The following is a 122,664-nucleotide window of genomic DNA, read 5'->3' on the forward strand; positions in this document are numbered from 1 at the left end:
GAGAATACCTGCTTAAGACTGTGTCCTTATAGTAATATTGTTTTTTCCCTATGTTGCTCATTTATTTTGGTGGGAGGGGACCCTAGATGTACACATTCTCTTAAAAAAGTAAAACAATTGTACATGTCATTATCAATATATATTGTCGATACAAATTTGACTGTTTACAAATGTACAAAATATAAACATTTTCTTGCAATTTCTGTATAATACACACTTCATGCCACAGAGCACACACACATGATAAAATTGTATGTAGGTGTAAATGGCTGTAGCTTCTGACCATCTGTATTTGGCTGTAATAATTAATTTATTAATTTAAATACATTCCTGTAAAGAAACTTTTGTGTAAAACTAAAGTTAATCTCAAGGCTCAAGGCTGCATTTTGATGGTAATAAATCGAATGTGACGAAGCTCATGTTGTCTAATGTCTATAACTAAATGCACATATCGGAAACAAGACTTTAATATGAGCACAAAAACAAATGCTGAATTTAATCACTTTACTGCTTTATATTACTACATATAATAACAATTATTATTATTAATAATAATAATGATAATAATAGAGACTCTTAATAGGAATTTTCCTACACCACTTATTGTAAAATAAGATGCAGTATTGTTACATATACCCATAGAATAATCTTGTATTATTACACAGAACTTCAGTATTTAAATGTCCAAACATTATAATCAAAGCCATCTTTATAGTCATTCCTTCTACCAGAAGTGTATTAACTGAGAAATAAAAACATATTTACCCCAAGAAGTGGCTCTGGGCTTATCACAGATGGTACAACTAAATACTTCCGATAAAACACCTACACTACAATTATTTTTTATATTATACAAACACTAATTATACAAACAATGTATTACAGAAATGAACTATGTTTCATGTTGAGCACAAGTAGAGAAAAGACTATAAGGAAGTAGACATGATGTGGACGCCTCTTATAGTGAGTGGATTCAGCTATTTAAGGGGCACACATTACTGACACATGTTTGTATGAGCCCCCAAAAAAAGCATTGACCACTGTTGCACATGACGAGGTGATAGATTTTTTACTTATTTATAACTGCATTGAGATGAAAACAACATAATGAAATCTATTCTGTTTTTTACATTCATCATCCACCTGGCATCAGCAGGTAAGTCCACACTTTTTGTTCTTTAGGCTTCATTGTAGCAAATGATTTTTATAACAGTGTTTCCAGAAAAGTTGGGACATTTTGGAAAATGGCATTAAAATAACAATCTGTAGTTTTTTTCATTCTCATGAAAATGTATTTAACTGATAAATGTACAAAGAAGAGGCTTTATTTTTACTTTGATTGCAATTTACAAAATGTTCCATTTTTTGTGTGACAGAAATTAATATAACAACTAGAGTCATATGCAAATGTTATTTTTTTGTACTCACATGGTTTTCTACTTGAGCAAAATGGAACAAATTTTATCAGAGAAGATTTAAATCAGAGTTTAATAAAATGAAAGAAAAGACTTTGCAGTGAATAAGGTGACATTTGTTTTGCATGTTTTCACATATTTTTCCCTAAAGTTAAAGTCAGTTAGTAACTAGTCACTGTGGCTTAAATTGGGAAGAAATACAGTATGTTCTATGTAGAAGATGTGTTTACCTTTTATCATATCTATATTAGACTGGCATGCTCAAATGTTTACACAGAAATGTAGATATATGGATATTTATTCAAATGTATAGTGTATGAATATCTTTTAAAGCATTCTTAAGTAACATATAACTGCAATTCAAAACTTTAATGTAATCCTTTGTTGTTTTATGGTCCCTGTTGAGTAGAATTAAAAATGACAAATTAAGTGATAACATTTAAATCACCATCTTTAAATCATCTAAACCAAAACTCACACACATCTTTGGAGACAATATTATCCTCAAGAACAGAACAAATGACGCTCATGCTTTTTCCTTCATGGAACAAATGCAGTGACAAATAAATTTTTTAACTTGCCATTTTCAAACTACTTTACTTTTAGGCTATTTTGTGGTTAATTAAAATGACAATAATTAATGAAACTGACAGATACACAAAGAAGAAATTTCCAGTGCTTTCACTGACAAATAACATAAGGGACCAACCACATTGTTATCATCTATAGGTGCAAAAGCCAAACCTCTCATGGAAGGGGAGTGCATCGATGACCACTGCAGGAGTGACTTGCTTATGTGAGAGGTTTCCATTGAAGTGGTGGAATCAAACACTTATTTTAGTGAAACATAGGCTGCCATTAGTCTGATTTTTTTTTTTTTTTTTTTTTGGGAGAAGTTCATGATCATTTTTGCAAAACAATGCCAGGCCGCATTCTACAGGTGCTACAACTGCACGGCTTGTTAAACAGATTGTGTGTACTTGACTGACCTGCTTGCAGTCCAGATATGTCTCCTACAGAGCATAATTAAGAGGAGAATCAGGCAATGCCAGCCACTGACTTTACAGCAGCTGAAGTCTTGTACCTAGACATTAAACAGTGTAAGCAAAAGGAAAGATGATGTAACACAGTGGTAAACATGCCTCTGATCCAATGCTTTTTGCAGTGAGTTACAGGCATCAAATATATTTACCAAAATATATATATAAATTAATTTGGTCACTGAAAACATTTTAAATCTTGTGCTTTTGTCAGTTAAATAAAACTTGAAAAGAATGAACAAATCACATATTTTATATTTTAATCATATTTCACAGAAGTGACCTTTTCTGGAAATGGGATATTTATTAATAATAATAATAATAATAATAATAATAATAATAACAATAACAACAACAACACATTTTAATAAAATTATTCATTAATCCACATCCAGAATATAAATATGACCACAGTTTGCTTTGTTTACCACTTAATACAATGATGACAAACCCAAGATCAAGTATCAAAACAAAATGGATGCTGAGCCAGACCTGTGTTTAAAGTTCACTGATATATTTCCTTCCACTGCATGATTAAGCTCAGCTCTCATTAAACTGGTAAACAGTAAATGCATATGTATGACTACAGTGTACAAGTGAAGTGTGTGTGTGTGTGTGTGTGTGTGTTTCTGTGATATGATTATATATGGTACTAGGAGGTTTTGGTTAGATAATGGGTGGTAATTTGTCTAAAATGTTTAAGAACCACTGCTACAGAGAATACATTTACATTACTCCACAGCCCAAACCTGAGAGATATAGACCACTCTAACCAACATTTCACATCAACGTAGTGAGTTAATCTCATATGCAGCTGCTCCAGATTGTAGTGTATCAGTAGAAACTAAAGTAACTGAATTCATTAAAGTTTTGAAAATATAGTGTATGTTTCTGCACAATAATTTAAGTCATTCATTTTTTGTCTTGACAGCCTCCCACTCTCTGCAGTACATTTACACTGCAGTAACTCCAGGAATGAATTTCTCAGAGTTCACTGTGGTGGGACTAGTGGATGATGTGCAGATTGTGTACTATGACAGTAAGATCAGGAAAATGCTCTCAAAGGCAGAGTGGATGAAGCCCAGTGAAGAAAATTACTGGGACGAAGAGACACAGAAAAGTCAACGTCACGAGGAAACCTTCAAAGTCAACATGGCTACAGCAATGCAGCGCTTCAACCAGACCAGAGGTGTGTTTTTGTGCTGATTTCATTCATACTGAGGATGTTTAACCTTATGTTAATTGTTCATATGAATGGATGTGTCCCAGAGACTGAATTGAGTAAGGATCAGACAGAAGTGCTGTATCAGTAGATAATGTATGTGGGATTAATGTCTTGTACATGTCTCTGCAGGGATTCATACACTTCAGTGGATATACGGCTGTGAGGTGAATGGTAATGGACCTAAAAATGGATACATGCAGTTTGGTTATGATGGAGAAGACTTCCTCAGTCTGGATCTAAACGCTAAAACCTGGACTGCATCTAATCCTAAAGCTCTGATAACCAAACAGAGGTGGGAAAGTGAAGACAAGGCTTCTCAGGTTAAGAACTACTTGGAGAACACCTGTATCGACTGGTTACAGAAGTATGTGGAATACGGTAGATCCACTCTGGAGAGGAAAGGTAAATGATCTGATGCACACACTGCCACTCTCATGACTCTCAACACTTGCAGATCATTTAGGCCTGGTTCAGACTCACAGCTCCAAGTCTGAGCTGTTTTGCTGAGGACAGATATGAAGAGCATAATAACACACGAATAAATTAAAATTGGTGGTGCTTGAATGTTACAGTCTTAGTTGTTTGAATGTTAATATGGATGGTACCAGAGTGTGAGTTAAAATCAGTGATGTCCGATAAAAGAGAAATGTGACGTTCCATTGCGGCAGATTTGGAAATTTGGAAATAAAGTAATATTGAGACAGTTTTGGAAATGCCTACAATTTGGCCCAAAATCTAAAAAAAAAAAACATGGAGACAAAATTTTTTTTTGTGCATTTGCCCTTACAGACCACCTTATCCTAACATATATATATATATATAATGGTATTCTTTTATCATTATGAAAAATCTAAAATTGTGACATAACCCCAGATAATGCAGTGAGACATGCAGTAAACAGATTAAACTGCTTTTATGAGACCACAGAATGGTAGTTTCATGTTCTCACAGAGGTACACCTCTACATTTCCATCCAGTTATCTGCTGAATATCTCTTAAGGGGTTGGGGGTCGAGGAGGGGGACTGCAGCTGTTGTTTCTGTCTAATGTGCAGCGTTCATTGCTACTCTCATTTGTTATATTGATGAAAGTCAGATGATAATTTAGGTCATATTTATGCAGAAATATAGAAAAGTATAAAGGGTTTACAAACAATAACTGCTCAGTTCTTTTGGCAGGTGATGAAAAAGAGAGGGACAGGTCAGTTGTGCTCTATGTGACTCTCAGTTAAGAATGGCTACAGCATCACTAGGAATTCATTTTGAGTTCTCCCAGTGATATAGCTATTATATGGACAGGGACCACTCATAAAATAATCTCTGTTGTGGTGGGTCTGGAGTGTACTCAGAGTAACTGGGCACAAGGCTGAAGTGTACCCTGGGCTTGGCCTCAGTCCATCACAGAACCCAACACTCACTTACATCTATGGACACTTTTGAGAAGTCAGCCAATCATCCAGTTTGTTTCTGGACTGTGGGAGGAACAACTGGAGGAAACCTACACAGACACAGGTTGAGCGAACTCCTTACAGAAAATGACCCAAGGTGGGATTTGAACCCATAAACTGTCGTTACCACGACGTGTTAATCTTGTATCTAGTCTAACTATAGTACCTGAAAGAATAAGTTCAAATAAAAGTTTCTAGTTCTTAAAAAAAATACTTGAAAGACGAAGACGACCTCTTGGAAGATCAGCAGGTTCTTTATTTGGAGAGTTATTACAGAAGGCCTCCTGCAGACTCACTCACAATGACATACTGAAAACCAAAGTTTACGTACACTTTTTGGGGTGAGATCATCTCGCTCCTTCTATTTTGCATTAAGTTGCATTCCATAGAACCCCAATTAAAAAGGCATTCTTATCTCATAAGGATGTCTTATCATACTGTACCAAACAATCTCATGCTACCATTCTCCTTTTTTCCCACAGAGTTCAGGCCTGAGTTTTAAACTCAAGTATCACTTTGACCATTTTAATATTTTTTGGCATAAAACTCATTTGTTTAAAATAATTCTCATGTCTTTATATTATTTGTTTATTACAGTCACGTGTTTTCTAAATTCTTGCCTCTGGGGAAATGTCCCATGCCTGATCTATGAATAAGTGAATTCTCCATCAAAACCTAGGACCCTAAAGCTCTGCAACAGTAAAACTCCCTGTAGTGCACTCATAGTGACCTTGAAATAAGATCACTACCCACTACTCTCTCTCTCCTCAGTTCCTCCTGAAGTGGATGTTTTCCAGAAGAACTCATTTGCTCCAGTGGTGTGTCATGCTACAGGTTTCTTCCCCAAAGATGTGTCGATCATCTGGAAGAAGAATGGAGAGGTTATTCATGAGAATGTAAGTCACAGTGAGACACTGGTCAACGAAGATGGAACTTTCCAGAAGAGAAGTATTCTGACCGTCTCACCTGAGGAACTGGACAGGGACAAGTACACCTGTGTCATTCAGCACGCTGGACTATGGAATGACTTAACCCTACGGCTGGCTACAGGTAAAATAAAGCTGAGTCTCTGGAGCATACGAGTGCATATTGTGTACAGTATTACAGTGATAAGACCACCTTATCACTTAAGGTGGTCTCAGACTTACTGGTGGTGATGAATTACTTTTTTCTGGAGTCAATACAGATTTCTCACACATTATAATTTTCCTGTGTGTGTGTGTGTGTGTGTGTGTGCGCCTATTACTTATTTGTGCCCAATGTGTGTGCGTCTCTTGGTTATGAATACATTTCTCTGTTATGAGGGGTGCACTCTTTTTCTGTACTTACTACTTTATGTGGGTGCCTCTGTTTTGTGTGTGTGTGCACATTAGCACTTACAAGCTAGTGTAATTATTAGGCCAGTAATGCACAAACCCAGTTCTTTTAGCTGTATAACGTTTCAAAACTGTCACTAGCCAGAGTGCACAGTTTTGTCTATGTTTACTGCTGATAGAAATCGTGCCATTTAAATGATGTGGAATGCTCCAAAATCACTATAAACAGGTAATCTAATGCATGGCCATAAAATGCTCACCATGTTCCTTAAAATGTTCCAGAAAAAAATGTTTTAACATTTTAAGAGCGTGCAGAACACTTTATTATGTTGTCTCTTGGTTGTCTTCTCTCTCTCTAGCTCCCTTGCTATCTCTCTCTCTCTCTTTCTTTCTTGTGAGCCATTGTTTGGGGAGTGTGATCATTCTGACTGAGAGAAAGCTGTGTTCTCTCTCTCTTTTTGTGAAGTGGATCGGTTCCACGGGAACTCTTCTTGTCCGGTGGGGTGTCATGCAACAAGTTTCTTTCCCAAACCAGTAGTGATCTCCTGGCAGAGGAATGGAGTGACTCTTCATAAGAACGTGGCTCTTGAAAAGAAAATAGTCAGTAAGGGTGGAACCTTCCAGAAGACTAGTGTCCTGTGTGTTTCACCTGAGGAACTGAACAGGAACCAGTACACCTGCACTGTTCAGAACTTTGGACAGGATCCCAGGATCACATCCCTGAATGGTGAGAAAATTCCGCTTCATGGAAGAGTGTAAACAGTATTTTCAGAATCTTTTCACAGACACACAACACTGACATTCTTTTTCTCATTGGTGTTTCAGATGGGCCGTCAGCACTACTTTTGTATATTTCCATTTTTGCTATATCTTTAGTTTTCATCATTTTTATTTATTGGATAATGTTGACAAACTCAGGTAAGAAAAACTTAATGAAGAATATTATACCATACGCAGAGATGGGAACTGACAACCTTACTGCCAAAAGCAAACACTAAACAAGGCTAATACAGAACAAGGGGCTAAATACAGAGCAAAGCTAAGAAACAGAGACATGAAACAGAGACATGAAGCACAGACAACATACATACAATGACCCACAACCAGGAAACACTGACAAGGATTATATCAAGACAACACAAACAAGAAACACCTGGGAACAGATAAAGACGTGACACTAGAAACACAAGAGAAGGGTATCACATGACCTGAGAACAAGCAGGAAGCAGACACAAGACAGAGGGAAAGTCACATGACAAGGGGAGCACAAACAAGAAACAAATAAAAACAGAACACAAAACTAAGCACGCTACAGCAAGATTCAAGGGCATTACATGCATGCAGACACCCTTCTACCAGATGGTGGCTCCAAACAACAATACATCTCTACTACACTCTAAGCCCAGACACACACACACCAGCAAATAAACGTTATTTAAAACCCTATGAACACTTAAATACTATTAACAATACTCTCAAAATAACCTCTTAAAGCTACAATCAGGGGAGCTTGCAGTGCATGCTGGGAGACCAGGAAGTCTCTGGTTCTGCTACAGTATTAACCTGCTCTATTAAAAAGCATTAGTTAATATATATTAAAAGTTGGCATAATGGAAATGACCACATGGTTGATTTGTAGCATTAGATATTAGGATTATGTCATGATTTATTTTAATTCCACTCTCTGTGTTCAGCAGATTCTTCAGATAATTCTGTGTTCACAGAGGTGATCTTCTCTCAGGTGGACTTTCCGTCTGCAGGTCAGTTACAGTGCTGTGTGAACACTGAAGACTGTCCTATAACTGTCTTTTATCTGGGACTGAATAATAAATTATTTATATTGATATTTACTGAAATTTTGTTTTTGTATTTACAGAGAATGAAAGGCATGGAATTGAAGAGGAAGTTTTCAGTTCATTTCTTTTATTATAGATTAGTTTCCTACTGGGGTGGCTCAGCGGGTACTGTTACAGTCACACAGCCCCAGGGACCAGGAGGTTGTGGGTTCAAGTCCCGCTCCGGGTGACTTTCTGTGAAGAGTTTGGTGTGTTCTCCATGTGGCTTTCCTCCAGGTGCTCCGGTTTCCTCCCACAGTCCAAAACCATGCTGTGGTAGGTGGACTGGTGACTCAAAAAAGTGTCCATAGGTGTGAGTGTGTGTCACCCTGTGAAGGACTGGTGCACCCTCCAGGCTCTGGACCCATCCGCAAAACCCCGAACTGGATAAGTTACAGGCAATGAATGAATTAATTAATGTTTCATACAGCAACCCCAGTTCCCAAAACATTGTGACAGTGTGTGAAAGATAGCCATCATTTAATACAACGTTTTTGTTTTACGTACACATTGTTGTAAATATTTTTACATTTGCAAACTTTCCAAGAAAGTGACAGTTGCATGTTTAGCTCCATGTTACTTCAGTTTTCCATTTGTTTAGTTTTCCATTAAACCAAGAATTCAGTTTCACAACTGCAGTGGATTTGCTTTATTGTTTACTCCTTTATGTGAAAACAGAAATGGTGTGTGAGGACATCATTGTTTGGGTTTATAAGAGACTCATAGACCTGGCTGTGAATGTCTATTACCTGCTGAAAATTATTTTTAAAATGACATTTCAGCATCAGCTGGAACTTACACCTATAGAGTAGGGTTCCTTTCCAACCTGTCAGTAATTATAAACTAAAAGTTAAATTTGCTTCCTATTTAAGAGCCTTTGGTAAGGTTTGAATTTTTTGTGTCAACTTGTTTATATTTAACTTTTACAGTCCTTTTGTTTTGTAGGTATTTATTGTCATCATTTCATTTGAATTTTTTGAGAGCTGCAGACTGCTTGACAGAGGTGAGCACATTTCGACAAAGTAGGCATAACCATCCAAGATGCTAATCCTCAAACCGGACTCCAAAAAGGTTGGGACACTAAACAAATTGTGAATAAAAACTGAATGCAATGATGTGGAGATGGAAAATGTCAATATTTTCTTCGTAATAGAACATAGATGACAGATCAAAAGTTTAATCTGAGTAAATGTAACATTTTAATAGAAAATATGATAATAAAATTATGATTTAAAATTTCACAGTGTCAACAAATACCAAAAAAGTTGGGACAAGTAGCAATAAGTGGCTGGAAAAAGGAAATTGAGCATATAACGAACAGCTGGAAGACCTATTAACACTAATTAGGTCAATTGACAACATGATTGGGTATAAAAAGAGCTTCTCAGAGTGTCAGTGTCTCTCTGAAGCCAAGATGGTAAGAGGATCACCAATTCCACCATTGTTGCGCAGAAAGATAGTGCAGCGATACCAGAATGGTGTTACTCAGCGTAAAATAGCAAAGACTTTTAAGTTACCATCATCAACTGTGCATAACATCATCAAAAGATTCAGAGAATCTGGAACAATTGCTGTGCGTAAGGGTCAAGGCCGTAAAACTCTACTGGATGCTCGTGATCTCCGGGCCCTTAAACATCACTGCACCTCAAACAGGAACGCCACTGTCAAGGAAATAACAGAATGGGCTCAGGAATACTTCCAGAAAGCATTGTCAGTGAACACAATCCACCGTGCCATCCACCGTTGCCAGCTGAAACTCTACAGTGCAAAGAGGAAGCCATTTCTAAGCAAGCTCCACAAGCTCAGACGTTTGCACTGGGCCAGGGGTCTTTTAAAATGGAGTGTGGCAAAATGGAAGACTGTTCTGTGGTCAGATGAGTCACGATTTGAAGTTCTTTATGGAACACTGGGACGCCATGTCATCCGGACCAGAGAGGACAAGGATAACCCAAGTTGTTATCAACGTTCCGTTCAGAAGCCTGCATCACTGATGGTATGGGGTTGCATGAGTGCTTGTGGCATGGGCAGCTTGCATGTCTGGAAAGGCACAATTAATGCAGAGAACTATGTTCAGGTTCTAGAACAACATATGCTCCCATCTAGACGTCATCTCTTTCAGGGAAGACCCTGCATTTTTCAACCAGATAATACCAGACCACATTCTGCAGCAATCACTACATCATGGCTACGTAGGAGAAGGATCCGGGTATTGAAATGGCAGCCTGCAGTCCAGATCTTTCACCTATAGAGAACAGTTGGCGCATCATAAAGAGGAAGGTGCGACAAAGAAGGCCCAAGACGATTGAACAGTTAGAGACCTGTATTAGACATGAATGGGGGAGCATTCCTATTTCTAAACGTGAGAAACTGGTCTCCTCTGTCCCCAGATGTCTGTTAAGTGTTGTAAGAAGAAGGGGGGGATGCCACAAAATGGTAAAAAATGGCCTTGTCCCAACTTTTTTGGAATCCGGTTTGTATTTACACACATAAACAGAATGTGATAGAATCATTTGCTGCCTGATTGGCTACTGAGTGGGCAGGGTACTGATTGGTGAGTGAGTGGGCAGCGTGCGGATTGGCTAGTCAGCTCAGCCATAAAACACATTTCTGAGATTTAAGCTTATAACTTCAGTGTTTCACACAAACATACAAAGTGTGTGTGAGCCTGTATCACAGACATGTGAAACCTCACTGTTGATAATCTGCAAATGATATCTGGTGGTACAAAAGTTATTAACACAGGCAGAAAATATTTCTACAGCTGCAAATCTTTATTACACATAATTTGTGAGGAATTTTCACACATTCAGAATTGTGTATACACACTGAAAGTGAATTTGAATTATAGACTATGAAGGTTGGGTTTCTGTGCAGTGTGAAAACACTCTGAATGTTTTGGACTTCTGGAACAACAACAGGAAATTGTTGTGTTTATTTTAATGTTGTTGTAAACAAGTTGTAAACATGGAATTGTTCTTATGTTGTGTTACTGTAGTAAATATAAATTAATGTATATATAAAAATAAAAAATAGATTAATGTTAATAACCGAATTTCCAACTATGTTTCTTCTGCCCAATCCCAAACCACACATAATACGTATGGTATTAGGAAAAGTATTGCACATTTTCAGATTGGCTGTGAGTAGTCTAGAAGGTAAAGTGAATTTTTGTGTGATTGGGACACAGAATTAATCAACCAAAACAATGAGTTCCACCATTTAAAGTGAACCGAAAATGTGGATTAGGAGCTGCTAACTAAGTATAAATATTGTATATAGTGTAATATATATTGGCGGCACGGTGGTGCAGCAGGAAGTGTCTCAGTCACACAGCTCCAGAGTCCTGCTCCGGGTGACTGCCTGTAAGGAGTTGGTGTGTTCTCCCCGTGTCCACGTGGGTTTCCTCCAGGTGCTCCGGTTTCCTCCCACAGTCCAAAAACACACGTTGGTAGGTGGATTGGCGACTCAAAAGTGTCCGTAGGTGTGAGTGAATGTGTGTGTGTATGTGTTGCCCTGTGAAGGACTGGCGCCCCCTCCAGGGTGTATTCCTGCCTTGCGCCCAATGATTCCAGGTAGGCTTTGGACCCACCGTGACCCTGAACTGGATAAGAGGTAACAGATAATGAATGAATGAATGAATTCTCATTTATTTTGGTGGGAGGGGACATGTACACGTTCTCTTAAAAAAAATAAAACAATTCTAAATGTCATTATCAACTGTTGGAAAGTGATTAATTTCATATTAATTCCATATTTTATCTCTCCTCTACCTGTGTATCTTCGGTTCATAACTTTGATGCTTGGTGGAGGGGGGGGGGGGGGTTATGTGTTTGCTCCCACTGAAGGTGGTAGAGAGTAACCAAGTCGCGACCAAGAAACATCTCTGTAAACTTTTCCATCTCTACTTTAAAATGAAACATCTTTACTCTCTTCACACACATGACTCTGTCTAATTCATTCTCAGCAACCTCTCAACACCTCAATGCAACACAACAAATAATGTTTACAAATGTACAAAATTTAAACATTTTCTTGCAATTTCTGTATAATACACACTTCATGCCACAGAGCACACACACATGATAAAATTCAGAGAGACTCTAAATGTCTTTGTAGTGTAACTGTATGTCGGTGTAAATGGCTGTAGCTTCTGACCATCTGTATTTGGCTGTAATAATTAATTTATAAATTCCTAATTAAATTAATTAATTTATTAATTTAAATACATGATTGTAAGGAAACTTTTGTGTAAAACTAAAGGTAATCTCAAGGCTCAAGGCTGAATTTTGATGGTAATAAATCGAATGTGACGAAGCTCATGTTGTCTAATGTCTATAACTAAATGCACATATCGGAAACAAGACTTTAATATGAGCACAAAAACAATTATGAATTTAATCACTTCTATGCATTACTACTTATAATTATAATGATGATAATAATAGAGACTCTTAATAGGAATTTTCCTACACCTCTTTTTGTAAAATAAGATGCAGTATTGTTACATATACCCATATAATTATCTTGTATTATTACACAGAACATCAGAATTAAAATGTCCAAACATTATAATCAAAGCCATCTTTATAGTCATTCCTTCTACCAGAAGTGTATTAACTGAGAAATAAAAACATAATTACCCCAAGAAGTGGCTCTGGACTTATCACAGATGGTACAACTAAATACTTCCTATAAAACACCTACACTACAATCATTTTTTATATTATACAAACACTAATTATACAAAAATGTATTACAGAAATGAACTATGTTTCATGTTGAGCACAAGTAGAGAAAAGACTATAAGGACTAGACCTGATGTAGGTCTACAGCATCAATGAAGGTTGTGTGTATGATCCTAAAAAGGTGATCGTGGACGCCTCTTGTAATGAGTGGATTCAGCTATTTAAGGGGCACACATTACTGACACATGTTTGTATGAGCCCCAAAAAAAGCAGTGACCACTGCTGCACATGACGAGGTGATAGATTTTTTACTTATTTATAACTGCATTGAGATGAAAACAACATAATGAAATATATTCTGTTTTCTACATTCATCATCCACCTGGCATCAGCAGGTAAGTCCACACTTTTTGTTTTAAAAGGCTTCATTGTAGCAAATGATTTTTATAACAGTGTTTCCAGAAAAGTTGGGACATTTTGGAAAATGGCATTAAAATAACAATCTGTAGTTTTTTCATTCTCATGAAAATGTATTTAACTCATAAATGTACAAAGAAGACGCTTTATTTTTATTTTTATTACAATTTACAAAATGTTCCATTTTTTTGTGTAACAGAAATTAATATAACAGCTAGAGTCATATGCAAATGTTTTTTTTTTGTATTCACATGGTTTTCTAATTGAGCAAAATGGAACAAATTTTATCAGAGAAGATTTAAATCAGAGTTTAATAAAATGAAAGAAAAGACTTTGCAGTGAATAAGGTGACATTTGTTTTGCATGTTTTCACATATTTTTCCCTAAAGTTAAAGTCAGTTAGTAACTAGTCACTGTGGCTTAAATTGGGAAGAAATACAGTATGTTCTATGTAGAAGATGTGTTTACCTTTTATCATATCTATATTAGACTGGCATGCTCAAATGTTTACACAGAAATGTAGATATATGGATATTTATTCAAATGTATAGTGTATGAATATCTTTTAAAGCATTCTTAAGTAACATATAACTGCAATTCAAAACTTTAATGTAATCCTTTGTTGTTTTATGGTCCCTGTTGAGTAGAATTAAAAATGACAAATTAAGTGATAACATTTAAATCACCATCTTTAAATCATCTAAACCAAAACTCACACACATCTTTGGAGACAATATTATCCTCAAGAACAGAACAAATGACGCTCATGCTTTTTCCTTCATGGAACAAATGCAGTGACAAATAAATTCTTTTCACTTGCCATTTTCAAACTACTTTACTTTTAGGTTATTTTGTGGTTAATTAAAATGACAATAATTAATGAAACTGACAGATACACCATTTATTATCTGTAACCGCTTATCCAATTTAGGGTCGTGGGGGGTCCACCTGTATCGACTGGTTACGGAAGTATGTGGAATACGGTAGATCCACTCTGGAGAAGAAAGGTAAATGATCTGATTCACACACTGCCACTCTCATGACTCTCAAAACATGCAGATCATTTAGGCCTGGTTCAGATTCACAGCTCAAAGTCTGAGCTGTTTTGCTGAGGACAGATGATTCACAATATGAATAGCATAATAACACACGAATAAATTAAAATTGGTGGTGCTTGAATGTTTGAGTTTTAGTTGTTTGAATGTGAGTTAATATGGATGGTACCAGAGTGTGAGTTAAAATCAGTGATGTTTGATGAACGAGAAATGCGACATTGGTCCATTGCGGCAGATTTGGAGGCCCGAGAACTAAAGTAATATTGAGAACATTTTGGAAATGCCTACAATTTGGCCCAAAATCTCAAAGTGGGACACAGATTAGAAGAGACAGGACATACCATTTTCTTTTTCATTCTGTGAAATCTAAAAATGTGACACAACCTCACATAACCCCAGATAAAAGCTGCACCATCTCATGCAGTGAGACATGCAGTAAACAGATTAAACTGCTTTTATGAGACCACAGAATGGTAGTTTCATGTTTCTAACAGAGGTACGCCTCTACATTTCCATCCAGTTATCTGTTGAATATCTCTTAAGTGAGGAGGGGGACCGTCTTATGTACAGTTTTCGTTGCTACTCACAGAAAGGTGCTTAAATAAAAAAATAAAACATAATGTGAGAAACACATTTTTTGTATATATACATATTTTCTAAAAGTAGATAAGGAGAATTCAAATAAATAGCTAAGAAAACACACACAAAAAAAGTAGTTTACTTGATTATTTATTAATTGAGGACAGTGATCCAATGTCACAGACCTGTGAGTGGCAAAAGTATGTGAAACTCTATGATTAGATGTTAATTTATCTATAAAACTAGTCAGGTTTTTTATTTTCTGCCAGTGGGATGATCAGGTGTGTGAGTGTGCACATTTCTACAAACCCCATCTACAATTAGTATAGAATACGGTAAAATTATGTTCTCTAACTAAAGACCAGGCCCTCAGAGCTGTGAGTGAGCAGCTGAAAATACTGCATATGTTTAACGCATTGAGCTGTCGATCACAATCATGCTGGACACATGTACAGAACAGACAATGAAAAATAAAAGATTTACCCACGTGGATTAAGTGAACATTGTTTAAGGTGTCGGTGTTGATACACTGCTAATCTTCATCAGGTGATTAGATCAGGGTTCATCAACCCTGAGGCAGGTCAGTGGATCGTCAAACATTATTAAACTAGATAATGTTTCTGTATTATTCACATTTTATCATCACATTTAGAAATGGCAAATTTTAAACATTGCAGGAGGTCTATCTGTCATATGAATCTCAAGAGAATGTGTATCAAACAAAATTTGATTAAAGAGAATGAAGTAATATGGTGGCACTGAATATAGGAGAGGCTGGGGAGCCCCTAACAGGCTCAAAGGCCACCTTTAGGTTTGTTTAAGGGGTTATTTGGGCTGGTTTTGTTGTTTGTATGTGTACCTGGTGGGCAGAGAGATTGCTACACACCAAGCCCAAATTACTATTTGTTTTCTTCCTTCCTTCCTTTACTTTGTGCCTCTATTTTGCCTCTGGTGCCACAGTAATAGTTTAGAATGGCCAATTTTTACATCCTGTCTAGGTAGACAGTAACATAAAAGAATGTCGCCCCCCAACTCCTCCCACATCAATCCTATCAGATCAAGAATACCAAAAAAAAAAATAATAATAAGACTCAAGATGTTTTATTTGCTATAATGGAAGCAAAACTTCAGGAGTGGTCAATGCCCAAAATAATCAAAACTCACACCTAGGGACACTTTTTTTTTAATCAACGTTTTTTGGACTATTGGAAGAAACTGGAGCACCTGGAGGAAACCCACACGGACACAAGGAGAACACACCACACTCATAGACAGTCACTCTGAGAGGAACTCGAACCCACAACCTCCAGGTCCCTGGAGACACTGTGACACTAACTGCTGCGCCACCGTGACACCCACCCAAAACACATAAGTAACCTAAAAAATAACCAATACAAAAACATAACCTAAATCCCTAACAAACAAAAACCCCTTTAAAGAAAAAAAGCTACACCTCTTACCACTTCCAATTTAGGAGATTAACTGTTGCTTTAACATTACTTTTAGCAGCAGAGTTACACACAGAATAGTCCTTCACACACAACACTTGTCACAAGTCTGGCAGGAAGATGCAATGGTGAGGAGCCGAGAGCTAGCCAACCAACAGGTCTTTATATCCGTCCTGCCCAAATCCAGTCAGCCAACCAGAGCACTGTATTAGCTGTAAATCAGCAGCAGCACCAGATTTGTATATATTGGGTAATTTCTTTCTCTCTCTCTCCTCAGTTCCTCCTGAAGTGGATGTTTTCCAGAAGAACTCTTTTGCTCCAGTGGTGTGTCATGCCACAGGTTTCTTCCCCAAAGATGTGTCGATCACCTGGAAGAAGAATGGAGAGATTCTTCATGAGGATGTGAGTCACAGTGAGACACTGGTCAACGAAGATGGAACTTTCCAGACGAGAAGTGTTCTGACCGTCTCACCTGAGGAACTGGACAGGGACAAGTACACCTGTGTCATTCAGCACGCTGGACTGTGGAATGACTTAATCCTACGGCTGGCTACAGGTGAAACTAGAGGGTGAAAGTTCAAGAACTTTTGTGAATTTGGCTTGTCACAAATAGCATCATTGAAATTTATATTAATAAAACAAACTATCCAATATCCACCTTCAAAATCCATGTGACCATGTGACCAAGTAAGTGACCTCTTCACTCTAATGGTCACATTAAAAAAAAAATACCACCTTAAAAAGCCTGCCGTTTTATTTTGCAGGCCATAGATGGCCTAGGAGAGGACCATGTCCTGTTTGAACGAGCGCTGTACGAAAACATTACCCCACACTGAAAAACTATCGTATGTTGTTGAAAAATGATTTGGTGCAAGAACTGTGCAAATTGAGTAAGAATTGTTTGTTTTATGGCAGGGTAAAAACACACAAACTTTTTTAAAAAAAAGGTGTGCTCACCCAATCAAACAATACAATTTGATTGCCACCTTTAAAAAAATTCCACCTCAAGAAACCCACAATTTTAAGATGCCCACCTTGAAAACAACAACATTATTTGGATTTCCACCTTAAAGATGACCTTTAAAATCTTAGATACTGCCTGTATATTTCTGTGTCCCTCACATCCCTCCCCCTCCCTTTCTCTCACACACACGCATGCAGACACACAGCCGAATCCAGAATTCAATGAATGTCTACAGGGGTCCAGCCTCCAAAAAAATGCTTATACCTCGAAATTTTTCCTGTTCATTTTTTAACCAAACATACCATAGCGACAAGGACACTCTGGGGATTGATCTAAAAATGTTTCATTTTGAGCAATAATTGATGGTGTCATTAGGATTAGTTAATCAGAGAACAAATTTTTGCAAAACTGCGTGCCGAGCTGCTTTGAAATTCATTGAAATCTATGGGAGCCGAAACCTTCCCTTGTGCTGAACAAAAATTCATAACTCGAAAACCGTATTTTCAAATGTTCTCAAATTTACAGGTGCTAGAAAGGGGAAATTTCTCTACCATTTAAAATGACTTCTAAACTGAAGTCTCTAGCTGAAAGTATAAGGAGGTTATGGGGAAATGTTTGGCTGAAAGTGGAATAGCGAAATAGGGTCAGAGATATTAATTTCAATACATTCCTATAGGAGTGTACACACCCTCCAAACATATGCTTATAGCTTGGAAAAGATTTCCCAAATGGCTTAACCGAATATACAGTTACGACAAGGACACTCTGGGGATCGATTTCTTGTAAAAACTTAGCAGTTTGAGCAATAATTGATCGTGTCATGATGAGTTAATCACAGAACAAATTTTTGAAACTCTGCCCGCTGAGCCACTCTGAAAATCCATTGAACTCTATGGGAGCCGAAACCCTCCCTAGTCTCACATTTACAGGTGCTGGAAAGGGGAAATTTCTCTACCATTTAAAATTTAAATGAAGTCTGTAGGTGAAATTATAAGGAAGTTATGGGGAAATGTTTGGCTAAAAAGGGTTTCCGGTCAGAGGAGCTAGAATGCGATGACATCACGCACTCTAGCCATCCGCCATTAAAGTGAATGGAGGGATATTGAATGAGGGATTAAATGGGATGGATGAGTGCGAGAGGTCTGATTTTTGACATGATGGGTCACGGTGTGTCTGGGTCCGTCATCTGAAATCTCGTGGCCATAGCTTCAAAATTGACTGAGTTAGAGCAGGTTGAAATTTTGGCCAATGCATTCCTAGGGAAAACATTCCCAATTTGGAAGCTCGTATTGCAAATCCGTAAGATGGATCACTCCAAGAAGCACAAGCAACCTGAGTTGGTATAGGATCTATGACCGTGTGAAGTTTCGTGTAGCAGGAAAACCCAAGGAGGAGTAGCATTTTACATTTTGCGAATAGAATAACAATAGGAAGAAAGGAGAAAACTAAATAATAAGATTTTGAAGAACAGTAATTTGGCTTTGACAAGCCAAATTAATAAAACTGAGTCTGTTTGGCAGATGAATGTATATAATCTATCTTGCATTTAACTTTTTTCTGCACACTTCTCTTACTGTTTGCATGTGTTCTCTTTTTCTGTGCCTGTTACTAATTTATGTGGGTGCCTCTTATTTTGTGGGCACATTTGTACTTACAGGCCACCATAATTATTAGGCCAGTGCTGCACAACACCAGTTCTGATGAAGTCCAGACAAAAGTAATTGTAAGCGGAGTGTAGTTGGAGTGAAATGTGGAAAGGATTCTTGACGCTGTCAGTGAAAGTAATTGTGCGTTCACTTGTAAAAATCGATGGTCAATGTACAGTTTATTCATCAGCAGCATTTCATAAAATCTCAGAAGACTGTCGTTGATTTTACATCAAAACACCCTCAGTCACTTTGTATACATCTTGGACCTGTGAGAAGCTCTGCAGATTTTGTTTTAGTTTTTTGCTGTATGACATTTCTAAACTGTGGCCAGCCACAGAGTGCATATTTTGGGCTATGTTTATTGCTGGTAAATATCTTGATTAGAACAGCAAACCACAATGTCGTACAAACTCTAATGTATGAAGTAAATACATGTTTATAGTTTCACTCTAGAAATTGTAGTGTCATGCTGCTGTAAACTTAGTAACAAACCCAAATTTTAAAAAGTTTTTTTTTTTGTGAAAAATGCCATTTCAAGTCAGAAAGGTTATGGAATGCTCCAAAATCACTGTAAACAGGTAATCTAATCACGCATGTCTATAAAGTGCTCACTACATTCCCTAAACTATTTCCAGAGAAAAATGCAACATTTTAAGTGCATGCAGTTGATGGAACTCATGGTTCTGGACACTAGCACAACTGGAGGAAACCCACACAAACACAGAAAGAGCAAACCCCTCACAGAAAATGACCCAAAGGGGGGTTTGAACCCATATACCCAGGAAACTGGAGCTCTGCATCAGTGGCACTGGCCTTGCAATAAGTACTGGCCACTACTATAAGATAATCTCTCTCTCTCTCTCTATCTATCTATCTATCTCCCCATTTCCTCCTGAAGTGGATCGGTTCCAGGGGGACTCTTCTTGCCCAGTGGGGTGTCATGCAACAAGTTCCTTTCAAACACCAGTAGCAATCTCCTGGCAGAGGAATGGAGTGACTCTTCGTAAGAACGTGGCTCTTGAAAAGAAAATAGTCAGTAAGGGTGGAACCTTCCAGAAGACTAGTGTCCTGTGTGTTTCACCTGAGGAACTGAACAGGAACCAGTACACCTGCACCGTTCAGATGTCAGATTGCACATCCCCGAGACGTAAGAAAATCCTGCTTCTTGGAAGTGTGTAAATAGTATTTTCAGAATCTTTTGACAGACACACAACACTGACTTATTGTTTATCTCATTGCTATTTCAGATGGACATTCAGCAGTTTTCATGAATACTTACACTATTGCCATACCTTTTATTGTTTTTCTCCTTTGTATTCTTTGGATGGCGTTCAGAAACTCAAGTGAGTAAAAACAGAAGGAAGAATGAAGAGAACGCAGAGATGGGAACTGAGACACAGCCTTACTGTCAAACGCTAACTTTATTAAGCACCCTAACAAGGTCACTAGTGCTGGCTGGCCTTCTACCAAATGGTGGCCCCAAATAACAATACATCTCGCTACACACCAAGCCCAAAAATGCACACAAACAAACACAATTTAAAACCCTCCCTGATATGAACAACCTAAAAACTACAAAAATACATACAGAATAACCCCAAAAACTACAAACATGGGGAGTCTGCATTTCATGCTGGGAATTTAGTGAGTCACTTGTGCTGGTAAAGCATTAATCAGGAGTTCCTATTCACTGTAGTAACTGTCTCTTCTCTGGCAAATAGCCATGAGCCATAGTGAGGTCACTGGACTCTGATGATGGGTGATAAGTTCTGGTTCTTTGACCCTCTATGATCAAACAGGTGAATAATAAAGTAGCTGAATGTATTCATTAGGCATTCAAAAATTTTTTGTGTTGTTTCGGTAAAGCTGCCCAGAGCAGGATTAACTGCCCAGGATTGTTATAGTTTGATCTAAAAAGGTCACCACCTGCTCTATTATTAAGCATTAGTTATCGTATATTCAAAGTTGTCATAATGGAAATAACCACATGGTTTATTTGTAATATTAGACATTAGGATTAATGTCATGATTTGTTAATCCCACTCTCTGTGCTCAGCAGATTCTTCAGATGATTCTGTGTTCACAGAGGTCATCTTCTCTCAGGTGGACTTTCCGTCTGCAGGTCAGTTCCAGTGCTGTGTGAAGTCGTTTTTCTGGGACTGAATAATAAAATATTTATATTGATATTTACTGAAATTTTGTTTTTGTATTTACAGAGAATGAAAGTGTGGAATTGAAGATGAAGTCTTCCATTAATTTCTTTTATTATAGATTAGCTTCCTACTGGGGTGGCTCAGCAGGTACTATCACAGTCACACAGCCCCAGGGACCTGGAGGTTGTGGGTTTGAGTCCCACTCCAGGTGTCTGTGAAGAGTTTGGTGTGTTATCCCCGTGTCCACGTGGGTTTCCTCTGGGTGCTCCGGTTTCCTCCCACAGTCCAAAAACACACGTTGGTAGGTGTACTGGTAACTCAAAAAAGTGTCCATAGGTGTGAGTGTGTGTCACCCTGTGAAGGACTGGTGCGCCCTCCAGGCTCCGGACCCATCTGCAAAACCCTGAACTGTATAAGTTACAGGCAATGAATAAATGAATGAATGTTTCCTACTGCAACCCCAGTTCCCAAAACATTGTGACAGTGTGTGAAAGACATGATTTAATACAACTTTGTTGTTTTACCTACAAATTGTTGTAAATATATTGAAAATAGTTTTAAATTTGCAACCTTTCCAAAAAAGTGACAGGTGCACATTTAGCTCCATGTTACTTCACTTTTCCATTTGTTTAATTTTAATTCCATTAAACCAAGAATTCAGCTTCACAACTGCAGTGGACTTGCTTTATTGTTTACTTCTTCATCTGAAAACAGAGAAATGGTGTGTGAGGACATCATTGTTTGGGTTTATAAGAGACTCTTGGACCTGGCTGTGAATGTGTATTATCTGCTGAAAATTATTTTTAAAATGACGTTTCAGTATCAGCATGTTTTTTAACTTCATTTATTAAAGCAATTTGAGTTAAATTTGCTTGCTATTTATCCCCTGGTAAGGTTGGAATTTTTTGTGTCAAGTTGTTTATATTTGACTTTACAGTCTTTTTGTTTTGTAGGTTTTTATTGACATCATTTCATTTGAATTTTTTGAGGTGAGCACGTTTAAACAAAGCAGGCATAACCTTCCAGGATGCTAATTTATATCTTCAAAATTAACCATTTTTATTATAATGCATAAATATCCATAAAACTTCGATATACATGAAATATGTGATATTTTCCAAATAAAAGATAAAGGACACCTGGTGGTTAATGGGGATTATTGGTACATGTATTGTGATGGTTGTTAAAACAAGGGTCCACCTACAATATTTATCACCAGTTGGTAGCATTTGGCGTACACTGTATAAAGAAAGCATTATTTACAACATCCGCCTTGTGCCAGGATCATTTTCCCCACAGGAAAGTCATGTCAACTACACACGTAAACAGAATGTGCTAAAATTATTTACTGCCTGATTGGCTACTGAGTGGGCAGGGTACTCATTGGTGACTGAGTGGGCAGCGTGCTGATTGGCTAGTCAGATCAGCCATAAAACACAGGATTTGAGATTTGAGCTTGTAAGTTTGTAAGTTGTAGCTTCAGTGTATCACAGACATGTGAAACCTCACTGTTGAAAATCTGCAAATGATATCTGGTGGTGCAAAAGTTATTCACACACGCAGAAAATATTTCTATAGCTGCAAATCTTTATTACACATAATTGTTTAATGTTGTTGTAAACAAGTTGTAAAAATTTATTTTTTCTTATGTTGTGTTACTGTAGTAAATATAAATAAGAATTAATGTTAATAACCGAATTTCCCACTTTGTTACTTCTGCTCAATCCCAAACCACACATAGTACGTAGGGTATTAGAAAAGGTATTGCACATTTTCAGAATGGCTGTGAGTAGTCTAGAAGGTAAAGTGAAGTTTTGTGTGGTTGGGACACAAAATTAATCAACCAAAACCATGAGTTCCACCATTTAAAGTGAACTGAAAATGTGAATAAGGAGCTGCAAATATTGTACATATTCTAAAAAATAAGTCCTTTACTCCACATACTAAATTGCAGAGTGAAACTGAAACGCTCAGGATCAAATCAATATAATGTAACAAAACACAGTTTTTTAAACATTTGTTAAAATGCCCTCACATTTACTGAAGAAATCATAGAAAATGTCATTTTAAACTCACAAAATGTAAAAAAATAAGAGAAAAACAGAAAAGAACAATAAAACCTACAAAAAAGCTACAAAAAGGATCAATGAAATCAAAAGTGAAGCAGACTATTAAAGTCCCATAACTGCAGACTCTTTACACCACCCTCTGTCCCTTCAGCAGAACATCTCTGTCCCCAAAACAACAAACAATGATCTCCACAACAGTCTTCAGGGCATGAACAAACTGTTTTCAGACACAATGAAAATAACATGGACTGTGATGTTAAATCCTCAATTGGAGAGAACCAAAGGGCACCAGTAGCAAGATTTTTATAAGAAGACCCATTTTCTTTGGTGTGACACCAAAAACAGTAAATACTGGACTCTGAGAATACCTGCTTAAGACTGTGTCCCTATAGTAACATTGTTTTTTTCCAGATGTTACTAATTTTCTTTGGTGGAAGGGGACCCTAGATGTACATTCTCTTAAAAAAATAAAACAATTTTACGTCATTATCAATATATAATGTCGATACAAATTTGACTGTTTACAAATGTAGAAAAATATAAACATTTTTGTATAATACACACTTCATGCCACAGAGCACACACACATGATAAAATTCAGAGAGACTCTAAATGTCTTTGTAGTGTAACTGTATGTAGGTGTAAATGGCTGTAGCTTCTGACCATCAGAATTTGTCTGTAATAATTAATTTATTAATTTAAATACATGATTGTAAGGAAATTTTTGTGTAAAACTAAAGTCAATCTCAAGGCTCAAGGCTGCATTTTGATGATAATAAATCGAATGTGACGTAGCTCATTTTGTTTAATGTCTATATCTAAATGCACATATCGGAAACATGACTTTACTATGAGCACAAAATCAAATGCTGAATTTAATCAATTCTATGAATTACTACTTATAATAATAATGATGATAATAATAGAGACTCTTAATAGGAATTTTCCTACACCACTTATTGTAAAATAAGATGCAGTATTGTTACATATACCCATAGAATTATCTTGTATTATTACACAGAACATCAGAATTAAAATGTCCAAACATTATAATTAAAGCCATCTTTATAGTCATTCCTTCTACCAGAAGTGTATTAACTGAGAAATAAAAACATATTTACCCCAAGAAGTGGCTCTGGACTTATCACAGATGGTACAACTAAATACTTCCTATAAAACACCTACACTACAATCATTTTTTATATTATACAAACACTAATTATACAAACAATGTATTATAGAAATGAACAATGTTTCATGTTGAGCACAAGTAGAGAAAAGACTATAAGGAAGTAGACCTGATGTGGACGCCTCTTATAGTGAGTGGATTCAGCTATTTAAGGGGCACACATTACTGACACATGTTTGTATGAGCCCCAATAAAAAGCAGTGACCACTGCTGCACATGACGAGGTGATAGATTTTTTACTTATTTATAACTGCATTGAGATAAAAACAACATAATGAAATCTATTCTGTTTTCTACATTCATCATCCACCTGGCATCAGCAGGTAAGTCCACACTTTTTGTTCTTTAGGCTTCATTGTATTCAATAGATTTTTATAACAGTGATTCCAGAAAAGTTGGGACATTTTGTAAAATGGCATTAAAACAACAATCTGTAGTTTTTTTCATTCTCATGAAAATGTATTTAACTGATAAATGTACAAAGAAGAGGCTTTATTTTTATTTTTATTGCAATTTACAAAATGTTCCAAAATTTTTTGTAACGGTAATTAATATAACAGCTATATGTTAAATAACAGTCATATGCAAATGTTATTTTTTTTTGTACTCACATGGTTTTCTACTTGAGCAAAATGGAACAAATTTTATCAGAGAAGATTTAAATCAATTGGCACGGTGGCGCAGCAGGTAGTGTCGCAGTCACACAGCTCCAGGGACCTGGAGGTTGTGGGTTTGATTCAAGCTCCGGGTGACTGTCTGTGAGGAGTTGGTGTGTTCTCCCTGTGTCCGCGTGGGTTTCCTCCGGGTGCTCCGGTTTCCTCCCACAGTCCAAAAACACACATTGGTAGGTGGATTGGCGTCTCAAAAGTGTCTGTAGGTGTCTGTGTTGCCCTGTGAAGGACTGGCGCCCCCTCCAGGGTGTATTCCCGCCTTGCGCCCAATGATTCCAGGTAGGCTCTGGACCCACCGCGACCCTGAACTGGATAAGCGGTTATAGATAATGAATGAATGAAAAAAAAAAAAGATTTAAATCAGAGTTTAATAAAATGAAAGAAAAGACTTTGCAGTGAATAAGGTGACATTTGTTTTGCATGTTTTCACATATTTTTCCCTAAAGTTAAAGTCAGTTAGTAACTAGTCACTGTGGCTTAAATTGGGAAGAAATATAGTATGCTCTATGTAGAAGATGTGTTTACCTTTTATCATATCTATATTAGACTGGCATGCTCAAATGTTTACACAGAAATGTAGATATATGGATATTTATTCAAATGTATAGTGTATGAATATCTTTTAAAGCATTCTTAAGTAACATATAACTGCAATTCAAAACTTTAATGTAATCCTTCGTTGTTTTATGGTCCCTGTTGAGTAGAATTAAAAATGACACATTAAGTGATAACATCTAAATCACCATCTTTAAATCATCTAAACCAAAACTCACACACATCTTTGGAGACAATATTATCCTCATGAACAGAACAAATGACGCTCATGCTTTTTCCTTCATGGAACAAATGCAGTGACAAATAAATTCTTTTAACTTGCCATTTTCAAACTACTTTACTTTTAGGTTATTTTGTGGTTAATTAAAATGACAATAATTAATGAAACTGACAGATACACAAAGAAGAAATTTCCAGTGCTTTCACTGACAAATAACATAAGGGACCGACCACATTGTTATCATCTATAGGTGCAAAAGCCAAACCTCTCAAGGAAGGGAAGTGCATCGATGACCACTGCAGGAGTGACTTGCTTATGTGAGAGGTTTCCATTGAAGTGGTGGAATCAAACACTTATTTTAGTGAAACATAGGCTGCCATTAGTCTGATTTTTTTTTTTTTTTTTTTTTTTTTTGGGAGAAGTTCATGATCATTTTTGCAAAACGATGCCAGGCTGCATTCTACAGGTGCTACAACTGCACGGCTTGTTAAACAGATTGTGTGTACTTGACTGACCTGCTTGCAGTCCAGATATGTCTCCTACAGAGCATAATTAAGAGGAGAATCAGGCAATGCCAGCCACTGACTTTACAGCAGCTGAAGTCTTGTACCTAGACATTAAACAGTGTAAGCAAAAGGAAAGATGATGTAACACAGTGGTAAACATGCCTCTGATCCAATGTTTTTTGCAGTGAGTTACAGGCATCAAATATATTTACCAAAATATATATATAAATTAATTTGGTCACTGAAAACATTTTAAATCTTGTGCTTTTGTCAGTTAAATAAAACTTGAAAAGAATGAACAAATCACATATTTTATATTTTAATCATATTTCACAAGTTACCTTTTCTGGAAATGGGATATTTATTAATAATAATAATAATAATAATAACAACAACAACATATTTGTAATAAAATTATTCTTTAATCCACATCCAGAATATAAATATTATGACCACAGTTTGCGTTGTTTACCACTTAATAAAATGATGACAAACCCAAGACCAAGTATCAAAACAAAATGGATGCTGAGCCAGATCTGTGTTTAAAGTTCACTGATATATTTCCTTCCACTGCATGATTAAGCTCAGCTCTCATTAAACTGGTAAACAGTAAATGCATATGTATGACTACAGTGTACAAGTGAAGTGTGTGTGTGTGTGTGTGTGTGTGTTTCTGTGATATGATTATATATGGTACTAGGAGGTTTTGGGTAGATAATAGGTGGTAATTTGTCTAAAATGTTTAAGAACCACTGCTACAGAGAATGCATTAACATCACTCCACAGCCCAAACCTGAGAGATAAAGACCACTCTAACCAACATCAACGTAGTGAGTGTAATCTCATATGCAGCTGCTCCAGATTGTAGTGTATCAGTAGAAACTAAAGTAACTGAATTCATTAAAGTTTTGAAAATATAGTGTATGTTTCTGCACAATAATTTAAGTCATTCAGTTTTTTGTCTTGACAGTCTCCCACTCTCTGCAGTACATTTACACTGCAGTAACTCCAGGAATGAATTTCTCAGAGTTCACTGTGGTGGGACTAGTGGATGATGTGCAGATTGTGTACTATGACAGTAAGATCAGGAAAATGGTCTCAAAGGCAGAGTGGATGAAGCCCAATGAAGAAAATTACTGGGACGAAGAGACACAGAAATGTCAGCGTCACGAGGAAACCTTCAAAGTCAACATGGCTACAGCAATGCAGCGCTTCAACCAGACCAGAGGTGTGTTTTTGTGCTGATTTAATTCATAATGAGGATGTTTAACCTTATTTTAATTGTTCATGTGAATGGATGTGTCCCAGAGACTGAATTGAGTAAGGATCAGACAGAAGTGCTGTATCAGTAGATAATGTATGTGGGATTAATATCTTGTACATGTCTCTGCAGGGATTCATACACTTCAGTGGATATACGGCTGTGAGCTGAATGGTAATGGACCTAAAAATGGATACATGCAGTTTGGTTATGATGGAGAAGACTTCCTCAGTCTGGATCTAAACGCTGAAACCTGGACTGCATCTAATCCTAAAGCTCTGATAACCAAACAGAGGTGGGAAAATGAACACAAGGCTTCTCAGGTTAAGAACTACTTGGAGAACACCTGTATCGACTGGTTACGGAAGTATGTGGAATACGGTAGATCCACTCTGGAGAGGAAAGGTAAATGATCTGATACACACACTGTCACTCTCATGACTCTCAAAACATGCAGATCATTTAGGCCTGGTTCAGACTCACAGCTCAAAGTCTGAGCTGTTTTGCTGAGGACAAATGATTCACAATATGAAGAGCATAATAACACACGGATAAATTAAAATTGGTGGTGCTTGAATGTTACAGTCTTAGTTGTTTGAATGTGAGTTAATATGGATGGTGCCAGAGTGTGAGTTAAAATCAGTGATGTTTCATAAAAGAGAAATGCAACATGTTCCATGGCGACAGATTTGGAGGCCCGAGGACCAATGTAACAGTGAGATTGTTTTGGACATCAATTTGGCCCAAAATCTCAAAGTGGGACACAGATTAGAAGAGACAGAACATGGTATTTTTTTATCATTCTGTGAAATCTAAAAATGTGACATAACCCCAGATAAAACTGCATCATCTCATGCAGTGAGACATGATGTGAACAGATTAAACTGCTTTCATGAGACCACAGAATGGTAGTTTCGTGTTTCTCACAGAGGTACACCTCTACATTTCCATCCAGTTATCTGCTGAATATCTCTTAAGGGGTTGGGGGTCGAGGAGGGGGACTGCAGCTGTTGTTTCTGTCTTATGTACAGCATTCATTACTACTCTCATTTGTTATATTGGTGAAAGTGAAATGATAATTTAGGTCATATTTATGCAGAAATATAGAAAAGTATAAAGGGTTTACAAACAATAACTGCCCAGTTATTTTATGTCAGGTGATAAAAGAGAGAGGGACAGGTCAGTTGTGCTCTATGTGACTCTCAGTTAAGAATGGCTACAGCATCACTAGGAATTCATTTTGAGTTCTCCCAGTGATATAGCTATTATATGGACAGGGACCACTCATGAAATAATCTCTGTTGTGGTGGGTCTGGAGTGTACTCAGAGTAACTGGGCACAAGGCAGAAGTGTACCCTGGGCTTGGCCTCAGTCCATCACAGAACCCAACACTCACTTACATCTATGGACACTTTTGAGAAGTCAATCAATCATCCAGTATGTTTCTGGACTGTGGGAGGAACAACTGGAGGAAACCTACACAGACACAGGTTGAGCGAACTCCTCACAGAAAATGACTCAAGGTGGGATTTGAACCCATAAACCTGGGACCCTAAAGCTCTGCAACAGTAAAACTTCCTACTGTAAGATAATCTCTCTCTCTCTCTCTCTCTCTCTCTCTCTCTCTCTCTCTCTCTCTCTCTCTCTCTCTCTCTCTAGTTCCTCCTGAAGTGGATGTTTTCCAGAAGAACTCTTTTGCTCCAGTGGTGTGTCATGCTACAGGTTTCGTCCCCAAAGATGTGTCGATCACCTGGAAGAAGAATGGAGAGGTTCTTCATGAGAATGTGAGTCACAGTGAGACGCTGGTCAATGAAGATAGAACTTTCCAGAAGAGAAGTATTCTGACCGTCTCACCTGAGGAACTGGACAGGGACAAGTACACCTGTGTCATTCAGCACGCTGGACTGTGGAATGACTTAACCCTATGGCTGGCTACAGGTAAAATAAAGCTGAGTCTTTGTGTGTGTGTGTGTGTGTGTGTGCCTATTACTCATTTGTTCTCGACCTTTTTTATGTGTGTGTGTCTCTTTGTTATGGATACATTTCTCTGTTATGAGAGGTGTTCTCATTTTCTGTACTTACTACTTCATGTGGGTGCCTCTGTTTTGTGTGTGTGCGCACATTAGCACTTACAAGGTAGTGTAATTATTAGGGCAGTAATGCACAACCCCAGTTCTTTTTGCTGTGTGACATTTCAAAACTGTCACCAGCCACAGATTGCACAATTTGGTCTATGTTTACTGCTGATTAAGACCTTGATTCGAACAGTAAACCACAAAGGTCCAATGAATGAAGTAAATATATGTTTATAGTTTCACTCTAGAAATGTTAGTGTCATGCTGCTGTGAACTTAACCTTCCTCCTGTGTTAGTTTTCTGTTAACATCTCTTATTTTAATGGGTCGGTTTTGACCCGTGTCTTAAATCAGCCGTAAGGTGAATTAAAACAATATAAATAAAAACAATTAATTATCAATCAATTTGTTTCTTACCTCTTGTTTACCTTGTTAGGCGTCCTTATCCATGAAAGGATTGGATTTAATTTTTCATTGTTGCATACTGTAAACTGGAGATGTGCACTCTACAAAACACAAACTCTAAACTGACTTGGCAAATTTTCCTTGGGGGGGCTGGTGGAGATATGCCATTTTAAGTCAGAAATGTTGAGAAATGCGCCAAAATCACTGTAAACAGATAATCTAATCACACATGTCTATAAAATGCTCACCATGTTCCTTAAAATGTTCCAGAAAAAATATAACATTTTAAGCACATGCACTGCACTTTGTCTCTTGGTTATCCTCTCTCTATATATCTTTCTCTCTCTCTCTCTCTCTCTCCCTCTCTCTCTCTCTCTCTCTCTCTCTCTTACTCTCTTTCTTGTGAGCCACTGTTAGGGGAGTGAGATCATTCTGACTGAGAGAAAGCTGTGTTCTCTCTCTCTTTTCCTGAAGTGGATCGGTTCCGGGAGGACTCTTCTTGTCCAGTGGGGTGTCATGCAACAAGTTCCTTTCAAACACCAGTAGTGATCTCCTGGCAGAGGAATGGAGTGACTCTTCATAAGGACGTGACTCTTGAAAAGAAAATTGTCAGTAAGGGTGGAACCTTCCAGAAAACTAGTGTCCTGTGTGTTTCACCCGAGGAACTGAACAGGAACCAGTACACCTGCACCGTTCAGAACTTTGAAAAGACAGTTCAACAAATGTCAGATTGCACATTCCAGACAGGTGAGAAAATCCTTCTTCATGGAAGAGTGTAAACAGTATTTTCAGAATCTTTTGATAGACACACAACACTGACAGATTCTTCTTCTCATTGGTGTTTCAGGTGGACAGTGGGCACTAATATATATTTTCTTCTTTACCATAATGTTTATTTTTCTCTTCATTTTAATCAACTGGATCAGTTCCTCAGGTAAGAAGAAACTTAAGAGTATTGTAGCTTACGCAGAGATGGGAATTGAGACACTGCCAAAATCAAACTTGAAAAAAAGGTGTGAATGAACAAGGCAGTATTTGGGGTGGCTGTGCAGTGAGTGTCATGATGCTGTCACAGTTGTGGGGGCTAAGTTCAGAAGGACAAGGGATGGAGATAAATGCAGGAGATTTTAATAAAAGACAGTAAAACAAACACAAAGACTATGGAGCTAAATACAAACGTTAGGGAGATAAATACAAAGACTAGGGCGTTAAATACAAAGACTAGACTAAACACTACCCACTGTTTGTATGGTTTGCTCTTTTGAGCCGGCTCTTTCCTTTGGGGCCAGAGTGCATTGCATCAATCCCTTGAAAAAAGGGTTAGGGTCAGACTCATAAATTTAGTCACCTTCGTTGAGAACCCTAGTTGGTTCTCTGAAGCTCAAGGCTTGAATCAAAGGTGAGAGGAGTGAAGCCAGTCTTAGGCAGCACAGAGCCCCAGGGCTCCCTCAGGCCGCCGCCAAAATTATTTGATTTATTTATATATATTTATATATATGTATATATATATATATATTTTTTTTTTTTGGAATGAACAAAATATTCAGAATCAACCTCTGAAATCGAGGCTTAGCTCAGACCTCTAGTCTCCACATTCATGGTGAGGAAAAAAAAGCTCATCAGGATCACATGACCCATTCAGACACACCCAAATATCTTCCATCCACTGTGGCGGCCACCAGGGGGATCCCTGACCTGGTGGAAATAATTTGTTATTTTTGAAAAATTTGGAGTGAACAAAATATCCAGAATCAACCTCTGAAATTGAACCTTAGCCCAGACCTCTATTCTCCACATTCATGGTGAGTAAAAAAATAAATAAACAAATAAATACCTCAGCAGGATCACATGACCCATTCAGACACACCCAAACATCTATTATCCACTCTGGCTGCCACCGGGGTGTTCCCCGACCTGTGGAAATAATTTGTTAATTTTGAAAAACATGGAAAGAACAAAATGTCCGGAGTCAACATCTGTAATTGAAACTTAGCTCAGACCTCTAGTGTCCACATTCATGGTGAGTAAAAAAAAAAAGTGTGGGTGGCTTCTACGAGACATAGAGCTTACACCTTAGGCATGAAATGAGCCACCACAGTCCCTGGAGGTAAGCCCTACGGCTACGGAGTAGGGCTTACGGAGAGTCACCAAAATAGTCTCACACAATGGTCTTACACTCACGGACAGCAAATTAAAATTTGGTGATCCTAGGCCCAAAGGTCAAGGAGATATTACCCTCAAACTTTGCATAAAAGCAGTGGTCGAAGCCTGAGGCCTAAATGTTTTTCAAAGGTCATTTAGGTAGGTCACAGGGTCATGGGATTCAGACCAGGCAAAGGGCACAACCTTAGAAACAACATATATCAAATCAAATCAAATCAAATTTATTTATATAGCGCTTTTCACAACTGATGTTGTCACAAAGCAGCTTCACAGAATTCCAGTAAGACGAAGATTTGACATGAAATGTAAAAACAAATGTAAAACCCTCAAGTGAGCAAGCCAGGGGCAACAGTGGCAAGGAAAAACTCCCCCAGCTGAGGAAGAAACCTTGGGAGGAACCAAGGCTCACAAGGGGTGACCCATCCTCCTCTGGTCAATCTACTGGTGATGATAGTTAGTAGTCCATGAGAACTTCAGTGTAGGGACAGCTTCAGGCACTTGGTGGTTGCTGGAGCGTGGGCAGCTGGTCTGAAGTGTGGAGGGGGGTCTCGACAGTCATCCATCAGTGTCCAGACAGACAGGTGGACAGTTGTTTACTCGGAAAGATGTAAAGGGATGGAATTAGTTTTTAACTGTTTTGTGTTTGTAAAGTAGAAAATATGAAAATTTCCAGAGTGTGGCCAATGACTCCGGCAGATCTGACTATGACAGCTTTAACTAAAAGGAGAGAACCAGAAGGACACACAGACACGGGAGCATCCTGAAACACTGGCATCCCTCCGCTCCACCGTCAACAAACCTGAGTGATCGCGAGAAGCGGCGGGACGACAGCACCAGCGTCTCAGTTTACTATAATTCCCTGTGTCCATGGACCCCCTGGATCTGCCGCCTTTATATATGGGGGAGCATTAGATACCAAAAGATAAACTAAACAGATGTGTTTTTAGCCTAGATTTGAAGATTGCGACTGTGTCTGAGTCCCGAACATTTTCTGGAAGATCATTCCAGAGTCTGGGGGCTTTATAAGAAAAGGCTCTTCCCCCAGCTGAGGCCTTCTGAATACTAGGAACAATTAAAAATCCAGTATTCTGTGATCTGAGTGAACGTGGAGGCTCATAATAGGAAATTGTATCTTGAAGATATTCAGGAGCAAGCCCATGTAGAGCTTTATATGTTAATAACAAAATTTTGTAGTCAATGTGGAATTTAACAGGCAGCCAATGAAGTGATGATAAAGCTGGGCTGATATGTTCAAATTTTCTAGTTTTAGTGAGGACCTTAGCTGCAGCATTTTGAACTAGTTGAAGTTTTCTTAAATTGCTGCTGGTGCATCCTGACAGTAGTGTGTTACAGTAGTCAAGCCTTGAAGTAATAAAGGCATGTACTAATGTTTCTGCGTCCTGAAGGGATAAGGCATTTCTAATCTTAGCAATATTGCGAAGATGTAAAAAAGCTGTCCTAGTGATACTACCTATGTGTTGATCAAATGATAATTCCGGGTCAATTATGACACCAAGATTTTTTGCTGCTGAACCAGGTTTAACTGGAAAGTCAGCTAGATTTAAAATTAAATCTGATAATTTATTTCTTGCCACTTTTGGACCCAAAAGCAGGACCTCTGTTTTGTTGCTGTTTAGAAGGAGGAAGTTACGCAACATCCAGCCTTTCACGTCTTTTACACAGTCCTCTATTTTCTTTAATCTGTGTTTGTTATCGGGCTTGGCTGAAATATACAATTGTGTGTCGTCTGCGTAACAGTGAAAGTTAATGTCATGGTTTCTTATAACTGTGCCTTGCGGTAACATGTATAATGTAAATAATAATGGTCCTAAAATAGAGCCTTGTGGAATTCCAAATCTTACTTTAGAATAATTTGAATTTAGATTGTTTACTTTTACGAATTGATAACGTTCCGTTAAGTAAGATTTGAACCATAATAGGGCTGTCCCTGTGATTCCAACCATGTTTTCTAACCTTTCTATGAGAATATTGTGGTCTATTGTATCGAAGGCTGCACTTAGGTCAAGAAGCACCAACAGGGATACGTGGCCTTGATCAGAGGCAAGAAGAAGATCATTTGTTATCTTGACTAGAGCTGTCTCTGTACTATGATGTTGCCTGAATCCAGATTGGAATTTTTCATATATATGATTCTTATGTAGATATGAACTAAGTTGTTGGGCCACAGCTCTTTCTAAGATCTTGGACAGAAATGGCAAATTAGAAATAGGCCTGTAATTAGACAGTGTACTAGCATCAAGATTTGGTTTCTTGATCATAGGTTTAATAACTGCTAGTTTAAAAGCTTTGGGTACATGGCCCAGACTAAGGGATGAGTTTACTATAGTTAAAAGAGGATCAATAATAGCTGGTAGTACTTCTTTGAGCAACTTTGTGGGAATTGCATCAAGTGTGCAAGTTGTACAGTTTGCGGAGGTGATAATCTTCTCTAGTTCTAATTGTGGGAGTGGGTAAAAGGTTTCAAGTCTTTCTTTTACAGTTATATTATGTTTTATATCATTCACATCGGGTGGCAGCCAGGATGGATTTGATCCTGTGGCTTGAGTTTGTTGTCTAATATTCTCAATTTTATTATTAAAAAAGTCCATAAAATCTTTACTGGTGAGAGTTGCTGGAATTAGTTGTTCAGAACCTGCTTGATTTTTTGTAATTCTAGAAAACACACTAAACAGTGCTCTCGGATTATTTTTATTATTGGAGATCAGCGAGGCCAGATATGCTGAGCGAGCTTTAGTGAGGGCTATACTCTATAAGGCTGTCCTTCCAAGCAGAATGGAACACTTCAAGCTTGGTTGATCGCCATTTCCGCTCTAGTTTTCGTAATGTTTGTTTTAAAGTACGGGTTTGTTTTAAAGTACTTATCATTATACCATGGTGCGAGCTTTTTCTGTCTTATACTTTTATGTTTAAGTGGTGCTACCTTTTCTAAAGTAGATCGACAGGTATTTTCTAGGTAATCAGTTAGTACATCTAGGTCCATTGGGTCTGATGGAGTTGGAACTGGGGTCGATAGTTCTGGTAGGTTTTCTATAAATTGTAGGGCGGTAGATGGTTTTATTATACGCCTTGTAGAATAGCGAGGGTTCTTACATATATTATGGCTAAAACGTAGCTCATATGAAATTAAGTAATGATCGGAGATTGCTAAGGATTGCGGTAAGATATTAATTTTGTCAGTGTTAAGACCTAGTGTCAGAACTAAGTCTAAAGTGTGGCTGCAGTAGTGTGTAGGCCCTGTTACATTTTGAGTAATACCAATAGAGTCTAAGATTGAGGTAAATGCCTTTTTTAGTGGGTCGCTTTCCTTCTCAAAATGGATATTGAAATCTCCTACAATTATAACTTTATGATTGCACACCGCTAGGTTTGTAGCAAAATCGCTTTCAATAATGGCAACATTTGAATTGCCATTTGAAAGTAGGGCCCTGGTGGTCTGTAAATGTTGCATAATAAAAATGCGTCCTTTTTTGTGACCGGATTTGTAATAATAGTGGAGAGTACCTCAAAAGAAGAGAAGGTGTCACATTGTTTAAGACTAATTTCTAGGGTATTTTGGTAAATTACACATACTCCACCTCCTTTGCCTGATATTCTTGGGCTATGTGCATAATTATAGCCTAGGGGGGAGGCTTCATTTAGTGCTAAATATTCATTTGGTCTAACCCACATTTCCGTGAGACAAAAAACATTGAATTTATGATCACTTATAATATCATTTACGATGAGTGCTTTTGAGTTTAGTGATCTTATGTTGAGTAACCCAAATTTTAGTTCCCCAAATTTTTGTATATATGTTTTATTGTATATATAATTTTTTATATGTCCCCAAACATATATGACCTTGGAGACCCTAGGTCAAAGGGTCAGTGACTTATAAGCTGGAGAAAAAGGTCACATATTACGAAAATGGCATCTAGGACCCAATGGTAACCTCTTAACCGCTTAAGGTGGAACAGTGATAATTCCACCTTAACTGCCATAGAAAACTAATTGAATCACCAATGTGGCATCTAGGACCCAGTGGTGATATTTTCCCCTAACCTCCCAACTGCTTAAGGTGGAATGCAGTAATTCCACCTTAACTACCACTGCCACAGGTGTAACGGTTTCAATTGGGGCATTAAGGTGGAACTACACTATACTACATTAACTGAGTAAGGGGAAAACATTACCTTTGGTCCTGGTGGTCCTTTGGTAAGCCCAGGATGGTGGTCCACACGATGGATCCCCTCGGGTGGATCTACCCAAGTCTACCTTAAGCATTCATCAGGGGAAAACATTACCTTTGGGTCCTGGTACCACATCGGTAATACAATGGGTTTCAGTGGGAACTGTTAATGGGGATTACTGGTAAATGTATTGTGATGGTTGTTAAAACAATGGTCCACCTAGAATATTTATCACCAGCTGGTAGAGTCGTACACTGTATAAAGAAAGCATTATCTACAGCATCCGCCTTGTGCCAGGATCATTGTCCCAACAGGAAAGTGATGTCAACACATACTTTATACTTACATACGTAAACAGAATGTGCTAGTATCATTTGCTGCCTGATTGGCTACTGAGTGGGCAGGGTACTGATTGGTGAGTGAGTGCACAGCGTGCTGATTGGCTAGTCAGCTCAGCCATAAAACACATTTCTGAGATTTCTGAGATTTGAGCTTGTAACGTCAGTGTTGCACATAGACATACAAAGTGTGTGTGAGTCTGTATCACAGACATGTGAAACCTCACTGTCGAAAATCTGCAAATGTCATTTGGTGGTGCAAAAGTTATTCACACATGCAGAAAATGTTTCTACAGCTGCAAATCTTTATTACACATAATTTGTGAGGAATGTTCACACATTCAGAATTGTGTATTCACACTGAAAGTTAATTTGAATTATAGACTATGAAGTTTGGGTTGCTGTGCAGTGTGGAAACATTTTCTGAATGTTTTGGACTTCTGGAACAAGAGGAAATTGTGATGTTTGTTTTAATATTGTTGTAAACAATTGTAAATATGGATTTGTTCTTATGTTGTGTTACTGTAGTAAATATAAATAAGGATTAATGTTAATAACTGAATTTCCCACTATGTTCCTTCTGCTCAATCCCAAACCACACATAATACGTAATGTGGAAAATGTGAATAAGAAGCTGCTAACTAAGTACAAATATTGTATATAGTATAAAAATTATAAGTCCTTTACTCCACATGCTAAATTGCAGAGTGAAACTGAAACGTTCAGGATCAATACAATATAATGTAACAAAACACAAACCTTAGCTCAGACCATGGTCCAGATTTTCTTTTGTTAAAAATGCCCTCACATTTACTGGAGAAATCATACAAAATGTAATTTTAAACTCACAAAATGTAAAAAATGAAAGAAGGAATGAGAAAAACAGAAAAGAACAATAAAACCTTAAAGCTACAAAAAGGATCAATGAAATCAAAAGTGAATGCAGAATATTAAAGTCCCATAACTGCAGACTCTTTACACCACCCTCTGTCCCTTCAGCAGAACGTCTCTGTCCACAGAAATATTATTCATCGGATGATGTTGAAAACTTAATGAAGAATATTATACCATACGCAGAGATGGGAATTGAAACACTGCCTTACTGCCAAAAGCAAACTTAGTGCAGAAAGGTGTGAATAAACAAGACAGTATTTGGGGTGGCTGTGTAAGGAGATTCAAGGGCACCACACACTTCCAGATACCCTACAAACAACAATACATCTCGCTACACACCAAGCCCAGACACACACACCAGCAAATAAACAATTTAAAACCCTATTAACAACTTAAAAACTATTAATATATTATCAAAAAAAGCCCCAAAACTACAAACATGGGGAGCATGGTGAGTCTCTGGTTCGACTACAGTATTAATCAAGAGTTTGTTCCTCTTCGCCGTCTCTTCTTTGGCAAATAGCCATGAGAATATTAGTGAGGTCAGACACTGATGATAGGTGATTAGTTCTGGTCTTTCATACCATCCCAAATGTACTAAAGCCCCAGCACTACAGAGAACACAGTTCCACTGCTCCACAGCCCAACGCAGAGGAGCTTTATACTCTTCTGGCATACTCTTGCCCTTGTGACCTTAGGTTCTTGTGCAGTTTCTCAAAAGCATCCTATTTTATTGGTCTGCATAGTACCTGTGTACACAGCAGAGCATCTCTATGACAAACTTTGCTGAATGTACTCATTAGAAGGCTCATAGCTTTGTGCACATGCATTGTGCAGTGTTTGGTTCACTAAAGCTGCCCAGAGCACAGTTAACTGCCCATAAATGAGTAATAGTTTGATCTGTACAAGTCACCACCTGCTCTATTAATAAACATTACTTAATATTGTGTATTCAAATGTTGCCATTATTGAAATTACCACATGGTTTATTACACTATTAGACATTAGGATTAATGTCACGATTTCTTAATCCCACTCTCTGTGTTCAGCAGATCCTTCAGATGAATCTGTGTTCACAGAGGTCATCTTCTCTCAGGTGGACTTTCCGTCTGCAGGTCAGTTCCAGTGCTGTCTTTTACCTGGGACTGCATAATAAATTATTTATATTGATATTTACTGTTTTGTTTTTGTATTTGCAGAAAACGAAGGGAATGGAAATGACGATGATGTCTTACATTCATTGCTTTTATTATAAATTCAGTAACAGTTTACATTAATGTTTGCTAATGAATCATGAATAATAGAATGAACAATGATTAATTTCCCATAATTTACTCAGTATTTAACTCTTCATTAGCTGTAATTAAGCATTAACTGTTAATTGATTAATTTACTATGCATTAGCAGTTCAGTGAACTGGTAATTAATAGGTGAGTTTATATCTCAATTACTCATTATCTGTGTAATAACTGCTACTTACTCCATTGTTAATAAATTAGTATGCTCATTCATGTAAAGAAGTAACATAATTACTTACTAGTACTTATACATTAATGCCACTAATTATTCTAATTTTCATTCATTATTAGTAAATATAATATTAATTAGTTTATTATTAAGTATATAGAGAAGCAGAAGATTTCCTGGAAAGAGTTGTGGGTGATAGAGGCAAGTCATATTAAGTTTTTTCTGGAAGCAACATATGACGTCCTTCCAACACCACACATTTATGTTATACATGCAAGTTTAGATCTATGCTATTTCACTTTATGGTTTAGCAATTTTTATCTATTCAATAATTGCTTTAAGACTGAAATCACAAATTGATTTTGTTTCTCTCTCTTTCTATTTATTTTTTTAACATTTTCCATTAAAGAAAGAATTCAGCTTCACAACTGCAGTGGACTTGCTTTATCGTTTACTCCTTCATCTGAAAATAGAGACATGGTGTGTGAGGACGTCACTGTTTGTGTTCATACTAAACTCACAAATCTGGATGTGAATATAAAAGATCTGCTGAAAATTACTTTTAAAATGCCATTTCAGCATCCAGTGGAATTAAAAACTGTAGAATGGTGTTCCCTTCCAAGCAGTCAGTAATTATATACTTCAAGAAGCCTGTTCTCCCATTTATAGAGATACAGCTCATACATGAGCATACAGCACGGTCTAAAGCAATTTGTGTTAGATTTGCTTCCTATTAATGAGTCTGGTTGAGTTTAGTATTTTTTTGGGTTAAGTGGTTGACTTTAGTTTCATTGTCATCATTTAATTAGAATGTTTCTGGGCCACATTAAATAGTGCTGCAGACTGCTTGACAGAAGTGAGCAAGTTCAGAGCAGGAATAAGAATGCAGAAGGTCATGTATATTTTGACAATTAAGTCCTTTTTGTTATAATATATAAAATCCATACAGTCCTGCTCACTATTACTGGCACCCATGAAGTTTAAGTACATGAGGTGGAATGTCTCCTGGAAGAAAACAAATCAAGTGTAACAGCTTTTTTCTATAAATAACTTATGTTTGATACAAAAGAGCAAAGGATAACATAAAAAGGGTAAAAAATAGAAAAACCTAACTTTGAACTGGTATAGACACCCTTTACAGTAAATCAGTATGGAAACACATTTTAACTCACCTGTGCTAAATTACAAATGAGAATCACCTGTGACAAATTGTCAGTGATCATGTGACATTGAATTATTACTCAGTGAATGATGGCTTCAGTTGTTTTTGGTTTTTGTTATGTTTTTTGTTTTTTTTTAACATACTATTCCCTGTTCCTGTTTCACAATGGAAAAGACAAAGGAGTGGTCTGAGGACATCAGAAGTGCTATTATTAGCAAACACAAGATCTCCAAAGGGTATAAGGCCATCTTCAAAACCTTGGTATCCCTGTTTCAACAGTGCACAATGTTATTAAGAAATTTGTCAAGCATGAAACTGTCAAGAACCCCCCTGGACATTGAGGGAAGAGAAAAATTCATCAGCATTTTCTTTGAAAATTGGTGTGAATGGTGGAAAAAACACCATGTCAAACATCCACAGACCTGAAGACCCACCTGGAACAGTCTTGGGTCATGGTTTCAACAAATACCATTTGCTACACACTAAACCAAGCAGAGCTTTATGGGTGAAGGCCAAGGAAAAAAAACATTGCTGAAGAAAAGACATTAAAAAAGAACAGTTCATCTTTGCAAAAGAGTATCTGGACAAATGACAATCCTTCTGAGAAAATGTTCTGTGAACTGATTAAACCAAACTTTATTGCAGTGCACACCAACAGTCTGTTTACAGGGGAATGAAACCTATAAGGACACGTAAACTACAGTTAAGTATGGTGGAGGATCCATAATGCTTTGGGGCTGATTTTCTGCGTCAGGTACTGGAGGCCTTGACATTATCATATATTACCAAGAGATTTTGTCATGATGTACACTTCGGAGGCTTTCAAGACAAGGCAAGGCAAGTTTATTTATAGTCACCTTTCATACAAGAGCAATTCAAAGTGCTTTACAGAAAACACAGTTAAAATGAAAGCAAGAATAAAGATAATTTAATTAAAATTATTTTAATACATACAAATATAGGAAATACATAAGAAATAGTAAACAAAAACATGATAGAAATTATTAAATCAATTTAAAAATAATACAATAAAATAAAAACCTGGAATTTGAATACTGTGAAACAGTATCAAATTAATATACAGATATCTTCCATGAGTATAAATCAGGGACAGATGAAATGAGATGTAAGTTTATGCTACTAATGTCTAAGCTTGTAATAACATTACAAGACACTATGAACACTTCTTTTGGTCCATTGTATGTAGCAGTATGGTGGTTATTGCACTATTTAGTACTTTGAACAGAAGTGAGCTAAGCTTCTGGGAATGCCAGGATCTGGGAGTGCATTTGTTTATATAACCTCATCTCTACTGAGTATACCCTGGACAGATATAGTTTACATAATACTCTTTCTCCTGGCTACAATTTATCCATTCCTCGCTCCTGGGACCTGCATGAAAACAGCTGTAACACTTTCCGCTTCCCTTTAGAAAGTCTTAGTTTTTTATGTTGAGGCTTGGCTGTGATTGAAAACAGAGAGGCGTGCACAGAAAAGGAGAACCCTGCACAGAAAAAAAAGTCTCATGTCTTTGCAGAAGTAAGTTTTTGCAGAAAGATCTGGTACTGAGGATTTCTTGGGTTGTCTTTTATGTAAAGCTTATTATAGGTCTGTCCATAATTATTCTGTGATGTTTATGTCAGAGAACAATGAGGAACATTGCAAAGACTTCCATTTTGTCTTTTTGGGCTGACCATAGTGTGTGTACAAAAAATTAGAAATGCACATAAAACTGAAATACAAGCAAACATAAAATATCTTCCCACAAAGAGGGGCACTGTTGAAATATTGGCAGTGCTAAGGTTGTCCAAACGTTTGGTTCACAAAAGTTCACAATGATTATTTAGATGTGTTATATTAGGAAAGACAGAATAACTGTGCATTTAGTGGCTGTGTTTACTAATTCTCATCTAAATGAAAAAATGTGGCCCACATTTTCATATACAGCTGTAGATATTGTGGTGAACCATGAAGTCTGATGAGGAAGCATTCATTTTGTTATAACACAGGAAGATATTTCACTGTTGTTTTCAACAAAATCTTGTCTTAAAGGGAGAAGTACATATTTGCTGAATATCTGGTAAGAACGGAAGTGGCCATCTTTCAAAAGTTAAAACCCTCGAGGTATTGTTCACTGAGGCAGAGAGATTATACTGGAACACGCATTGAGATTCACAACGCAGAAACATCATGAAATTCATTCTTTTTCTTACACTTGGTGTTCAACTAGCATCAGCAGGTGAGTCCAAACTCTTATATATTTATCCTGACTCACTGTTATAACATACACCAAATATTATGATCAAATTATAAGCTGTCTGTCTTCCTTTGTTTAATTTAATATCCTCCTGGGTATGCACATATGATATTTTGGAACAACTAATTTGTACTAATAATATTTATATATGTGATATAATATGTAATATTTTAAATTACACTTACATACATACTGAATATAATATGTCATTTTTGCCACTCCTCTAATGCAATTTAATTGTATTCATATGCTTGGTGTAGCATTGCAGTTGTACATTATTTTGTCCTATATTGAGTTACTGCTTTCTTTTGTTTGTTTAATTATTGTTTATTATTTATTATTATTAAACCTTTTAAACAACGACCAAATTACTGTCTTAACAACAATTTAATCTCTGTTTACACAGTATAGAAATCTTTGGTCAGATATGTTTCACACAAAAGTTCCACACAAGAGTTAAGAAATCGGTCACAGCAAAACATAAGAAGCAGAAATGAATATCCTGTTGCTAGTGCGCTAACACCAACTGAAACCTCATACACAGCAAAATCTATTAGTGTTAACTTAACACTGAGAATGTTCAATTATTACACTAACCATGCTAATTTAAAACTAATAGTGTTGTAAATAAATGTGTAAAAGTGTAAAATAAATTTAACACTGGTGAATTTGCTGTGTAGAAATCTGAAGAAATGCAGTGGTATAAAAGTATCTATCTATTAATAACAATATCCATATTAGTTTGCTTTAATTATGTTTTCATTCATTCATTATCTGTAAGCGCTTATCCAGTTCAGGGTCGCGGTGGGTCCATAGCCTACCTGGAATCATTGGGCGCAAGGCGGGAATACACCCTGGAGGGAGTGCCAGTCCTTCACAGGGCAACACAGAAACACATATACACACACATACATACATACTTACACTTTTGAGTCGCCAATCCACCTACCAACGTGTGTTTTTTTGGACTGTGGGAGGGAACCGGAGCACCCGGAGGAAACCCATGCAGACACGGGGAGAACACACCAACTCCTCACAGACAGTCACCCAGAGCGGGAATCGAACCCACAACCTCCAGGTCAGGTCCCTGGAGCTGTGTGGCTGCGCCACCTGCCGCCCATAATTATGTTTGTACTACAATATTAATATAATGTAAACTAGTTGTGTACTCGCAGTTTGCTATTCATACTTCTAAAGTATACTTGAAATATAGTTTCATGAACTAAAATGTGGGCCATCTTAATCCTACCTAATACTGAAATAGTATACTTTCAAATATATTACTAGTGCACTTATATTGTAGTCATACTACATAAAATATACTTCAAAACAGCTTAAGTTTACTTAGTAAAATGTAATCTGTAAAAAATAATGTTTTTTCATTATTCACAAGGGGATTTCAGCTTCTTGGCTAACTCACCATTCAGAATGCATACACAGTATACATAGTTAACATTATATTTTTTGACACACATTGAAACTGTGTGTGCAGTGCCCTATGGCTTTAGATTAGTTCCATGTGTCCATATGCCATAACGAGTTTGGGCCTTGTTTTCGGAACTGACGATTGTGTTCCACTCCCTCTGGATCAATCAATTATATGATCATTCTTTTAGCCAAAAAAACCCAAAATGCGAATACATATAGAGTAAACAATGCCTTGTGTCATGTTTTTCAAAGTCTGCGATTCCGTCTAGAGATGGGGTTTTGCGGCGTCACCATGAGAGACCAACACAAAGATTACAATTTTGAAAAACATGTATAATTTTCGGGGCGGCACGGTGGTGCAGCAGGTAGTGTCGCAGTCACACAGCTTCAGGGACCTGGAGGATGTGGGTTCGATTCCCGCTCCGGGTGACTGTCTGTGAGGAGTGTGGTGTGTTCTCCCTGTATCTGCGTGGGTTTCCTCCGGGTGCTCCAGTTTCCTCCCACAGTCCAAAAACACACGTTGGTTGGTAGGTGGATTGGCGACTCCAGGAGTGTGTGTGTGTGTGTGTATAGGTGTGTCTGTGTTGCCCTGTGGAGGACTGGCGCCCCCTCCAGGGTGTATTCCTGCCTCTGGACCCACCGTGACCCTGAATTGGATAAGCGCTTACAGATAATGAATGAATGTATAATTTTCGTCCCACTTCACAATTATGTGCTACTTTGTGCCGGTCTATTACTTAAAATATCAATAAAATGCATTTAGGTTTGTGGTTGTATTGTGACAAAATGTGAAAATTTCAAGGGGTATGAATACTTTTGCAAGCCACTGTATAAACAGAGGATATTAGTTCTATTCTTGTTTTATACCTGACATTTAATAACCTTAATTATAATTAATTGTGAAATGTCTTTTATACTGCACAATTTGCACTGTCCTTTAAACTATTTATATAATTAATCTGGTCCTTATTATTCATGAGACAAAACTGATCTGAAAATGGTAATATTTCCTGAGAATTGTTTCAGTTATCCTTTTCTTGTCTTGACAGTCTCCCACTCTCTCCAGTATTTCTACACTGCAGTAACTCCAGGAATACACTTCCCAGAGTTCACTTGTGTCGGTATGGTGGATGAAGAGCAGTTTGTTTACTATGACAGTAACATCATGAAAATGATCCCAAAGACAGAGTGGATCCAGAAGGTTGTTGTTGGTGATCCAGGTTACTGGGACAGACAGACACAGATTCTGCAGGGTAACAAGGAGATCTTTAAAATCAATGTGGATATATTAATGCTGCGTTTCAATCAGAGTGGAGGTCAGTATAAATACACACTCACAGCTACAATATCACTACAAGAGAGCGATGTATAAAATACTTTTATTTACTAATATGAATTCATTAATCCTGGTAACAAAACTACCTTTTAGGTCCTGCAATTACACTATTATCTCATATTCATCATACATGATCCATTTACTGTTTCATTTACTTGCATTTTCCATGAAATGAGTCTACAAACATGAGAAAATGTAATCTGAAATCTAAAAAATTAATGTATGTAAAAAATCTTGTTTGTGCCTTCAGGCATTCACACAGTACAGCTGATGTACGGCTGTCAGCTGACTGATGATGGAAGTACGTACGGATACATGCAGTTCGGTTATGATGGAGAAGACTTCCTCAGTCTGGATCTGTACACTCTCACATGGATTGCTCCTAAACCCCAGTCTGTTATCACCAAATACAAGTGGGATGCTAATGTTGATTTTACTAGGGCCAGAAAAAAATACCTGGAGAACATCTGTATTGAGTGGTTACAGAAGTATGTGGAACATGGCAGATCTACGCTTGAGAGGAAAGGTAATGTGGGATCTGTTACTACAACAGCCTCTACACACAAACACACACACACACAAACAGAGGTATTATTTTGATAACTGAAAACTTACGAATTGTTTGTTCAACACCACCAGATCTATTAAACAATACTGAACTTTCAGGGAACATTGTAGGAACATGGTTTTAAAAAAAGAAAATAATAATAAATAAATAATTTAAAGTAGGGCGGCACAGTGGTGCAGCAGGTAGTGTCGCAGTCACACAGCTCCAGGGACCTGGAGGTTGTGGGTTCGATTCCAGCTCCGGGTGACTGTCTGTGAAGAGTTGGTGTGTTCTCCCCGTGTCTACATGGGTTTCCTCCGGGTGCTCCGGTTTTCTCCCACAGTCCAAAAACACACGTTGGTAGGTGGATTGGCGACTCAAAAGTGTCCGTAGGTGTGAGTGTGTGAGTGAATGTGTGTGTGTGTGTGTGTCTGTGTTGCCCTGTGAAGAACTGGTGCCCCCTCCAGGGTGTATGCCCGCCTTGCGCCCAAAGATTCCAGGTAGGCTCTGGACCCACCGCGACCCTGAACTGGATATGCGGTTACAGATGAATGAATGAATGAATAATTTAAAGTAATTGCTCCTGTTTCCAGTTTGCTCCAGTGATGCCATTTTCAAGGCTCAAACACATCTTAAGCTAGCTACTTGACACTCTGCCTTGATAGCAAGAAAACATGTTATCACTAACATTTTCTTTACATTTTTTTTTTGTTTGAGAACTTATATATGGCATAAAGCAGAGGAGTTTTTGAGAAGTTGGAACCGAAGGCCATAACCTGGCTATGCATTTCATTTGAACATATTAGCTATATTAGATAAGGTGTATTCACATAGTATTAGGCCTCTGTAATATCTAATTTTAGCAACTCAGTAACCGCTATTAATTAATAACAGTCAGGGCAAGCATCAATAAAATATTTAAAAATAAATAAATGAATAAAAAGGCACATTTAACAATGTAGTGTTATATTCTCTCTCTCTCTCTCTCTCTCTCTCTCTCTCTCTCTCTCTCTCTCTCATTTGTTATATTGGTGAACCTCAGATGATATTTTAGGTCATATTTATGCAGAAATATAGAAATGTCGAAAGGGTTTACAAACAATAACTGTCCAGTTCTGTTAAGTCATGTGTTAAAACAGAGAGGGAGTGGTCAGTTAAGCTCTCTGTGACTCTCAGAATGGCTGTAGCATCACTAGGAATTCATTTTGCCCAGGACCCTGGATCTCTGCAACCGTAAATAGTAAATCTACCTGTAGTGCACTCATGTTGGTCTTGAAATAAGATCACTACTATAAGATAAATTCTCTCTCTCTCTCTCTCTCTCTCTCTCTCTCCAGTTCCTCCTGAGGTGGATCTATTCCAGAAGGATTATTCTTCTCCAGTGGTGTGTCATGCTACAGGTTTCTTCCCCAAAGAAGTGATTATCAGTTGGCAGAAGAATGGAGAGGATCTCCATGAGGATGTGGAGCTTGGAGAGACGCTGGTCAACGAGGATGGAACATTCCAGAAGAAATCACTTCTGACCGTCTCATCTGAGGAACTGAAGAGGGACCAGTACTCCTGCATTATTTATCATGTAGGGCTTGAGAAGGAGAAAGTTCTAATGGTGTCTAATCGCAGATTGTTGACAGGTGAGAAGAAATCTGTTTCTTGTGAGAGACTAAATATTTCAGTATTTTAAGAATCATTTGATAGATGATGGGCAGTTACGGTGGCGCAGAAGGTAGTGTCCCAGTCACACAGCTCCAGGGACCTGGAGGTTGTGGGTTCAAGACCTGCTCCGGGTGACTGTCCTGTGAGGAGTTTGGTGTGTTCTCCCTGTGTCTGGGTTGGTTTCTTCACACGGCCCAAAAACACATGTTGGTAGGTGGATTGGCGACTCAAAAGCGTCCATAGGTGTGAGTGCGTGTCGCCCTGTGAAGGAATGGCGTCTTTGCTATAGACAATGATGTTGAGGGACACTGGGAAAAAACAAAAATCACTATCATCAGCCGCATGGAGCAGATGAGTTTTCTTTATATATATAAACATGCTTTTCTCACGGTCTGCACTGTCATAGCCCTCTCTTTAGAGGGCTCTAGTTCGATCAACCAGTGATGCCTCAGTCAGCCTTCTGAGGCCAGAAGTCCTAAGATATAGCAGTTGTCCTCACTCTCTGGTGGGTGGGATGGGCCTCCAATTTACACATAGAATGATGTCAGTACATTTGCTTTTCAGCTATTGTGATGGACATCTGGGGTGGAGCTCTCCAGTGACGTTGAATTAGCAGCATTGTGTAAAGAGGTTGTAGCTGACATCCCTTGGAGAAAACATGTACTTGTTCTCAACTTCCCAGTGTTGGTGGCATTGACGGTGATAGAGGAAGTTTATGGAGTGGAATCAGTGATTACTTCAAAAAATAATAATAATTCTTTTATAATAAAGAATAAATAAAGATGCAGACTAAATGTAAAAAAAAATGCTTTACTCACTCCACTTTTGTTGGCTTTGGAGTTTAAGAATCAACTCTTTGGGAGTCAACTCCTCATCATCACAGTTTTCAGTTGGGCCTTGTGTTTTTAATGCCTTTAATATTAATTCTGTTTTTTAAGTATTATGCAGATTTGAGAAAACCTCCATTGATTTAATTTGGTCTGTAGTTCATGTAAAACTTGTCTGAACAGCTCGTTGTTGCAATGTTTTATGACCATCCAACCTGCCTACTATTTTCCATGAAATCTGTCTGCCCTGAATATGAGATCCTTACCTCCACTGTAAACTTTAATCAGATAAACTGAGTCATCAGATACAGGCATTTACATCACTATTATTTTTCTATTCAATGGATTATTTACAGGTTTACTCTCCTCGTTCACTCTGATTCAAACCATAATCACAATGACTTGTTTACATGGATGTATTCCATTCTCTACCAGTCTGATATTTATCAGATGATCCGGCTGCTTGTAAATGTGGCCAGTGTGTCTAAAAACAAATGTTGACATACCAAGACTACACAGAGGACCAATGGCTTGCAGAGTGGGATGCTACAGCCCCTGTCCCTTTTGATCTTGGTTGGTATTGTAAACAGTGTAGTGGGTATCTCTTTCAGTTCATTGCAGTGTACAGCAGTATTATGTTGATGGAATATAGCAATGTTTATTATTTTAAATTTGTAGTCCTGGATATATCAGAGATTCTATCCTAAACATATTTTAAAATGGCCCCCTTCCATGTGGGGAACGCCGTCTTTGGAGCATAAACTGATTGTAAAATTTCATCAATCTTGTTAGCAAATTCTTACTAGAAAAACTGACTGATTCTTCTTTAATTTCTGTATGGTCACATGATTTATATTAGCATTAGATATTAAGATTCATGTCATATTTTCATAATCCTACTCTCTCTGCCCAATAGACGACAAGACGGACGAGACTTTGTTCAATAAGGTCATCTCTCTGCTGGGTTTTTTCTTCACAGGTCAGTTTCATTGCTGTGTGAATACCATCCAAACATTGATTCACTTCTTATTTTCTGACTGACCGACTGATTTATGATATGAATGTGTCTTTACAGGGTGAGAGGAGAGGAGCACAGTGGGAGGATGAGAGTTCAGTGCTCTTTTATAATGTGGTATATTTCACTAATCAAAATGTCAGTTTCGGTGAATTGCATTAAATTACAAAATGAAAGTTGTTCTTTCATAAATATACATAAATATTCTAGATTTGATGCAAGATGCTCCAAAATGTATAGGGGCATGTTTACCACTGCATTACATCATCTGTGTTTTAATTAACATCTAATCATTCAGACTGAATTCACTGATCCAGTTTTTTAGTTCTTCCTGCGTTATTTGTTGTTTTGATCTTTTTACACATAAACACTTTTCAATACATAGAGCCCTGAATCATTTGAAGATATTAAGCATGGAACAGATATCAAGTCCTGGGGGGTCACATTCACACACAAAACCAAAACAAAACAAAAAACTATTCTCAGTCCTGCAGTGACACTCAGGTGTATAACAACTCCAGAAGCACTGCTGTGTCTGATCCACTCGTAACAGAACACACAGTAACACACCACCACCACCATGACGTCGGTGTCAATGAAGCACTGAGAAAGATCCACCACCCAAATCATTCCTGCAATGAAGTACAGGGTGAAATGGTTTGTAGCTCTGTAAGTTTTTTGTAGGTCGCTGGGTAACAGTCACAATTGAATATTATGAAATACATAAAAATGAGGATAACAGTTACATAACAGAGCTGCTTTAGTAAAGCTCATTATCTGGGATGTTTGGACAGTTTACATTTACCTAAAATACATTAATGATGTTTGCATTTAAATAATATGTCAAAATGTATATTCCATTACCATCTAATAAACCATTATCTACCATCCATTATTATCTGTAACTGCTTATCCAGTTCAGTCACACAGTAGAGATACCAACATGTAACTAATACACTGTTGGACCAATAAATCTGAATAACAAGTTAAATTCAACCTTGTTAACTGACAGAATTTGAGGCACTCCATTTAAGGTGGGGCCACAGATTACATTAAGAACTTCCATAAAGTCTCCTTTATCAACAAAAGTGTTTTTATCTTTTTTTTTCTCCCTAAATTGTGCCATCGTACTTATTTTTCTAAAATTGTTTCTAAAATTATAAAATAAATTATAAAATCTAAATTATAAAATTTCTAAAATTATTTTTCTAAAACTTTTGTAGATTTTTGGGTTCGTAAACTTAAAGGGGCTTGGCGCTATATCTCTGAGGTCTACAAACAGATTTTGTGCTATTGTCATAGACTAGAAACAGCTTATTGTTAGATTTAGCGTCACACAAAAGACAGGAGGCAAGTTTGATCCGTGTGCACATCAGCATTTTATCGATCTCTATACACGGTCAGTGATGTCATACACTTCATAGAGAACGACGATGATGATGATGATGATGAAGTGGGAGGAAGCGGGTGAGCTGAAGGTTCGAGCAAAGCCCAGTTTCTCACAGCAGCCTAAAGGAGTTAGATGACTAACAGTGGCTAATCTTCATCCAGTAACTCCTCTTCACGTTATTAAACAGCTGTAGGAGCCTGGATGTGTCAGAGATTCTTTACTAAACCTGTTTTAAACATGGCTGCCAAAACATGTGGGACCTGTTCTACGCAGAACAGTTGTAACGAGGATCTACAATTCTGGATGATTCATCCCATGTGAAATGCACTTTGTAGGGGGAAAAAGATAGAAATTTTACGCAAAAATTTACTGATTGCATCTTTAATTTTAAATTGGCTTCATTTAATCTTAAGTCATTTAGGCAGGTCAAGCTCAAATTAAAATTCTTCAGTTAACGAAGTTAGACAGATGTGAGTAACAGAGCTCACACAGAGGCAAAGTGAACGACTCAAACAGAGAGAGAACAGCTGCCCTCACTGACCTCGAGCAGGAGTTTTCATTCCATTCTGATTTACTACTCGACTACTGATTCTTTTGTTCTTGAGTGTTTACTTACGAATACAGAATCCACTTTATTTGTCTCTTAGTAACTATGTAATTACACATTATCAACACATGGCACAACAGTGTTATTACTGATGTATTCATTATTACAGTTAGTTTACTGTAGTACTGCTCATGTAAATATACATGTCTTCTCCAGTTATTATTTTTAATTACACAAGTGTAGATACCAATTACCATACAATTACATGTAACTAAATCTAAAACAAAACCAGAAGCAAAAAAACATGTGTTTTTACAGGAGCTAGAGTACTATAATCCATTCACGACAATGAATATATCAGTGGTAATTACACTGTTGTGGCATTTACAGTCAAATGTAACTACACAGGTATTAATGACATGTAAAATGGCAGAATAATGTAAATGCACTGCACATCAAAATGATCACCGGACTTATGATCAATACAGAGGAGTCTAAATTTGTAGCTTGATTATGATCCATGTGGATCACGGAAGAAGAAAACCCATCAACCTCTAGGGCACAACACTGAACACACAGAATAGAGTTTAAATGGGGCAAACATTTGCTAATCCAATAACTGAGGCCAGGCCATGTTTCCATTCAATTCCAACATTCAACAGCACATTAATACTCAGCAACGTCCACTAGGGGCGCAGTGATGCAATAAAGGCACTGATCTATAATCTCTCTCTCTCTCTCTCTCTCTCTCTCTCTCTCTCTCTCTCTCTCTCTCTCTCTCTCTCTCTCTCTCTGTTGGAGACATATTGAACTGTGAAAGCACAGAAGCAAGTCTGGAAGACAAACGGATGCTGCGCGAGAACTAAATCTAGATCACACGGAACCTAGAACCTCCCAAAACAGTTCTGTACATACTAGTTAAAGACTTGTTATTAACTGTTAACAACATCAACAATAATGTCTGTTAATAACAATATCATCAGTAACATGAACGTAGTTTTCAGAGGACCTGGGACAGGATGTGGCTTATTTACAGAGATGAATAACACAAACTAAACAAATCATAAAATTAAATGCATTTTCTGTATTAGAAAATAATACATGATAATAAAAACCGTTCCAACAGAAAACAACTCAATAATAATGTGACATTGTCAACAGATGCGATCATCATAATCTGAAAAAACAAATCAAAATATAACTTTGTATAAATAGTGTAGTGTTTTTTTCTATAACACAGGCAAAATAATCAGTGTGAGATAAAGCGAAGTACAAAGGCCAGCGTTTGTCATTAAGTGTTATTGTACATTAATCGTGTAAATCCATAATAACACGTACAGTAGAATACATTCCCCTTCTAAGGCCAAACCCATAAATAACCCTTTAATATATTAATATTTCATAAATGCCCAGTATGCTACCAATGTGGTTCATCACTTTCCTTCTCTGGCACTTAAGACCATTTAAGACCAATTTTGTCACTTAACCAGGAAAGTCTGCCTCTTACTCAGAAATACACAATGACAGATGTGTAACAGGCATCACTGAGTACGTCAGAAGATATTACAGTGTGCTGTGTGAAAGTCAGAAACCAACCTTTACTTCCAACCCACAAACTGAAAAAGTCAACCTAAAAGTAGCCATTCTGATTTGGCTCTGCTTCTGACTTAACAAGGGGATTTATTAGAATTATTCTGAAATATTTTTCATTTCTTTTTGCTCTTGTACTGAGAGCAGAGAAATTAGAGAATCAAGATTAAACTAGAACGTCTGGGACTTGCCTCTTGCTGCTGAGAGCTGAAAAGAACAGACACTGAAACTGTTGATTCTGAACTGCGCTGTTCAGGTTGGGTGAGAACTGTGCTGTGTTGTTTGATCTTTGTGGTATTTTGACCAAAGTATGTCACAGACGTTCATTATGACCCCAGAGCTGTTTTAACCTGTGAAAAGCCCTAAATCAGAAAAGGAAACAAAAAAAAAAACCTTTTCCACTAGAACAAACAAATTGAAATATGAGAAGCAGAGACTTAACTTGAGATTTGTGGCTGCAGAAAAACTAAAAGGATCTCTTCAGAAAAGTCCTAAAAAAATTAGCTGATGATATTGTGTGATTTTTTTTTTACTTTGCATGAGAAGTAAGTAAAAGGGTGGTCTCTGACTTTTTCACAGTATTTAATAATACAGAATCTTAACCATGCTGCGCTTCAAAGGCAAAAGTAAAGCAGACTCAAAGCTACTAAACCTTAGCTGCTGTTAGCATTCCTCCCAACGGTTCACCTTTATAGAAGGCTGTAACTAATCTCAAAATACATTATAAATAATAAATAAGCGAAAATAGCCAAAGTGAGCCAAACCAATGGAGTGTAGCTACACACAGCTTCTAATGCTAATGCTAGGGCTTGTCTCCCTTTCTGGCAGGAGTATATCCTGGAAGGGGCGGCGAATGTGTGATGGCTGGATGGTGGCTTTGCATTTCAGTTTAAGTCTGACTGCATTTTAAGCTTCTTCTGATTCAGTTTGGTGTAGTTCCATCACATGCAGTTTCGGTCTCACTGTGAAACGTCTCTGATTGGTCAGAATCAGTTGGACGTGAAGGAGCAGGGAGAACCAGTGAAGAGTCCGTCAAAAGAAAAAAAAAAAAGTCTTTGTATGTCGATCAGCGCCTCTTGTCTCAAGGCCTGGAGAAGTCTGTCTGCACATTAGCATCCATCTTATTTAATATTAATGATGCAGTTGCTGCAGCAGAAGAACTGCTTCAAAAGTCTGTTTGGTTCTGAATAGAAGGGAAGGTCCCAGTGTGCCCGGTTGGTTCAGGTTTGCTTGCAATCTCAACCCTTCAAAGTGTCTGTATAGTTTTATACACAATAGCTAATACATATGTACCTTGGGTTACAACAGTTATATTTACATTAAATCATACATTCTATACAAAAAGCTGGAGCCCTATGCACCAATCCCATCTTTTCAAAACCTTCAAAAAAATCTGGCTTAAGTACAAGTCTATACAGTGCTTCTTTCATAACTGTGTTTGGCTAATTGTAGAAAAGCAGTTCAAGCTAAAATGGTTCACAAAAAGAACACCTACAGTGTCCCAGCGTTAATCAGGTCACACAAGGAAACCTTCACATGACTAGTGCTGCAAGCTGCATGGTTCCTCAGGATTTTAACCGCAGAGCGAAGGACTGATATAATATCGAAACCACTTTTTTAAGGGGAAAGCCTCACATTGCTAACATGGCAAATAATGATTTAGCTAGTTGTAACAGCTAACATGATCACACACTGGCAGAGACTGGAAGATGCTTTACCATTCTTTTTTATGTTGTTTGCATGTTTTAATCACAACGTGTGGGGGCAGTAACCATTAAAGTACTGCATGCTATAATCAACTAGCAACACCAATCTTTGTTTTTTTCCCCCTCACAGACACCAAAATATGCCAAAGTAATACTCCCTTAAACTGTGATTACACCAAAACTGGGGGGCGGGGTGGGGACTTTCGTGCAAATTAGCTTTTCTGAACAGTGTGGATATTCTCAGTAGTTACAGACCACAAACAAGATTTATGTTTAATTTTACAGAGCAAAATGTTTGTTTTTCCTGTGCAGGAAAAAATATATTGGTGAAGTATGGTGGTGCATTATTTTCTATTGTTTGTTAGTAGCACGGTCCTGTTCCAAGCTGTGAAATGTCTCTGAATGGAAAGAATCAGCCAGATGGGACGGAGCAATTTTACTGAAGCACTCCCAACTTAAAAAATCTAAATTTCACAATGCATATTATGTATTGTGAAGATGTTGCCATGTCGCCTGCTACTAGGAGGAACAGCTCCTTAGTCAATATAATGCTGAATTATACTCTTAGCTGCAAAACAGCAAGAGAATTTCCTTGGAATTAACATTTGAAGGCAAGAGTTTTGTGTGACTGCTGTTTTCAGAGTAGATGCCATGATAACTGTTAGCTCTGTATAAAAAAAGGGAGAATTGCCTTTTCTAACCTGGGCATGACGTCAGGCACGTAGATAAACAGAACTGGACGAAGACAGATATCCCTCCATATAAACAGTACACTAAACACTGTGTCTGAAAACTGCAGTATTCCCTTTATCACTCTCTATGTGTTTATATATGTACACGTGTGTGTGTGTGTGTGTGTGTGTGTGCATGTATGTATACGTATTTTTATATATTAGGGATATATTAGGGATGTCAGTCATGTTTGTTTACTACAGCAAACTTAAGGCTACAAAAACATTCATTTCTAATTCATTCATTCGTGCATTGATCTTCATCCTGGTCAGGGTTGTGTTGAGTCCAGTGTGCACCCAAAATCTCTGTACATTTTACTGTACTGTTTACTGTTTCAAATTATACTTAGTAGATTATTTTTTTTCCTTTTTTTGAAGTAAACAGAAGGAACTAAACAAAATATAAGGCTCTACACTGCCCTCTGGTGGGGGACAGTGACTACAGATTTTTTTGAGACCAGCTAATTTAAAAATTGATATAACTCATAAAAAAGTAAATGTGTTTTCTATATTCAGATATTCTGATCCATCCCTAATATATATGGCTATAGTGTGTGTGTGTGTGTGTGTGTGTGTTTTCACTGTGGTCCCTGAGAGCCACTGTCGCCATTCAGTGTGACATAGATAATTGGGACAAGACCCTCGTCGTCGCCCCATGCACACAGCAGCCAATCAGAGTCGGCCCTGCCCAACACTTGCAGCACGTCACCCTTGTGGAAACTCAAGTGACCTGATTCCGTGGCGATGTGGTGACACAGAGCCCTGACCTCACTGAGAGAGAGAGAGAGAGAGAGAGAGAGAGAGAGAGAGAGAGAGAGAGAGAGAGAAATGTGAATATATAGAGACGTGTGTGGAAAAAAAGAGCAAGAGGGAGAAAGAAATGGGATTATGCGGAAAAGGGAGAGTGACCACACAAGAGCAACGACAGGAAGCAGAAAGAGAGAGTGAATGGAGAGATAATGAGAGCAGGGAAAGAGACATAAAGAGAAAGAGACAAATTTGTTTATGAAGACACGGTTTATGCTATGTTTAATGCTTATTTTCAACCATTCTCGTGTTCTCACAAAAGCAAAAACACAAAAATATATTATTTAAAATATTATAAATAAATACAATACTAGTTGTATTGTATATTGTCTTAATAATGCTTAATAGTTGTATGCATTGATTAAGGGTTATTTTCATGGCTGTTGTTTACCTGAGGACCATTAACTGTGTTTATAAGGTGATGTTCTTACCACGTAGCGTTAGTGTGACTGGCCGCCTCCTGTGTTTTGTCGTCTCCTTGGACTTGTGTAGGTTTTGTATTCTTCTGATTCTCAGGGCTGTGGTCCGACACATGCGCAGACCCACTCTGAGGCTCTGCCCTCTTCCCCACCCCCACCGACTGGACGACCATATCCAAAACAGACAGATCCAAACTCAGCCAGCCAGATGGCAACCTGAACAACAGAAAAAAAATTCCTTTAAAAAATTCGTATATTTTATGCTAGATTTCACACCAAAAATACTAATTGCAGAGGCGTGTCTACATTAGAGCATTTCATACCACTGAGTAGTTGTGTAATTTAAAAAAGTTTAAATAAAGACACATTTATCTTTTGCACACAGCTGTTAATATGGGGCCCTGATTCAGTCTCATCTCCACTGACCTGCTGTAAGAAACCGTAAAATCGAAAATAAAGCCGTGTCTTAAGCTATTCCCTTTAGAGGGATATGAAGGTTCAGCATTATCTCCACTGACCTGCTCTTCTGGATCTTGGTTGATTTCTGTTCTGGTTTTTCTGTCTTGCTGACGTTTCCAGCTCCAAAAAGTCGGCTCCAGCGCAAGGTTTGTGCTGAAGTGTCTGCCATGGCGCCAGCTGGGCCCTGGGCTCCTGCTGCAAGGATTCTTTCAGGAGGGTCCTGAGGGTCTGGCTGCCTCTCTTTACTCCTCTTCAGCTCAGTCAGCTCAGACTCCGGAGGACTGCCCATCCACGACGGCTTCACCTTGTTTCCAGAATGAGGCCCTCCACCACATTGTTCTGCGTCTGGCCGTTCCTCCACTTCTCGACTGGCCTCGGCTCCCTCAACCACACCCTCTCTGAGGGGTGGGTGGCTCTGTCTCCGCCCTTCGGCCCCACTCCTCTTCCTCTTCTCCCACTTCACGAACTTGGAGCCTTCGGCGGAGTTGTCGATGTAGACTTGAGAGCTCTGCATCAGCTGGAACCACCAGCCAGCCTGTTTACTTTTTAACCTTGCTGAATCTCCCTCTCTTTCTTTCCTCCTTTCCCTCTCTCCATCCTCCCCTCCTACCCCTTTCAGCCGCTCTACACTCTTGTCTCGACTTCCTTCAAACTTTCTACCTGCTTCTTCTTCCAACGATTCACTACCTGCCCCTTCGCTCCTTTGCAATTGCCTCTTGGGCCATGCCCCTTCCACTTTAAGTCCTGTCCCTTCTGTCCTAGGCCATGTCCCCTCTCTTCTCAGTACAAACCCTTCTTGCTCTCTCTGAGGCCCTGCTCTCTCCTGTTTCGTCTCCACTCCCAGAGTGCCAGAGCCCCTCATAAGCTGGAAGGTGGAGCGAGCTGATTGATCGAGGCTATGGGGGGCAGAGCATAGCTGCTCCTTGCGCCTCAGGTGTTCCTGACCTTTCTGGAGCTGGTGTGGCTCGAAGAGGAGGTCGAGGTCAAAAGGCAGCAGTGAGAGGGGCTGAAGAAGAAGCAAAAGCTCCTCAAACATGGGCTGACACGTCCCTTGGGACAGGGGCAGAAAACCCCACGCATGATAGTGCGCTGCTATAATGTCTGCAAAGGAAACACATTCCATTTATATATCATCAGAACAGTGAAGAAAACGTGTGTGTTTGTGTGAGAAAACAATATCTGGGTCGTACCTTCATGTGTGTATATGTGATTAAACCAGAACTCCAGGGATCGCAAACTAGAAAACAAACAAACCAGAGAGTAAGAGAGAGAGAGAGAGAGAGAGATTTACATTTATATTCATATTCATATAATAATAATAAAAAAGACTATAGAATGCGATCAGAGTGATTCACTGCACATCAGCCCAATGATGTCTAAACCATTCTAGCCCATGCTTGGCACTGAGCAAAGAAACCTTAGGCTCATATGCAGCTGCTCTAGAGCATCACGTGATGTCCATAAATCACTGCATTTCTAACTGTAAAGAGAGCCTAGAAATGTTTGCACGAATAGCATACAACAGCACTGCAAAAGGAAAAAAAATTAAGATATACAACACACACACACACACACACATACAGAGCAAGGTTTCACAGCTTGTCTGTGTGTGTATGCATGTTTGATGATGAAGAAGAAAACAGACAGTCTGCAGAAACTGAGCTGACTATATCTAGCTTCATTACAGGAAAAACATGGCTTAGTTTTTTTGTGTTCAGAAGAATATTCTTGTGCAGTGATTATAAACATTCCAAAACATTACTTCTGCTCCAATCACTGAAGCCTATATATGTATGAGCATGTGTTTTATATCCAAGTCACATATTTCTGACTGCTATAAAGGCTTCAGAAGGTATAAGACAGGGAAGGAGGGGGGGAGGGAGCACATGGGATTCTTACTTTAAGAGGCCGAAGATGAAAGCATTGAGTCTCATGCTGTGATTGGTCAGCTCTGAGTACTGACTGACTTTGGAAAAGAGATTGTGTAACACACGTGTAGAGGGACCTGAGAGAGAGAGAGAGAGAGAGAGAGAGAGAGAGAGAGATTAACTCCAAGAATCCAAAAATAATATCATCTTAATGACTATTATTCAGTAACTACATAAATTAACATTCACAGCAGCATTCATATGTTGATTATTAAATAAAATAATAATTCTAGAATGTTGAAAGTAAAGGTTACTGGAAGAACTTAAACTGAACTGAAAGTTCCCTCATTTTCAATAATAATCATAAAAAAAAAAAACGAGTGGTGATTGTGGGTGAGTAGAAATATTCTCAGAAAAGATTTTCTGAGAAAGGCTTTGAGCTGGGCTTTGAAGGTAGAAAGAGAAAATCAGGAGTGAATAGATTAAAGTGTTCCAGAGAGATGGGGCAGCAACAATGAATGAAATGGCACTCATAGTGGACACTCTGAACCTGGGGACAGCTAGAGGACCTGAATAAGGAGACCATAATTTGCAAGATGGGACATATGGATGGAGTAGTTCTGACAGATAAATAGGCATGAGGCCATGCAGGGCTTTGAAAGTTAATAGGAGAATTTTATAACATACAGGTTTTGTTATCGGTAGCTGGTGAAGGAAGGGGCTAATGTGAGCAGATATCTTGGTGGGTACTGAGACTCTGGTGGCAAGATTTTGGATGAGCTGGAGAGTTCTAAGCAATTTTGGAAGTAGACAAAACAGAGAATGACTACAGTCTAACAGAGATGTGATGGAGACATGTACCAGCATATCAGCATTTGTATTCTGTATAGTGCAGAGTCTAGCAGTACTGTGAAGATAGAAACGTGCTCACATAATCAAGGGTTTGATGTGCATTTCAAAGGTTAGACGAGGCTTGACAAAGACACAGAGCTTTGGTGCAGTGATAAAAAGACTGTGGAAATGTCACTGACAAATATTGAATTATAGTTGACTTGGACCCAGCAATTGTAAATCCAGCTTTCTTAGCATTTAAATTAGAAAATTAATGTTTAACCAGTGTTCTAACTTTTAAACACAGGATATGAGTCATGGGTAGGGCTCTGCAATTAATTAAAATTGACTTTCAGAACTTCTAATCAACATAATCTTGTCTATATCGAAGCAGCTCATAACAAAGAACATCACAGCGTTTGTTGTGTTTTGATTTTAATTAAGATGACACTGAACAAAAAGAAGTCTAATGTAAACCTGACAAAAAAAAAGTTTCAATGACCAATGCACAATCTTAATAAACAGGAAAACATACCCCAGCTTTTATACTGGAGCATGCTGGAGTCACTGAACTATGAGGGTAAAAACTACAAAAACAAAATAATCGTTCATTAGTCGTAATAATGGTTAAATGTACAATTACTTGTATGGGTAGATGTAATGTAATGTAATGGGTAGCGTCTGGGTTAGGCCTCCTAATAGAATTTAATTGGCATCAGTCCGTTAAATAGGATCTAAAACAAGACAGAAAAGTGCCAGTGCACCATACCGGAAAGTCATGAGATTAGTTGGTTATAACTGATTGTATCAAATGCTGGTGCCCAGAAGGTTTTATAGCTTGGAGGCAACAACTCTCTCTACATTAGAACTAAAGAGGTAAAAGGCAGGCTTAAAATTGGTCTGATATTTTCCATGGCTGTACAGCCAAGCCCTGTTTTTTGAATATTGAGGGTGACAGCTGATATTTTAAGAGTAGGGGGAACATTACCAGATGCAAGAGAAAGATAGATGAGATGGCAGATAGGACGGGCTATGTTAGAGAAAAACAGAGCAATTTAAGACAGAGAGTGGGTGTAGGGTCAAGTTGGTATGACCAAGATTAGAATTGGACATTTTGTCAGAAATGAAATCAGTCTCAACATGACACAAGTGAGAGAGGCTGTTAGTGCAGGGGCTTAGAAGAGAAAAACCTTAGGGAAGTCATGATAAACCGTGTTAACTTTGTCTAGAAAATAGCTGAGCCGTGCATTTTCCGGGGAGCTAACAACTGCTTCAGTTTTGAGTAAGAAAACCCAAATATATAACACGATATGTTGTTTTAAAACAGCTTAGTGGTGACAAAAAGGATACAGAGTCCAAGTGAATTTTGAAGTCATTAAGTAAGACTGGTGAAACTGGTGATAGAGAGCATCGCACTAAATTCAGACAATAATTCAGAGGATGAACATTTGGTGGGTGACAGACAAGTAGAATTATTGCAGTAGTGGGGGCAGATATATTTGAAAGAGAACGCCTTGTAACATTTTATTGTAAATTCCCCAAAAGAGCCAGTGCCCAGTTTTCCCAAAAACAAATTATACTTATGTGATCATCTTTGCCTGATTTTGGGAAACCCAGCCCAGTTCACTTTTAAAGCTGCAAAAGCTGATCCTCCATTGTAGAGATATGCTTATTAACCTAAACAAGCTGATAGACTCATTTTTATTGCTCAACTTGAGCCAAAAACTATAAACTGTTTGATATATACTTCAGATTGTCTAACAATCTCAAGTCTGTATTTTAAACTTTACTGTAGTTTTCAGTTTTGTAAACGTTTATTGTACTGTAATCTTTAAGTTTTGGGTTTATCAGGTTCCCCCATAAACCCAAATAAATTCTCCTTTTAAATAGATTTAAGTCTGATGTTGCATTAGTGCCTTGATGGCAGCAGAGTATGCAAACTTTCTGTGGTTATGCCAGTGAAGCTGCTTGTTAGCTACATAATCCTCACATCTCAGTATAAAACTAAAGAAGGGTTCACCAAACACGTGTCCAGATCTCTTTCTATCTCTCTCTCTCACCCAGCTGTGTGGACGCCTCCACCACGTTCCAGGGCTGATTGCGACGCTGTCCTATTATGACGTCCAGGACGAAGGCCTTGAGTCCGTCTTGTAGCACATCTCTCACCGCAGGACACAGATACTTCAGGATCAGGTGACCTATGTTAGGACTTACTGAACTGTTCCCCAACTTAGCCTGAGAATGAGTGAGAGAGGAAATGACTAAACACAACAGCAACAACAAAAAAATGTACATTCTTTTTACTCTGATTTCCCTACATTATGTATTAGATATTTATTAATAACACATTTAATGGCAGTGAGTAGGATGCCTGTTTATTTGAGCCTGAGATCCTGGACATCAACAGGGAATTCTCTTCCATTTTTGACAAAACCTTTGTAAAGGTCTTCTTATAAAATCCATATTTTGTGATTATAATTTTTTTTTACTTTCCAAGTAAAAATGATTCATTGATGGTGTTATCAATGTTAAAGGTGATGTTCAATGTTCTAGCTGGTATTCTAGCACTGTATTACTTGCCATTCTTTACCTTAACACCTGGATCCCGACTGGTGCCAAAATGAGCCACGATCAGATCAACTGCTGTGTTTATGGCCTTCACAAGCCCTTTAATTAAGAGAAGGAGGAAAGAAATTGTTTGAAATAAAGGCAAAAATGTTTGTATAAATACCAAGGTAAATTATACAGCTATAAGTTTGTAGATATTCTTCTGAACACTGAAATTTTTGAATTAGTCAAGAGTTTGTTCCTCATTGTTGTAATAACAGCCTCTACGCTTGTGGAAATGTTTTACCTTATATGTAAGAGCAATGTTTCTCAACCCTGGCCCTGGAGGCACCCTGCCCTGCACACTTAGTGTTTTCCCTACTTTAACTCACCTCACCTCACTTCAACTCTGAAAGATGTTTAAAAAGTATAAAGATCAGGTTTGTTGGAAGAAGGGAAAGCAATAATCATGCAGGGCGGGGTGCATCCAGGACCAGGGTTGAGAAACACTATGTTAGAATGTTGCTGTTGATGGCAGCCAGGAGAATATTAATGAGGTCAGGTGCTTAACATTGAATGTTCAGTTCTGTCACTTCAGCTCATCCCAAAGATATTGGATGGGGCTCAAACACTCCACAGAACACAGTTCCACTCCTCCACAGCCCAGTGTTGGGGTCTTTTACAACCCTCTAGCACACAATTGGCACTAGGCCTTGATCTTGGGCTCATGTGTATTGTGTGTTGCTTTTTATGGAGATACATATACACATAAAAACATTTGCAGCATTGAACATCTGTGTGGAAAATGAGTCTACTTTAAATAAGGTGTTTGTCAATGCTTTTCACCAGTGTGCACACCTCTCTTCTGCTGCAGGTCAATGCAGATAGATTCTTCTGTGGTAGCATCGGGAGATAAACAGAATTCCTCTGGTGGCCGCTCAGTTTGGGAGAAATAATCAGGCAGGAAGTCACTGTAGTACTGCTGCAGCTGTCTCACAGAGTGGCCTGTAAGTAATAATAAAAGGCAGAAATACATCTTCAGTTACAGTCCAAGTGCTTTTGTTTGCTGTGAATCCCAAAATATTAAAGACAATCACTTTTCCTAAAGGTAAAATATTTCCCCCGATACATAATTAAATATTTACTGCGCTGAAAGATGCTATTACAAAGGCTGAGACTTCCTGTGTATTTTTAATTCCCCACTGATACTGAGGGGGAAAATACCCTTGTTTGTAGCTAAACATGCTTTGTCTATGCTTGGCTGAAATGTTCCCCAAAAGAGCACAGTTATCTTCCTACTATGTCTTATACTATGGGGCTTGAAACGTGAAATATGTATCTGAATCTGATTTTTTCAACAACAAATTTTACCACCAAAGCATTATTAATGTGCAACTTTATAAATTACACCATTAAATATTTCACGTTTATTAAATGGCACATTAAAAAAAAAATTATATATATATATGTATATATATAAGTAAGTAAGTAAAATGTGTTTATTGCTTTTAATATTTAACCTCAGTATACAAGCTGCCTCTTTATGTATTTTTAATAACCCTGGGAAAACCTAAAGCCCTGGCCCCTCCCCCTCGCCCAGAAAGTTGGATTGAGACTGGTGAAGCACCATTGAGTCTGCTGAAGCTGAGTGCATGATTAGATGGTGGGAAATCGAAGACATTCCGACGCAGGACACGAGGGCCAGGCCTCAGGATGGATAAAGCATTAGAAGAAGAGGAAGGAGATGAAGAGGAGGTAGAGTTTTTACACCTCTCCACTCCCAGAGGGTTCTTACGCCTGTATTCTCTCCATTTCAGAGCCTGTGGAGAGAGGTGGTGCGCTGAGGGATGCCAACAAAGATGAGAGGGGAGAGGGAGAGAGAGAGTGAAGGGAAGGAAGGATGGATGGATAAACACAGATGATGGATGGATGGACAGAGAGTGAAGTACAAAATGTGTTTATGGGTAAAGAGAGATGGAAGAATGTATTAGGTGAGTGAATAAAGGAGGAATAACAAGCAAATAAAGAGAAGGATGTGGATAGATAGATGGATGAAATAATGTATAGGAAAATAAGGAGGTAGGATGATGAAAAGAAGAAGAAAAAAATAGATAAAGTGTATTAGTAACAGTTAGAAAGAAGAGAGAAAAAAGACAAAGCAGCAAGAGTGTGTTTGCCTAAAAAGCTTGTAATCTCATTAAAAATATCATAAATCATTAACTAAAAAAATCTGAAAATTCTCAGAAAATTCCTAGTACATGATCAACATATTATCACAAAACAATTATCAGACATGTTGTAAAATGTGTAAATCAGGACCTTAGTAACACTGTACATGAATACAGGAATTGTGTACCCTGATCGAAAATATTCAATATTCCTTATATACAAATTTGTAGGTGTTGGTGCTAATTTAAAAATATTTACAGAATGTAGATTGTTTGTTATTGCTAACTCAGTCACATATTCATTCATTTTCTGTAATTGCTTTATCCTGTTCAAGGTAGTGAGTCAGGAGCCCAACAGGAATTATTGGCCTCAAGCAAGGAACACGCCCTGAACTTGGAACCAGTCTAATCACAGGGCACCACACACATTCACACCCAAGAACACTTTTCAGTAACCAGTTCACGTAGCACTATGTGTTTTTGGACTGTGTAAAAAAACAGGCGACACAGGCAGAACACACTAAACTCCTCACAGACAGTGGCCCAAGGTGGCACCAAGGACTTGTGTAACAGCAACAGTCTACTAAAACTCTACACTACCTACACTCCCCTGTGGTGGAGACTAGAGCTAACACAGCTCACTGTTTTTAAATATGAGAATGTATAACATAAGTAAGTAAACTAAACCAAAAAGAACACAACCACAAATTGTTTTCTTTAAATCACAGCAGTCAGAAGTGACCTTGACTTGACCTTGAGTCTCAAAAATTTTTCTCAATAATTTTACAGGAGGAAAGATGCTCCTTAACATTGACTGGAATTCTATACACAACCTTTTTTTTTTGCAATTTTGAAACCTTTCTATTGTCTGTACATTGTAAAATTCGAACGCCACAAAAACAAAAAAACTGTTGTTTATATATTATACAGAAATTAGATTTTAGATAATATTAAATATCAGTACAGATCTGATTTTAATGTTCATTGTCAGGTACTTACCGTTATGCTGCCGCTGTATACACACGGGAATTGCCTTCACTTCCTCTTCCTGTAACGCTGGCTGTTGTCCGATGGGACTGAGGCCGGAGCTGGGCAGCGTGGGTAACGTAGCCAGTCCGGGGCGGTGGAAACAGTGCCCCCTGGTGGTCATGGGGCTGATTAATGGGCTTTGCTTTGTAAGAGGGACAGGAGGTGGGGTGGGGGGAAGTGGGGCGAGTTTAGAAGCCCCTGGTGAGGTATGGGGGGGCAGGAGGGTGGCGGTTGTGGGGCAGGAGAGAGAGCGGGGCGGCCGGCAGCATTTTTCTGGTGTTGGGGAGCATGTGGAGCAGGTGCCAGAGCAGCTGGGTGCCCCCTGCAGGCGAACTGGAGAGTAACTGCCCAACGGAGATGGCCGAACTGTGGCAGAAACGCTGTGGGGTCGGCCACAATCTTCCTCAGGGTCTTCCTCGCCGCCCTCTGGAGCAGAAACCCTGCGAGCCTGCATGTGGTTGATGTACTCGTCCAGTAGTGGGAGCAATGGCTTAGCCTGGGGCTTCCCAAACTGGTGCTGGAAGGTGAAGGGCTGGATGGGTAATGTAGTGGGGCGCTGGTCTTTGCTGTAACGGACTACAGCTGAGGAGGAGTCAGTAGAATCACCTAAAAGAGAGAAAGAGGGAATAAAGAAACATAAAATAAAAGCAAGAATGATAACTGACAAAATTCTACAAATTCTAATATTCACCATTCTAAAATTCCCATAACATAACATACCGTAAAGATTTTGTAATAACAGTAAAGAAATCAACTGAGTTTGATTTTTACTCATGCTGTGAGGCAATTGTGTGGAATAGTTTATAACAGATAGAATAAACAAATGCTCTATAACATCTTTTGTGTATACGTCACAGTAATAAAGTTCAGTTTAATCTTCCGTCTACTACCCATGTAACACACTGATTAATAGCAAAGCAATGACACAGCACATTAGAGCAGTGTGTGAAGGAGAGAGTGAGAGAGAAGGTTTGTATGTGTGAGAGAGACAGATAGATCTGCTGAAAATATATTGCACAGAGTGAGACAGCAAAACAGGAAGACCTGGTTCAGACACAGAGAGAGAGAGAGACAGAGTAAGGAAATCTCTATTCAGCAGATAGAAGAAATAAATCACCACCAAAGCAGAAATATCCCCTTTCTGAAGATCCTCTGTGCCTGTATGTGTGTTCTGTGGTCAGTATGCAGTCAGTGCGTGTGTGTGTTTGTGTGTGAAACGTCACTGATTGCGTGGACTGTTTGTTACGGCTCAAATGTCACCGTGCTTTTACTTCCAGACTGCAGTACATATTTACGGCCACTAGAGACAGCAGTGCACTCTCTCAGCCTGAATCTTAAACCATTCCCCCTCTCTCTCAATACATTACAATGTCCTGATCAGACTGTCTAGTAAGGGAATTATTTAACGAAACATTACCAATTATTTGATACATTTGGGCCTCCTTTTTCACAGACATTCCAATTATTTTCAAAATCAACAAATGAGTTATTTAATCAAGGGTTTAATGATGTTTAAATGTTTAAGTTAAATGATTTTACAAACAACAGCTACGTTATCCCCCTGTTCTCACCTTCTGCTGTGGTTCGTGTCTCTCCCCCTGGTGAGTCTCGGAGTGGTACACTCCAGTTCCTGTGAGAGGAGTTTGGGTCGTAGCAGCGTGTGATTGGTGGAAGGCTGTGGCTCCTGGTCTCAAGCAGATCCTCCAGAATGGGGGAGAATTCCCCGGAGGATGAATGTGATTGGCTGGATGCCTCTGTGCTCTTCTGCAAGGGTGAGCCTCCACCTCCTCTTCGCTTGTTCCGTGCAATTTCAGCAAACGAGGTAACACGGGGTGGAGGAGGTGGACTGGGTCCGGAGCTTTCGCTCAGACGGACAGGGCAGCTCAGCATCCGTTCTAGAGAGCCTAGCCCAGGGGGTGGAGACCTGTCCAGGTTACGGTCATAGCTTCGGGAGCGTAGACAGGGCCCAGCGGAAGCTCCATCCACAGGCGGGGAGATGTTGATGTACACCTGCCCCTCGATTACATTCTGAGGGGCAGGGTCTGTGTCACATTCATCAGCTTCTGCCTCCTCTTTATTCTGCAGATATATGAGAGAATTTTTTTATTATGCAAATCACGCGTCAACAAAAGCATTTAAAGAATTATATATTGATCAAAATGCAGTTAAACTTAAACTTTTAAATGTATAAAAAACACACTAAATGGCTAGTACCATAAACTAAATCACATTTTTAAAACTGTATTTTGTAGATATATTTTGGGATACATCTTCTTTCTGTCCTGTTTACTGTGGAAAATTACACACACACACACACGTGTGTGTTTATATATTTACATACATTTATATGTGTATATATACAGTGCGTTCAGAATTATTAGGCAAATGAGTATTTTGATCACATCATCCTTTTTATACATGTTGTCCTACTCCAAGCTGTAAAGGCTTGAAAGCCAACTACCAATTAAGTAAATCAGGTGATGTGCATCTCTGTAATGAGAAGGGGTGAGGTCTAATGACATCAACACCCTATATAAGGTGTGCTTAATTATTAGGCAACTTCCTTTCCTTTGGCAAAATGAGTCAGAAGAGAGATTTGACAGGCTCTGAAAAGTCAAATATTGTGAGATGTCTTGCAGAGGGATGCAGCAGTCTTGAAATTGTCAAACTTTTGAAGCGTGATCACCGAACAATCAAGCGTTTCATGTCAAAGTGTCGCAAGAAGCGTGTTGAAAAAAAAAAAGGCACAAAATAACTGCCCATGAATTGAGGAAAATCAAGCGTGAAGCTGCCAAGATGCCATTTGCCATATTTCAGAGCTGTAACGTTACTGGAGTATCAAGTAGCACAAGGTGTGCGATACTCAGGGACATGGCCAAGGTAAGGAAGGCTGAAAAACGACCACCTTTGAACAAGAAACATAAGATAAACGTAAGATAAATATGGGCTGGTATCATCAAAGATGGACTTGTGGGACCCTTTCGGGTTGAGGATGGAGTGAAGCTCAACTCCCAGACCTACTGCCAGTTTCTGGAAGTCACCTCCTTCAAGCAGTGATACAGGAAGAAGTCAGTATAGTTCAAGAAAAACACAATTTTCATGCAGGACAATGCTCCATCATATGCATCCAAATACTCCACAGCGTGGCTGGCCAGTAAAATAATGACATGGCCCCCTTGATCTCCAGATCTGAACCCCATAGAGAACCTGTGGTCCCTCATAAAATGTGAGATCTACACGGAGGGAAAACAGTACACCTCTCTGAACAGTGTCTGGGGGGCTGTGGTGGCTGCTGCACGCAATGTTGATTGTAAACAGATCAAGCAACTAACAGAATCTATGGATGGAAGGCTTTTGAGTGTCATTGTAAAGAAAGGTGGCTATAGTGGTCACTGATTTGTTTTTGGTTTTGCTTTTGAATGTCAAAAATGTTTATTTCTAAATGTTGTGTTGTTATATTGGTTTACCTGGTGAAAATAAACAAGTGAGATGGGTATAAATTTGGTTTTTATTAAGTTGCCTAATAATTCTGCACAGTAATAGTTACCCGAACAAACAGATATCCTCCTAAGATAGCCAAATCTAAAAAAAAAAAACACTCCAACTTCCAAAAATATTAAGCTTTGATATTTGAGTCTTTTTTCTTAATATTGAACAACTTTGTTCTCAATCAACCCAAGAATCCTCTCAAATACAACTTGCCTCATAATTCTGCATACACTGTAGGTATGTGTGTATATATATATTTATGTGTTTTTGATGATGAACATAATTTTATTGTCACATAATGATATAAAATTTGAAATTGGTGCCTGCAACACACTCAAACACTGGGACAGTGGCATAATTACCACTAGGTCATATCACCTATCCATTTAATTATAAATTTTAATCATTAGGGGATTGAAGATACCAATAGTTGCAGTATTACAAATTAAATTTTTGCACATTCTTGCTGTAGAAAAAAACTCAACAGTCTGCGTTCGCCGTTGTCTGATTCTCCTCTTCATGATGCGCCACACATTTTCAACAGGAGACAGATCTGGACGCAAGGCAGGTCAGTGAAGCACAAACTCTATGTCTGCCAAGCTGCGCTGTTGTAGCTAGACATGGAGTTCCTGGGAAAAGGTCACCCATTCCATGGCCACTGACACCCCAACCTGCCCACAATGCCATCACTGATGCTGTTTTGGGGTTTTCCCTGAAATTTTCATGATATTATAAACTACATATGGTAAAAAGTGTTTGCAATCTTGCATTAAAAAATGACCTGTTTGTACTTTTTGAGAACTCTAACATGACGTTTGGCGTAAAGTGATGAGCAACGACCACTTTCACTTTCAAAGAGCATTAGATGAATGCTCCTTTTTTATTCATTATTTTCACCTGCTTACAGTGTAATGAAGTTAAGCACTTTCCCAATTTTTGAAGTGTGTTGCAAAGATTATAATTACAGATTTAAATGCAAAACTGAAAACAAATACTAATATGTTTGTCTGCTAAATAAAGAAAATCATAAATTTCAGTTTTTCCTGAAATTATAGAAAGTTTCCCATCTTCTCTGGAAATAGGGTTTGTAAATAAAGAACTGGATCTGTATACGACTACATATCATTATGGTTGTTAGGACCTTACACAAAGCCCTTACCTGTGTGAGTTCTGGGTCCTCAGCCTGCTCTTCCTCCTCATCATCTTCTTTTGTGCGTCTGAAAAGGAAGTACTCTGTGGGCTGAGGAGGACTCCCTTTGCTGTGTTCATCAGAGCAGCTGGTGACAGAAGAGCCAGCAGGACTTGGGGACGACTGAGATGAGATGTCACAGGTCACCAGTTTGTAGTAGTTCTGCGTGGCTACAACCAGTCGTGCCTGGCTCTGCAGACAGGAATTGAGATCGTGGGCAGATGTTTCAGAGGGCAGTAGCCCCTCACTGCCCTGGTGGTTGTGGTAGGAATTGCAGTTTGCATCAAGCTCCATAGTTCCTCCTTGTGGCTGAGAAGTGTATCGACAGGAGGAAGAAGAGGAAGGGTCTGTGTTTTCCTGGGTCACCAAAGGTGGCTGAAGAGGCTCTGTTGGAGATCTGTGCAGGTCAAGGTAAAAAGCTCCACCCCCACTACTAAATTCAGCCCCGCCCATTCCAGGACCAGGCTCAGACACAGATGAGGTGCAGGACTGGTCTCCAGAGTTGTTGAGGTTGACTGACTGCTTTGCAGGAACACCATTGTTCATTTTGTTGTATATGGTGCTAAAGTTGACCAGAACACCATCTGAGCTATTGCAGGAGGAATCACTGCCATAGCCAAGTGGGCAGTCCGAAAACGCTTCAGAATATTGTTCAGGAAAAGGTTGGGAAAGGCCACAGCATGAGCAATGCTGCGCTGTTGAACTAGAACACTCTGAGCTTCCTCGACCTCCGTGCATTAACTGATCGTCATCATCATCATCATCTTCTCCCCACTCCTGTTCTCCACAGTCCATTGACAGTGTGGAGCCACTGCTGCCATGACGGCGTTGTCCTTCCAATCCCAGCAAATCAAGACCCTCCAAACGAGCAGAAAATTCTAAAGCTGCTCTGCTTCCTGGTGTCCCTCTCAGGCCATTAGAGCACCAGGGCTTCTCTAATGACTCATGCAAGTGGAAAGGCCCAGAAGTGTAGCCCAGCTCATGCAGATGAAAAGGGGTCGAGTCTGTGCTGTTTTCCAAGGTGCTGTTTGAGTTCCCATGCAAGTGGAATGAAGAATCCTCCAAGTATCCGTTCAAGTTGTGGCTGTCATCATCCTCATCCTCTTCATAATCTTCATCCTCACCTGTGTCCAGAAGGAAAGGATTACGTCGCAGAGACTTTGGTGCTGGGACCTGAGAAGAGGGATCTTCAGAATTGCTAGATGTGAAGGAGGACGTGTCGCTAGCCATGCTTCCCCCTCTTCTTCCTCCTCCATCTTCTCCATGTGTTTTCTCTCCTCCCCTCAGTTCTTCATCCTCAAAGGCATCCCTGGAGCTTGATGTCTGGATCAGACTGCTGTAGACCAGCGCCTCCCGTTGAAGGACATCCCTCTCGGGCAGCGAGGTGGTGCGACTCAGGCCCAAGTTTTCTGGACAGCTGAACGGGTTGCTGCCCCTCCTCAGAGAGCTCCCACAGCACCTGTTCGATCCTGAAACCTGGCAGTGGACCAGGGGTATGTGGTGCACAATCAGGGTCTCTCCTGTCAGCTTCGGGGGGCTGTCCATCGTCTACAGAATGAAGCCAAAAGTGAGCAGATTGTGGGCTGGCGGAGTTAAGGTGATAACCAAAGGCTTCAGAGGTTTAGTTTACACATCTGATCCCAACTCGAGGTTGTGGAGAGTATGGAGTGCGAAAGAAGAAGCTGAATACATCGTCTCGATAGACAGAAAACATCTAGAAATAAGGGAGAGAGAGAGAGAAATAAGTTTTTCTACTCACTTATCATAATCATTATTTTTGCATCATTTTTAATGCTACAAACATGAGAAAGTTATCTTAAAACCACCCATTTTAAGATAACTTGAAGTAACTGATAACTAATAATCACAAAATCAGGAACACTCAATGTCCATTTTATCAGCTCCACTGACTATACACAAGCACTTTGTATTTCTACAATTATAGAGTGTAGTCCACCTGTTACTCTGTGTACTTTCTTATCCCATTTCAGACCCATTTTATGTGGGTCAGGCCACCCACAGAGCAAGTATGTTTAGGGTTGAGCATCATTCCCAGTGCTCACAGACACTGAGGTAGTGTGTTAGTGTGTGTTGTGCTGGTACAAGTGGATCAGGCACAACACTGGTGCTAGAGTTTTAAAGCTTGTCATATCCATGCTGGACAGAGAATAGTCCACCACGAAATATCCAGCCAACAGCGTCTTGTGGGCAATGTCCTGTGTCCACTGATGAAGGGCTAGAGGACGACCAACACAAACTGTGCAGCAACAGATGCGCACTTTCACTGACTTTACATCTAAAAGGTGGATCAACGATGTAGGTGTGACATCGAGTAGAACAGAGTAGACAGTGAGAGGACACAGTATTTAAAAACTTGAGCAGCACTGCTGTGTCTGATCCACTCGTACCAGTGCAAAACAAATTAACAAACCACCCTATCTGTCACTCCAGAGGAATTATGCAGAGAAACAGACGGACTACACTAATTGAAGAATTACGAAGTGATCCTGTAGAGTCGGTGGAGCTGTTAAAATGGACAATTAGTGTAGAAACAAGGTAGTTGTTCTTTTCCAGTGATGGTTCAGTGTATGTCAATTTTCAGTATATACAGAGTAGCACACAGTTTCAGAAAACAGAACACTAATGCATTCAAGACAGAAAATAGCCATATAATAAAAATAAAAATAAAAAAATGTATGCTTTATTGCTAATTAAAGAAAAGTCATACATGTTACACAGAGCTCCTCTATTTGACAAATGTGACAAAAAAATACGTTTTTAAAAACATTATTCTTGGTACAGTGACAGGAATATAGAAATGACCACAGACTGTCCATCCTCAAATAAAGCTACTGCGGGCCAAGAGGGACTTGCTACAAAATCATCACTCACTTCCAATCTTCATCTGTCAATCAACATCTTTAACCTACTCTGTGACCTCCCGTCCCTGTCTGATCACATTAACTTCACTTTTAAAACACCCTGAGCCAGTCGCCGCGTCGATCATCTCAGAATCTCTCTCAGGTTGTCCACTGTTTCTAATAAGCCTGTTCCCCAGGTCAGACTGAGGGCACACATCAATGCTACAGAATTTTGAGAGCTCAGGCATCTATTAAAAGTAACGATATTCAAAACTGGTGGAATTTAAACACAGAGTGAGAAAAACTACAGTCCAACAATTAAAAAATGCACTGTTATGCAAATATCACGAGGTGTTATTAGAAAAGTATTTGAAAGGCCACACTGGGGAATGTGCTTTCTTAGAGACTCACTCTTACTAGGGATGTATGGAAAATAGGGAAACCTAATAAGGAATTTGTAATTATACATGTATAAGACGGGCCACACACACTAATATATATATATATATATATATATATATATAGGTGTGTGTGTGTGTGTGTGTGTTAGAAATAGAGATGAGTCAGTGAGAAAGCATTTAGGACTTCTTCTCTGACCCCTCATAAGGACAGGCCTTGAAATGAAAATACAGCAAGCTCTACTCCTTCTTTCCTGAGAAGTCACACCCACTTCCTCTCAGTCTGCTCACTGTAATATGGTGAAACATTTTGTAAGAAATGAGTTCGCCTGTTTATTTGCAAAAATAAACCATTCAGGAAGAAACAGAGGGAATGATGATGATGTCTGAGGAGAGGCTGATTAACAATATAAGATAAGGTGCATTTTTCCATAGCAACAAGTTTGTTATTTTTTCATGGTACCAATACAATATAATGATACTCAATACCCATCTTGATTTGTTGATTATAATAAACAACAGTTTATGTTGTGCTGTAAACTTAATTCATTTTAATATATAGTTGTATACCAGGTGCCCTTTATATTACATATATATGATATAGCAATATATAACTGAACATAATACAACAATAATAGCATAGCCTGTCAGCATATCTCCAATGAATAGAGCACAGTGCTGTATACAATCTTGTACACTGTGGTGAGAGTGAGGCTGACACTCTGTCTCTGTCTTTTGCTTGTTTTCTGCAGCACATTCCTTTCCACAGACACACACTAGTAGTTATGTAATAGTGATTCCAGACACATTGCTCCCGGCTCTCTGCTACTGCAGCAGCTGCAGACTGGCATCACACACACACACACACACGTTGTCCCACACACGTATACTCATCGTGTTTATATTTACCCTGTGCTCCCACCAGAAAAGTGTAACACTGTTCATTTGACTCTGACAATCTGTAATTGACACTAAACTAGAGTCATAGTTCAACTCTATTTCACTACTCACATTATAACACATTTACACAAATAATCATTATAGTACCTACATAATCATATAACATACATAATTAGACACAACAGTGTCTTCTATATTTGTCCTAGAGTACTGTACGGTATTGTGCAAAAAACACTTGATACAATATTTGGGAAAATATCAAAAGCCTCAGAAACACATTTCAGTATTTACTATGTCACACCTTTGCCTTCATTTGAGCTTCTATTCACAACTAATGAGAGGCTCAGTCCTCCTTTTTCTCAGTGTGGGCTTTTCAAAGCTCCACATCCTTTCAGACCCAAAGTGTGGATCTGTTCTTTTATCTGTGGGAAAAATACAAGCGGCTGTGGATATGGTCAAATCTGATGACAGAATGAAACATGATTTTCAAGCTTCAATCCCTCAAAGATGAAAACATTAAGGTGAAGTATATATTAAGGAGGCTGGTCTTTATGGAGGAAGATCTTACATGTTTTTCTACTTTTTGAAATGAAATTAAATAAATGATGGGTCTATGACTTTTTCATTGTACTGAATTTAATGTTAAGGAACACAAATACATATTTAATAAGATCTGAGGTGTGTATTCACGATACCATGATCTATTCAGGAACTCTCTCCCAGAAAATTACAAGGGAACGGTTTTTAATAAAACGGCCTAAAAACTATTCCTGGTCCCCTCTGACTAAAAGCTAAAAATAATTGTAGCACATTTTTTAAAATAATGTATTAAGTTACAGCTATAAGGTATGAGGTAATTTCAGCTACAAGGCATGAGCTAGGCCTCGGGTTTCTCCGAATACAAAAGGAAGGAAATTCGGTAAATCCCAGGTTACTGTGTCAAACAATAGCCACTTAAGCCGCTATAAAAAGAGCCACGCTGCCTTGTCATTAGTGCAGAGATAAGCAGGGGAGAGTTAAAGAGTTATCTCTGACTGGTCTTTAAACAGACTAGCTGAATTTAGCTAATGACCAACTCACATGTTGAGACACGCTGGACACACTCCTAATGATCCACAGCTTTGCTAAATTTACTTTCAAGCATGTTACAGTGATGGCTCTTTAACAGTTTCTCACTTATAATGAAGACATGCTGAATTTCTAAAATTAGCTGCTTTAGTTTTCCAATGGAGGCCATTGTAATTTAATATCATTAACAGAAATTAATTATATTTCTTTACCACACATGTTAGCATTTTAGAGTTCAGGTCTGTGTGTTGACAGCAATACTTGTTTTCTAATATACAGCAGTGTTTGTGGGCCCTAGTTACATATTAAGCTGAAAGCCTGTGCATTCTGCATGCATTCCCAAACCGTTTCTTCAGTGAAGGAGCTATAGTCGAGCATCACACAACCTGTCAATCAACTTCACATTAAAAAAAAACAAAAAAAAAAAACAGCAATCACATGTTTATAGAAACATATAGAGATGCTCCATACGTCATATAATACTACGCGGTACAGTTTCTAGATCCTAAAACAATTGCAATTCAGCTTCCTAAATGTGCTCTAAACATCCAGGAGATAGACAAGGACAAAGCCTCTGGTTTCCCGATTGGGCACGGGGTGCACTATTTGGCAGCAGAATCCATGTGACTTGTTTAGTGCACTCAATTTGGAGGAGGGGGCCATGCAGGAGACTATATATCTGAGCATAACAGATCAACACTGCGCTTTACTCGGCTGTAGATTCTGTTGTGTGGCCTCCGTAGTGCACTAAGGGAGCGGTTTGCGAATGAGCCACAAGCTCGACAGGCTTTATACATATAATTAATCCCAATCTATGTCTAAACAGGGCCTTTCCTGACTTATGATATAAATATGGTTCATATACGTAAAGTTAAGCAGAGAAAATGTATATATATATATTTAAAAAACACGCGAAATTGAGACGAGGCCCAACGGTTATAAAAGGTTATTCAGCGCAGGCGCGTGCAGCATCAGCAGTGATTCACTTACATTCACAAAATAACGTTTCGTAAACAGAATTAAAATAGGCAGTTAAACCGCATTTAAGTCACGTAGATGTTTTAACGTTACATTTATACTGTACAAACACTGACAATACCTGATAGAACCAAAAAAAAACAAAACAAAAAACGCACCCCTGTGCCGGTCCGCAATGAGAAGCGGATTTTGGTTTCTCGCATTTACCAATTCCACCTTAAACGGTGCGTTTTCTTGAAATTATTTTTGGAAAGGGCTTCGTTTGGTCATATTTTGCGTTATTAAATCTTTCCTTTCCACCTTAAATAACTGGTACATCAGCATATTCTAGCGCTCACAGAGCGCATTATTTAAGGTGGAAGGATAAATGAGGGTAAGACACCCTGTCACACACCGTGGACGAGCGGCGGAATGTGGAGGTGTGGGGGAACAGAGAATTCCAGTCGGAAACCAAAAGTGTCAGCCTGAACTAAACGGCAATATTGTTTTAGGTGGAAAAACAACTGTAATTCAAAGCTGACGAGCAAGCAAATCTCCACCAGAATGGTACCGCAGCATCTTTTAAGGTGGAACCAATTAAAAAAAACAAACAAAGCCAATGTCAACTTGAATGGAAGTGCTGCATCATTTAAGGTGGATCGGTAAAACCCTGTAAGAAATACACACGCCAGTTTCAGCGTTATTCCTACACTGACAGTATTCACTGTGTCTGTACTCACCGCGCCGGTCAGGTCTGTTGTGAAGGTATCAGTGAATACAAGTGTAAATCAGAGTGTGCTGACGAACATAACGGAGCTGATGGAGACAGGCTTCTGACCGTGGTTTTTCTTGTTTTTTTTTTTCTGCAGCGGTAACAGCGCCGCCTAGGGCGGGTTCCTCTGCACGTCATCGGGAAGGAGAGCGCATGCGCACTGCTCACCCACCCAATTTGGGGGCGAGGCCAGAGCGCAGGTTCCAATCCCTGAACAAAACAGTAACTGATTTCTTTATTTTATATATTTCACTCTGATATTCCATGTGCCTCACCCCAGAGAAACAGGAGCACGTTATGATGTTTGAAAATTATTATTATTATTAAATAGCTGTAAATCTATTTTAAAATGAACTTGTGTTGTAGAGGGCAGTCTCTAAACCACGGTCCAGTATAAGGCCTTGCTCATGTACACTGGGTTTTGTCAGGGCCATCATTTTTAAAGACAGATTCAATATCATGTGCAAAATGCTCTGTTTGTTCAATTGGTAGCGCAGAAATCAATGAACAAAAAAAAAGCACAGACACCAATATCAATATAAAATATAGAAAAGTTTTTATTAAAAAAAAAATAAAAATAACATATTTTAAACCATTAAAATGTGGAAATGTCAGGTCTCCAGCACATTTTAGTTCCTATTTAAAAGTTGCCTAAAGGTTTGATTCTTCAAAGCTGAATGTGCTATACTCAAAAATTACGAACTCAAATCATAAAAATTTAAAGACAATATATTGGGGAAAATGTGACTAAAATGAGTAGTATGAAGTCAGCATGCATAAGTCATACATAAGAGATGAGGGAGTATTCATTTTTGAATAAATTACATTCAGCTTTGGTAATGCACATTTTTGCAATACAGCATAAATTAGATAATGCCATAAAACAATAGACATTTAATTTTTACATGTTCACTCACACACACACACACACACACACATACACTTGAGCACACACACACACACATCTGTGGGAAACCTTGGACAATTCCTCTATAATCCATCAACACATTTTTTACAGAAAATAATATCGAAGTGGTGACTTGTTTGGACATAGATATATATCAAATATAAACCATCTCAAAAAAGAAAACAGATTTCTGCTTTAAAGGCCACTGTGCAAATGTACTCCTAATTACGGAAATAAACTTTGGTTAAATTAGAGCTGAACAATTTGGTGAAAATAGAAATCCAATTCCTGAAGAAGTTAGGATGTTGTGCAAAATGTAAAGGTTAAAATGTAAAGAAAATGCAAAGATGTGCCAATCATATGAACCCTATATTTAATTAAAAATAGTACAAAGAACAGTGTTGTTCTCCCCTTAATCCACAGCTGAGGTGTCCTTGAGCAAGTAACCTAACGCCAGCTGCTCCTCAGATGCTGGGGATAGCTGTGCACACTGCCCCAGAGTGTGTGTGTGTGTGTGTTTGCTGCCACAGGTGTGGAAGACACATTTCATTTTTTGTTACACAATGGCATTAATGCATGTTTATGTTTATGTTTATGTTTAAACGGACAAAGTTCATTTTTAAAAAAAATATTTGCCTATTTTGTGTTAGATCCCAACAATATGTTACAAACAAAGCTGGAACAAGAGTGTGTTTACCGCTGTGTTGCATCACTTCTGCTTTTAAGAAAAGTGAAAACACTTTCATTCATTCACTCATTATCTGTAGCCGCTTATCCAGTTCAGGGTTGAGGTCGGCCCAGAGCCTCCCCAGAATCACTGGGCACAAGGTGGGAACAGACCCTGGAGGGTGTGCCAGTCCTTCACAGGGCAACACACACTCACACATTCACTCACACACTCACACCTATGGACACTTCTTGAGTAGCCAATCCACGCACCAACGCATGTTATTGGACCATGGGAGGAAGATAAACACTTACACTCTGTAAATGTTTGGGAACTGAGGAGAACAATTGTTGTAATTTTGAAAGTGAAATGTTTCCCATTCTCACTTGTTATAAATTTTTAGCTGCTCAAAATCTATAGTGTTTTTCCATTATAGTGTTCCACATAAAGGTTACAGCCAAGTAAATACTGGTTGTTGCCCTTGTCACTTGCATCTAGAGATACCTCTGGGTTCTCTAAACCTGTTAAAGCTATTATGTACTGTAGATTACTTCTTTACTTGAATTGAATTTCACTGTTTACCCACAGTCTTTCACAGGCCTTTACTTCTGAAAGATTTTTTTAAGCCCAATCATGTCACTGACTTGTTGTCAATGAACCAATTTTTTTTTTGTATCATTACACAACTTTATTTTTTTTTAAATATGTTGCTGGCATCAAATTCAAAACGGTCATATATTTTTGAAACAATAACATTCCAATATTTAAAAATATCGAGTTTACAAATATCAGTTTTATATAAGTTGTACATCATTGTATTCGTCATTCTTCAAGGTTCTTCTTCAAGCACAAAACATTATTTACATTTTGCTCAGCATCCAAAGTTTTGTATCTATCTGCCAAGACTGTATATTTGATTTGAAAAATAACTGTACTCCTCATTTTAAAAGATTCTTTCTGCACATACAGTAAACAATGCCTGCTCTTCTGGAATGTAATGACTGGCAGTTTATTTAACATGACCAATACCTTTTACCCATACCAATATCTTTTACTTAATTCAAGGCAATACCACTTGTATGATGTGAAACATCCATTAGAGCATAATTTTTTAAAGTTTGAAGTTTGTATGTATTCTTTTTTCAAAAGTGTGTACACTATAATGAATACATCAGACACTCATTGGATATTTGATGAGTAAAATTTCAAAAAGAAAACTTTTTCCTAATTTGGTTTACATATGTTTAGTTCAAATAAACACAATTATTTATATTTGCATATTTTCAGGAAATGTAGCTATTAGTTGGCCTTTAGTGTGTGGACGATCCTTTGAGCACAGAGTTCACCCGAGCAGGACCATGTAAACACATCATGTTAAAACACCATGTATTGGTAACATTTTTGAACAGGGGCAAAGGAAGCAAAGTACTGAGGGTTCTGCAGTGAACCCTGGTGGTGGAGAATGAATATTTATGATTATTGATTGAGTAATTTAGCCCTTTTTATATATGTATATATTTATATATACTGTGAAGAATAAAGCTTTACATAATTGTTTGGGATTAAAAGTATTAAAATATTACTTAGTTATTACTATTATTATTATTATGTATTAATAATATGACCAATGCAATATTTAAGCATTATAAATTAACAGATGAACAATGATAGTGTAAAAATAATAAACTAAAATTTCAGACACTATCAAAAAAAGGTACAATGCAGATACATTACTGTTCACTAAAGGTACACACCTTTAAAAGGTACAACAGTGGTTTTTAAAGCACAGTTTTGTTCCCTAAAGCTACATTACATTCTCTTCCCTGAAGATGTAAATATTTATTATCTTTCATTATAGAACTGTGTAAAATAAAAGAATAATAAATACGTCCTGGAGATGAAATTAGGCGAATGAAACCAACACAACTTTAAAATTTCAATTAATAAAATTAGGGTACAATTATGTTCCCTGAAATGTACAGAAAGGCTTTGAAATATACCCTTGAGGGTACCACCACAGTGAGAGCAAAATGTATCACTACAGTTTTTCTGATAGTGTAGGGGCTTTGAGATGATTGATTTAAAGCAGGGCATTTAGAGAAGATATTTTTAAGGTGGAAAAATTCTTATGTTCTACATTTGATTAGAAGAATAATCTCATTAGTTGACATTTAAGATTAGCATCAGCTTTGCATATAATCATTGTCTTACAAGTGTTTTGGGACCTAATATTATTATTATACATTTGTGTTAAAGTGGAATTTGTGGAACATAACCTACAAGTTATTATAAGTTAAAATAATGTTTAAGAATATTTACCACTGTTCTACCATTCTCAATGTTACATACTGTATACAAACTACAAAGACCAATAGTGGTTAAGTTTGTAAAGCTTGATGTTACCTTTCTTTTTTGTTTTTTTCTTGTGATATTATGTAAGCATTTATAGGGGCCTGAGCACAGGTCCCTAAAAAAGAACCATGTCAACTTTGTTCCTTTGCCCTTGTTCTTGAACCGTTTGAATGGTCTCTGGTGATGACTCTGATAATGTGGTCCCACCTCTAAGGCTGTGGTGCCTCACCCTGGTAGATTGCCCTGGCCCTCAGACAGAGTCCTGTACTGTGCGATATCTCTGCAGTTCTGTAGGTTCAGTTTCTTGTCTGTTGTTCTGCTCTTTGCTGGATGGACTGTACCCGGCCGAACGTCCTGTGGGTTTGAATCCTCCTGAGCGTCCAGTGGGAGTGAACCCTGTGGAGCGCGGGGCAGCCGGTCTCCGTAAAAATCTTTTGGAGGTCACAAGGTCACCGTAGCCCTGAGCATGAGAGAAAGCATAACCAGAGCGACGTGTGCTGGAGCGGCGGATTTTAGTTCGGCGCCGAGGAGTAGGACGCTGGAGTTTCTTCTGACACACTTTAAACCTCACCTGAAAAAATAACAGAACGAAGAAGTCACTATTGCATACCTTCACATCAGTGTCACTACTGGGTTAATTATCTGCCCAAAATAACTGGACAAGAGCAGTTCTGCGATCAGAAACTGACAAAAGGTGAAGGACCAGAGAACTATTAATCAAACTATAAAGCAACTTCTGACCTACATTCTGTAACTGAACACCAGCAAGATGTGTTGCTGATAAAGTGGCCATATCTAAGTAGTAGGCTATGAGTGTGTAGTATTTTGGCAGTAGTATTACATGTTACATGTACATGTGTTGTGTGCATTTGTCTGTACCTTGTCATTAATGGTGGGTTTGAACAGGATAAAGAGGAATCGATGAATTAACACTGGCAGGACACACAGTACAGCAGTCAGGAGAACGGTCAGCCAAACACTGTACTGATCCAGAGAGTTACGTGATGTACCTGTCAATATAAAACACACACACACACACACACACACACTCAATATATACTGCACAGCAGTTTTTGCAGTATAATGCACTCTTTATAAAAGCTTATACATACACAGAAAGAGGAAGAAGAGGAAAGTCCCCTGACCAGATCTTTTGACCTCTAGATAAATATTATATAATGAATGGTTTATGCTGGTGGTACTGACCGACAAAGCGAAAGGATGGAGGATGAAGCTGATAAAGCCCATCACTCTGCATAGTGAAGGTGACAATAAAATACATCCCCAAACTGCCCCAAACAAAAAGGTGATTAACTGCTGTCCAGTAGGACAAGTCTACTCCCAACTGCAGAGAGAGAGAGAGAGAGAGAGAGAGAGAGAGAGAGAGTAGAATAGAATAAAATTAAGAGGGTATTATATAATTCACAATCCACACTTTATTAGCAGTGAACATGGGTTTTAGATGAAAAACATATTACAGAAGTAGCTTGCAACTCATTAAGTGACACACATTTACCAATATACAGCTGTTTAGGGCATTAGATCTATCATCATCACAGTGTGCCCTTGTTAAAAATTTAATAATACTTTATTTTTTATGTTTTTGTGGGGGATTTTATTGTTTTTTTTTTTGTTACTGATCTTTTAAGACTGAATTAAAAATGTACCTAATGCTTTCGATTTTCCTTTTACATTCATTCATTTAAAACATTTATAAAATACAAATTCTGACAGATTAACAATAAATTATATAGGGCAATATGTGCTCTACTATTACACTATATATTTATCACATGATCCACAATGACACTGAATAATATGGATGCATGTACTGTTTTTGCATTTGTATATTTATTACAACATTCATCAGCCAATAAGAGCACTAGGATCCCCTCAGTATTGGCCTGAGGACCACCAATATGTTATTTGCAGTAGCCCAGTGACTGAGAGACCCTAGCACAGTTGAATATAGAAATCATTTTTACTTCAACACACCTGGACACAAACAGCAACTGTGAGGCAGGTCTGAGTGAGTAGAGCAAAGGACTGATAGTCAGCTGCTTCCTTCCCATCGCTGCGCATGGAGTCATACACAGTGGCGTAGGGCACGAAGAACAGGATAAGGGAACTGTAGCAGCTGTGGAGCGCACACTTCATAAACGCAGTTTTGCTGAAGTACTGATTCAGCTGACCTGGCACATAGAGTTGAGGAAACTCCAGACTCCAGCCGTCATTCACATCCTAAACAAAGGCAAACACACAAACGTTCAGGAATAAGTAGGTTACCCACATATCATTGAAGTGTTAAAATATATCCATTCATCATAATATTTTCACACAATGTGTAGGATGGCATCTATGTTCAAATTATACATAATTTTAAAATGGTACAGAATTCACAGTTTCTGTAACCTGCCATTTCACACCAAAACATATTCCATCACATTGTTATATCTGTATATTGTTCATATTTCATCAGAATATACCTGCATATTGTTATATAAAAGTACTGAAGTATGATGTTACTACAAAATGATTTATCATTTATATATCTGGCTTGTGTTTAACAAGAGTTACAAGATGCAAAGCTATATAGAAACAAACCGGTTTAAGGGAAAACAATATTGATCAGTTATTATAAAAAAGTGTATCAGTATACTGAGTATTTACCTGGTCAAAAAGGGCCATGCCCAACACTGGGAGGGAAGTGTATACTAAGTTATAAAGAGCAATGAAGCCTTCGTCATACACCGTCTGCAAACAAATTCACAACAAAACAAACACATTTTTATACTATATTTGTAGTTTTGCTCATCCAACATTTACTCAGATCTTTTTTCCTTTGCTTAACATACTGCTCCTGTTCTCTGAGAAAAGTTAGATATTAGAACATGGCAATAAATATTTTATGGCAGCCTTTAGAACATTTGCAATGTCAGGTACTTTTTTTATATACAGAATGGCTAAAAGAATACATACACCATTTTAATAAATGTATTACACATGACACCATATAGAAGATTTGTTGTGTGGGTTCTTTAAGGTCCAGTGGATCCTCACCTGAGCAGAAAATCCACAGAAGAAGGCATACCAGAAGTGCACAAAGGTGAAGGTAAAGTTTTTGTAGAAGAAATAACGCAGGAACTTGCACATGCGGAGGTATGACCATCGTCCATGAACCAACAGGAGGCGCTGCAGGTATCGGAACTGAGCAAACGAGAAATCACTGGACAATACCGCCTGCATCCCCTCCTGTCCACTGATACCCACTCCAATATGAGCCGCTACAAAAAAGAAAGAGAGGTCGAGAGGGGGAGGGGAAGAGATAAATATAATATTATAATAATAGCACTTGTCAAATTTAACCACAAAAAATAGCAAACCATATTTATGAAAACTATTATTAAATGGTCTTTCCATTTTTCCTTAACGTTTAATTCACATTAGAAGTATCGAGTTGCTTTGCAGTCCCTATGCTCCACAGAGCAGGTCCCAGCATGTATCTGACTCATCTAGACCCTTAAAGCAACAATATGTCAGAAGTGGTATTATTGTTCTTGAAAAAATGTGAGACAAGGATAAAGCAGTTTACACTGCAATCATTCATAAATAACATTGGTAGGGCAGTACCACACAGTCTAGGTCACAAAATAACTCATATAATGCATGGTATGTTGAATTACAAAACAATTTATATGCAACAATAAGCTTTACAGTTCCCTGTTGAGGATTTGCACACTATACGTGTAGCAGTCTTAGTTTTATTATGTGTGGGTTGTAGTAAGTAGATAGTATGGTACTTACACAGTGCTCAAAATTTTTATTCCTGACTTCAAAAGTTACATAGTGCAGTTTCTACTGTGTCAAGCCCAAAGCAGCAATGGGCGAGGCCCTGCTCTCCCTGTTACAGGTCAGGAGCATCACAATTTTAAGGTAAAAACATCACATATTGTTGCTTTCTTTGGCCTTTTGAATCAGAGGACCTAGAGCCATTTAGAGGAAAAATGTGTATCTGTTTCTGTATCCTGCTGTAATTAACACAGGAAAAACCCATTCATTTTTCTCACAGAGTGATTCACCTTAGACCTCATATTCCTTATATGGGCATGACTCAACTACATAATGACAACATGAAATCAGAGGTCAGTGGTTGTACAATTGGTCCTACATTTGCCCAATGTTAAACAAAGCTTATGAATGCTGTACTGACCCTTAATCATGCTAACGTCATTTGCTCCGTCTCCAATGGCGAGAGTGACTGCTTTTTTATATTTCTTTACCAGTTCCACCACCTGAGCTTTCTGCAGAGGAGTGACCCTGCAGCAGATCACTGTCTTGCACAGACATGCCGTCCTCAAAAACTCCAGCTCCATACTACCCTCTAGAGCAAAGGCCTGGAAGCAAACATACAAACAACACCCACAAACAGAGATAAACGTAAACATATAACAAATCCAACTCCATACTGCCGTGTAGAGAAAAAAGCCGGAAACCCTGTATTTCCCTGTATAACATTTACAGATAATGAATGAATGAATATATATATATATATATATATATATATATATATATATATATATATATATATATATATATATTCATTCATTATCTGTAAATGTTATCCAATTCAGGGTCGCAGCGGGTCCAGAGCCTACCTGGAATCATTGGGAGCAAGGCGGAAATACATCCTTGAGGGGGCGCCAGTCCTTCACAAGGCAACACAGACACACACTCACACCTACAGACACTTTTGAGTCATCAATCCACCTACCAACGTGTGTTTTTGGACTGTGGGAGGAAACCGGAGCACCCGGAGGAAACCCACGCGGACACGGGGAGAACACACCAACTCCTCACAGACAGTCACCTGGAGCAGGAATCGAACCCACAACCTCTAGGCCCCTGGAGCTGTGTGACTGCGACACTACCTAAATAATTTTTTTTTGTAATATTACTATTATTATTATTATTGGTAAAGTAAATATAATATGTTTTTGTACTGACTCAATAATGCAGAATTCATATAATAAATATCTATAACATAATTTGTACTCAAAAACCTAGGTTGCCTAATAGTTTTGTGCAGCACTGTATAGTTCATAGATTTTTGAAAAATATTTAACCATTTTTAATTTGATATCCGCAATAAATTTCAAAACCATTGGGATGTGTTGCATCACTTCTGAGAAACTGAAGAGACCAATTGCTGCAGCTCTGAAAGTGAAATATGTTCCCATTTTTGATTGATTTAGGATTTCAGCTGCAGAAATATTCAGGTCTCCATTATAGTGTCGTTCATTTCATAACACACTAAATGTTTTCAATGGATCTGAACTAATTTAGCACCCTTATTTTAAAGGAACCATCCTGATGTAATCCAGAAATTAATTTCTGAGAAGCAGTACACAACCTTACCAGTCATGTATTGCCCCATCCCATCTTTGTAATATGTTGTTGGGATTAAATTTGTGAGCAAATATTTTCCAAACAGAAATAAAATTTCTATTCAACATTTTTCTATGTACTATTTTCAACACAATTATAGGGTTTAAATGATTTGCACATTATGACATTCTGCTTTACATTTTGCATAGCATCCCTCATCTTCTGAAACACACACACACACACACACACACATTTACCCAGATAAATAGACTGAAAGATATGTGTGTGTGTGTGTGTGTGTGTCTCACCAAGCTGTGTCCGTTGATGACAAGTCCAAATTCCCCTGTCACACACTCCTCTGGTACCACTTTCGGTTCATTACCCAGAATGCTCTCTGGGATGAAGAGGGTATCCTCTCCTGAATCTCGATGGATTTTCACTCGAGCATCTCTGATAAGAAACAGCAAGCAAATAGAGTATATATTAGGTATGTAAAATACCACAAAGAACAAAAGCAGATTTGTTTGCAGACCCCTGAACTACATCTGTAAATGTGTCCTCCCAAAGTAGAACCATATATATATGAGAACTATATATATTATAACATCTTTAGCCTGAGTTATTGTCTCTATATTTAGATAATATTTGTCAATTTAAATATATGCTCACCCTGAAAAACTGTATATATATGTATATATTCCTGTTGGAAAGGTTACTCGAAAACATATTAAAATAGAAGACGTGTCCCAAAACTTTGGCCAATAAGGGCACGTCTGAGAGCTCAGGTGTGTTACCTCAGTTCTCGTCTGACATCCTCATGTGAATTAGCAGCAACAATAAATATATCATTCATCTCCTCCCTCAGCAGGTTACAGGAGTACCCAATGTTCTCTGCCGTCTCTGAAAACAACAAAAACAGAAGGAAAAATAGAACAGTCAAAGATCATTGTTAAAACTTACTATGGCAGGTATGAAAAAACACAACTGCAGAGAAACAATATTTCACTGCATTCCCAGTTGATTATACAAATAAATACATTTAAAAAAGTGGATAAATCACTAAAACAACAGCCTCAGAAAAGAGAATTAATCACTGCATTCTTCTAGAGAGAATCCCAAGAGAGCTGAGACACACATCCGGTCACTCTGACCTTTCCATTTATAGGTTTTACTAAAGTGTGTTTGTTTCCTGTGTTGTAGGTTCAGTTTGTGAGATGTTTTCTTGTGCTCAAGTCATAAAGTCCGCAAACACATCTCCTCAATTATTAATATATTTCAAATCCCATATATTCAATATGGTACCACACACAATAACCATGCAATTATCATTAATAAACCATTAATAAGTTATTAAAGCAACAAAAAAAATCTATTAATATGAAATTTCTGCTACACTCTGACTTTTTCAGAAAAATTGAAAAATAGTTCCTTTTACACTGATATATGATTATAAATCCAATAAAACCAGAATAACTGATTTTAGAAATAATATTATATATTTAATGTAATTAAGTATAGTCAGTAACATTGCTGCCCTCGCTGGTGAACTGGGGTTCGGTTCTGTACTTCAGCAAAAACTCTAAAATAAATTACACCAGCAAGTGTCTTGACGTAAAAACTACATTATTCTACATTTGTACTGAATAAAATTTGCAGATAATAACATTTTTAATAAAATACTGTTAATTTTGACATTGTCAAGCAACCTGTGATTCTTTAAGCCAGCACTGTTTGTGCAAGACTTCCACATTTATTCATATAAATTATAAGTTTATCATCTGCTTCAGGGCAGTATTTTGAACCTTTTAATTAAGCATGAGAACAAGAGTGATGGAGATTAAAAATCTCTTAGACTGCAATATCCTGAGAAAGAAGCCATGGCATTATCAGCACTGGAAAAAAGTACATTATGTTAAGAGTTTTATCTAATTAATAAAAAGCAGATTATTGTCAGCGGTGTGAATGAATACCTTGTTTATCTCCTGTCAGCACCCAGATCTTAATGTCCGCTTTAGCGAGCTGCTCGATGGTCTGAGTCACACCATCCTGAAGCTTATCCTCTATTGCTGAGGCTCCAATTAGCTAAATGGTAAAATAAATTACAGTTTATACCCTATGCTAGAAGATACAATTGTTCATTCATTCATTCATTCATTATCTGTAACCACTCGTGGTGGGTCCAGAGCCTACCTGGAATCATTGGGCGCAAGGCGGGAACACACCCTGGAGGGGGCGCCAGTCCTTCACAGGGCAACACAGACACACACACATACATTCACACCTACGGACAATTTTGAGTCGCCAATCCACCTACCAACGTGTGTTTTTGGACTGTGGGAGGAAACCGGAGCACCCGGAGGAAACCCACGCAGACACAGGGAGAACACACCAACTCCTCACAGACAGTCACCCAGAGTGGGAATCAAACCCACAACCTCCAGGCCCCTGGAGCTGTGTGACTGCGACACTACCTGCTGCACCACCGTGCTGCCTAAGATACAATTAGCTAAGCAATAATATTATAATATAGGGTGTGTTCTCCCTGTGTCTGCATGGGTTTCCTCCGGGTGCTCCGGTTTCCTCTCACAGTGTTTGAGTGAATGTGTGAGTGTGTTTAGCCCTGTGAAGGACTGGCGCCCCCTCCAGGGTGTGTTTCTGCCTTGCGCCCAGTGATTCCGGGTATGCTCCGGACCCATTGCGACCCTGAACTAGATAAGCGGTTACAGACAATGAATGAATGAAACATTTCTATAATAAATTCCTATTCTGAGAATATCAGCAGCTTAATGCACATCAAAATAGTCATATAATCCATTAAGCATTTTAAATGCATGATGTTCACAAAACTAATGAAAAAGGATTATGGAATTTAATGTCAGTTTTATCATTGTGTATGCATAATGTATACATAATAATATCCATGCATATCTACCAGCAGGTCTTTCTCTATCTCCTCATACAGCTGATTAAGTTTTTCCTCTCGCTCCTCCAGTGCAGTGTTGGCCTCATGATGACGCTGTTGCCATTCTGAGAAATATTCTTCATCCAGATCTTTATAGGCCAGAACTAGGGTTCTCAGACCTTCACCAGCAAACTCCTAAACAAACACACACACACACAAATATATATTAAACAACAAACGAAGGAAGTAAAGCAAATAACAAAGATTGGATAAATGTGCTTTAATTCTGGCAGTTCAGTGAGTAGAGATAAAAGGAATGTGTTTCTAACAAACTGGCAAATGTGTGGAAATAGAAGGGGGTTGTTTCTAATAAAGTGACCAGTGTGTGGTAATAAAAAGTGATATTTCTAATAAAATGACCGGTTTGTGGATGTAGAAGGGCAGTACTTCGAATGTAGTGGACAGTAGAGGCCCCCCTGGTGGTGACTCACGTTAAGGTGTTCTGTTGTGACATCCATCAGTTTACTGCAGGACGCATGGAGCCTCTGGTAGACAATAGTGTCAGCTCCTTTACAGTACAGAGATAGAGTTCCTTCAGGAGAACGCACTGAGAGAGAGAGAGAGAGAGAGAGAGAGAGAGAGAGAGAGAGAGAAAGAGAAAGAAAAAATGTATGAGCAATAGAATCTGACTTTCTCCAGTGACTGTTTTGATCTTGATATTGCTCCTGTGACATTTTTTTCCAAATTATAAAATGTTATAATGATACCTGCTGGACTGAATGTATGAGAGATTGTGTATTTAACATGTTTTAAATGTGGTTTCAGTCTATAGAGCATGATGTAGTTTATAAAAACAATTAAAAAAAAAGATCATTTTCATAACCATTTTGAATGACTAATCCTTTAAATACAATCCAAAGGGAAGAAAAAAAGAACCCCCTCCATACCGATGACAGACATTCTCTTTCGTACGTTGTTGAAATCAAGGATGGAGAGGAGTTCATAGGTTCGTGGTACACCCATCTCCACGATGCACAGACTCTCAGGCGTCCGGGAGCGAAAAACAAAACCGAAATTGCGAGCTGCAGTAACTAGAGCGCCCTCATCTGGAGACTGAGCCTGATACAGCAGCTCTACAGAGGGTGAGAGACATAATGACAGACAGAATGAGAGAGAGTGTGTGTGAGAAAGAGAGAGAGAGAGAGAGAGAGAGAGAAAACAGTATAAAACAGGGACGGAAGGATACACACACCATTGTTTTTCTCCTCAGGCATGACAGTGTGGCAGAGTGCCAGCAGTCTGAAGAAGTTCTGAACTTCCACATTGTCTAGCTTCACGGCCTCTAGAAGACTGCTGTCATAGAACCGAAACTTTCTGTCGGCCAAAGGATTTAAAGAGAAGTCCACCGGAATCATGTCCTACATCCAAACACACAAACACACACACATAAAGACGAATCAGTGACTGATTGCTCCTTTTATGTAGCTGAAAATCCAAGGCATGTTAAGAGTGAAAACTGGCTTTAGTTTTCTACTAGTGGTCTGAAGAGGGGGACCCTTCAGCACATTTTCAGCTGCTGTTCAAGGTCCTGGGCAAAGTGTACTACTGACTGTGTCATGACCCGTTCCTGAAGACAATAGCAGACACCATACAGAGCAGAAAGTGCCTCTGCCCGGTGAAAAACACCATGACTTTAGTCAGGGCCAGGGAGAGGGTGTCCAATGCCAGAACTACTTCCTCTGGCCTGTTAACAACAGTATAAGCCTGGGAGCTGAATCAGCTAAGATCAGGTACTGAAAATGATCTCTAAAACCTCCAAACAGTTCATTTTCCTGGAACAATACCCTGTGAGGAGCGTGCAGAGGAGGTGGAATGAGTGGAAAAGTGGAAGAGTCTTCCAATGAGTGGATGAGTGAAGGGTATGTGATATTTAATGGGTGGTGAGAAATGTGTGAAGCAGAGGGTTTGCGGGCCTCTGCAGGGCCTATAACATGCAGGGCATTACAGGAGCCAGTTCAATGTGGTTGTAGATCAAGACCCAAAGTGTACAGGACATATCAATCCCGAGGACATATCACTGATGATGTATCCAGGTTAATCAGATGATTTATATTATAACAGAAAGGTTCAGAGAAGTGTCAAGGCAAATGTGTGATTTCCACCATGCTAACCATGGAGTGAAGATTATCACTAAAGGCAAGAAGCCATAATGGAAAACACAAATAAATAATAATCAGGTAAAAAACATAAGAAAAAAGGAGAGGAAAAAAGGCCTAGAGGTAATATGGAGCTTTGAGGAATACCACTTTTAACTTTTCTTCTTATTATGCGTTATTTTCATTAAAAGAAACTTGGTATTATCAGCCCAATAAAGTCAAACCCAAGCAAGAGTATGACCAATGATGTTTCAGAAAAATTACATAGTACTTTATACTGCTAATAATATTGTGGTTTGGCTCAAAAAGTAACCCTTTGGATTCAGGATATCCACTAGACGTTTTCTTGGAAGCTCACTTTGTCACTTGTTTTCCACACATTACCTCTGAAATCTCCAGTCTCTCTCCTGTGTAAGAGTCAATCACGTCTCCTGTAGGACAAAAACAAACAGTTTCAAGTTCATTTCAGTCTGAAATAGCTCTGTATAGGCTTTATATGATATGCTGGACACTGCTGTGAAGATTTGATGGTAGTTATTAGAGCATTACTGAGCTTAGTACTATTAAGATTATTTGTTCTGACATTTCAGATCATCACAAAAGTATTTAATGGAGCTCCATCACTCCAAAGAACCAGGTTCCATCAAAGCACGATGCTGTGGAGAATCTTTATACTTATTGTTACACACAGAGTTGTTGTGCAATTGGGTGTTGCCCTCTCTTGGTCAGGTTTTGTTTTGCTCTTTTTCTCTCTTTACTGTCTTTCTACCAGCTGATCACTATGAGAATACAGGATTGGCCATGCCTGGATGATGGGGCTTTATAAGCAACCACAATGCATTGTGGCCTGTCTCATGGCATTGCCTGTCACCATGTGACCAGTGGCAGATTTATTTTAAAAGCTGTTTTTTTTATTTTGTGTCTCATTTGTGTGGATTTAGACTGTTTTGTAAAGACAGAATAATTCTGATTGAAAGGTTTTGATTAAATTCTGTCTTTGTGAATCTCTTTGTTACTCTGTTTAGTATATGTACTGTTAGAAACGTTACAGGTTAATCACAAGTGTAGGGATGAATGCCATTTGGTTTTGTAGTACTTTTTCTCCTGTTTATACAGAAGGGAGATAGGTTAGTAAATGTTGTTTTTCTTTTATACATATTTTTTTGGTGGTTAGGTAAATTAGTTTTGGTCTGTACCCTAGATTATTTAGTTATTTTGGCATATAGCTCACCCTGAAGTTTAACTTGTGATTTATTAAATCTGCCTTATTATATTTTCAATACAGAGTTTGTTAAATGCAATTTTCTTGTGTCTTTTATTCATGCTACTACTTATTGAACCCTAGACTGGCATAGACCTTAGTTATGTAAAAAGCGGGTCGTAACACTTAAATAACCTTAGGCTCATATTCAGTTGCTCCATTCTTTTGATTAATGCTGTTCTATGGAGAATACAATTGGGCATCTCAGTGTGTGAGGGTATGTGTGTGTACCGTAGGTCTTTCCATTGATGGAGCATTTGTTGAACGTCATGATGTTCTGAGTGAGAGTTCCTGTTTTATCAGAGAAAACGTATCGTATCTGCCCAAGCTCTTCATTCAGAGTGGTGGTCCGAGCCTCTGCTGGTGTGTCACTGCGGCTATAGTACATCAGTCTGTCCCAGTTAATATAGTAACTGTTCCCAAGCCGGATCACTTCCATACTGAAACACAAACACACATCAATTAATCACCAGAAATCATGTGGTTTTGTTTATAAATGTCTTTTTTATCAAAGTCTGTGGCCAAGCACCAGTGCTCTGTCTTTTCAGGGTTTGTTTTAATATTGTTTACATTGTTAAACTAGTTTACATTTCATTCTAAGTATTAAGTCATTTATTTACCTATTTAGCTGAACAGTAAGAGTTTGCTTAAACAAATTTGCTGTTTTATGTGCTGGTTTAACCCTTTCCTCATCTCTACTTGTAGCAGTCCATTATTATTTGAGGTTATAACTCAATACCTAGTTTTACCCATGCATGAAATTCACCAGTGTTAGATCAACCGTATTAGTTTTAAATTATAACTCAAGGAGACAGTGTTATATTTGAACATATACGGTTTTAATACTATACTAGTTATGTTGATTTAACACTGGTGAACACTGGCTGTGCAGGTTAATGAATACGTAATTATGCCAAATGTGCAAATCCCTATGATTAAGGAGCATATCTGGAAACAAAGTTTATTCTTCACTCTCTTTAAAAAAACGTTTATAGTAAAATTACACACATACACACACATTCACACATAAAAACACACTCTCACACTACCTGACATAGAGTGATATGGGGACCACTGTGTTGAGGATGATGATGTAGGACCAGAAGGTGAGGAAGGCTGAATACGCTGGGCTCACAGTTTCCCCTCTTGGCACAAAGCTTGAGATCTTTGACCCTTCATAATACTCCCACAAACCATGACCCACCGCCAATACAATGCACATCAACACCAGAAAACCAAAGATCTGTAACAACACCAAAAATAGGACATGAGGAGTCATTTACTACTGACATGTGCACACTAAGAGTAGCAAACCGTGATCATCAAATGTTTGGGGACAAACCTGTATACAGAAGTATACAGTGCCTGGCCAAAAAAACCCTACATATGCTAAGATTTTTATTTGAAGTGTTTCTACACTGTGCACACACACTGGCCATACCAGCGCAATGTAAATTAATATTCCACTGTCACATCTGTCTAACTATGTCTATCAAACAATGCACTGCTAAATATGATGAACCACTCAAAATATACAAGCACTGGTCCTGTGAGGATCCTGACAATTAAAAATCAGGGGAAAGAGGTTAACAAAGCATGCAGAGCAATAACAAAAGGCCTTGCTCTGTAACTGCAAGCAATTTACAAACAAAAATTGGTTACTTAAAACATAAATATTTAAAACAAACTGCAAACTAACAAACAGAATACATTTATTGATATAGCAACATTTCTTGATCTGAAACTCACAAATAGCACAAGGACGTTCATTAGCCGGTCGATGCTTGTCCTCTTAAAACATGTTTTCCCAGAATTCTGCATCAGTTTAGTGTCAGGACCTGAAGAAAAATTATGAAATCTTAAGTTTATATTGAAGACAGAAGCTATAATTTAGTGTCACAGTGTGTTGTGATGTTTGAGCAGGGCACTGAACCCCAGTCTACTTAAAGCAGAGGGGTTATCCTCTGTTGCACAACTCACACTCTAACAGAAATTCAAATTATTTGTGCCACGCAGACTTTTGCCTCATTTTAACGCATCATATTTCCTTGAAATGAGATCATTAGTGAAGTCAGGTTCCCATGGTGGATGACTAGTTCTTGATCACAAATCATTTTTTGGAGGTTTTTGGATTGTATTCATCACTCCAGAGAATACAGTTCCACTATTTCACAACCCAGTACTGGGAGGTTTAAAGCTCTCTAGCCCACTCTAGGCATTCGATATGACATTAGTGATATATGCAATCCCCTTTCATTTCATGCCTTTAATTACTAAGACAGTACAACATGTGTGTGCAGAACTGTCGATATTCACAGTTGATTTTAAGAATGACCAGGATTCTAAAGATATCCAAACATATGGAAATGTACATTTTCACAAACCTGCGAAGAGCACCAGGCCAAAGCACCAGTCTGTATTTCTGAGTGTGCAGCCCCTCAGAAGAACGCTCTGGTTATCTAGGGAATGCTTCTGTCCTTTCCACACCAGGGTCCCAGTAAACCTGTCCAAACGATTATTGGGTGCTTCACAACACACCTCCCCTACAGAGAGAGGGAGGGAGGGAGGGGGAGTGAGAGAGAGAGAGAGAGAGAGAGAGAGAGAGAGAGAGAGAGAGAGCGAGTGAACAATATGAGGAAGATTGCTTTGTGTAGTGCAGAGGTTTCCACATTTTTTTCAGGGCCCCCTTCATTTGTTTTTATATTTTCAAGCCCCTCACTCTAACAAACATTTAGGTTTTTGCTTCCAGTCTCTACTGGATTTAATTTTAAACACAATAATTCATACAAAACTCCAACTTCTTATTAAACAACCAAAAAGTGACATCAATTTTACAATAGAAATATGCATTTGGCTATTATATATATATATATAAATTAATTTGCCTAGCTGCTCCATCCCTAGGGCTCCCCTATGTATATAATATTGATGTCAACTAACAGAAGCCTCTACTCCCTCTCTCTCTTTCTCTCTCTCTCTCTCTCTCTCTCTCTCTCTCTCTCTCTCTCTCCCTCTCTCTATCTTTCTCTCGATCTCTATCTCCGTCTCTCACCTTTAAAAGCAGCCAGGGCTTCTATGCTTCCCCCCATCTCTCCGGTTACAGTGAGAGCCTGCTTCACCTTCAGATTAGTCTCCCTACACACACACACACACACACACACACACACACAAAGGATTTTAAATCACAAAACAGTGCTGCTGCAATTTCCGGGAACTCACTGTAGTGCTGCAGTGTTCATAAGGCTACCTAATTCACATTTATAAAGCATAAATAAAGTATATGTATCCCTTATATCATGTGACATGTTTTCTGATGTTAGTGTCCTGACAGGTTTTTGTGCGGCACTGTGGTGCAGCAGGTAGTGTTGCAGTCACACAGCTCCAGGGACCTGGAGGTTGTGGGTTCAAGTCCCACTCCGGGTGACTGTCTGTGAGGAGTTTGGTGTGTTCTCACCGTGTCCAAGTGGGTTTCCTCCGGGTGCTCCGGTTTCCTCCCACGGTCCAAAAACACACGTTGGTAGATGGACTGGTGACTCCATAGGTGTGAGCGTGTGTACCTAGCCACTGTAATTAATCGCGTTGCAACGCCGGTCCCAAAACCCAGATAAAATAGGAAGGGTTGTGTCAGGAAGGGCATCTGACGTAAAACCTGACACACACAGTTACACACTCACACCAACAGACACATTTGAGTCGCCAATCCACCTACCAATTGTTTGGACCGTGGGAGGAAACTGGAGCACCCAGAGGAAACCCACGAGGACACGGAGAACACACCAAACTCCTCACAGTCACTCTGAGTGGGACTCAAATCCACAAACCCAGGACCCTGGAGCAGTGTGACAGCATCATTACCTGTTGTGCATGTCCCATTCAGGTGATGTCAAATATGTTTATGTAGGTTTATGTCAGGTTTATGTAGGTGTCATATCGCCTAATAAACAAACTGTACTACAATAAATGTTTCATAGACTCTAAACTCTTCTACTGTTTGAGGGAATGCTCCTCCATCATTCCGGTTGGAGTTTCTATTCCACCTCAATCATGAGTGCACAGCGTGCACAGAATCCTCACGAAGCAGATAACCAGTGCTGAAATTAGACACACAAACTCTCTTTTTATCATTTTAGGGGATTTCAACAGGACTTCCCAAATACAGAGAGCCTGTTACCCGCCCCAACAGTGAGAGAAACGCATCATTTGTGTCAGCTCCATTTATTTGTCTTTGGACAAATGAGGGTTAACCCCTTAAAATGCCAGGCTTGATGCATTCCAATGCTTATTTTTCAGTAACAATAAGACTTTCAGTTCTGGTGGGGCTATAGTTACAAACTGTTGGGTCTATAGTTAGAATATAAACTCGTGTAATTAAAGTACCAAACTACAGAAAGGCTTCCTTTTCATTGCATTACACACATAAATATTTACAATAAGCTTATTTGTGCCACTGAAACATCATTTTGTACTTAAATGTCTCTTCTATATTCAGTTTATCTTATTTTACTGTTTCAATAGAAATTGTTTAATAGAAATATCTACTGTTAATTACTCGCAAACTACTGCGAAATTAATTCCAGGGAAGTGCAACCATACTTGGCCAGTTAAGCCTGATTCAGATTCTAAGTGGTTTTCTTTTGAAGAAATAAGGATTGATCTTTTGATAAAACAGTTATTTTTAAAAATATATTTTCTTCATTTAAAAACACACATTCATACACACACTCACACCCTTACCCATCCAACTCAGCAGTCTCGATGTACACCAAGTTTAGAGGCTCACTGCTCGATAAGAGCAACAAATCCGCCTGAGAGAGAGAGAGAGAGGAGACATCAGACAAAGCAATAACAGGAGAAAAAAAAGGAAGGAACAGGGAGAGAGAAAACAGAATACACCTGAACGAACAAGAAGGAAAGGTGGATTTTCAATGTGTATGTATATTGTGGCCTATGTAAAATAATAAATAAATAATATTAAAAAGATCTATATAATAACCATCTATTCATCTATTCATTACATTTATATGATAAATAACATTATTCATATTTCTCTGTGTGTGTGTGTGTGTGTGTGTGTGTGTGTGTGTGTGTGTGTGTGTGTGTGTGTGTGTTTGGTGCTAAGTATGTTTTGAAATAAAGTTGTTTCAACGCTTGGAACCATGAGCAAGCAGAGACTAAAAAAATACCAGTTTTTTTTTATTATTATTATTCTGTGACCTACAAACCTTGTAGAGCACTGAAAAAACCCTACTCTAATCTGTTTCAACTGATGTGTAGAGTGGTGTTCTAAACCAAAACCTGAATGCACAAAGAGTAAACAATGCTTAATAGTTGTGGTTACCAATGCCTGTGGTTTCCTTTTCAGACATCACGGGCTACATTTCGGGGGTGAACTGTGCTAGTGCAATAGCGCCTAGGGACCCAGACCCAAAACTTTTTTTAGAGCCAACCTCAGTCAAATAGATACAACGCACTGGAAAAGGGCTATTACTCACTTAGATGAGGGAGAGGGCAGTCACACAACACAGGCACCCACACAGACCCAACCATACACACACACACACATACAAACAAACAAAAACACAAACACATTAACACACTTACTGTGACAAACTGGTTATTCTCAAGTCTGATGATATCACCAACTTGAACATTCATCCATTTCTCACTTCTGAGTCTAAGAGATAGAGAGATAAGGGAGAGAGAGATGAGTAAGAAATGAGAGAGAGAGAGAGAGAGAGAGAGAGAGAGAGAGAGAGAGAGAGAGAGAGAGAGTTCATGCTTTAAAAGCTAATTTGTTCAGCAGTGGACAGGTTTAGCTTTTTATGGTGATAATAGTAAAGATTTATTGGGAATTTGGTGATCATAGCGATGAATACAGTGAGTGATGTTGATTTTGATTATGGTCAGGGTAATGAGAGTAATGGAGATCATGGTGATGGTGATAACAATAATGAATATTGTGCTGATGAAAGAGATGGAGGTTAGAGTGGTGATGTGACAGTGACAGTGATAGAGAATATGGTGATGGTGGTGACAGCGATGGAGATATGGGTGACTGTGATGGCACTACAAAGGAAACTGATTTGAATAATTCTGATATTAGTAAAAACTAAATAAATGAGAATGATTATGATGAGTGTTGTGATGCTGATGATAATCAGTAATGATAGGGTTAATGGTGATTAAACTCACTCTCCATTGATGAGGACCTGGGCTTTACGGTTGTTGACATGCCGATCGCTCTTGTGTCGATGCTGTGAGGAGAGAATGAGCAGAAGCGGAGAGTTACTGAACATAATATAGAACAAAGAAAAAAAATGAAACAGGAAATAGACAGCACCTACAAGAACATAAATAGAAAACACTTTACTGTAGGTCACAGTTCATAAGGCGACAAGACACATCTCAGAGATCTACAAAAACATCTATAAAGGCTTACTACAACAAGCGTCAGTTTTCATAACTCTTTCTAGTAAAAAATGAAAATGACTTTATTAAAACTATTGCTTGTTGGATTTAGCCTTTAATGATTTTATGCAAGTTGATGTCTGTAGTCATGAAAAAGGTTAATGTGGCTTATGAAAAGTTAAGATAGTAATAAATAAGGTCTCAGTTAAGGTCAGACCACTTTCAGTAAATGGGATAATACGCTACACTCTGACTCTTACATCTGTCAATAATAAAACAATGGCTATTTTATTCTCTTCCTTTCTCTCAGAAGAGCCAAAAAACCCTGCCAAAGGGGGGTGTGATTTTGGATAAGGGTGTGCACAAGTGTGGATTTTTCTATGTGCTTTGAATGTGTGTGTGTGCGTGCGTGTATACTCACTATATCATCAATGGCGTCTTTTACTGCAGTGATGGTCAGCACGAGGGCTAGGGGAACAACTGTAGTGAACCAGGAGAGAGAGGAGATGGCAGGAATCACCTACACAACATTCAACAAAAACAACAATTGAGTGTACATTGTCTGTCTCAATGTTTGTAGATACCACTTGTCATGAATCAGCTATAACGCATAGACAGAACGTACAACAGTGACATGCTGCTTGCCAAATAGTGATCCCACATCCATCTATACAGTTAAACCTCAGATCTTCAGTCAATATTAAGCTTTTTAGTTTCAGCACATATCTGTTAATATGTTTAACGATTTACTCACCACTAATAGAATGTCTTTTTAGACCGTGATGATAATGTGGTGTACCTTAACATGTCAAATGACTAATTTCACATTCCAAAGTGTCAGCATATTCTTTACCTCGACATTTCCGGTAAGTTCTCTGACACTTTCAGTATCAGAGATCACTGTTTCCCTTTTTATCTCTGTGATACAAATGATTTATTAATGACTTTTAATGTGTTTACAACCTAATTAATAAACATGTAATGAACATATTTTAAACCCTTTATAAACCTTTCTATATTTAGCCTTATTTTAAAGTGATACCATGTATTGTTATTCATTGTAGGCTGCACACTTTGTGGATATTAAACATGCTTTTATGAGCCCTTTAAAATAATAATAATAAATGAATGGAATGCCCTAGAACAGCTAAACATGAGCCTGTGATCACCATGCTCTATGCCAAAAGTCACCCAAAGGGGTATAAATACCCCCAACATTGGACTGTGGAGCAGTGGAACTGTTTCAGAGAAGGTACTGTGGTACAAAGTGCACTCTTGTCAAGTTTCTCATTAATTTAATAACAATAATGAGATAAAATGACTTTCACAGTCCCAAGGTCAATGTACAGTCGAGTTGAATTGAGAGACGTAGTGATGTGGAAAAAATGTTTTAAACTGGACATTGAAGGAGGTAATTGAAGGCCACAGGTGAAGAGGAAGGAGTAAGCTTGGGGAAACATAACAGTAAGGGATCTGACCCCATCAGTGACTGAGTTTTAGTAATGGCTAAGGGCCCACTGCCAGATGCCAAAGCATGCAAGATGTGCAGGGCTGTTGAGAGCAAGATTAACTGAAATAGATTAAGATGCGTAGGTGTTAGCAGATTTTCTCAGTGTGAGGAAGAATTCTAGTAGCTGAGCTATACTGAGAATATATTGCAGGAGATGCAAGGAAAGTGATAAAAGAAGATACGATTGTCAAGGTGTAAAAAAAAGATGATGTAAAGAGTGGACAGTCAATTTAAGAAGGGGCACGCGAGATAGTAACAAACACTCACAAAAGAGAGGGATAAAGGGATAAAAAATTCACACCTATTTTGCAAACTTCAGAGGCGGCTTTAACAGTCACTCCATCTATGTAAACTGTAACATCACAAAGTCTGCTTTCTAAGGGTTAAGGGTCAACCAGTACTATGTCAAATTTATTGGGGTTCATTTTCAACCAGACAGAATGCACTCCGGGCAGCACCATGGCATGGAGTTTTCTCCCTGTGTCTGTGTGGTGCCTAGTGTATGCCACCGGCCCTGTGTGTGTTTCTGTGTGCTGTGCCCTGCTATGTGATGATGTCCTGGATGTGCTCTGGCCTTGCACCCACTGTAACCCTCAACAGGATGAAGTGGTTACAAAATTGAAAGAATGGATGCAATCAATGTATTAGGTCATGAATGCAGGATACTAATGTGGAGGCAGAAGGTTGGTGGTCATTATAATGCAAATATAAATCTCATTATCAACAACATAGCAGTGAAATTGAAGATCATGACAGCAAATAATATCACCAACACCAGTATATATATTATGAATAGGAGGGGCCCAAGCACTGATTCCTGGGGAACTCCTTGACTAACGGCATCAATGCTAGATTTAGGTTTGCCAGGGGCAACAGACTAAAATCTAGTTATGATATAGAGTTAACCATACAAAATCATTTTTAGTGATACCAATAGCAGAAAGACAAGAAAAGTGTGTGTTAGAAAAGTGTGTGGGCTGAGCAATAGTAGCTGTGACAGATCACATTTGTGGAGCTTGTACTGGTGTGCAGTCTATATGTGAGATGCTATAATATAAAATGGGATGAAGAACAGCTATACTCTGAAGACTTAGAAATCAAATAAATCTTTAAGAAGCTCAGATCATAAAACACAGAACAGATTTAGGTGCAAAATCTTAGATGTTAATGTTCAATGCCACCATATGAGTCTTTATTTATTCTACATTTGTGTAATTACAATCAACTTCACTGGTTAGAACTCAGTTTGAATTTAGTACAGAAATAGGACAACACGTTCTCAGTGGAGTATAAGGTTTAGACACTGACTAGCGTTTACATATCGCTAACATAACACCCACAATAGAAGTTCACTGTGAGAACTTCCTGAACCAATGATCTAACTTCCTTTCTCTGACAAACTTCCCTTTTCACCACAGTGATATCAGACAGACATACACACATCAATGCATGGCACATGGACACTTTATTAGAAACCCTAAATTAAAAAATTGTAGTGTCTCTGGATGCTCTTTGGCTGGTGGACCAATCCCAACCTGGCAACCAACTTAACCTAAAGTGGCATGTTACAAGAAGTAGAAGGTGGCCAGTGAGTGAAAGTTGAAAGGGTAGTTTATAATAAAATGGCTACTTAGAAGAAGTGTTCCTAACATGTGGGCGATGTGTGAAAGTGGAATGGATGTAGAAAAAAAGGTGGTGTGTCTAATAATGTGGCCAATGAGTGGAAGACGAAGGGGTATTTCTAATAAAGTGGTCTCTGAGTGGAAGTAGAAGGGATGTTTCTAATGTGGCCAGTATGTGGAAGTCGAAGGGTGGTGTTTGTAAGACCAATGTGACCAATGGAAGTTGTTTAAACTAACCTGGAGGACGAGCAGACAGAGGAAGTAGGCATTTGCAATTCTCTGAAACTGTTCGAACAAATTGAGGGGCAGGAAAGTGAGCAGATTGTATTTCGAGGTTTTGATGGCGTTCGTCTGCATGGAGGGTAAACAACACATAAAAAACACAAACATTAGTCGCAATGCTTTCCATTCAATGTGTATTTAAAAAAATCCCTCATTCATGGTCTGTGTAATCCATGTATCATTAATTCTTTTCATATATTATGGAGGATCCAAATTCAGAATATGAAAAAACGTTAATTTATTCATTTCATACCAAAAACCAAATAACTGTTTTGTCTTTTTGATTTTATGCTCCAGTCAAAAATAGAAAAAATGAAATGAACCATGCGTCTGTGTACTTTTTGGTCGTTCTATTTCCAATTTAAAAACAGATATTAACAAATGAAAAACTCAAGGCTCTCACTTTAATTTCTTAAGTTTGTTCTTGTACGTTTATTGTTTTCAGAGCTGTTAGCTAGCAGGATGGCTTTACAACCACCCTCTGAAGACGGCGGTTAAACTAGCCACACGTCAGATTTTTGTGCGCAGATACTATAGTGACTGAGCTGTAATACATAATGCGCATGAAAACCAGAAAGTAAGCCCTTCATTTTAAAGGAAAAGTAACCACATTTAAGGGGTTTATAACATTATAATTTCTAATAAATACTTCAAGAATCCAATAGATATCAGTTCAGTGTTAACCATACAATAAGTATGAAGTGATATTATTATTTTGTTTAAGTAATAAGTAAATGGCATCCAAAATCCCCATAATTGTCCATTGCTTTTAATTATGACTGAAGTTTTGTGGGTGGTCTGTGTACATTTTTGTCATTCTATTTTCTTTTTAAAAATAGATCTTAAAAAATTAAAAACAGATATTTGAAACAAACAATATTTCTTTCAAGCAACTCAACACACGTATCTACAAAGCGCTGACTTTGATTTTTTATGCTTGCTGTTTTCAGAGCTGTTTGTTAGCAGGATGGCTTTAGAACCACACTCTAAAGCAATTGTACACATTGCAAGAGGGGACTATCTTCTACTTTTAGACTTTCAGAGTGTGGTTTTAGAGCCATCCTGTTAACAAACAGCTCTGAAAACAGTAAACGTACAAGAGCAAATGTAAGAAATCAAAGTGAGCAATTTGGATTTAAGCCCCTTGAGTTGCCTTGACGACAGTTTTAAAATAATGACCAAAAAGTACACGGACCAATTCTCGACTCATGGACACCTACTAGTCCAACATTTTGTCTAAAATTAAGGACACTTATTGGAAGTTTGGACCCTCTGTGCTAACAAGGAGACTTGAAGATGTAACACTTTGAAGATGTAGGATTTGATGGCCTTCAGCCTCCAAAAAAATATAGATTTTTAAAATATTTCCTGTTACTTAATGTTTACTACATTATTTTCATAATTTTATGTCTCAACAGCCACATTTGGGATTAGGAGATGTGTTTATTATTGTGAACATAAGGTCAGGGACACTGTGTTCTGCCTTCATACTCACCGCATATTTAAAGGAGAGATTGTATTCTCTGTCGTTTGCTCGAATCCTCCTCTCTGTCTCTAGAGATAGAAGGGGGGGGGGGCAACCATTCAGTTTCAAAATGAAGGGAAGGTTAAATTTAGTTCATATGTCATCATCATCATCATTTTCCTCTCCGCTTCTCCATTTCAGGGTCGCGGTTAGTTAATATGTGAGGTCTCCAAATTAAAAATTAAATCTATTTACAATGCATGAAAACAAACTTATGTGTGTGTAAGTCACCTTCCTCTTTCTTCTTCACACAGTCAAGGCCAAAGAACGACATCCCTGAGGCTTTGCTGCTCTATCTGACCATCATTCACCTGACAACACATAAACAAATGATTTATTACATTGGCTAAGTCAGAGAATAAGTAGAGCAAAGAATTATGTCCTCATTCTGTAGTCAGTGCTATGATGATACAAGGAAACCTGCTGTGTGTACACACACACACACACACACACACACACACTGCAAAAATGTTTGAACAGGGCAAAATAAGAGCAAAATAAGCTATAGAATATTCACGTCACACAGCCTGAAGGACAAAAGCCAGTGAAGGCAAAGATGGGATGTGGCTTAACACTTTGTGCCAAAATTCATGAGGGATTTGTCAAAAATTTTCAAAAAGAGCCTTTCACATAACAAGACCACAAAGAATGTAGGTCTTTCATCATTTAAAACACACAACACTGAGAACCCCCCAGGAATCTGAGTCTGTGGAGGACAAGCCCAGAAAACACTGTTAAAAGTGCATGACCTTTGATGGCTGAGATGGCTCTGTAAGAAAGCCACTGCATCAAGAAATGCAACTTAAATTGTATTACACTAGGAGAAAGTCATTCATCAAATCTATGACAGAAATGATTAAGAGTTGTATACTGAGATTTTAGAGAGACCCATCTCCTATGGCATATCACATAAAGGGGAATCAGACAAAGGGACTGAATAGGCAATAAATTGCAATTGTAAATCCTCAGTTCACCAACAATTTAAAAGTAAAGAAAATGTCAACATTCCGCGGTCTTAAATTGTATAAAGTTGTTGGCATCAAATTCTAAATATTTTTATATTAAAAAATACACCCAACCTAGTCATCAAATAAAGGTTCAAGACAGTGAGTGGCAACTTGCGTCCACTACTTGCCTCCAGAACTAATCAACCAAAGCAGACCTCATCAGATCTTACTAAGGTTTGCTCAGCTGAATGCCATCAAATCCTCACAGCCTCATGTTCCCACCTGAAATATATCCTCCATTTCAGACAAAATGCTAAATGAGCAAGTGTCCAACATATTTGGACCTATAGTATTTTCTCTACTTCTTACAAACAAATATATTGGACTTGTTGCTAATAAAGGTGAAGTGAACTGAAAGCACCACTGTGAAAGAACAAAGACGGCCTTTATTTAGACTCTGTCAAATCCATCAGAGATTCCCAGCTCGGAAAACTGCTTTCCTTTTTCACTTGTCTTCATCTGCCCAGAAAACCAAAATGACCTCACTCCTCTAATTATTTATAGAAACTACATACGTATATGTCCGGGAATGTGTGTCTTAAGATGAACACAGCAAGAACACACACACATGCACACACCAAACCAATACATACAGTCAAACTTACTACTGCACACAAACACAAAAACATACATACTATACACCATCTCTCTTTCTCTCTCTCTCTCTCTCTCTCTCTCTCTCTCACACACACACAAGTTAAAGAGCTTAATCACTTCAATAAAATAATTTGTATAAGTCTGTGTGATTGCTTTCTTTTCCCAAAGTATTGAAAGATGTACCTGAGATACTCCACCCACCTGTTTCCTCACACACCCTACAAGCTTCACTCCATAAAACTTTTACATAAAAAAATACCATAGAATTTCCTCAGAACTCCACATAAAATACACACAGAAAAATGGGTGCACTTTTGTGACCCTGCCAACTTAAAAATGTCCAGTCTGTTTCCAGATCTCTACACCCCAGTCAAAACAGGCCAGCTTATTTAGCACTGTCAGAAATAAAACATAGATTTTAGCATTAAACCAGTTTCCATTATTTTCAGGAGACTCTCTTTAAGTCTCTAAAAATCTGTAGCCATTTTTTCTGAGGTCAGTCTTAGAAGTTAGTTGCATTTTCTGTAACAAAATGCAAACCCATTCAGTGCTATTGAGGGCTGGACTCCAGGGCCAGTGCATGGTTCCAAGAAGACCAGCAGCTGTTGTCCTTGTGTTTTCTGTTTTGTGTCTATTACTTTCTCTTAATAGCTACTTTCAGATTCATATTGATGTGTTCTTTCCTTTCAGTGGAAAGGTGGATTATTCCTCTACAGCTAGGACTCACTGGATAATTGTTAATTGTCTACTTCATTGCTAAAATGCTCCTAGCTTCACAGAGCTAATATTAGCTAAATATTTAGCATTATGCTAATCATTATTAACATTATCACACAAGCCCCAGACTGTGGAAGCTTAAAAATACTTCATTATATGGTTTCTGACACTAATTACTTTAATATCAAATTAAAAATGGACCTTTAGACAACAAACATATCTCAACTAATTTGAGTAACTTTAAGTACGAAATTTCTTAGATGATTAGATTTTTTTTTTAAATCATAGCTCATAAGAAACGAACTTGAGTCCGATCATTTGCCAGCATTAAAAAGTAAAAAAACATGCCTGAAGTGCCCTCGAGTAAGGCACCTAACCCCCAAACTCATCCCCAGGCACAGAGGTCGTTGGCAGTCCCCTCCTCTGGTTGTGTGTGTGTTCACTGCCCCTAGTATGTGTGAAGAATTTCTCACTAGTGTGTGTTTATGTGTTCACTAGCATTAGTGAATGGATTGGTTAAATGCAGAGAAGCAATTTTCCTAAGGGGATCAATAAAGGTGACTCTTCTCTTCTACTGTAACGAGGTCATGAAGAGAAGATGCAGAGGTTTTGGGTTGATGGTTGGAGGGGGTGGGTTTGGGGGGTAGAAATTCTTAAGAACCTTTTGTTTTGTTTTTTACAGAAACACCCACAATGTGACCTTGTTATTTTTGACCTATTTTGTTCCTGTATCACGATTAAGCTCAGCACAAGGCACACCTTGCTGGCCATAGTTTCCAAGCATCCGCTCGTCTCTTGCAGAAAAACTGTTTTTCTGACCACATTTTCAAAACCCCAAACCCAAAGTCACCACCATGTTTACACTGCTGCAGCAAAACACCACAAACCTGTTCATCAATCTTAACACCCACACTCTGGATACCGAGGAAACTTTATCATTCTTACAACTACACCTCTACCACGCTATTTATTACTGATTACCTGGGTCACACATTCAGAAGCAGAAAATGAAAACATATTCAAAGATTTAATTGTAGACTCTGTTTGTATTTTATTCATCTTTATTCAGTATTTAATTTTCTATTAGTTACTCTGCAATAATCACAGTATACAGTGAGCAATTCATAACAGTTAAAGCATGATTAATAGTAGAAAACAAATCATTAATAGAAAATAGAACTGAATAGTTCATAATGAAAAATTCATAGCAGATAGAGTTATTCATTTTTTCATTTCTTTTTTTTGTCAAAAAAATAGCAGCTGCAGTAAATGTAAAGCATGAACACAGGTAATACTCAACAAATCTGATATTATATTTTGTTGCAGAGACGTCTGTGTATTTTTTTAAAATATATTTCAAATATATACATAATGTGTGTGTGTGTGTGTGCGCGTGTTTTCTGACTTTCTTTCCACACAAAGTGTACCCTGTGTTTTAAATTACTTTCATATGTCTTTAAGAGCACAGAGGGGTCTTTGTGTGTGTGTGTGTGTGTGTGTGTGTGTGTGTGTGTATGTGTGTGTAACAGAGCCAAACAGCAAACTCGTAAATGTTTTTTCAAGTTTCCTTTTGGAGAGGGTACAGCTTGACACACCACTTAAAATGCCTCTAGGTGTAAACCACTTCAGTCCTTTACTATTATTAACACACACACACACACACACACACAAACTTAGACTAATTCTATGGTCTTGTTTTTTTCACAATTGTAACATTACTATATTCTAAATGGGAATGCTGAGTTATTATAATTTAATAAATTGGGAAATAAGTAACTTCCACTGAAAGTTAAAAATGTTTTAGCCTTCTCCTGTATATTTCACATTTTGGAAATATGAGATTTTTATCTGACAATTCTAAAGAAGGGAGAAGTGTTTACTAGCCGTTAGTGAGTGGGAAATGTCTGAACACGTCTGGAAAGAATAGAGCTCTAAGAGTGAAACAAAGGGATGAAGAAAGAGTGTGAAAGACTTTTACACAACACCCCTTAATGGAAACAGTTAAACTTACACAACATTAAGTGTATGTGATTTTTATTCTAACTGCCAGGCACACACACACACACATATACAGAACACACAAACACACAACAGACCTCTTTCAAAATGGCATTCCTGCAATATAATTGCAGACATATGAATTTTGGATGTGTTTTGGAGCACACGGAGGAGACCCTTGAGGACATGGGAGAACACACCAAAGTCACAAACAGTCACCCAGAGCTGGACTTGAACCCCCAACCCCAGATTGCTGGAGCTGTGTGTCAGCGACAATACCTTTTGTGCCACCATGCCAGATGGCATAAATATTAATGATTTTATTTGAGATTGTAAGGGATGTGGTGTAGATTGTAAGTGACAGAGTGGCTGGATTAAGGATCCCTGGTTCCGTTATGTTGCCATATAAGCCATGACATGCTTGGCTTGGCAACAAGAAATGTATTGCCTTGTGTTCCATACTCTACCATGCACTGACTCCACCTCAGTGTCTCCTTACATTTCTTCCATTGTTTTTTGAAAATACAAGTGAGTTTGGGGTTGGTGGTCGTACACTTTCCAACATCAAGCTGAAAAGACTTCCTAAATTGCTCTGAGTAAGGGGATAACTAACATTATCCCAGATGACAACAAACCCGGGCTGCTCTGGTTCATCTTGTGTAACTGCTTTAATTAGTGCTTCCAGAAATATCATTATTTGTTCAGTCTTGTATGGACCCAGGGAGACATAGTAATAGAAAACTCCTTGCAAAGTAATGGCAGCACATTAGAGATTAGATTTTGAGATAGTATTTTCCTCACATTGTCCAGGGACATGAAGTAGAACTTGACATGGTTTTGTCAAGTTCTACTATAGCTCAGACACATTCATTCATTGTCTGTAAGCGCTTATCTAGTTCAGGGTCGCAGTGGGTCCAGAGCCTACCTGAAATCATTAGGCGCAAGGCAGGAATTCACCCTGGAGCGGGCACCAGTCCTTCACAGGGCGACACACACTCACACTTATGGACACTTTTGAGTCGCCAATCCACCTACCAACGTGTGTTTTTGGACTGTGGGAGGAAACTGGAGCATCCGGAGGAAACCCACACGGACACGGGGAGAACACACCAAACTCCTCACAGTCATTCACCCAGGGCAGGATTGTACCCACAACCTCCAGGTCCCTGGAGCTGTGTGACTGCGCCACTACCTGCTGCTGGCCTGCCGACACATTGTTTTTTTCTAAACCAAAACCTTTCATCATCAATAGAAATGAACTTGTGATTTCATCAAAGGACTCTCCATAATAGGAATACATGCACTGTACTATGACCATAGCGTACCACAAAACATAAGAGGACAGCACCTACATTTTCAATAAAAGTGAGGGTGGCTACAGATTAGGTCAAAACTTCAAGCTACAGGTTTGGCAGGTGCCATCCCAACCTAAAATGGGAGCATTTGTCTAGGTCTTACACTGAATTAAGGTTTTGAAGCTTTTGCTTAAGCTTTTACTTTTGGAATGTGAGTAATTTAACCGCACTCTCAGACAAACACACTCACACACAAACACACACACACACACTCACAGACAGTAATCCACACTATATATTAGCTCACACACACAGAAACATAGGAACTTTGTGTGTTGCACAAGTCACAGTTAAGTGCTGGAATAGAGAAGTTAGTGAGAGCTGAAACAATAGAAGGAAGCTGGAGACTTCTGGTCTGATAAACAAAATATCTGAACTTTTCAACCATTTCATTATATTCAGACTTGTATTCAGACTCATTTACAAATTAATATTAAACATTTCCTTCAGGGTGAATAAAGCCTTATCTTGTTACCTTAAAGAGCAGTATCATAATTCATTCCCAATTATCACACTCTGTCTGTAATTTACAGTTAATGCAATGGAGGATATTGCTGAGGAGATCAGACATAACACACTCCACTCAAATCAGGAAGAGGTTCAAACATGTGGGACCCAAAGCAAAAGCGCAAGACCTGGGATCACCCCCAAAACTGTCCCATCAGATAAACAGCACTTAAAGCATCCGTCTTTGAGAGAAAGGAGCCAAATAAAGCTCCTCACTCACATCTGATCTGAAACAATCTACAGCTGATTGTGTTCTTCCTTCCTCTGCAAGAAGAACAACTTGACACTATGTGTCTGAAAATAATAGCCTCTGCTCTTCTGGAAGACTTGACGCTAGATTTTTGTGAGGATTTGTGGGTAAACAACATTTTTTACAGTACTGATGTTGGATAATTAGTTCTGATTTCAAAACTCTTCCCAAAGGTATTAGGTGGAGCTTAACCACTCCAAAAAAGCACTGTTTCACCAATCCACAGCCAAATGCAAAGTATGCTTAGAGATTCTAGTGTTACCCTCATCAAACTCTGTTGTAATCTGCAGTTAATGACACATTATTTTCACAAAAAACACACATTTATATGATATTCTCAATAACTTCACACATGCTCATACACCGTACATAATAAACAGTCACAGACTTGTGCTACAGTTTTCCCAAGACCTGAGACACTCAGTACAAAACTATCATACTTTTTTAAAACACTCCCAGTCATACGGGCAGGGACATGCAAGAGAATCCCGCCTCACCACAACCCCCACCCTCCATCTCCGCCCCCACAAACACATACACACACACACACACATAGACGCCCCACCCACAAAAAGTTTTTTTTTCAGCAGCAAAAAAAAAACCTTACTATTCACACCCTACACTGATTCAGTGAAAAATGATTCTTAGATCAATGATTCAGTGATTCATGTTTCATTTCAGTAAGAAGAACTGTGCAAAAACACTTGCTCACCCAACATTTCTTTTGAAACGAAAGTGTCAGAAGAGGACTGGTGGCAGCTACAGTAACATCAGAGAGTTGAGGTACTGATGCTGGATGATTAGTTCTGGCACTCCAGATTACTTCTAGCTCCATCACTCCAAAAGAAACTGAATTTCTTGATTCAGACTGTACATACTGTGTAGGTTTAAACATCTGTGCACCTTAAAACTTGAATTAAGGTGCACAAAAAATAAAATAAAACATAAAAGTTGAATTCACTCAGTAGTCTTGTATCATGCAGTTCTTTGCCATTGTTCCAATTCATTGCCATCAAGCTATCAGACTTGTGAACACCTCCTCCCCACCTCCACTCTGAACTGGCTAAACTCTGATAAGAACTCTAACAGTAAATAAGAACCCACTACATATTGCTGCTATTGTTGCATCAACAATGTTTAATGTTTACTTTTCTTGTATTGCATAACGCACTTTACACATGCATATGCACTTTACCAACAAACTTGCACATGCATCCATACCACTGTACTCCTTAACTTTCTCTACTTATTGTTTTTCCTTACTTAGCTTAACGTTTTTGAATTTACATATATATATTTTTTTATTATACCTATTCTTATATCACTTTACTTTTATATTGTCTATTTACTTTAGACTGTTTGTAATTAAGGGAATGTCAAAGTAAGAGATGAGATGCGTATGAGAATAAAACTCTTGAATCTTGAATTGTTAGTGTTACTCCTATTGTAAATCTGTAATGTGTATTAAACATTTTGTCATCTCAGCACACACACACACACCCATGCACGCACGCGCACACACACACAGTTATATCAAAGGAATGAGAAAAGAGGAAGAAAAAGAGAAGAGAGTGAGGTTGGTGAAATCAAAGAGATCTTTAGGAGATTAAATCTGTAACGTCATTCCAAAATAACAGATGTGCAATTGGTCCTTTAGCGAGTCAGTCAAATTTCCTTTCCTGCAGTAGTAGGAGGTTCTTGGCCACGTTAAATGGTGAAGGGTACTAGACTACTCCCCAGAGTCTGGCAATCCGAGATTATTCATTCATTCATTCATTATCTGTAACCGCTTATCCAGTTCAGGGTCGCGGTGGGTCCAGAGCCTACCTGGAATCATTGGGCGCAAGGCGAGAATACACCCTGGAGGGGGCGCCAGTCCTTCACAGGGCAACACAGACAAACACACACATTCACTCACACACTCACACCTATGGACACTTTTGAGTCACCAATCCACCTACCAACGTGTGTTTTTGGACTGTGGGAGGAAACCGGAGCACCCGGAGGAAAATCTGAGATTAATAAATGGTAAATATTTGATTGGTAAATAGGTGATGGAGAAACATTTAAACTGAATAATTTCGAAGTATCTGTATTGTACCATTTGAAATTTAATTTGCTGTTTCATAAATTAAGCCAAAAAAGAAAAGTGGCAAAAACTGAAATACGCTAAACTGTTCTGACAGCAATTTCACAAGAAACAGAAGTAAGTTGTGGTCAGCTGCTTTTTACGTGGAATATCATCATTACCCTCTGACCTGTTGTGTGTGGAGGAAGTATGAGTTTGAGACATCACCACCATCATCATTATCATCAACACCATCACAGAGTCAACTTTTAGACATAGTGCATATTGAAGTCTAAATTCAGTGTTTATTTGGAGTTAAGTAAACACAGACAAATGTACTTGTTCTTCCATGTTAGTATTAAAAATTCAGAACAGTAAAGCAGACCAATAATAACCATTTTAAATTACAAGCATTAACATAACCATATTAAATAAAAAGCACACCGAAGCAGCAGTGGTTAAATGTATTGGAGTTCTACAATACCTAAAATTCTGGGCAATTTTCTCATGAGGGGCCTGATGTCACAATCTCACATATAGTTATTTATGAGTCATAAAATACACAATAACATACAAAAGCAAGTTAAAAAAAATTCTGAAAAATGAAAAGTGCAGTCAAAATGGAGAGTACCACAGATCGAGGAGCCTGGGGGCATTATCTATGTACCTCAAGAAGACCACTGGTCCACCTTTTGACATGATATGCTCTCTATATGTTGATACACATTGTGCCAGTCTGTTTTTCATGACGGGAATCGCTGTACATGACAGTTAAGAGGAACATTTAAAGAACAATTAAAGGAAATTTAATGGAGGAACTCCTCCACTCCACACCACAAAAACCACAGTTAGAAGCTAATTCAAAAAAATAGATTTCCACAAACTTTAGCTTTGACGTCATGGAATATGAAGAGGCAGAAAACTGGGATGTGGCTAACTGAGGGGTCAGCTAAAGGTAACTGCACACTACACAACCTCTTCTCATTTTAGCACCATTTTTAAAAATAAAAATCAGACCAATAACAAGCGGAAAAATCATCAAGGCCAAAGCAGCTGCTGCCTGAATAATTCACCTCATCCTCAGATGTTTACTCAATTCTCTGATGCAGACATGTTCTCACCTTACAGATAAGATCAGCTAATTTCTAATGTCCACTCCATTATTCATCCATTAACAATGATGGTGTCTTTTATGATGCGCTGCATTATTGGTGTGTGCTTTTTCACACTGAGTTCTATTGTGAGTGAGAGATTAGCTGCTAGTTATCAATGTTGCTACATGCTAAGTCAGATAACCTTAAAGCCTCACGGTCATGACTCTCTCAGATAGTTCAGCTTTATTTCAACATGAACTCAAATATAATTCTATTACAAGCATTTTTAGAATGTTTACTGATAAACATTCTACATTTACAATTACTCAGTAATTACATTTTAATTAAATCTTATTCTTAAAACGATGAAAATCTTAAAATGAAGAAAGTATGAATACTTGCAGTGTGGCCCTGATTAGGTTATTCAAAATTTGGATGACATGAAGGGCTCTTCTATAATTGAGTATATTATATATAATACATTTGACTATATCATACATTGTATATATATATATATATATATATATATATATATATATATATATATATATCATACGTGTCAAAAATGTGTGTCAAAAATGTTCCAGAAAATGCCTGAAGCAGAATCTACTCACGTTTGGGTTGTTTTAGATTTTAGTGCAGCACCGAATCCTGAAAAAAGTAAACCTCTATTCCTATAAAAAGAGAGATATATGGTTACATATATACAGAGTATATGATTATTGTTTATTAGTTTATTAGTGAAAGGTGAAATCTTTAGCACTGAAAACACACACGCATAGACACACACACACATTTTGGGAGCATTTTGGTGGTTATGTGCCTTGCTCAAGGGCACTTCAGCTGTGGATGTTCCTGCCAGTTGTGGGGAATGAACCAGCAACTATCTGGTCTCAAACCCACTTTACAAACTTTTAGGTCGGGCCCTGAATTTTACAGTGATTACAATTTACACAAGTATTCTCTGATCTCAGTATCTCATATGCATGTATCATGCTCCATAGTTGTTGAATATAAATTGTAACATGGGCGCCACGGTGGTGCAGTCACACATCTCCAGGGACCTGGAGGTTGTGGGTTCTAGTCTGTAAGGAGTTTGGTGTGTTCTCCCTGTGTCTGTGTGGGTTTCCTCTGGGTGCTCCGGTTTCCTCCCACTGTCCAAAAAACACGTTTGTTGGTGGATTGGCGACTCAAAAGTGTCAGCAGGTGAGAATGTTTGAGTGAATATGTGTGTGTGTGTGTGTGTGTGTGTCACCCTGTGAAGGACTGGGTGCCCCCTCCAGTGTGTGTTCCTGTCTTGTACCCAGTGATTCCGGGTAGGCTCTGGACCCACTGTGACCCTGAACTGGATATGTGGTTACAGGCAATGAATGAATGAATGAAATTGTAACATAAATTTTGCACAGGCCACATTTAATTATAAGTATGTTAACATCAAAAAATGAACAGTGATGATGATCTAAAATGCACAGAATGCTCTCTGTAGATAATGTCACTTTTTTTTTTTTTTTACTATTTTTATATATTCACAATGATTTTTACTCTACACAACCATTCAACTGGCCCAGGAGCACACAGTCATTTGCACACAGCTGTATGCATGAATTATGTATTTGGGGGTAAGCGGATTGTTGGTTTGTTTAGTCTGCTTGTAATGTATTTCCTCTGAAATGACTGCAGTTCTGATAAATCAGATAAAGGTTAAGGGAGAGTTTGAGATATTTCTTACAATAGCACTAGGTAATTTTCCATCAAAACGTTTTAATGAGAGTTATAAATTATAAATTTTAATATTGTTACTATAAAAAGCAACTCAGAAAAGATGAAGAATCAAGGATAATCTGGAGTGACCACTTTGTTGTTGCTTTTGTCAGTTTGCTGCTCAGTGATTAATCTAAAGTTTTCCTGTGAATTTGTGCAGTGTAGTTTCTGATGCAGGAACAGGATATTTTTGAACCAGAGGGCTTTGGACACAGGACTCTGGATTGCAAAGTTTAAAGTAGGACAAAGTGTCAAATTTGTTACACTGTTAAAATCAGTTGTATATAAAACAATTATTAACAATGTAACTCATTCTCTTAGTCTGACCCTTCACTCCATCTGTTAGTCTTCAGATTGAAGCCCAGAGGACACTTGAAAAGAAGAGTTCAGAAATCACAGCCACGTCAAAACAAAGCATGAACAGACTGCTCTTTAAAGAAGATTCTCTTCAGTCCTGCTCTACTTCTCATGAAGAGTAATGTGAGTCAGAAGAGAGGAGGAGGGGTTAGGAATGAGTGGAAATGGATAGAAGGTAAAAGAAGAGTGAAAGAGAGTAAGAATGGGAGAGAATCACTACTCGACCGATCAAAACATGGAAAGAGGGTGGGAGAAAAGAAAAACTCTTTGGCAGCGTTATCAAGTTACAGTTCTAACAACAAAGTCCTGTACTCTCTCTCTCTCTCACCACACACACGCACGCGCGCAACTATGGTATGTTTATGATCTTTTACCTTCAGGACTCACCTTTTTCTGTCCTTCCACTCGTCTGTGCACGGTGAGGGTGTGATAATCCACAGAAGTATTCTTACAAAAACACAATTTACACAAGCTTCATGCTCTCTGTCTCTACCTCAGTAGAGGGATGTAGACTCATTCACTTTCTCACACACACACGGGCACACACTCCAGATAAACACTAAACGGGGCGGGACTCTCTCTCTCTCTCTCTCTCTCTCATTTTTCCAATATCTCAAACAATTTCTCTCGCCCCTCTCCCTTCTCTCGTACTTTTACTCTCTTCCGTCTTTCTCTTTCACGTTCTTCGCTTCTCACTTTTTTCTCTCTTCCCTTTCTAATTTTTCTCTCGAGTCTCTTTCTCATACCGTTTGCCCCACCTTCTCTTCGTGCTCAATTTCTCCTTCTCGCTCCCCTCCCTAGTTCTCTCCACTCTCAACTTCTCTTTCTCCCTCTCCCTCTTTCTTAAAGTATCGATTTCCTGCACACACCAAAAAGGGAACTGACTTTTTTTTTCTTTTTTTTTTCAAATTTCCGTCTCCCGCGCTCTGAAAGCCCACAACACACACACGTTTGTTTTCGTGCATTGTGAGGCCATTTACACAGACTACCATTTTGTGGAACTTTACCCTTACTTTATCTATAACTACCATTGCCTAATCTTTACCCAAACTCTATCCTTACATTAGTTTTACCTTAAAAACAATCTCTACTTTAAAATAGACAATAGTACAACGACAATATTAAATGTTGGAACTGAGAAATTATTGGGGGTTTTCTTTTTTTTTTTTTAATATATGCCCATTTATTTAATGCTAATAAACTTCTGGAACATCTCACAGCTAATTAGGTTAAATAGCGGGTTAGTTTCATGGATGGGTGTAAAAGAGGCATCTTAAAATGGCAGAGTTTTTCAGAAGTAAATATGGGAAGGGGTTCCCAACACAAAGAAGTCAGAGAATCTGGAGAAAATTCTTTATGCAAAAGCACAAGGTCAGCAACCAATAACAACTGAATATCCATAATCTACAAGTCCTCAGGCAGCACTGCATAAAACGACATAAACACAATTCTTTAGTGCAGGATTACTAAGCCCTGGACCAATAAGCCCTTTGCACTGCACTTTTTGGTCTTTACCCTGCTCCCACCACCCCTAAGTCAACTATTCAACTCATTAACATGCCATTAGTGAGTACAAGTGCACATGTTGAAGCATGAAAAGCCTGAAAATGTGCGGCGCACTGGGCCTCCAAGACCAGGATTAAGAAACACTACTGTAGAGCATATCTCTATATGGGATCAGGAATACCTTGGAGAATTATATTCCCCCAACAGTTTGTCTAAGCATCCATAAATGCAAGATAAACCTCATCATGCAAAGAAGCAACCACATATAAACAGGATCCTTTCTCTGGGCCTGAACTCAGAGGGTGTGGGTGTATATTATTGCATGTGGTATGGGTGATTTGATTATTCTGATGGCACTTTAAAGTGAAGTAACACAGTAAATGTGTAAAGTTCCTCAAAAAATATGTTTCAACACTCGAAACATGGTCTTTGTTCTGTTATTACAGCTTTTTACAATTGCTAACAAGCACTTTCCTAAACTCTTAACACAACAACACAGTTACATCACGCAAGTAGACGGATAGGTAATTGTCTGCTCAAAAACATGTTGTTTTTATTAAATACCAACTCTACATTTCCAAATGCAAACAATACTTTCCGTATATACACTAACTATCAAAACACGGCAAACCCGCCTCGAAAGCAAGTCATTCTTTTAAAACACTAGCCTATGTTTCCTATCCAAGAGTAACATAGTCAATCATAGCACAACAACTGTCAATATACTAACAGTTGATGGCATTACGGTAACAGCATTACATTCTAGGTATGACATTATGGCATTCAGTGTAATTTACAACTCAGTGTTTTTCCCTGGAAACCACTACACAGTTTGCTTGAGTGTCAAAGGAGTGCATTTTTGGTAATATACCATCTACAAGTGAAAGAGTAGGCACAAAAGAAAAAAAGAAAGAGCACATTTCTCAAGCATTTGTAAATGAGACAAGAAAGATGTATACATTTGTTATTGGGAAAACTTTTATGTTAAAAAAATAGCATTTTGGAAACATGTAAATTGACTGTATTGTGAGAACAACATGAATTGTGTTAAAAGGTGTGCTAATTGTGTTTTAGAGTTTTGGAACTGTGACTACAGATTAGAAAAATTGATGTTAGTGATTGTAAAACCTGTAATCAAATATAGGGATAATTTTTTATTTTTTAGCTTGTTATTACATTCTTTTTTATTTACATTTTGACACCCAACATCTTTGGAATATTGCTGTATCTTTTTTATAATAGCTCTTCAAATTAGTCCAAAAAAGTAGAGTTTAAAATCAAATATTTTTCATATAACACAAAACCTATATTCAGTATTTAAGTCTACATGGTTTACACTCTATACATCACTGTGTTATATCCCTTATTTTATTTCCAGTCAAAAAAACTAAACGTTTCAAGAGATATTTATGAAAAGAACAGACAAAACATAATCCACTTGAATAATGAATAAGTCAGAATGGAAAAACAAGACTTTCCAAATAGTCCCCATCAGAAAAACACTTAAAGCTTTAAACTTTAAGTGAGGGGAGAAAAAGTACCTCCACTCTCACTTCAGATCTGAACACATCGTCAGCTGATTGTGTGAATCTTTTACTGAAGAGCAACTCAGCACTTGGGGTCTGAACGAAAGAGGATCTAAAGACAGAAGCCAACACTGAGAATAAGGAAACAGACACAAAGGATGATTAATAAAGCTGCTAGTGTAATAAATAGTGTAATAAAGCTTCTCAGAGCAATGGACTGGCCACCCAAGAGCCCAGACCTCAACGTCACTGAATTTACGTTACACTTTGGGTAAAATGAAATGGAGCTGAGGAGTAAATTTAACTCTTTTATTACTTTGTGTCAATTTGAGAGACCACAGAAAATAGGAGATAAATTGATAATTATAACTTTAAAGAAGACATTTTGTTTTAATTAAACTGCTTTTTTATTTACAAAGGCGTATTCACATTAGTAGGGTGCAGACGATGAAAACATATCTAAAATAAGATCATATGAATGTCACTGATAATGATGAATGACCTCTAAGTTGAAGAATGAGTTTTCTGGAGTCAAATCTGACTCTAAATTGCCACTGTTTTTATGCATAGTTTATATAAATAAACACAGAGCCAGAGCCATTGATAAATTGAGATAAAATGATACGCACACACTGATTTATCTCCAAGATATTTGTTAATATTGTAGTTGATGAGTCAACTCTTGGGAGTCGATTTCTAATCGATTCTGACATGTGCATTAAACCGATTAGCAACAAACACATGATGTTCATCAAGGACCTACACTTAACATATCATTTCTGACACTGGAACTTTGAAATGGAAATTTATGGTTGTATTTATGGTGGTTTTGACAGGAAATTAAACAAATTAAGGGTGGTGTCTAACTTCCCTAATCATGGACAGATGACTCAGAGCTGATATGCAGCAGGGTTCCTGGTGAAGATTGTAATACATTCACATTTTATTTACACTATTTGCTGAAATTACCAATACTTATCTGTGTTGTTTAATTCTAATGCAAACATTACATATAAACATTCACCACAATCAATAAACAATAGCTGAAAATTCAAAGTCTCTTTAAGGTCAAAGACATTAAAAAGTAGACAAACACGGCTCAGCGCAGCCATTTAAAATAATGGAAAAGACAACAAGGAAATACCATCCTTATTAGAACACTACTTTACCCATGGACCTCTGCTGGGTTGTTCTGTACTCTGTGGTTACATTTAGAAACCTTTTTAAAGCTCTGTTCTGCAGGATTTTCTAAATGCACTGAATAATTAACTCTTTGAGATCTGAACAAAGAGACTGAGGCTTGATCGGATGTGAAAAGTTCTGCTGTGGAACAAATTTTGAGTCAGACCCTTTGACAATGATAAATGGTAAATTATTCTTTCATTTACTCATTGTCTGAAACAGCTTATCCACTTCAGTGGGTCAAGAGCCTACCAGGAACCATTCGCCGCAAGGCCGCAACACAGTCACACACCCTGGACATTCACACTGTCACACACCCTGGAGCTGACACACCTCATCTTCCACTGCAGAAGTTACGTTCCAATATGCAAGAGCATAAGTGTGACAGTGACACTTCCTGTGTCATGTGCTATGACTTCTTATTACAAAAATACAGGACCTAAAGACATCCAACCACATGTGACCATCAGACGACCTCTGAGGGAGTCTTTCCTGGGACTCTGGGCAAAAACCTGGAATTCTGTAAAGCTGCTTCATGATGACTCGATACACATTGATCTGTAAATAAAACTCAACAGAAGCTGTTGTAGTTCATTCATCCAAGCTGCAGGAGGGAGGGAGCAGTGAATGTGGGGGAGACGGTTAACACAGGAAAGGAAGAGAGATAGAGAGGGGATGAGGAAGATAAGAGATATGTGTCCTGGAGTTTTTAAAGAGGGTTTGCAGACACTGTTATTGGATGAAGCTCCAGAACATAGTTCCACTGCCCCACAGGCCAAAACAAGAAAACAAGCAAGGAAATGACATGTGCTTGCTTTAGATATTACAGGCTTGCACTGAGAAATTTGCTCCATGTGTTAATTTGCTGTTATAAATAATAGTTATTTAACAGTGTGAACCTGCAATAAATAGCATAATAAACTATGTAAAACAAACAGTAAAATAAATAGTATCAAATGTTTAGCAGTGGTGGAATTTCACAGTTTGTAATTGTGAAATAAATATTAACATTTAAACATGTTCTTTTAAAAATTGGATTGTTTCTCAGTATGCATTTTTGTGTGTTCTTACATTCTTATGTTCTTGCTTGACATCATCTTTCACTGCAAAAGTTCTGTTCAAATATGCAAGAAAAAAACAAAAAACAAACAAACAAACAAACAAAAAAACAGCAAGAACTGTTAAAGTACCTGGATCTTCACGCTCCACCCAAAATAACAAGGAAGCAAGGTTCGTGACTTGCCAACGAGATCAACCTGAAAAGCCCATCATTCCCAGTGGCATCATGAATCAACTCTTGGGAGTTAGTTTCTCAAGAAGGTTCTTCTGGAGAACACATGTATATTATTCATGTTCTTGGTATTGAGAAAAAGCCCTGTTTTACCACCTGGTTTAACATTGCTAAATGTTTCTCATTAAAAATATATATGTCTCATGCATTTAAAAAGATTTTAAAGCAGGCTAAGGCTGTTTTAGTTACTATGCCTTTAAGACTCAAATGAAAATGAGCTCAATTGTGATTGGCTGAAGTGTTGGAATGAAACTGCTGTAGGCGGAATAAGAGGGAACAGGCAAATATATTGGTTTCTGTGACTGATTTTAAAACAGGTTCTTTTGCCATTTTATCCCACTTAACATGTAATTTTACAAAAAAAAGTGTGGGCTCTTAAACCTGCTTTTCCCGATTAAAAACCAGTGTTACACACTTTTACTTCATTACTGTTGTTTCATTAATATTTTTTTAGCATGTTCCTAATGTGATGTTTTCTTCATTGTGTTCTTTAGCCTGAGAAAGATACTGCAGACGTTGTCTCTGGAACAGGAGTGGCTTGATAATAGGAATGTAGCAGTTGGAGCTGATTTCTTCTGTGTGTTGACTCTAGATGCTCTGACACCAGCCTCAGCCCACTCCTTGTGAAGCTCTCTCAAGTTCTTGCATCGACTTTTCTTGACAATCCTCTCGAGGCTTGTTGCTTGTGCAACTTTTCCGACCACATTTGCTCCTTTCAATCAACTTTCCAATTATATTCTTTGATACAGGACTCTGAGAACAGCCAACCTTTTCAGCAGTGACCTTCTGTGGCTAACCCTCCTTGTGGAAGGTGTAGGCAATCATCTTCTGGACAGCTGCCAAGTCTTTCCCATGATTGTGGTGGTGTGTGCTGAAATGTACTCCAACTTAAAATTAAATGTTCTAATGATATAGGATTTCTGATTTATACAAGGAGCCGCACGGTGGCGCAGCAGGTAGTGTCGCAGTCACACAGCTCCAGGAACCCGGAGGTTGTGGGTTTGATTCCCGCTCCAGGTGACTGTGAGGAGTTGGTGTGTTCTCCCTGTGTCTGCGTGGGTTTCCTCCGGTTTCCTCTCATGGTCCAAAAACACATGTTGGTAGGTGGATTGGCGACTCAGAAGTATCTTTTGATGTGAGTCTGTGTATCGCCCTGTGAAGGACTGGCGCCCCCTCCAGGGTGTGTTCCTGCCTTGTGCCCAGTGATTCCAGGGAGGCTCTGCACCCACCATGACCCTGAACTGGATAAGCGGTTACAGACAATGAATTAATGATTTATATAAGCTATACA

The 122,664-nt window shown here is 38.3% G+C and overlaps 5 protein-coding genes across 8 annotated transcripts; 3 read left to right on the forward strand and 2 right to left on the reverse strand.

Moving 5' to 3' along the window:
• The first annotated feature begins 1,107 nt into the window (after positions 1-1,107).
• LOC136676564 (H-2 class I histocompatibility antigen, Q10 alpha chain-like) lies at positions 1,108-7,201 on the forward strand. Its single transcript, XM_066653659.1, has 5 exons — positions 1,108-1,156; positions 3,387-3,644; positions 3,810-4,082; positions 5,898-6,176; positions 6,909-7,201. The coding sequence occupies exons 1-5, from the start codon at positions 1,108-1,110 to the stop codon at positions 7,199-7,201; spliced, it is 1,152 nt and encodes a 383-aa protein (XP_066509756.1).
• Positions 7,202-24,759: 17,558 nt separating this feature from the next.
• LOC136676565 (H-2 class I histocompatibility antigen, Q10 alpha chain-like) lies at positions 24,760-39,017 on the forward strand. The gene is made up of 7 exons (XM_066653660.1): positions 24,760-24,808; positions 27,408-27,665; positions 27,831-28,103; positions 29,358-29,636; positions 30,652-30,924; positions 38,812-38,877; positions 38,962-39,017. Exons 1-7 carry the CDS (start codon positions 24,760-24,762, stop codon positions 39,015-39,017), a joined length of 1,254 nt encoding a protein of 417 aa, XP_066509757.1.
• Positions 39,018-42,471: 3,454 nt separating this feature from the next.
• On the forward strand, positions 42,472-50,549 carry LOC136677546 (class I histocompatibility antigen, F10 alpha chain-like). The gene is made up of 6 exons (XM_066655128.1): positions 42,472-42,630; positions 45,126-45,392; positions 45,663-45,938; positions 47,297-47,590; positions 49,356-49,418; positions 49,515-50,549. The coding sequence occupies exons 1-6, from the start codon at positions 42,582-42,584 to the stop codon at positions 49,517-49,519; spliced, it is 954 nt and encodes a 317-aa protein (XP_066511225.1). The 5' UTR covers positions 42,472-42,581; the 3' UTR covers positions 49,520-50,549.
• Positions 50,550-50,818: 269 nt separating this feature from the next.
• LOC136677545 (AP-4 complex accessory subunit RUSC2-like) lies at positions 50,819-77,285 on the reverse strand. Of its 2 annotated transcripts, XM_066655126.1 has the most exons (13): positions 77,149-77,285; positions 70,195-71,938; positions 67,118-67,625; positions 65,517-66,152; positions 63,977-64,189; positions 63,208-63,354; positions 62,393-62,469; positions 61,863-62,037; positions 59,003-59,108; positions 58,294-58,340; positions 57,163-58,204; positions 56,657-56,860; positions 50,819-56,189 (listed from the first exon to the last, which is right to left on the reverse strand). In XM_066655126.1, the coding sequence occupies exons 2-13, from the start codon at positions 71,767-71,769 to the stop codon at positions 55,997-55,999; spliced, it is 4,923 nt and encodes a 1,640-aa protein (XP_066511223.1). In that variant the 5' UTR covers positions 71,770-71,938; positions 77,149-77,285; the 3' UTR covers positions 50,819-55,996. The 2 variants fall into 2 exon arrangements, with proteins under 2 accessions (XP_066511223.1, XP_066511224.1); XM_066655127.1 differs by lacking the exon at positions 63,977-64,189.
• A 428-nt stretch (positions 77,286-77,713) lies between these two features.
• LOC136676382 (probable phospholipid-transporting ATPase IM) lies at positions 77,714-116,575 on the reverse strand. Of its 3 annotated transcripts, none has more exons than XM_066653348.1 (29): positions 116,256-116,575; positions 114,365-114,424; positions 104,389-104,468; positions 104,128-104,186; positions 102,588-102,701; positions 99,640-99,738; positions 99,003-99,064; positions 98,412-98,484; positions 97,545-97,615; positions 95,863-95,945; positions 95,195-95,353; positions 94,560-94,648; positions 93,860-94,053; positions 93,042-93,250; positions 91,934-91,980; positions 90,646-90,811; positions 90,341-90,526; positions 89,885-90,000; positions 89,424-89,588; positions 88,462-88,573; positions 87,286-87,391; positions 86,800-86,941; positions 85,317-85,500; positions 84,167-84,390; positions 83,777-83,860; positions 83,102-83,347; positions 82,313-82,451; positions 81,986-82,116; positions 77,714-81,677 (listed from the first exon to the last, which is right to left on the reverse strand). In XM_066653348.1, the coding sequence occupies exons 3-29, from the start codon at positions 104,429-104,431 to the stop codon at positions 81,357-81,359; spliced, it is 3,624 nt and encodes a 1,207-aa protein (XP_066509445.1). In that variant the 5' UTR covers positions 104,432-104,468; positions 114,365-114,424; positions 116,256-116,575; the 3' UTR covers positions 77,714-81,356. The 3 variants fall into 3 exon arrangements, with proteins under 3 accessions (XP_066509445.1, XP_066509446.1, XP_066509447.1); XM_066653349.1 differs by having other exon boundaries at positions 116,243-116,575; XM_066653350.1 differs by lacking the exon at positions 114,365-114,424.
• Between the last annotated feature and the right edge of the window lie 6,089 nt (positions 116,576-122,664).

The sequence above is a fragment of the Hoplias malabaricus genome, chromosome X2, assembly GCF_029633855.1.
Source record: "Hoplias malabaricus isolate fHopMal1 chromosome X2, fHopMal1.hap1, whole genome shotgun sequence".
Lineage (NCBI taxonomy): Eukaryota > Metazoa > Chordata > Actinopteri > Characiformes > Erythrinidae > Hoplias > Hoplias malabaricus.

What these genes read in the sequence shown, in the direction of transcription:
- LOC136676565 (XM_066653660.1), top strand. Translation starts at nt 24,760, where the DNA reads ATGAAATCTATTCTGTTTTCTACATTCATCATCCACCTGGCATCAGCA. An exon ending in GCGCTTCAACCAGACCAGAG is followed by an intron (nt 27,666 to 27,830) that starts GTGTGTTTTTGT and finishes ATGTCTCTGCAG; the next exon opens with GGATTCATACACTTCAGTGG. An exon ending in AGATTGCACATTCCAGACAG is followed by an intron (nt 30,925 to 38,811) that starts GTGAGAAAATCC and finishes CTCTGTGTTCAG; the next exon opens with CAGATCCTTCAGATGAATCT.
- LOC136676382 (XM_066653350.1), bottom strand. Translation starts at nt 104,431, where the DNA reads ATGTCGTTCTTTGGCCTTGACTGTGTGAAGAAGAAAGAGGAAG. An exon ending in AAGACGCCATTGATGATATA is followed by an intron (nt 99,065 to 99,639) that starts GTGAGTATACAC and finishes CTCTCCTCACAG; the next exon opens with CATCGACACAAGAGCGATCG. An exon ending in CAGGTCCTCATCAATGGAGA is followed by an intron (nt 98,485 to 99,002) that starts GTGAGTTTAATC and finishes TCTATCTCTTAG; the next exon opens with ACTCAGAAGTGAGAAATGGA.
- LOC136676564 (XM_066653659.1), top strand. Translation starts at nt 1,108, where the DNA reads ATGAAATCTATTCTGTTTTTTACATTCATCATCCACCTGGCATCAGCA. An exon ending in CATCCACCTGGCATCAGCAG is followed by an intron (nt 1,157 to 3,386) that starts GTAAGTCCACAC and finishes TTGTCTTGACAG; the next exon opens with CCTCCCACTCTCTGCAGTAC. An exon ending in GCGCTTCAACCAGACCAGAG is followed by an intron (nt 3,645 to 3,809) that starts GTGTGTTTTTGT and finishes ATGTCTCTGCAG; the next exon opens with GGATTCATACACTTCAGTGG.
- LOC136677546 (XM_066655128.1), top strand. Translation starts at nt 42,582, where the DNA reads ATGAAATTCATTCTTTTTCTTACACTTGGTGTTCAACTAGCATCAGCA. An exon ending in GCGTTTCAATCAGAGTGGAG is followed by an intron (nt 45,393 to 45,662) that starts GTCAGTATAAAT and finishes TTGTGCCTTCAG; the next exon opens with GCATTCACACAGTACAGCTG. An exon ending in TAATCGCAGATTGTTGACAG is followed by an intron (nt 47,591 to 49,355) that starts GTGAGAAGAAAT and finishes TCTGCCCAATAG; the next exon opens with ACGACAAGACGGACGAGACT.
- LOC136677545 (XM_066655126.1), bottom strand. Translation starts at nt 71,769, where the DNA reads ATGGACAGCCCCCCGAAGCTGACAGGAGAGACCCTGATTGTGCACCAC. An exon ending in CAGCTTCAGCAGACTCAATG is followed by an intron (nt 63,355 to 63,976) that starts GTGCTTCACCAG and finishes TATTACTTACAG; the next exon opens with GCCACTCTGTGAGACAGCTG. An exon ending in AGTCACACTAACGCTACGTG is followed by an intron (nt 56,190 to 56,656) that starts GTAAGAACATCA and finishes TCTCTCTCTCAG; the next exon opens with TGAGGTCAGGGCTCTGTGTC.